The following is a 144,179-nucleotide window of genomic DNA, read 5'->3' as shown; positions in this document are numbered from 1 at the left end:
CATTAGATTGACAGCTCATAGACATATATCCATGTCCCTCAACCTCTGAAACCCCAGCATGCAGCAAGCCAGGAAGCATATGGCTTTCTGCAGTCCTGGGCAGCTATATCTACTATTATACCTGTAACTAGCTAACGGGAGTCAGGAGTAGGATTTCATTCCTTTGCTTTCTCCTCTAACTAAGCAGAGGTGGCATAGCCTGGTGGCCTATGAGCACATATAATAAGTCAACAAACTGCAACCAGATTAATGTTTTTGAGTCCAGATTTTATGCATTCCTTTACAGAAAATCAACTAACAATCTTTGCAATCAACAAACAACAAATAAAAAGTCATTTACTGAAATGACACTTGTGAAGAAAATAACATGGAGTTTTGTGGGAAGCAAAGGGCCACTCAACACGGCACAGTTGGTAGTCTCAGTTCTTACTCAGAGAACTTCCATATGAGGATAGTTAAGGGGTTGCAACTATATCGGCAGCTGCCCCTAATAGCAAGGGTCCAGGACATTCCGTATACCTGACCCCACTCGAACATCTCTAGTTTGGAGTTAGATGTAGTTAATCTTCTCTTTGAGCTAGCCAAACTCTTCTCTTTCCCAAAAGTTTTATAGAGGCAACTTCAAATTTTATCATTAATTGAAAGTAAAAGCCCCCTCTCCAGTTTCCAGAAACGTAGATGATGTGGGAAGTCAAATTATCCTGCCATGGCTTGCTATGGTGACTCAAGACAATTAGTATTTGTCAAAAACTATAGTCTATAAAACAATAAGTGTGAGTCTTACTGCTAACTATGCAATTTAGTTAATAAGATTGTGTCCATATTTGTTTATCAAATATAATAAATATGATGTGCTAATGCACAAGGTCAATAACAAGAGAATCCAAGGAGGGTAAAAGAAGCATGAAGAATATTTGTACTTTTTGCTCAATTATTCTGTAGACCTGAAACTGCTGTAATGGATAAAGTCTATGGATTGAAATTGATTAGGAAAGGAAGCAAAGATAGTAACAAATCTCAAGCTAGGTGTCTCCTTGGTACCAGGATGCCACTCCTCTCCATTTACAGCTGGAGATTAATGTCTCCTTGGATATAATGTACCCACCTCCCACATGTCTCTGTCCTGTTATCTCTACCCCAACTTTATCACTGTTGAACAACAACATAAAAACATCATTTCAACTTAAAGCTGCTATACTTCCCACAGAACTCACATTTACGTCATCACACACCATTTTCTATTCTCATTTTAACTGCCTGCATCTGTCATCACTGTTGAATGTATTCAGGGACAGAAATGAAGATAAACCTCACATTCCAATAATAGAGTTAAAACATCACTGTTCCTGTGGTCCTAAGAAGATAAAGTATTAAAGAACAGCCAGCTAGAAGCACAGCCTCTCAAGGGTGTCTCCTTGTATCTTATTAGACAGAGCCTGTGGTCTTTTTAGTTTTAGCCATTGATCTTAGTTTTCTTCTCATCCATAAACCTTTAATGTGATAGCCCTGCATTCTTTCATGCATGCTTTCTTGTTTCATTCTCTTCTAATACAGATATCACTTCTCAGTTATTAGCAGTATTCATTAAATTGAAAGTGGCACAGAAAAATCAGCCAAAGACAGGGATATTTGAAACAGTATCTCACTTTGTAAACTCAGGCTTCCTCAAACTTGAATTGATCCCAGCTCAACCTCCTTCATGCTCATATTACAAGCATGTACCACCACACTGGTCCAACTCCCATATTTTAAGAGTTATCAGGTAGTTCTCCAATAGTTACTGTACGCATATTTCATCCTCTAATATACTAGTACAAATTCTTTCTTCAAGAATAAGACCTGATTTTATATGTTGAGTAAAAATGTCAATTTATTGTGTTGCCCTCTCCTTTGCAGATTTACACAAAGTGAAAATGACTTTCGAGTGTTTATAACACCCTCAGGGGCTCACAATGGCCACAAAGCTGAGAGCTCCAATTCATCCGGCCTCATTCAACTGTAGATGGAAGGCTTTCCTAGCTCACCATCACCAACTGAGCAGTGAAACAACAGCAAAGTAAAGAATGGCAATTATATCCATCAAACACAAAGAAAATTGTCCTCTTCTCCCACCTGCAAACAAAAGTCAGGATCATACAGTGGGGGAGGGGGGAATAAGACCCAGAGCCATCCCACCCAGCTACTAACTTCTGACACTTGACATCTGAGTCCTCAGCTGGTGATTATCTTGCTTCTAACTCACCTGCTAAAGCCTGAGTAGTGCCAGCAATTACAGACAAGCTGAGTCAGAGTGCTTTGCTGTGGGCTTAGAGAATAAATGGGTTGATTAAGCCACATAATGAGCAACCCATGAGCCAGGTAGTTTGACAATTCAGTGAGAGTGATAACAACTTTCTCAGGAACCCTTTCCTGCCTGGTTTTGCTATTTGGTTAGTTTTTTTTTTTAACCTCAAGCTTGTCCACTCATGGCTTCAAGAACAGTGAAACAAGTTTCAGTGTCCCATCTTCTTAGTGCAACATCCAAGTCACAGGGAAATAATCCTTTTTGTACTTAGTTATTATCATTGTATGTATATGCGTGTGTGTGTGTGTGTGTGTGTGTGTGTGTGTGTGTGTGTGCACATACCTGTGTGCAGATGCATGTGTATCATGGGTGTGTGTGAAGATCAAAAAGCAACTTGCAGGCACTGGATCACTACTTCCATCATATGGATCCTGGGAATCCCAAATCATCATGCCTGAACAAGTGGCCATCTGCCAAACCATCTTGCCATACTAACATGAGTAAAGTTGCCTGAGAATGAATCCAGGCTTGCATAAATGAAAATTATGCACTCTAGCATTGACATATGTATCTTCCTTTGTATCATTATTTTTAAGAATGGAGGAGACCTTTTCTAGAGGCCATGCTATGGCCTCTAAATATACAGCACTGCTACTACTACCACCACCAATGGCATATACTACTCAGATTTCTAGAATTGGGCTTTTCGTTTTCTTGTAACTGTGTTTTAGCTTTGCTTTGATTATTTTAGATAGCAATCTCACCTTTTCACATTTTCACAGTGTCTTTCACAGAACTAAGTCTTTGTTTTAATAAATAACAATTCAACCTGCTCTAATTTATTTTCTCTTACAGATAACGTTTTTGTTGTTGTGGCTCAAGGCATCACTTAACTGAAGACCATCTGGATTTTCTTATGTTTTCTTTTAGTTTTATGCCTTTGAATTGTAGAGTTACAGTCATTCCTCAATCTCTTACCAGTGATTGTCATAGAAATAAACAAAAGCACACTTAAATTCTTATAAGAAAAATCCCTGGTGGTAAGAACAGACTTGTCATAGTCTGATTCAACTATTGGCTTTCAAACTTCTTCCAACATTGAAACTGTTTGTTACGTTAGGATTTCTTAAAGAAATAGAAATTAAAAAGGAAAACATATGAGATATGTGGAGATTTATTGTAAGTAATTTCTTCACAATATCAAAGAGGCAGGAGCATATAAAATAGCCAGCAGCTTGTAAACAGAGAAGAGTGGCTCATGTCCTGTCTGAAGGCTATGGATGAGAAACACACACAACAAAAAGATTGCATCATCTCTACTCCACAGATGAGGAGTGAATTGGTTTTCTCATTGCTCTTATTGTCCATCAGCATCATCTATCCTCTTCTACATGGGGCTAATTAAACTTTAAATTTACAGTAAGTAAAATAAATAAAATTAACAATTAATTTCACAGTTATATTAGCCACTTTCCGTGAGCTCAGTGGCTACTCAAGACTGGTACCTAGTATATCAAGCAACAGATAGAATTTCTGCTTCACAAAAAGGTCTGCTTCATGGCCATAAAGTGAATAACAAACTCAGTGGGTTCCAGTTGCTGCATGTCAGAGACTAAGGAGCTGGACATCATTAAGACATAATCCTGCCCTCCTATAGATCTGTATGTAATTGCAGGGCATGAGAATGGATAATTATAATAGAAAGCGATACTGACAATTGTAGCATGTTTATTACACAAATACTAAAAAAAATGTTTTGCTTTGTGTAGGTGACTGCAATGGGACCCAGGGCTCTGTACATGCAGAACAAGCAATATTCCATGAGCCACCTACCCTGTATCCCCTTTTTGATTTTTCTTACTTATTTCTTAAAGCATTTGTGGCCCATTTACTCCTGAGATGGTGAAATAATACTTCCATATTCTTTCAAAGGCAGAATGTTTACAAGCATAAAGACCACAGAATATTGGAGATGAATGGGGCACCTTTGAAAGCCATAAATTGACCCATGGTTGCTTCCTGTGAATTGTGAACCCATACTCTATAGTAAGCTTGGGAAAAATCTCAAATTAATCCTCAAGAATTGTAAACACAAATGAGAAGTATAAATTCTAATCACAGCTTCCTTCCTGACTGGTCCTGAGCTAGGGGGCTTGGCCTTTGCTTGCAAAGTTCACAAAACACAGAAAACATTTGCAACTAAAATTCCAATTCTGAGTCCCCTAAGGATACAAGAACACTACATAAACCCCATTGGTATAGGTTAGCTACCCATGCAGTCAGAGACCTACCTGGAAGTCTCATTATGGTAGAGCAGCTTGGCATGCATGACATCGGTTACTCTCAGGGAGAAGACATGTGTAGAGAAGCCTGGAGTGGTGATGGTCACAAAAGTTTCTCATATATCTGCCAAGACAAGTCTTGAAACACAGCCTCCACAAGCAGATCATATTTATTTCAGTAGTGGATGTCAAGTAAAGAAATACTATTCTTCACTTTTGCTGTGGTTCTAGACCCAGCCCCTGCACTAGAACCCTGACAAAGAGGAGTTTCAGAAATCACATAGTTTTTTTTTATTGTACATTCCAAGTACCCTTGATCTATGTCAAGAATCCCCAAAAATGGGGGTTCAGATGAGATGGGTGGTTTTACAGGGCCCCTTCCTTAGTCACAACATCTCTCTGATTGGTCTGACTGGAGCTGGAGCTGACTTGGGGTTGGATATGGCGAGACCCTCTGAACTCGATAGTCAGAACTGACTCCAGTTGTTAAAGCTCTGTCTCCTGCCTTTGCAAGGTGTTGTAACATTTAGACGAACATGGAAGCTTGTCTACTCTAAGAACAGAAACGCTGGAAAGGAGAAGCAGAAAGACAGTATGAAAAGTCATTTCCCCTTCAGCTAGAGTTTTAGTTGTACTACAGTTTGAATTCTTGGAAATGTATCTTTAAGGATAAATTATACTAAGGTAGACTTAATGGTGGTCCCTAAGAATTATATCTGTATCTTCATCTCTACAACCTAAGAAATTGACCTCATTTGGGAAGAGAATCTCTGCAGATGTAAGTACCTAAGGATAAAATCATCCTCATCAGGGAAACACATGAAAAGTGTCTTTATAGGAAACACATAGAAGAAAGACAGACACAGAGGAGTATGCAAGGATGAAAGTCAGATCTAATACATTCTAGGAGAAAACTGGAGCTACCATGTCCTAAAAGACAAGTAAGTATGGTCCCTTAGAGACTTGGGAATGACAGTCTCACCAAAATGCCTTGTGTTTCTGTTCTTTAAAAATGGGGGGGGGTACACTTCTAGTGGTTAAAAGCATCACATCTGCAATGATTTGCTATAGTAGCTGTAACAAACAAACCCAAATACTATGTTAAACATTATCATTTTCTCTGAATTCAAAACCTGGGTCACAGGAAGTAGGCACCAAAGATCAGTTTCTTGTATATAGCAATTTTAGTCGAACACTAAAAGAATATTGGACAAAATGTCTGGTGTTTATCCAAAAATAATTTTCTTTCAAGCTAATCCAGATTTTGGGGGAGTCCTGGCCTGGTTTCACAGACTTTGAATTCTGGGTCTTAAGTTGAAAGCAATGCCCTTTTTTGACTGCCACAAGAGGTAACTGAGAGAGAATAAAAGGGAGTAAAGAGGAGTCTTTCTCTTCAAATGAGTTTTAGACTTTTATGTAGGTTGGATGTTTCTGACCATGGGAATATTTTGACATTTGACACCTGGGGCATTTAAAAAGACTTTCATTGTCTGGTTCTCTATTCTCGAATTTTAAGCCAAGACAAAACATACAGGAAGGGTGAAATTGCTATTATCCTTCAGGAAATAGGAGACACAGTCTTCTTCATGCATTTAAATAGGCTCCTCCATATTTTTTACACATTTCTAAGGCCAACAATAAGGACTAGAAATGATACCTCCCTGTTAAAATCATCATAAATTCCCAAGCAAGAAAAGCATCCCTTGTAACTGCAGGTAAAAATTAGACATTCCTACTTTCAATTTATCCTCACAATAGCCTACCTAGTGTGGTAGTTAAACATTGTTTTTGAACTCTTGATAGCTGGAGAACTGGTGTCAAAACGTTTTCCTCCAAACTGACCAAAACCTCTGGTAGGAGAGCTCTGCCTCACAGACCTGCATATTATGAGTCCAGGTCCTAAGCATTAGTTCACTCATGCTACTCAGTTGTTAATAAAATAAAACCTTCAGACTCCACTTCTCCTAAATTGAAAACAGAAGTGAACTAGTACCATAAGATCTGTAGGTGTAAATGTTTGCAGGAGCACAGGACACCAGTTTGTAGGAGCACAGGACACCAGTGACATTCCCTTCCCACTCTCTAATAGGTAGCATCACTTAGGGTGTTAGCCTATTTTTATTTCCCTCTTAGAATGCAGCTTAGCCTGTGGTAGTAACGTAGCATTTGCAAGTATCCCAGCATGGATTTGCCAGTGACATTTTAAAATGATGGGACATGAGGTTTCTGGAGAACACTAGGTATGATCTTAATGACAATGAAAGTGTGAGAAAGGTTGATGGATGTCTTAGGGTTTTTATTGCTATGAAGAGACACCATGACCATGACAACTCTTATAAAGCAAAAACATTTAATTAGGGTGGCTTGCTTATAGTTTCAGAGATTTAGTCCATTATTATCATGACAAGTGTTACAATATGACATGAAGTGGGACCTTTAGTGGGTCCCAGTGGTGGGTGAGGGACAAAGGGCAGGTGGGATACAGAGACCTGCAGATGTAACTTATGTGGAAAGATTATTGAGGGACATAAGGGAGTAAGGAAAGGGAAGAGAGAAGAAACAGAGAGAAAAGAGAGAGGGGAGACACAGAGAGAAAGACAGAGAGGGCTGCTTCCTTGGAGAAACAGCAGAAAGAGAAATTAGGTGGAGTTTTTCTCTTAAAGAGACCTCCACGGCTGGATACAGAGCTGGGGTACTGCTTGCCGTGTGCAGAGGCACTGTGCCAGGTTCCCAGGGGTGGGGACAGGTTTGCCTGGATTATTACAGCAGGGATCATGGTGGCATGCAGGCAGACATGATGCTGGAGAAATAGCTGAGAGTCTTACATCTTGAAGGCAACAGGAAGTTGACGGAGACACTAGCTGATATCCTGAGCAGAGGAAACCTCAAAACCTGCTCCCACAGTGATATACTTCTCCAACAAGGCCATACCCATTCCAACAAAGCCATACCTCCTTATAATGCCACACCCTATGAGAGTAGGGGGTCTGTCACGTTTGAACTATCACAATGGACATGCTAATCAAGATACAAAGAAGGGAAGCATTACTCTGAAATGTGTTCTCACAAAACTTGGAGAAGCCAGAGTCACAGTGTCGGGCAGGGGACTCCAGCTGATGGAGGCATATTTTCATCCAAATACTTTATTCTGGGTATTAAAATGTGGCCATGAAGCATTTTTGGTGCCTTCTAGGTCATACCTTGACTAGTGACAATACTGCTGCTCTTGGTATGATTCCCAACTCCCTCAGGCTTGCCATTGGCACACACCTGGCTGAATCACAAATGTCATTCTTTTTTATCTCTGTGCCATAGGACTTTTTCTGGTCACTGCAGTTTCCTCAGCCAGGCCTGGTCAACCTGTGAATAGAAACTAATAAGAACTAATACATAAATAGCTCTAATTCTTCAAAATCTCAGGTAGCCCAGGCTAGCCACTACTTCACAATGCTCTCCTCCCGAAAATACTCATACCCTTCCCATCACCCTCACCGTTTTGGTGTTTTTTGTGAACAACTCCAAATAAACACATGCTTGTCTCAAAGTTTGCTTCCAGGAAGCCAAGCCAAAATGATTTCACAGTTACTTGTGGCCAAAGACTCTCTGCTTAAATGACTCTTGTTCATCCAAAGGCTTGTTCTGTCACAGCATTAGCTCATCCTTCCAAAAAAGGACCAGCCATGATACACGCATGGTTTAGATACATATTTTTGTCTTAGTTTATGATGTAATTGCTAATCTAAAAATATTTCTAGGTCAAGCATTTTTAATGCAGGAACAACAGTGTTTCAGGCTGCCAGTGTAGAATCAGCGGAAGCCTGGAGAAGCATTTAAATCTCCATACTCAAGAAGAGATAATGGGTATTCCTACCTTATCTCTAAATACCAACAGAGCCAAGTGGGGAATGCATGTTTTCACCATTCACCTCAACATCAGTGAGATGATGTCAATAAATCCTTATCAAAACACTGGATTTTTGTAGGACTGTTAATCTTCTATTCAGAATACTAAGAGAGTTGTTTGTGTGTATATGTGTGGGTGTTGTTGTTTGTTTGCTTGCTTTAGTCTTGACATACAAAATGCAGTATCTTTTTTAAAACTAAAGGAGAAAAAGACAGCAACACCAAGATCGTTCTGATAGTAGGATTGCCTGACAAACAGCCTTTCTAAGAGGGCTTTCCTGGGGGAAGGGGAGATGGATCATTTGGCGTTTGCCACAGAAGCATAAGAACTCATGCTTAATCCTATGATCTTGTCATAGTGGCACACACCAGACTAGTAAAACCAGGACTGAAGATGTAAGAACAGGGTCATGCTGACCATGTACTCTAGCCAATTGACAAGACCAAGGTCAGTAACAGACTATGTCTCAAAAAATAAGGGGAGTCAGATGTTGGTGGCGCATGCCTTTAATCTCAGCACTCAGGTTGCAGAGGCAGGTGGATCTCTGTGAGTTCAAGGCCAGCCTGGTCTACAGAGCGAGTTCCAGGACAGCCTCCAAAACAATACAGAGAAACCCTGTCTCCAAAAAAAAAAAAAAAAAAAGGGAGACCAGGCTGATCTCGAACTCTCAGAGATCCTCCTGCTTCTGCCTCCCGATTGCTGGGATTAAAGGCGTGCACCACCACTGACCGGCTAAAGGCTGATTTTTTCACCACTAAAATAAAAAAGTAATGAATTTGAAGATGAAACAACGTAAATCACCAAATCAGAACATCAAAGGCCAAAGAGAACTTCAATTACAAAAGAACAGAACCTCTTAGGGACATGCAGTATTCCAGGAAAATTGTTCACATTATACCTTCAAAACCAGAGAGACTAAAAGGAATACAAATGAGGAAGACTTCCTTTGACTCTAAACCACAAACTTAAAAGATAAAGATGGAAGCAATGACCCTAAACCAGAAAAGATTCATACAGTCAAACTTCCGAAGACTAAAATCACAAAGAATGTCTTCTGGTGACTGTGCTTAGTTCTTGGTCTATTGGTTGAACTCCATTTTTTCCAGGTGTCTCAGCTGGTTTAAGTCGTTAGGCAGCTTATATATGCTTGAAGACAGAGGAGCCTTGTAAATCCAGTCAGTTTGGGGGATTTCCTTGAAGCCTTCGAGTTGTTTGCTTCTGAGTTTTAGATGTTTCCTTTAGGCCATCAGTTGTTTTGCCTCCCTGTAACAGTTTATCACTGAGGTAGAAGGTTTCAATCCAAGAAGAAACTTCTAAACAAACCTTGGTTGTTTGGAAGTTATTTGTTCTTTTCTTTCTCCCCTATTCATACTGGGTTGGCTGCTAATTTACTGCATTGGAAATAGTGGATCTCTTTCTAGGTCTCCTTTGTTCATCTTTTCATCACTGGAAAGTTGTTCTTTCCTGTTTTCTTTCAATGGAAACTATCTTTCCTTTTTCCTCTGCATATAGCATTCCTTCAGGAGTTACCATCAGTGATGGATTGGTGGCCATGAGCTGAATTCACAAGAGTTTGGAACTGTCTGTTTCTCCATCAATTTTAAAAGAAAGCTTTGCTAGGTATGATAATCTTTATTTACTTTCCTGGTTGGAATATGTCATTCCATACTTTCTTAGCTTTTAAGGCTATTGATGAACCATCTGGTATAATTCTGACATTTCTTTTGTTGCAAGTGAGTTGGTACTTTTCCCTCACAGCTTTTAACTTTGTTTCTTTGTCTTGTACTTTTGATACACGTGCCACCGTAGGGTCTCTAGTTTTTCCTTTTTGCGGTTCTAAATGCTACTTGTGTTCAAATGTCAATGTCTTTCTCTCTATTTGGGGATTTTTCTATTATAATTTCAAATAAATTCTGCCTTTGCTTTCTATATGAACCCTTTCTTCTTCCCACGTGAATATGTAGGTTTTGTTTCTTGATCATCTCATTGTTCTTAGATATTCTAGGCATACTTAGTATTTTCTTTATTGATGGTCTAGTTGAGTTTTCCTCAATCTCCTCCTTAGTCCTTGAAAAATGTCTGCCTGGTCAGATGTACGCCTGTGCCTATCATTTGATTAGCTGAGCCCTCATTTCTGACACTTCTTTATTTTTTTTCCCTTCAAAAGTCTCAAATTGCTTGCTGAATTTTCTTTCTATGTCACCAGCTCCTTCATGCATATTGCTCATTTACTCATCCACTTTGGAAACTTCCTTTCCTGTGTTTGTGATTTTCATCTCCAGCATCTCCCTTGCTTCATCCATGCTTCTGTTCGTGGGGTCATTGATAACTTCTCCCTATAAATCTGTGAACTCTTCCTCAGACATTTAGCCACCCAGACTCAAAGCAGATGGGTTAGGGATTGTGGAGGGATTGTGTTGCCTGGTTTCTGATTTATGACTCACATGTCTGTTGACTTAAAGATTTCTTCCTGATTTACTTAGTGATGAAAGGTTCAGGCATTACTCTGGCCTGCCCTGTTACCTGGCAGGATGCACTCAGGCAACACTCTGGCCAGCCCAGAGTTCCGTGAGAACCACGCAGGTGCAAAGGACCCCTTTAAAGGACTGACCCCTGCCCGTTTACGCTCTCTTGCTCTTACTCTCTTTCCCTCTTACACTCTTACTCTCATCTTACTCTGTCTCTCTGTCTCTCTGATATCTTATCTCTCTCTCTCTCTGCTCTGCAGGGGTTGGTTACCTCTCACCCCCCTTTTCCCTCCCCGTCCACCAATAAACTCCACGTGGGATCGTTGAGTCGAGGTTTGTGTCTCCTTACTGGATAAACCTAAACATTTTAACAACAAGTGATCTTAGCACAATACTCCCCAGAAAGGAGAACACAAACTCCTCTAACATTGACAATGTCAAACCAGGTAAGATGAAAACACATTTAAAACTGATCAAAACCAACTAATATACCAGCAGTAGTCACAAAACACAAAACATATCTTAAAATCTACAGTAAACCAAGAATTTTCATTTTATGTCTCCTTTTCATGAGGCCTTCATTCAGTCTTCTTGTTTGTTTTCTGTAGGGATGATCTGTGTTATTTGTTGATCTGTGAATATTGTCAGTCTCTTTTCTCATTCTGCAAACTCTATTTTCTCTTAACATTGGCTGTGAGCATGAGTACACACAGAGCACAATTTCCCATCCCAGGTGTATTACTTTACTCATTGCTACCCCCAAATATCTTTCAAAAGGCAAGTCTAGGGAGGATTTGCTTTGGACTTTGGTTTAAAGAGGATACAATCTATGGTGGATGAGAAGGCATGATGACTGTGACGGAAGTGACTGGTCATAATGATGGTTGGAACTTGAGTGATCATGGTCTGCTGCATGCCAGTGTATCAAGAAGCTCAGAGAGGCTGTGGAGGAAATCAGAGCTGAGAGACAATCTCCAAAGCCTCTCCTCAAGAGATCTTCTTCCTTCAGAGAGGCCTCAGCTCCTACATGTCCCACAACCTTCTACAAACATAACAATCCACTGGTGCTTAAGTGTTTAGATACACTAATTTGTGGCAGACATCTCACTTTCAAACCACAACTAACAGGGATGGAGAGTGTAGCAAGCCTCTGGTGTGTTTGCAGCTACAGCGCTACCATACTTTACAATGACCCAAGGCAAAGGGAGAAGGGTGTAAAATGAAGACAAAGAGAGCAGCTCATTCTTACAAGGAGAATGGTGTTTTTTATTAGAAGGGTAGAGCCTTAAATACCAAAGGCAGGCATGGTGGAAAATCCCCAAGGGTAGAAGCCTAGGTTCCCAGGGCCCACCAGCAAAAGATGGGCCCCAAACAGGAATTAGCATTTAGACAAAGGATGGAAAACAGGAATTTGCAAGCAGGCATTACTGGGAGGAGGGGATGAGAAGTGTTTAGCTAAAAGCTCCTAGGGGTCAGCAGACAAAGCCCCATGGGGGAAGAGTGCAACAGCGAGACCAATGAACTATCTTGTTTGCATAATCTTGGTGTAGTTTGGGAAGAAGGAAGTCCACCACGGAAGTAAAGGATTAGCCTTAGATCAGCTTTGAGGTGATGTGTCAGTACCAAGAAGGGTCCCGAAGCACCAGTGATTGTTCACTGCAGGCATTTCACTGACAGAGAAGCAGATAGTGCTTGGAGGGGTTGCAACACAGAGAGATGTCTTAAAACAAGGCACTGTGATTTCCTATTGAAATCTCTCAAACTGTGAACAAGTGTCCTCGGTGCTTATTTAGAGTCATCTTTCTCTTATGGTTAGTTGTTGTTGAAGCTGCCATGTTAAATGACCTGTCAGCACTTTGTGTTTTCCTGTTACAAGAGCATCTTAGCAGCCGGGAGCCAAGAATACCACAAAGTCACACCACACAACAAACCTCACACAACAGATTTATTGGGGAGAAGAATAGAGAGGCAGCTGTCTCCAAATGTGAAAAGAGATGGCAGAGAGCTGAGAGGAGGGGCAGGCTTTTGAGGAGGGTGTGGCTGCCGGTTAGTCAAACATGGGTGGTTTGCTGATGGGGAAGCAGAACAGCTAGAAGTATTGCTTGGTCCTTAGCTCTGAAACATTTTTTGGACTTCAATGCTGAGTCACAGGGAAGGGGACATGGTTTCCAAGTCTCAAATCTCAGGGGCAGGCCAGGGGTGGAATGATTTTTCACTGGCCTGTTACCCTGCACACACTACGACGGTACTGCTACACACAAAAAGGCTGCAATGTGCTTGCTGGAGATAGCATATATGTTAGATAAGCTTCACCCAGTCAGAAGCTACAGTGATGCTGGCTGAGAGCTTTTCGATTTAAATGAAACAACCACACGCTAAATGAGGGAGCCCTAACCGAAACTCAGATCAAACAAGAATATCTATTGACTCATGGGAAACACACCTCTACTTCCTCTAACAATACCAGCTCAGTATACAGGAACTCAGGATTCCCAGGGACTTTCCAGAATACAACCACCTGAAATAGTGGGGAATCCACTATAGTCATTTCAGAAGTAGTGCAAATAAATTAGAAAGAGCAGTATTTTTACTTCGTCCTTTAGTCTCCTACGACTTAGTAATGTGTATGTATTGAAAGGTAGCTTGACAGGTCCCAATCATGTTGAACTTTGGAAGCTTTATTTCTAGTTCACTTAGATTTTCCACATCATGTTTTACCACAATGAATCCTGGAAACACAATCTTCCGGAGATGTGACATCACCAATAAAATGAGGTACCATGTAATGCTGAGGCTGTCAAACTCCATAAGCCCAATGACAGACCAGGTAATCTCTGTTTCCCTCAGAACTGTGAAGTTCCTGGCAGCAGCTCACTGAGCTAAACGACAGAGCTAAAAAGAACAGACTAAGGTGAATACTTACGGGTTCACTAGTGACTATTATTCCTAGTTCAAAAAGAAATTGTGTGTTTTTGAGAAATGGCAAAAGCATGACTGTAAATAACTTTTGAAGTAGCAGATGAAAACTTTCAGGCCCACCTGGTGGTAGTTAGGGTTTTTTGTCACCGTAAGAAATACCAAGTTCAGCCGGGCGCGGTGGCGCACGCCTGTAGTCCCAGCTACTCGGGAGGCTGAGACAGGAGGATCGCTTGAGTCCAGGAGTTCTGGGCTGTAGTGCGCTATGCTAATCGGGTGTCCGCACTAAGTTCGGCATCAATATGGTGACCTCCCGGGAGCGGGGGGGGGGGGGGGGGGAACCAGGTTGCCTAAGGAGTGGTGAACCGGCCCAGGTCGGAAACGGAGCAGGTCAAGAAATACCAAGTTCAGCAATAGTGGTGCACCTCTTTAATCCCAACACTGAGGAGGCAGAGACGGGTGAATCCTTATGAATTTGAGGTTAGCCTGGTCTACAGAGCTAGTTCTAGGACAACCAAGGGGTACACAGAGAAACTCTGTCTTGAAAAACAAAGCAAAACAAAAAAACACCTGAGAAGAGTCAACCCATAATGAGAAAGGTTCAAGCTGGCTATTATTTCAGAGGCTTCAGGAAATAGTTATTTGGCCCAATGACTTTTGGGGCAGTGACAAGGCAGTACTTCATGACAGAAGCATGTAGCACAAGAAACATGTTGGCCTGAGATCAGAAAAAGAAAGGGGAGTTGCGGGGTCATAATGTCTTCTTCAAGAGCAAGCCACCACATTCTTCCCACTAGGTCCTTCCTCTTAAAGGTTTCACCACCTCCTAACCATGTTATAGTGAGTTTTGAACAACCACACTCACCCTAGACTTTTGGAGAACATTTCCAAGCCATGGCACTCTTCTAGTTTGCCTTCCTAATGCTGTGATGAAAATGTCATGACCAAAAACAATTTGAGGAGTAAAGGACATATTTGGCTTACAGGATATATTAGTGTTTCTATTACTGCAGTGAAACACCATGACCAAAAGGCAAATTGACGAGGAAAGGGTTTACTCAGCTTACCCTTTAGCTACTGAAGGAAGTCAAGGACAGGAACCCAAACATAACAAGATCTCGGAGACAGGACCTGATGCAGAGGCCGTGGAGGGGAGCTGCTTACTGGCTTGCTTCTTACAGCTTGCTCATCCACCTTCTTATAGCATCCAGGACCAACAGCCCAGGCATGGCACCACCCACGATGGGCTTGGCCCTCCTCCACTGATCACTAAATGAGAAATGTCTTATAGCTGGATCTCAAGGAGGCATTTCCTCAGTTGAGGCTCCTTCCTCTGGGATGACTCTAGCTTGTGTCAAGTTGACACACAAGTGGCCTAGCATTGAGCAGAGGCAAGACAAAACTTAAGACGTAAATTAGAGACAGTAACTGAAGCAGAAACCATGGAGGAACACTGCTTGCTGACTTTTTCCCTCTGCCTTGCTTGGCTACATTTCTTATTAAACATGGTACCACCTGCCTATGGGTGACACCAACCCACAGTGAGCTAAGCTGTCCTACTTCATTTAGCAACTAAGAAAAAGCCACACGGACATGTCCATAGCCCAGGGTGGAAGCAATTCCTCAACTGAGACTCCTCAGATTCCCACTTCCCACATATTCCAATTTGTATCAAGTTGCCAAAAACTAGCCAGTACAGGCTCTCTGTTAAAGTACCTAAGTTTTATTCCTAAAGTAAAAGAGAGCTTCTTAGAAAATAGTAAAGATTAGCAAATTGGTGTGTTTATATAAGATGTAGGTATAGCTACAGAAACATATAACTGGATCATGTTTGTACAGTATTATATTTAGGAGACCAATCTGGTCATAATGGAGAATGGGAGGAAAATTAATGGTAAGGATATGGGGACATACGGTTATTTCAGTGTAAGATAAGAATTTCTTGCAAAATGTAGGAAGAAGACAGTTCTTTTTTTTTGTGGGAATTTAGGACTTGAGGGATATAGTGGGTGTTGGGGAGGAAGGATTGTACTTGTCCTTCAGATCTTCATTTTCTAGCTCCTATACCTTGATCGAAGCAATGCTGTCAGTCAAGCTCCTATGATTCACCTCTAGGATCCTTTTCATGCTTATACGCCAGGATGGAAAACTTAAACCCCAGTTGCTACCCTGATCCAGCTTCTTTCAAGCCATGACTGTTGAACGCTGCTGGTGTCCATGCCTGATTTTCTACTCTGTTCAATGCCAATCCACGCAGAGCACTAATGGCCTCTCACACCACTCCTCTTCGAGCGCTAAGGGCCCAAGCTCGCCACTTCCGGGCTTTTTGTCAGCTTTTCTCTTCCGTTCAAGCATCTTGAAATTAAATGCGTTGCTTCATGCTAAACATATCTGTCACTATTTGTAAGATGAACACACAAAGTAACAGTTACAGCACACCCTCCTTTGGGACTATGACCCTGCCCATTCAAAGGATTTCTTGTGGGAACAGCAAATTGGGGTCAGGGCAAAGACTTTGTATCTCAGTTATAACTCAAGGAGTTCTAAGGCTCTCAGGAGGCACTTGTCCTCAGGCATGTGGCTTGAGGAGAGATCATTGGACAGTCCAGACAAGTGAACGTCATCTTAGGATATCTTGATTGGTGTGCTCCATATGGGTCATTCAGAGGACACCTCCACACCGAGAGGACCTTCCCTCTGTGTGATGGGTTACAGAAAACATTGCTTCAGAGAAAACTGAGGAAGGAAGTCAGATTTGACCAGCCAAGTCAGTTTAAGCAAGCCACCATGTGTCTGGCTGGAAAGTAAGTGGTCTCTGAAAACAGAGTTCATAGTGATCATTCCTTCAACAACAGGGGGCCTCTTCACCTGTATTAACGTTAGCAGAGAATCGAGAGGTAGAAGAATGTATGTCAGAGTACTTAAAGTTTATGGATTTCTGGAGCTGGAAATCTAGAGATGGTTCAGGAGGTAAAGGGTCCTTTTGCAGGGGACCTAGTTTTGGTCCCCAGCATCTGCACTGACTGTCCCTCCAGCTCCAAGGGACCTACAGGCTGCATTTGTTCATGCATCTACAGAGATACACACATGTACCCATAGCTGAAGATGAAATCTTTTAAAAGGATGCTTTTCCTTACAATACATAATGTCAATGAGCATCTGTTCTCAGTGCCCCTTGAAGCTTTCTCCCTTCCAATGCCCGGCAACCTGGCCCCCTTGTGTTTTGCTTTACCACCTTTTACCTTCTGTGGTCAGCCTTTAAAAGTGCAGCCACATGCCCACTCCCAGTAATCCTAGCTCCTCCTCATGTGCTTGTTTTCTATGTGGCTTGTTTTTTTATTACCAATTGACTTGACATATAGTTTATATTTATTTACTTATTCTGTGTCCACCCCCCGCCATACACACACTCAAGACTATCTGGCCCACAAGGACTGGAGGTTTCTCACTATATTTTCATCATTGTACGTGATTATATATATATATAATATATACATATATATTATATATATATTACCTAGAAAAAGTCCCAGCATAGAGAAAACATTCAATAAATATTTAGTGTGGCCACACTGACGCTAAACACAACCTCAAACAGGCACTGTGGACCACAGTGGTGTGCTTTAAAAGATCTTACCGTTGTTTGAGGTATCAGTTAAGTTTTCTGTGTTTCTCTCAGGATGAAATGTGAAGCAGGAGAAGAATCTCTGCTCAAGGAGGTGGAAGGCAGACAGAGGAGGAAGAGGAGGGTAAAACCCAGGTGGGGTGAGAGTGGCCTGAGCACGGGATCTGAGGGGACATGAGGAAGAAGGGAGAGAAAAGGGCCACCGAGGGCCAATGGCAAGGGCTTTACTCACATATCAAAGGGTTTTGTTTTATCCAAACTGAGACAGCAGGAGCTCAGGCTATTTGGATAGCCAGGGACCCACAGGATACTAGAACACATCAGGGAAGAGTGGGCTGTCACGCACATTGGTTCTCCAACTCGCTCACTTCCACCATCCTTGCCACTCTGAAAACTATTGAGGACCCCAAAGCACTTCCGTTTGTGCACTATCTATTGACGTCTGCTTCATTTGAAATTACAACTGGGATGTTTGAGACACACACAATTCCTTTAAAACTGTTAGGCTGGCTGAATGTGACGGGTGCATGCCTGTGACCCTAGCTACTTGAGAAGCTGAGGAAGAAGGCTGAACCATCAACGCCTTACAGGACAATTTAGAGGGGCCATGCCTTAATTAACTAACTAAATGAAACAAACAAACAAATAAATAAATAAAAAATGCTAAGGAGGTAGTTCAGCTGCGTTTCCTAGTATGTGTGAGACCCTGTGTTCAAACTTCAGTACTACAAAAAAGCAATAAAAATAGCCATAAGCTCTCAATATTAGTTGCGAACATTTAAAAATGAAAACCTAAGTGTATGTTTCAGAAGTTTAGTCACATGAATCATGTTGCTTTATATTTCTGCCAGTCATCTTCATAACTGGGTTTTAAAACATGGGTAGACTTTAATGGTTGCTTTGGAAACTAATGTACAGCAATATCACGTGTCACACAGCATACTGAAACTTTCCCCACGCACTCATAAGAGAGGGAAAGCATTAAATACCATGCAGTATTACCATGGCACCCTTTACCTGCATAGGCTCTTCTCCAAGATACTGACTAGGTCTCTAAAACCACATATAGTACCAAACCCTATATATTATGTGTGGGGACACCAGACCTTGAGCAGAAACCCATTTCCCCTTCGGCCTGGGAGCAGGCATCTATGTAATGTTTACTGAAAACAATTCAGTGCTTTAGGTAGGTAGTGCTCAGATAGGGCTTGCTCACTGAAATACCATGCCTTTCACACCCCCTACGGCTAGATGCCTCTTCCTGTTTCCCTGTGGTGTCTCCCTGATTCTGGGGCCGGAGATTAGACCACCAGCCAGGAGGAAAGAATGGTATGTAGATGAATGGCAGAAGTCCTTAAAAAGGGAAGCTCCTTTTTCTTAGAGAGACTTCTCCTGAGACTTCTCTCTCCTAAGCGGACTGGGGTCTCCTCCTAAGCTGACTTGGGAAGCATAAAGTTTTCTTAAAGCAACCGACCGGTCTCTGTGTCATCTATCCCTACCACCTCGCTACATTCTCGGATGCAGGCCGCACAGCAGGTGTGACAATTATGTTTATTCCTAGTCATACATACCTATGACAAGCTTAAAGTATAAATTAGCCACAGTAAGAAACTAACTAAAAAATAAAATAGGACAATTATGATTAACACACTGCAGGAACAGTTAAGAGTTGCTTATTTCTGTAACTATTCAATTAGAGTTTTCTGACCTAAGAATGACTGCAGGTAATGGAGACCTCAGAATGTGAAGCCACAGATAAGGGGTTTTGTTGTGCTACAAGAATAACACTAGTGAGCAGATCCTAAGGACCTGAGGATACTGAGCCACAATTTCGGGCAATGGTTCTCAAACTGTGCGTCATGACCCTTTTTGGGTCACACTACCCTTTCACGGGGTCACCTAAGACCATCAGACAATGCAAATATTTACAGAATGGTTCACAACGGTAGCAAAATTACAGTTATGAAGTAGCATTAAACATGAGGAACTGTATTAAAGGGTTGCAACATTAGGAAGGTTGAGAACCAGTGCTCTGGTGATGAGAAGATGTCTGGGAAAACCAACTTATCTGCAACAGAAGCCCAGGCATACACCATTGCACTGTGCCTTCTGTGAATATGGTCCTACGTGGGGAATTTTAAAAAGGCAAATCGTGGATGTGTCATCCTTTTATTGTTTCTCAATGATGGAATAGGTGGGAGCATCCTTTACAATCCACATATGCTAGAAAGTGAAACGGGAACTCATAGAGCTAGCCTCTTCAGAACAAATTACCCCCATGTGTCTTATCAACATTGCCACCTTAAGCTACAGTTGAACTAAAAGAACCGAAGAGGATAGATAGAGCCTGTCCCTGTGGTTCTAAATAGTCTTACCTTCCACATGATAATCGGTATCGGTTCCCTTCATGCAAGTCACTCAGAAATTTAAACATTACAACACGTGTGCCGTATAGAAACCACTTACATTGATACTGCCTGTTGGCTTGTTTTAGTATTCACCTTTAGAGACAGGCAGCCACTCTACAGCCCTAGCTTTCCTTATATCCATGAAAATTGCTATACCATAGCTGGGATTACAGGAGTAGGTCAAGCAGGTGATTCTTTAGGAAATTTGTGATGTTTGGAAGAAAGGCATAGCTGTCTGAGCTACACTGTTCCATGTGTAACTTACCATCAGTCTCAATCACGGAGGGATACTCACTGGAAGATGAATTGATTTTAAGTTATTAGCTGAGACCTTGGACTGTACAAAGGACTCAAGCTACAGAAGAAGCGTATCAGGCAAATTAGCATTTCTCTTTTCAAAGTGTGTAGGGCTTATTTTTTTAATTGGCCCAAAGTTTCCACTTTGTGTTCATGCCTCTGAAGTCTTAAATTAGTGCCATTATTATCCATTAGTTTCTATAATGAAAGCTATTTTGTATCATTTCTATCTGTGACTGAACAAAATTTAAATTGCTGTAGGATTTAGACTTCTGAAATGGCATGGTGTTTTCAGCTCCACAGCAATCAGGTGTCAGGACAGGCCGCTTCAACTCAGAACGATTAGTGTTTTGTGAGGGATGGAAGAGAAATTGCTTGGCTAATCAAGGGAAAATCAACCAGCAGTCAAGGTGAGTTTTAATTAATTACAATGCCCGCTCGCTAAAGAGAGGCCTTTGAGAAGGTAATCAAAGGAACAGCACATATAGGTGTTTATTCTCTTAAGATAATGTTTCAGACAGAAATGTCTCCATTGGTCTTCAGACCATCTCCAGACAGTCCCGAGATGTGCTTCTGTTGATTTTCTAATTAGCATCCTCTCTGTTGTGTGGGAATATACCAAAATCATCCAACAAAGACCAACTAGGGTCTAGGTTTTAACGTGTCTTGCCGTGGGCAGGAAAGTAGACTACCACCCTGGGTGTGCTCCAGGGGCTTAAAATTGACAGACAGGTAGGAGAGCTCCAGAGTGGAGGGAATAGGGGGCCTCGGGTGGGAGCTGGTGATAGCCTGGTGACCGGGACGCTGCAGGGTGATGTCTAGAAGTGAGTGTCCTGCTGAGGAGCACATGTCTGTCTGCCTCTTACCTGGATCAAATGAAACTAAGTGAGAGCAAACACGGGGACTGCCCATCTGCATTTCCAGATGTTACCCCTGGATCAGCTACAGTACTGACACCTGACAAGCAACCGCTGGCCTGGGTTAGGGATGGAACTTTCGTTGCTCTATAGCAAATCCCAGCACACATCCCTCTTACCTTCTCACTGTATTTTGGTATCTGCAGTCTGCGCTTTCTCCTGTCTTTCTAAGAACAGCTTCTGTTTATTGGTGGCCAAAATATTCTGCACTGGAGTAGGCACTTTGATGTCACCATCTTATTAAATCCTCTGAACTGCCTAAGGTGTGACGGTATTATTCTTACTTTACATTTTTGTTTGCTTTAATGGCTGAGCCATCTCTTCAGCCCTATTCTTACTTTGCAAATGGGGAACTGGCTTCAGAGCTCACTGTCTTGTCTGAGTGACCTACATTAAGAGACTATATTATCCAGGGAAACTCACACTCTATCCTGAGGCCTTTCACTGAAGACAAGAATACTTTCCTAATATGTCATGAAACAGAGCAGAAAAAAATTAAACTTTTCCCTCCTAGGGAAAAATGCTAGCGATACCGTGTGAAAGAAGAAGCAATGCAGAGAAGGACCAACGTGCAGGTGGATTCATGAAAGGAGACTAAAATAGCGTGGACTGAAGAGGAAGCAACCTCGAAGTCAGCTCACATAAAGTACCATTTCACTGGGAACTTGTGAGAGGCAATTCACTGTGGTGAGAAGAGACAGAGAATGTCTTATTCACAGAAAAATAGAGTTAACATTATCCACTGTTGGCGAAATAAGTACAACAGCCTTTTAGATGTGCTCAGAGGAAAATGATTCTCTGGACAGTTTCTGACCCAAAAGTAAAAACCAAAACAACAACAACAACAACAACATACACACACACACAAACCCATACGTACATCTGAGTCTACACTGTGAGGAAACAGGCTCAAACTGGGAGTTGCTGAGAAAATGGTTTGAATTTTTTCAATATTCCAAGATCAGGTACAGCAGGCACACTGAGGAAAAGCCCCACATGAGAGAGAATAAAGAGACAGAGAACCGAGGCATGAGGATGGCCCCAGTGGCCAATACTTGAGAAATGGAAAGTCTAATGACCTTGTCTGAAGAGTCTCATCAAGTACTGGATTATTGCACCGAGCTTCATAGAAACAGGTAATTATTATATATCTCCTTCTATTTGCAGGTGCGGAAGGGAACGCTGTTCTTAAGAAAGTCTAAAGAGTCCTTGGGGCAAAGGGACATGATACATATAGCTTACTTCCAACAGTTCAAGGATCAAGGATGACTCTAAATAGAGAGGAGGCTAAGTAACAAACAACATCTAAGAAGGTATGGATATTTTGGGAAATCCGAGTTACATCTTCTATTAATGTAATTTCATGTGGGTAAAAACATAACTTGTCAGAGGACTGCGGGAGTTATCCTTTAAAAGCCCTATATTTTTAGTGAACAGGTGCCATTATCATCGCCATGCAATTAATAAGGGACAGGGCCATCTCTATTTGGCCCTGGAGCCTGTCCTTGTCCCTAGTCCTTCACACCCTCACTCCATCTTTCAGACTTTTCACAACCCAGTGAGATAATTCATGGAAAGGTTTATATGAAGTATGAAATGCCAAGCCTTGGTGAGTGATGGGGAGCTTGTGAGTGAGCACAGCTACTTCTGCAAAATGATTACATGACCTTCACCCAGACAGCTAAGTGAGTTGTGGAAGTTCAAGGTCAGAGACAAAACACACCTTCCAATTTTCAGCCCCATCTGCTGACCTTGGAACTGCGAAAGAGTCTGGGCTCTTTCTTTCTGCCATGTTTCTCCATGCCTGTTTGGTGATGCGCCTTGAGGCTGAGCTGTGACTCCACAACTCTGCTGGTGGCTGGCTTCTGCAAGGCAAGAGCTGACTGGAGGCTGGCAAGCCTGAAGGCCACCAATGGCATCTGTGCGTCATCTCTCCCACAGCTGATGCTGCAGATGGCATCTCTCTTGCATCTGATTCAAAGACTTATTTTCCTTCCCTGCCTGAAACACAGGCAGAAAGGTAGACAGGGGATCTCAGGTAACCCAGGGACTTGGTTCCTACATACACCTAAACAGAGACTCTAAGGCTGTTTCTTCATAATGGGGAATCTCTACTTGCTTGACAATACTTCTGAGAGTTTTAAATTTTATTTTAGTTTTTGAATTAAAATGATTACATCATTTCCTCCTTCCCTCCAGCTTTTCCCATATACCTACCCCTTCTCTCTCGCAGATTCATGGCCTCTTTTTCTTTGATATAAGTATATAAGTATATAAGACCTACATTTATCTGTTGGTATAAGGATACATACTTAGAATGAAGTTCATGATTGTGCTGATTTAGTAAACTGGCAGTTGTAGGTTGCCTCCAAGATTCACAACATCACTACCCCTGGTGGTTGGCGAGATTTCCAGTACTAGGTGTGATTTCAGTCTCAGTGGTTTTACCTTTTCTTTTTCTGTGGCGGCTTACACACTGAGAAAAGAAATTGCAAAAGGTACTCGAAGATGGAAAGACCTCCCATGTTCATGGACTGGTAGAGTTAATACTGGGGAAATGACCATCTTACCAAAAGCAATCTATCGACTCAGTGTAAGCCCGGTCAAAATTCCAATGCAATTCTTCACAGAAATTGAAGATACCATGTTAAATTTCAAATGAAATACAAGAGACCCAGAATAGGCAAATAATCCCAAACAATAAAAAGCTGCTGGAGGTACCTTCATCCCAGATTCCAAGTTATCCTATAGAGCTACAGTAATAAAAAAAAAAAAAAAACAGCATTGTGTTGGCAAAAAACAGACACATTGAGGACCATATATAAGCCCAAACCCACACAGCCTCCTGTTTTTAAACGAAGAGTCCAACAATGCATACTGGAGGACAGGCAGCATCTTCAACAAACGGCACTGGCCAAACAAGACGGCTACATGGAGAATGAAATAAGTTCCTTCCCTCACGAATTTCAACACCACTGGGATCAAGGACCTCGATACCAGATACTCCAAATCTGTTAAAGAAGGAAGTACAAAACTACTTGGACTCATTGGCACAGGAAAGGACTTTCTGAACAGGACTTGATAGTGCAAGCATTAATATCAGCAACAGAAAAATGGAACCAAGTGAAACCAGAAAGCTTCTGCTCAGCAAAGGATACCAGAGAATAAGCATCCTAATGAATGGGGAAAAAGTCATTACCAGCTATGCAATTTACAAACAGTCTCTAGAACATACAAAGAACTGAAAAACCCCAAAATTAAGATAACAAACAACCCAATCAAAAATGGAACAGAACCGAGAGTTTTCAGAAGATGAAATATTAATGATCTAGAAATAGTGTAGTGCCAATAATAAAAACCCAGAGACAGATATTGGGGTTGAACCTGAAGATTAGAAGAGCAAAGCAACCAGGCACTTGCTCTCATCTCTACCTCAGACAAAATGGGTGATCCTGTCTCCCACGAATTCTTAGATTGAATCTGACCGCATCTGTCTCCTTCCATCTTATATTCCTCTCTAGTACTGGGATTAAAGGCCTGCACCACCACCGCCCAGCTTCTATGGTTAACTAGTGTGGCTGCTGAGGTTAAAAGTGTGTACCACTACCGCCTGGCCTCTATGGCTGTAGCTAGTTTTGCATTCTGATCTGCAGGAAGGCTTCATTATATCATAAACAAAATATTATCACAAAATAGTTTTTTTGGTGTTCAACATGCTTAGACATTAAAGAATTACAAATTAAAACTGATTTTAAATTTCATCTCATTCCATTCAGAAATGCTAAAGTTAAAAAAAATGATAACGCGCTGGTGTGGATATGGGGAAAAGGAAACATTTAATCAGTGCTGGTGAGAGTGTAGCTTGTACAACCACTAAGGAAACCAGTGTGGTGCTTCATCAAGAAACTACTAATAGATCTGCCACATGATCTTGTTACACCACTCTTGGGAATATATCCGAAATACTGAATGTCTTACTAAGGAGGCAGGTAGCTCACTGTTGCTCCATTCACAACAGATCGGATACAAATAGCCTAGATATCCATCCAACTGGTGAATGTATAATTGAAATGTGGTACATTTACACAAGGGACTATCATTCAGCTATTAAGAAACAGGAAGTTATAAATTTGTGGGAAAGTACAGGGAGCCCACACAAGCATCCGGAGTGAGGTAACATAGACCTACAGAGACAAATGCTGCACACTTTTTCTCATTTGTGGATGCTAGCTTTAAATCTTTAGATATGTATGCTTCATTTGGAATACCATAGAGGTCAGAGAATTAGTAAAGGGTCCTAGGATTTAGGGGAGGGTGTTTAAGGGAAAGAAGAAAGAACATGTTGATTTAAAAAAGGGGATACGAATAAAGGAACAGGAAGGGTTAAATTGGGTGGAGTATGGGAGGGTAGTGTAGAAGAGGGAATATGCGGAGGGATAATTAACACTAAGGACCTCATGGAAAACCACTCCTGCAAATCTTCCTGTAATTTAACACACACACATATCTAAAAAGAGCTTAAACAGAGTTACCCTATAGTGAGGCCACAATGCCCCTTGAGACACCAATATGTAAAAAGCCCAGTGCCAACAACAGGTTTCCTCTTGGTCAGTGTTCTTGGTCAGTGAGGTCCCAGCGACCCTTAATATTACAGATTTTTTTCCTCCTCTGCTCTTGGTTCCAGTCCAGAACTTGATGATAAGACCCTACTGATGAAGGCACCACATACCTGAATCACAGAGTGTGTGGGAATCGAGCCAGTACTCAACTGTGCTTCAAGAGCCCAGTTGGAGAGTACCTGATAACAAACAGGGCAAGGGTGATGGAGGAAGCCTGAGTTCAACAGAGAACGCAAATGCAAGTTAGTAGAAGCATATACAGAAAGTGGATTTTTAAACGATTCCTGGCTCCGTTGCTGTTTGATTTTTCATTTGTACCTGAAAAGAATATGACAGTCGGCAGAGCTCTGCAGTAGACAGTCTGCTCTTGTTGAGAGTCCTTCTGAGCAGACCAACTAACGTGTGGGAAGTATTTCATTCACACACTCTGACAGAAGCCAGCATTGACTTACAGCCTTCTGCATACACTGCCTTTATGATTTGCCTGGGAAGCAACAGGTTGTCAGATATGCCCCCTTCATTTTCTACCTGGACCATAAATAATAAACTGAACCCACTTACATTTCTACAACAGAAACTTGCGTATTTGTCTCAAGCTGGGTAATTTCTCTACCGCCATAAAGTTCCTTGCTTTCTGGGCAGCAGCACCTTAACTGTTTTTAAAAGGTAGTCATGGAGCCATCGACTTTGGCAGCATTTTTGTAAAAACAGCAAGGTGGGGGCAAAACATACTCTCAGTCTCAAAGGAATGTGATTAGCGTTTTTAAAATTTTGTAGTAAAATCTTTTCATGATGCTACGATTGTAGTTTTTTATTACTCAATGCTACTATCGTGGGTTTTTTTTAATTACTCGAATTGATTTGCTGTTGACTTTAAGCTGTTGGCACATCGTACTGCACACCTTGACTGTACTTTCAAGACACAGCTTAGAGTCACAGTTCGCATCACCCCAGTGTCCCAAAATGTCCATCGTGGCAACTGGTGGAGAGGGCTAAAGCGTAGAATTAGCTATACCACATGTATTTCATCTATAAAAGATGCAGTTGTTAATCTGAGTGACGCATCGTCCCTTCAGGCAGTTCCTAGAAATTTGGAATGTCAGAAACAGTTAATAGAACTGGGGAAACTGAGTAAGCATCTCCCAGCTACACTTGATCCTACACAGTGCATTTTACTCTGTGGGTTTTAGTTCAATTCCGGTGATGTTTTAAATGTCTGTAAACTTCTGGATTGAGTTTGCTCATCTGTCGTGGTGCCTAGTCCCAAACACATAGTAGGCACACACACCAAAAAATCGACGAGACGAACCTTAAAACAATACATTCAGTGAAGAATTTGTCTCCAAAAAGCTCATCCTTGCAAGGACCGAGTCTGGAGGATTGGATTGATTTGACTGACCAAAGTCCCTCCGGGTACAATCAGTCTTGTTCCACCACGGCCCGTTGCCCTTGCCCTTTTCTAACTGTGCAAGAGAACTCGTAGGAACACCCACATCCAAGGGTGTAAAGTTCACAGAAGCATGTTTACCCGCAACCCGGGACAGCTGTGGCTGTCTTTGGAAAATAGGAGGGCCTCAGTGACAAATGGGCATTCCGCAAGTGAGCAGACAGACACACCCGATCTGCGGCTCCCGCAGCCCGGCTCCAGGTCACCCCTGCGCCCCGCTGGCAGTCCCGGGAGTCTCAGAGGCGAGAACTTGGCCACCCCTCCCAGGGTTGGACCGGTCTGTGTTGGTGGGCAAGTGGGGGGAGCTCGGAGTGGAAGGTGGCCCGTCCCTAAGTCCGTCCCTGCACAACTGGGCGCCTCTCAGTAGTGGCCAGAGTAAAGATGCAGGCGGCTTGAGCCGGCCGGAGCCTGAACAAAGAGAGCCAACGGCCCAGAGGATGCTGCTCTTCTCACGCCCCACCCAACGGGCCAGGGAACTGCCTGGCGTACAGGTTGCCCGGCGTTCACTCTGCAGAGGGTCGTGAGTTAAAGGCCAGCACACAAAGACTCACTTCCTTGGGGCCAGCCTCCCAGGCCGCCCGGCCCACTACTCGCGGCCGGTGGCATTCCTGCGGCCACCACCTGGACCCTCGCGCCCCCGGGTGCCAGATACGGGGGAGCAGAGGCCGTGTGGGGAGCCCGCGGAGCCGCTCGCCCGGTGGAGGCGGTGGCTGGGATTAGCACGCCTTTTTAGGCAGCCGCGCCGCCCCACGCAGCAGAGTCTGCAATCGCTGTGCGAGAGGCAGGCTCTGCGTCGCCAGAGCGTCCCCGCCTGCGCCGGCCGCCGGGCGAGCAGCGGGCCGGGGCGCGCGCGGGAGGCCGAGCAACTTCCCGGCGCCCAGTCGCTAGGTGAGCCCAGGCTGAAGACTGGAACCGGGAGGGAGGGGGTGCACGGGGCTCCGAGGCGGGGCAGCCTCCGATCACCGGCCCACGGGGCCACCAGCAACCGTGCCACAGCCGTGCAGGCTGGAACAATGAGGCGCGCGGCGCGGGGCTGAGCGGAGCCACGCATTGGCTGGGAGGCCGAGCTGCAGCGGGAGGCGACGCGGTCGCGCGCTGCCGGATAGGGGACCACGCCAGCACGGGGTCGCCTGAGCCCCCAGCGAGGCCGCGCTTCCCTGGGTTTCCGTGCGAGTGTGGGAGCGCGTGGTGCGCGCGCCCGTCCGCCCGCCCGCCCACCCGGCCGCGTGGCTGCCAGGGAATAAAATGTGACACGCACGAGTCTGACTTCAGCGCAGAGCACAGGCGTGGGGACAAGGTGAGTGAGTAGCGCGCGAGCGTGCGGGATCTGCGACCCGCCTTGTCCTGCTGGAATCGCCTTGACTGGTACGCTGAGCTACTCAGAGTTAGATGAGCTCAGCCAGCAGAAGCCAGCGTTGTGTTTGGAGAACAGGACACTCCGAAGAGGGTGAGCGAAGGGAAGGCTTGCGCTTTGGGGACAGGTGGACACAGTTCACTCTGGGGATCTGAAACTGTGCTTTGGTTTGATTTGATGTGATTTGGTTGCTGAAGGAAGTGGAGATTTTTATCAAATTCCCGGACCTGTCTTCATGCAAATTAGTGCTCCTACAGCTTAGAGAGCATCCTGATTTTTACCCTCTATGTCCTATGTGGTTATAATGTTTAGGTGCAGAGGGACCTTCGGGAGTGCCCCCCCTCCACACACACACCAATTCAGTGTTAATTTTTATGCACTTTACTGGCGAAAACTCCACGTTTGGGTTGTTTCACTTCCCACCGTGTAGAGTGGTTATGTGATGAATTCTTTTTAATACGGAATGTGACATCTATCTCCTTTGGACCTGATGGTACTAGTGCTCTGGGACAAGTAAAGTTAAACTCATGGTTCGACGCAAATGAGGCTTCCCAAAGAGCCGGATAGTGTGTTTGGAAAAGCTGTGCTTTCCAGGAATTTAAATGAGACTTTTGTGATTGCCTTCCAGCGTCTCCCCCTGTGTTTCTTGGGGGCAGAACTTCCAAAGCAGTGTTGGAATCCAAAATCACTGTGGAGTGAGGAATTATCTGTATCTGTATCTGCGTTTTGGTAAACTTTGAAGGGACGGTGGGAGATCCTGCTGAAAATGTGATGAGAAATAGATCGTATCATTGTCTCTTGGATTGCTGAGCATTCTGGTACATAGCGGGCAAACAGTGGTTCTCCTGCGAATTGCCTTTCTGTGTGAGGAGAATCCTAGGCTGATTTAAACACTGCACTTTACACACACACACACACACACACACACACACACACACAAAGAGCAGTTAGCTCTACAATCTTTATTTCTCATGGGAGTTACTTGATAGTTGACTTTAAAAAATTCTGATCAGTACTTTTTTTTACCATTTTGAAATACAGTGTATATCTTGGGGAGAATTTCAGTAGCAGAGTGGTGGCAAATTTAGGGTAACTTCTTTTCAAAGGAAAAACACCACGTGCCCATTTAGTTACTTTTACTATCACTATTTTTCTGGAACTGACAACCAATCCCCACCACCCCCCCCCCCATTTTGTTCTAATATGTTAGAAAAACTGTCAGCAAGGTGGTTGGGTATTGTAACAGAAGAAAAAGAGAAAAATAAAAATAGTAGATGGTTGGGTTATGAATTGTACAAGTCGCTGGGGTGAGGGGCCTCAGACATGCAGAGGTTGGTTGTCTGCTTCTCACAGCTGACAGAAATTGGAGCGTGCTGCATGCCCTTTTCTCATTGAAGATGATGTTTCCTGAGTTGTGAGCTAAATCCTCTCGGGGATTTTGACTTGGGTCTCCTCTCCTGACAGCTCCAAGCTGCACGGTTTAGAGTGCACAATTTAGAATTAAAGCTAAGGATGAAGACACACACCTGGAGGACCCAGACTGAGAGACTTTAGTAACTGGAAATGTGTGGGTAGTGGGTTATGCAGAAAGGGACCCTTGTCTGTGCTTAGTCCTGACCACGAAAACTAAGAGGAAATGGATTCAAGTTTCTGAGTGTGGTCACGCCAGTCGTCAGGACAGATCAGATGGAGTCGTGGTTGCAGAGATGTCTTATACATATGTCCTTGTTTCTAGGGCTCCTCCTCACCCTCATCCCCTTTTTCTTTCTCCTCCCTGCTGTTTTCTCCTCCTCTCCCTCCTTTTTTTTTTCTGAGATGTTTCTCTTTCTGAGCAGACCTCTTGCATACATACTAACTGAACTCTTATCCGCTAGTGCAGAATGTATCCAGCCATTTCTTGATAAGCACAGGCACACTAGGGCGGATGCAGCCCCTGCCTAGATAAATAAATCTCTGAGAAACTTGCAGACATTTATCCCTTGGGAAGTTCTTAATTAATCAGCAGGTCTGCTGCCTGGTTTCTGATACTTTGAATAAAAATATCTCATGCACGATAATGGGATGTCTTGTTTTAAACATGGGTCTCTCTTTAAGTGTACTGTACTATGGTGTGCCCTATCAGTTGTGCTTGGCCTCCATTGGGGTATTCTGGAGTATGACCTTAAAATTTAATTGCTTAGATTAATGTTTAATTCAGCTTGCTCAAATGTATAAGCAAAACAGAGTTCCTTTGTGGCACCTAGATGTTAAGTTTCAGGTGTTGTAAGCCATAAAACTGGAAACGAGCATGCTTTACCAATGATGAGAATCGTATAAGTATAAAAGAAACAGTTGCATGGAGGCAGACACTAATTTTGGAATCAGGCGAGAACAGGTGCACATTTACACAGAAATTTTCAGTTGATTTTAGCACCAACTATTGATGTCAGTGCCAAGGACTAAATGGGCTATGGGTGATGACCAGCTACTGTTAGCAGATGAACATACCTTCAGTGGGTAAAGCTTCTCCTTTGAAAGCCCACCACGTCCCACTTTTGAGAGATTTGTTTTTCACACATTGAGTGCAAAGACTACAGCACTGGGAGGGGACATGGATTTATTAGGCCTCTTATCAAATCTGAAGTTTATTATGATAAAAATTCCAAGAACCCCCTTCAGGGGATAGGGAACAGCTGCAGTGTGGACTATGTGCCTGGAACTTACCCAGCCTGTGGGATGCATTAAAATAGGCACTAGGATGCCCTGAGGCTTTGCAGGAGCTGGAGGTCTGGTCCAGCGCTGCCATTGATCCTAACCTGGCCACTTGGTAGAAGCTAGGTCTCAGCAGTGTCAACCACCATGTGCATTCCACACTGCTCCCCAGAACCAAGTGCTTCATAGTAAAGGGGGAGGGCGGAGATGGCTCTGTGATAGGAAATGACACCTGAGGCTTGCCCTGCACCTCTCAAGCTTGCTGCCTCCACACAACTGCTGTAAGCCTGTTCTGCCTCCTGCTGTCCCCTGTGTTTCTCTTTAGGGAAGAATTCCAAAGTCAAGGTACAGTTTGGCCCTAGAAAGATGGAAGAGTGTGAAGAAAGGGTTGACAATTTTGCACTGGGCTTTGCTGAAGAACAAAGTGATCAAGAAGGCTGGCAGTCAGTGGCCTCGCTGCGACTTATCCTGGAGAAAGTCTCCCTGCACCAGAGTCCAGGGCTGGAAAGGAAAAACAGGGACCAAATGTACAAGTTGACTTCCGGTGCTGGATTCTTAAGATCAGTAATTTAATGTTCTGGTGTACTTAAAATCGATTTTCCCTCCAGCCCCTAGAGAAGGTAGTAGTCCAAAGAATATAATAATAACAACTGATTTGCAGGTATCGTGTACTACACCCTGCCATTTGCTTTGCATAGATTATTTGAGTACACTTTAGCCATAAACCTAGGAAGTATTAATACTCCATTTTAACATTGAGAAGACTGAGCCTCAGAGAAAGTATAGTGCCCTGACAGAGTTGAGGAATCGGCCCAATGCTTATGCTCCTGGGCTGAGCTCCACTCTACAGAAGAACATGAATGACCACTGTCCTATGTGAACAACCACTGTTATTCTTACGTCTGGTCAGAGATTGCTGAGACCGTGAGCTGTCACCTCCATTGAGCTTGAACTGTTGGGTGGGACAGGTATACAGGTGTGCTGGGCACTCAGAGACCCTGCAAACAGAAAGACATTTTTGAGCTCAGAGTTTTTAAATGGGCACAGGCATTTCGAGAATCCAGAAGAGTACTATGAGAAGGAAACCCTGCCTGATATGAAGGATGCCATGTTGAGTGAAATTTCCAGGGAAAGACTGGGGCGGAGACTGAAGAGAAGCATGCGTCTGCTTTGAGTTATCGCGTAGTGAAGAGCGGGCTTTCAGAGCCTAGTCTCTTGGGACATTTAGAATTATATTGGCGAAAGCATCAGAGGGCTCACCGTGCAGTAGAACCTGCCGTCTTGATGACCGGCCTCTGTTTTCATGAACTTTATCATTCACACATTGAGTTCTGTTCAGTGCCGCTTCTAGTTCAAGCCCGAGAAGAAAACGCTTTATTAAATTTCAAACAATTGGTTTTGCCTGTTTGAATTATACAGATTTTTTTTCAAGTCAAGGTTCTTGCTGTGGTTTTGAAAAATGACTTGGCTTTAAATTAAACTCTGGAAAGGTGAGCCTCTTATGTAATCCGATTACCTTATAACTCAGGAATAAATCTGAAAGGCAGTTTCCTTGAAAGCATGGTAGTAATGATGATTTTTATGAATGATAGTATGTGGCTGTGGGTGAAAACTTAGTTAACATGGGATTTGTTCATGCTGGTTCACTCAAGTGTGAGATGAATCTATAGTGTATGATTAAATGAATGAGCTCACTTTTGCTGTTGAGGTGGGAGTTAACTATGTAAAGTATGTTTTAAATTTTCAAAAATAAATTCTATTAGCATCACCATGTGAAGCTGGGCATGGTGGTAAACACTTGAAATCTCAAACTAGTATGGGCTGCCTAACATCCTACTGGGGAGGGGGTGGAGAAGAAGAAAGAGAAAAGAAATTTTCATGTGAAAAAGTGGACTACCTTTAAACAGACATAAATTTTCACTCACTCAAACACACACACACACACACGCACACACGCACGCACGCACGCACGCCGATCATGTTCCTGATTCATTTTTTTAAAATCAGAAGTTAGGAATAAGAAGTGAAATAGGATATTTGGTCTGGGATTTACAATAGTTAAACAACTCATCAGGACTAGAGTTTGACCCTTCTTACTGAGAGAATACTCTTTTTCCTATATAAATTATCTCTGACAGAATTGCATGCTCCAAATTACATGTGGCTTATAGGAAGTTACCCAAATGGGTAGGGTTTAGAGAACCTTTGGTTTCTTATCAATAGGACCTATGTGGAAGCCTATGTGTTAATTTAAGTGTATGTATATTCGTGGAGCACATGTACGCGAGTGTTCTTAATAGCAGTCAGCATCTTCGAGGTGCCTTTGGTGGTTTGCAAACTGCTTTTAACAGAGGAATAGGACACTAATTCTGGAGAGGCCCTGGGCAAGGCACCCAGGGGAATGGCCTCAGACTGAAGACTGGACTACATGGAAGCTATTTCTCCAGGTGACAGATTGAGCCACTTAGTTCAGATCAACATGAAGTTGGTCAAACAATGTAGGTGACTCAGCCCCTCTCCCAGGGAACAAAATACTGTTTGAAGTTACCCAGAATCAGTGTCTTCCAGCTCACTGTAGGTGATAGCAGGTTAAAGAATCGAAAACAGTAAGCCCAAGACTTCTGTTTTTAAAAGACTACACTTCCTAATTCTCAAAGAAATTTTTTTGAGTACACCAGTTAATGAATAAGGGGAAAGTGGGTCAGTGTTAACATTTTTTAAAATCTCCATCTATCTGCAATATGTATGTGATTATGTGTAGGCATATAATTTACAATTTTCAAGGGGAGCCCCTCCCAACTTGACTCATAGTATAATTAGCAGCTATTCTGCTTTGTATTTAGAAAATTAGTAAAGAGGAGACTTGAACTCATTAAGTAATTTGCCCAGTTTAATAAGATTGGCCCTCTGCATCTGTGGATCCTACACAAACAATTTGACCAACTGCAATCTGTTTGGAAATAATTTCATAAATATTTTGGAGCATATATGGACTTCTTGGCATCATTCATAGAGGACTCAGTATAATGCATGCGTAATCTAGAGATGATTGATGTAAGTAAGAGGATGTGTGTAGTGTCTGTGCATGTGCTGTCTGTCGTTTGATACCAGGTGGTCTTAGGGCAGTGGTTCTCAACCTTCCTAATGCTGTGATCCTTTAATAAAGTTCATCACGTTGTGGTGACCCCACAACCATAACGTTATTCTCATTGCTGTTTCATAACTGTAATTTTGCTACTGTTATGAATAGTAATCATGCAAATATCTCTGTTTTCTGATGGTCTTAGGCGACCTCTGTGAAAGGGTTATTTGATCCCAAAAGGGTGAGGACACACATGCTGAGAACCACTGTCTTACAACAGCTCCCGCAGTTCATACATCATAATAACAGTCTGGATGTCATTAAAGAAAGCTATTTTATTAATCATTTGAGGTGAGAGATTTTCAAAAACTGACTTAATCATGTACATAACAAATACCTATGTGGTACCCTTTAAATAATGTGACCTATTTGCTTCATTCTACTCTTTGTACTACGGAGTTAAAACATATCACACTTTATTGTAATTTTACCCTAGCAATACATCTTTTGATAAAAGAGAAGCTTTAGCACACATTACATAACATTGCTCTTATGGAGCAGTTAAAATTATTCTGCATCAAGTTAAGTGTGTTGTTTCTGGATGGTGTGCTTAACCCTGTTATCTTGCGGAACTGAATGCGCTTGATCAGGTGTGTTCTGTGCCCGTTGCATTGTCAAGACTAACTTACCCCCAAATTCCATGTATTAACTCAGTCCAGATGACTGAATCTACTTGGTACTTAGCAGGATAGATGCTGAATATGGCAGGTGAGTGTACGATGTTGAAGATCATAGAAGTAATCCTGGGAGTCACCCTGTGAGTGATTGGTACAATGTCCTGGGAAATAGCGTGTGGTCCCTGAAAAGAAGTCTTTAGGTACTGGCTCTGTGATGCTACAATGGACAGCCAGGTCCTGTACTGAGTGCCAGGTTTCTGCTTCATCTAGACAGCAAGCTCTCCTTCAGAAGCCATTGGAAGGATTCTTCTTTACCAGGTTAGATGGCATACCTACAAAGATTAATTTGCTTCTTAGAATTCACATTTCCTGTGAACCTAGATTATCTTCTCTCCCAAATAACAATTCAAGTTGTTCTAGGGTGAGAAGTGAGTGTGCATCAATACATAGACAAATTCACACACACTTTGGTTGTTTGATTTTTTTTGTATTGCGAGTACACAAGGATTGTGAGTTTCAGTAAGACATTTAAACACACCTCTTGTTGTAGTCTCTAAAACCTTGGTAGGTGTGTAGTACTCACATCTTGTCTATAACATAGCATAATATTTGCAAAAATCTACATACATTACCCAGGTGTCCTATAAATCATCTCTAGATGGCATGTACTTAATAAAGTTAGTTATAATGCACATATTAAGGAAAGCAACAAGAAAACGATGTATCTGTGTTCAATATATGTGACTTGGGCGAGAAGATAATCTAGCTTCATAGGAAATGTGAATTCTAAGAAGCAAATGAATCTTTGTAGGTATGCCATCTAACCTGGTAAAGAAGAATCCTACCAATGGCTTCTGAAGGAGAGCTTGCTGTCTAGATGAAGCAGAATATGAGGAAATATTAAATATTTTGCCATTTACACCTGTGCTGGAATTATAAATACACCATTTGTTGACTGTTCATGAATGGAATATGTTTGTCGAAAACGTGGAGAAACGGATATTACCACTTCATCAAGCCTTCTTTTTCTCCCTTTTTGTCCCTGTCCCCACAGTCCCTGTTTGGTTTCTAACAGGCTGGATGCATGTTCTCTTCCTGATTACACTAGATTTAATCAAAATGACCAATAATTTATCATATTGTAGAGTTAAGGTAAAGTTAAGTAGGAATGGAAGTATTGATTGTACATTAAAGTTGATCGTTTCTGTAGTTGTTCATCATGGATACTTTTGTAGCGACAGTTAACAACTCTAGAATTGCTTTTATTACAAAAACTCAGTTTTGTCATTGGTCGAACACCCTAGGCTTTTTCTTTCTGCTGACTGCAGACATGGCTCAGAAGTAAAATTTAAAGAATCCTCAAAGCTACCATGTTGTGTCTCAAATCATGAAGACAAAGTGCAAAGTAAAAACATAATCAGTGAAGTTTGTATTTCCAACTGAATTTATCTTGTGAAGACAAAGTACAAAGAAAAAACACAATCAGTGAAGTTTGTATTTCCAACTGAATTTATCTTGTGTGAATTGTGAACCCGGGGTTCACAATTTAATTTTGGCAAAGGGGTATTCATACATAGATAGCTATAGGAGCAGTTTTGCATAACTCAGTTTTTTAAGGAAATGTGGTAGAGAAAGTAGTGCAGCATGGAGGAATCAAGTGGGACTGATTCTTTGGCACTTTTATCTTAAAGAGGCTTGTCTGTTTTTGGTGGGGGAGTTTCCAGACAAGGTTTCTTTGTGTAACAGCACTGGCTGTCCTGGAACTCACTCTGTAGACCACGGTGGCCTCAAACTCACAGAGATCCACCTGCCTCTGCCTCCCTAGTGCTGGGATTAAAGGCATGCACTACCTTTTACAATGTTGAAATAAGTGGAGGTTCTGCAAACCTAGTCCAGACTGCTCCATGACAGTAGCTTCCTGGAGTGTGAGGAGCAACTCCGAGAGGCTTTTCTACTTTACTGAAAGTCAAAGTGAAAAGGTAGAAAGCTGTCTGAACATTTAGTGGAGAGGAACAAAAGGAACGTGGGGTAAGGAGCACTTGCTGCTTTTGCAGAGGACCTGAATTTGGTTACTTGCACCAACACTGTAAAGCTCCCAAACCCCTGTAACTCGAGCCCCAGAGGATCCCATCTACTCCTCTGGCCTCTTCAGGCATTTGCACACGTTGTGTGCATGTAAACACTCAGGCACACACACATGCACACACACACACATGCACACACACACGCATGCACATAAAATGTGAGAAAACAGAAAGGAAATGTGATTTAGGTAGTAAGGATAACAGGCAGATTGTTTAATAAAGGTTAGCTGTACTCAGATTATGTTGTATGAATTTGCCATTCCCCTAAAGCCAATGCTGGCTTGCATCCTAAGGCAGTCGCAGGTGCTCTGTATGGAGGCAGAAAAGCCTACAAGCAGGGAGGTTCTGTGACCACCTCCTGAGGAGGAAGCTGTTGTCTGTTCCCTGTTCCCAGCAACTTTAGCTTCTCCACAGGATGCCCTGGGGCAAGAGCTATTTAAGGGTCTGGAAATATGTGATTTTACCCCCTGTGCTTGTCAAGTCCCTTTCCTATTCTGGACAATTACATTTATGGTTTCTGGAGAGTAACTTTTTCTTTGGCTTCAGTTTCAGGGTCTTATATTCTTGAAGGGAAATACCAAGTAGAAATGGCTTCTTATTTATACAGGGTGAGTGTACTTTGCCCCTCTCTCTCCAGTCTTTTAAGAACATTTGTCCATTTTATTTTTGCATGCTTATGGGGTGCAGTGGGATAGCCTGATACATGTATATATTTAAGCATTTGTCTATTTTGTTTGCTTTGTATTTTCCCCTCCCATTTACATCTGTCTATATTCTGTTGAGGCAGAGTCACCTTATCATGTGGCTTTCCATACGGCTTAGATATCCTAGCCATTCTCCATGGCATGCAGAGCCAGGCCTCTGATCCATCAATAGCATCAGTGTGAAGTGTGTCAGGATAGAGTCAGTTCATGGTCTCCACATTTTATGGTCTCTACAGTTCATGGTCTCCACACTTCATGGTCTCCACACTTCATGGTCTCTACAGTTCATGGTCTCTACAGTTCATGGTCTCTACAGTTCATGGTCTCTATAGTTCATGGTCTCTACAGTTCATGGTCTCTACAGTTCATGGTCTCCACACTTCATGGTCTCTACAGTTCATGGTCTCTACAGTTCATGGTCTCTACAGTTCATGGTCTCTACAGTTCATGGTCTCCACACTTCATGGTCTCTACAGTTCATGGTCTCTACTATTCTACTCTCCTTCTAGCCCATGCTGCTTTCAGGCTATTTTCTTTCTTTTTTAACTCCAAATTACCCTGGTCACACTTCCTCTCCCTAATCTCAACTTTCACCATTTTATGTTAATTTTTCCAAGACACACAAAACACAAGCACACATGCGTGCATACACACACACACACACACACACACACAGAAAGAGAGAGAGAGAAAGGAAGAGAGAGAGAGAGAGAAATATGTATAAATGGCTTTTCTATTGATACATTTACTACTATCTTCCAAATGCCTTTTCTCCTCTCTCCCTTTCTTGGTTGTAAGTAAGAATTTGTGTTCCAGCTACGTGGTTGCTCAGCTCAGTAGGTGCTTCATGAATGTTTGCTGAATGAATAGCTCTAAAAATCCTAGTAGTCTAAAATGAAGGCTGCCCACTCCTAAAATAGGAGCTCTAAAAATGGAGGGGAGTGGACAAGGTATAGTGCTCTTCCTATTTCAAGTCAAAACCCCATGGAGATTGCTCCCCTCTTAGAACAGAGTAAAAACGATGTGCCCAAGGCCAGGCGGTCCTTCTGAATATAGGTTATCTAGTGCTTGAGAGTTTCTGTTAATCACTTTGGAGAGACATGTTCATTAGTAGTGTTGTGAAATCAGCATTAAACCATTCAACCTTAAATTTTTTGTCACAATTGTGAACCTCAAAGAGACACCTGAAATGCACATTTATTCCTGTAATTATTACAAATAAGGTTGAATGGCTTTGTTTCTTTCTTCAGCAACCCATTCAGAACTGAAGGACATGAGAAACCGGCAAATAATTAGAACATAAATTGGTTAGGATCTGTCTGTGGAGGATTTATGAAGGCACATCGTCTAGGATTCATAAATGCTGTATTAAATCCTAACAATTAGGATGGCACACAGTACCAACACCTGGCAAAGATAATAAGGCTGCATTAGTGCAAATGGGCTCAGCAGTGTTTTGTTATTAGACTGCGCGTTTAATTTTTCCTGCCCAAGTATCATCCACGAACAGCTATTAGAATATGGGAAAATTACTTTCAAGTCCCTGAAGAATTATATATATGCAGGGCCTTGACCCTGAGTTCAGTCCAAGCCCAACTACAGGTCAGGAATCTGACACACCTTTAGCCTACAGCCTGAGGATGTGCTGTGATGTGCCATCACACGCGCACACACACACACACACACACACACACACACACACACACACACACACACACACACACACGGGCACCACCATGGCCTGTCAGAGTCTGTCCGGAACTCTCTGTGTGTCTCCAGAGTATCTTCCTGGATTCCCACATCTCTGAGTCCTAAGCCTTCTGGATTCCCCTCCCCAGTATCCGTGTAGTTTTATTTTGGCTTTTGAGATGTTACTGCCTCCCAAAAGGTCAAGTTGAAACTGGGAGCTTGCCTGAGACATGTGACTTAATTAAAAGGGTTATGTCGGTCACTCTCAATCTATAGCAGATGTTACCAGTGCTGGAAGTTGGAGACACTGAATGACCAGGAGTGGAAAATGAATGCATTTACTAAATGGCACAGGTGGAACCCGAAACAAAGAAAAGTGCTTAGAGCATTTTTATATATAAACTGTTTCACTGTCCATTTGTGATGGACTAGATGCTAGGACTGGCGAGGAGTGAAGAGGAGAACCGAAGTGGACTCATCACACCGTGGAAATCACTTTACTGGCATTCATAATCACTTTAAGTGAGTGTTAGTGGCTTTGTGTGGGCTAGCTATTAACTGTTATCCTGCAGATTGTCGCAGTCCAGCAGGCTGCTGTCTGATGGCCCCATTAGCACCCTGAGCTGTGCCCTGACTTCACAGCACAGACTTGAATTCACACACCAAGAAAACGATGCTTTCAAGTTATGAAAGACATTTCTACTATGAGGAACCTGGGTGGGTCTCAGAGCATCTGTATGCTGCTCTTGTTCACAGTGATATGCAAAATGTGAAGCTCTGGAAAAATTATTTTGTGTTTCGTAGCAATCTTAGATGTCTGCACACCCCATGCCCCTTTCCTTTTCCTTCTGAGTCATGCTATGCCAGCTCACTAGGTCTACATCGCCAGCTGGTTTCTGTGTACTTTTAATTATGTTGTTGTCCTTAGCGAGGATTTGATAATAGGATGTGGTTATAAAAGTCTTCTGCTTTTCTTCGGGAATACTGGTGCCAGCCAAGAAAGCTTCATCCTGCACTAAGGCCAGCCCCTCAGCCAGAGAAAGTTGCGGGAAACCCATGAGCATGGACACTGACAGTGCCTTAAAAGGATGCCAGGCATGGGGGAAAGAGAATGCTGGCCTTGACATCTGTCTACCGATAGGCCGATGGACACTGTGCCTGTCTATTTGCTGGACTTTCTTTTTGTGTTTTTCAACTGCCTTATAATCCCTGGGCAGTGAAAATGAATATCACGCGGGGGTTTTCTAGAAAATCGGCCAAATAGGTTGATTAGCAAGATCTGCCATTGTTTGTGCTTGTGATCATCTGTGGTAATTGGAAAATTCAGTATTTTGGGTTCTGTTAATAAACTTACCATTAACCATTAATTTCACAAACCACAAATAGTGGCCTTTGTTTGATGGAAGACGGGGAATATAAAAGCCTTTTCTTTGGAAGCTTAGGGTGAGCTTAGGGTGATGGGTATTGTGGGAGTCAGTCTCACTGCCTGCCTGCCTGCCTGCCTGCCTGCCTGTCTGTCTGTCTGTCTGTCTGTCTGTCTCTCTCTCTCTGTGTGTGTGTGTGTGTTCTTCCCACCATCTCCTCACACTTCTACCCAGAGGAAAGTCTACATTGAAGAGTCCTGGGCAAAGAGCAGCTACCCCCCAGGTGACAGCTGTGTAGAGCTGGCCTGCTACCTCTTGTCACTGTTCTGGGGAGGGGCTTCCAGCAGCCACAGCAGTTAGTGGTGTCCTTCAGCCGGCCTTGCTACATTTGTCACGAATAACTTGCCAACTTGCCTGTCCCAGCTCTGAGTTGAGTTGAGGAACATCTGGGGCAGGGTAGTCCTGTTCCATGTCCTTCCAGCCCTGGAAGAGGCTCTTACCTGAGCAGGTGTGATGGATTTCATCAGAAGCCCTCTGGCTGCTGAATAAGATTAAACCTCAGTTGAGTCCCTGCTGGGTCAAGTATGGGGCTTAGCTATCTGTGAAGTTAATGAGAAGAGCTTAAAAGCAAGCTGAAGCTCTATCCTCCCCAGGCTCTTTCATGTTCTGGGAAGACCTAGCTGGTAGCTTTGAAGATCACCCCACCTCCTGCCCAGAGGCCAGATAGGGGAAGGGACTTGTGCACCTTTTAAAACTTAACTGGGTCTTCCCCTTGATGACAGAAAAATGAACAGGAAATCGGGGCACTCCCTCTTCCCCCACCTCAGTCTGGAAGCTTCCTAGGGCAGGAAGCTTAGGCACCATCTAAGGCATTGAGAGGGTAGTAGTTTGAGAGCTCCTGGGAGGAAATGGTGGGACAAGATGTGGTTTCTGCCTACACTGGAAAATTAGCATGCTGGCATCAAGCTGGTTTTCTCAGAGTATCTCAAGAGCCAGCTCTGTACACAGAAGCTGCTGAGGGTCAGCTTCCACCCTTCCTGGTGGGGCCTTTCCCTTCCAGATGGGGAATTCCTGTGCATCTTCAGCTCCTTCCTGCCCCCTTAGCCTTGCTCACGTCTTCTGGATGTTACCACCTCCTCATTCCCTTAAAGCCTGGGAATTTGTCTAACCTACCTTGTTACCAGTACCTATCCAGTGCGCCTCACAGATAGAAAGGGTGTGCTGATTGGAGGATTTTTGTGTGTTTGGTTTATGTTCTTGTTTCAACTAGACCCAAGCTGAGGTCATCTGAGTAGTGAGAACTCCATTTGAAGCTATCATTCCATCAGATTTGTTCTACAGGCAAGTCTGGGGGAATTTTCTTGATTAATGATTAATATTGGAAATCCCAGCCTAGTATGAGAGATGCCCAGGGCAGGTGATCCTGGGCTGTGTGAGAAAGCAAATTGAACAATCCAGAAGGAACAAGCCAGTAAGCAGTACTCCTTCATGGCTTCTGCTTTGGGTCTTGCCTCTAGGTTTCTGCTTTGAGTTCTTGCCCTGACTTCCCTTCATGATGGTCTATAAACTGTAAGACGAAATCAACCCTTTCCTCTCCAATTTGCTGGAAATTTTCTTCCTAAGAACAAAGATAAGCTGGCTGTTCAGTCAACTCTCTGTGGATGGGTGGGTGGTGTTTCCTTCTACTGGGTTTCCCCAGAAGAAGTCTGCAGTCACTCTTCTCCCTCGCCTGCAATTTCTGGCTGGTCTACTGTCTTCCTCCAGTCCGCCACAGCAGTACTTCGGTGATGGTGGCATGCTCCAGGAAGCATGGCCAGCAGGGTTATTGTTGCTTTGGGACCTGCATATAGATATTTAGTTTATTATGGCCAGTTCTAAAAATTTATGACCTATGAAAAGTTTGTTTTTCAGTGTAGTGAAGGTCAGAGTGAGACTTTTCATCGGAACCCTGTGTCACTGAGTTCTGCCACCTGTGAAAGCGCTTTGCAAGCTGTGGAGGGCAGCTGTGGAAGAGAGCCCGGCTCCACTCAGCAAGTTCAGGTCAAATCCTAGGGCACTGCCTTGAGGGAATTTGAGACTCCCGCTCTGCTCTTCTTCCACCTCCATTTTGCTGCTGCTGCTGCTGCTCCTCCTCCTCCTCCTCCACCTTTAAAAGAATGACAACAAAACAACAAATGCAAAAAAGAAGTAAGCACATTCTAAGCTTAGGGTTCTTCCTGTGTAACTTAAGGCTCTCTTGTGACGAGCAGTATCGTGAGGAGCTAGCCGGAATATATGCACAGGGCTCGGGGTCAGTATCCTTGCTCCCATTCCGAACACAGCAAGCTAGTCAAAGGAGATTGAGTTGACTGCTATCCGACCTGCATAGCCTGGGTTAAGCCACATGGCATTTTCGTTCCACATTAGCTTTGTGGATAATGCCTTGTTCTGCGAAGAGACTTGCGGTTGATGTCACTTAAAAGCCAGATGGGGGTTTTGAGGGAGATGGAGCAGTAAAGATTTGTGGTGGAAATCCTCTACTTTGCTTCGTTTTGGGAACTCCAGTGCATAGTTCTAATCCCTTACCCCCAGTGCACATCTGGTCCTCACTGGAAACAGCCCTTTGAAACCCAATGCCTCTTAGCAGCCAAGGGCACTTTCCTGGCCCCTCTTTCCTGTTTGTACAGTGCTCTAAAAGATCAGACCTGCCAGGAGCTACAGCCTCTTGTCAGAGTGGTCATTAAATAGGAGATGAGCCAGAGAGAGGCTTGGAGGCTATGTGAAACTTGTTGTACTCCTTTCTGAAGTTGCAGGTTGGGCTGATGTGTCCTGCATTGCGGTTAGGTGTGTTTAGCATGCAGAGAGCGGATGGCAGAAGCTCGGCTGAAAGAAGCACCGAGAAGCAGGGTAGGTGAAGGGGATGAGTCATCAGCCTCCAAGTGTCTGTCTCCAGAATCACTGCCGACCTTGGAACAGTGGTCAAAGTCCTGGACACTAAGGAGTCTTTTACTGGAAGCTGGGTAGATGCGTGCCACTGCCGAGTAACTTAGAGTCAGCCTGCTCGGGACACCATGCTGCCATTTATAATGCTGGCTGTGGGATGCCAATGAAAAGTAACATGAAGTTTTTGTGTTGTTGTTTAAAACCGGAAATAAGTGCCCTGAAAGGAAGGTAGGACTCCATGTTTATACTGTATTCTTTAGTACAAGTGGTTGGCTGAGAAAAAAGAAACCAGAAAGGACAGGAGGGGCCACAGGCATTTGGATTTCTTGGAGTGCAGCTGCTTCCTTTTGCTTTGGAAGCAGCGCATGGTTCCAGCAGATAGCATGACCTCTTTGGCAGTTGAGTCCCCTCTTGCCATAAGGCAGCCTGTTTACCTCATGTTCTTGTTCTCACTTGTTGAACTGCGTGCATTTGTGACTGGCCAAATCCTGTGCACGAGGGACATCAAGGATGTTGATGAGTGAATGGGGGCAATGCATGGTGGGTACACAGTTCACACGTCACTAGGGTCACTAGGGTCTGCTCTGCCCGTGTGCTTTGTTCCTCTCTCCCAATTCACAGCTTTTCAGAAAGGCCTTAGCTGTGTGAGCCTTCCAAGCCTGCATACCAGCCCTAATGGCATCCCATGTAGGTGATGACTTATTCCCTTCACCTACTCTGCTTCTTAGACAATGTTATTTCTTCTTACCATATCTGATATGTGCTGCCTACCGTGATGGACTTTCATAGATCCCTTCTCTTTTCTGCTCAGTTACACCACATTGCTAGGTTAAAATTATCTGCGGAGGAATAAATAACCATGAACAGAGGCTAATAGCCAGGCGTCTTTTCCCCCTCCGTTTTTCGGAGAGTCAACCGTACAACATCAGCAAGCCAGAATCACAGATTCCTTTTGGAAGAGATATTCCATGTTGTGGCTACTGTGGCCGTTCCAGAAGCCACGAGAGAATGTGAAAAGGAGCAAGAGAATGGGATGGTCATTCCTTGAGCAAAAGTACCTGGTGAGACATTAATTGCCGTTTAACTGATGTCTGATTAAAATCCTCTTCTAGGTGAGCTACACTGCATGAGACTATCCTAGTCTTGCAGCTGGAGACGCTGCTCTGTGACTTCATAATCTTCCCAAGTTGATAAACTTAACAAGCGAAAAATACAAAACAAAACCCAGGTTAGAAATGTATCTGAATAAGCTATTTGACACTCAAATGCTCATTGTCTTTGCCTTGACCAATGGGAACAAAAATGTATTTGGTTCCGTTGATGTAGTATGGTACTGGAGATGGAACCCAGGGTCATACATGTACCAGGGAAGGCTTTCTTCCTAATCTGTAGCCTCACCACTGGGGAGGAGTTGCTTATGAGGTATTGTGAGTGGAGGAAGGGATCCTGAGAAGGTCTTAGGAAAACAGAACTTGCAAAAAAGCCGGGACCTATGTGCCTGGCGTCCTGTGTGGTCTCTAGGGTTGAAGAGAGAGACTGGTTTTGGTAGAGGTGCTGGTGGGTAGAGTTTGCAGATTGTGGTCAGACAGACATCTGTGCATAGTTTGCTAATTCCAATCAGTATGCTGAACATTGTCTATGTGGGAAACCTCCCAGAGTGCCAGACCACCGGAGGGCACCTGGAATGCAGCTTCTGGATTTGTCTCAGACATGTGCTCCAGTGTGATGATTTCTTAAGATGCCTCTGGGCCATGAGCTGTAGTCCAGTGAGTCTTGCTTGGGTAGAACCCGGGATGGTGCATTTTGAACACACCTTCTTCAAGATTTCAAGGCAGCAGCAGTTACCCAACGATAGGAACTGTGGTCTTACAGCTTCTTGGGTATCCACAAGAAAAGAAAGGACATGTCCTCGATAGGAATGATCTTCCTAGCTCCTCTTCACTTGACACCCAGCCTGCGTGGATCTCCACAGTTGCCGCTAGAGGTTACAGGCAATCAGTTATTTTATAGTTTACAGTTGAGAGAACTCATCTTCAGACAGCACAGGTTAATTAAGCAGTGCCAGGTCTCCCCATTAGCAATCACCAGACCCAGAATTCTGGGTATTTTGCCAATGTGCTTTCTTGGGTGCACACAGCCTCACAGTAGCTACTGCCAACATGTTGTGAGGATGTCACCACATGATGGCCTGCTTCAGCAGCAGTCTCGGAAACATTGTGATTTCAGCTATGGGGAGAACTCCCTGTGCTTGCCAAATAACTATGAGTTCCTTTGGAATAATCCCTCAGCATTCGTAGTGAGTAATCTAATTTTTGAGATTCCTTGGTCTCGATTCATACAGCCACAGATCCTAAGCCGCAGTCACACATTTTGTAACATTTCCACCCACATGGAACTACACTACATGGGAGTGAACCCTTTGAAGTTAGAATGCCGAGGGATGTTCATGGCCATTTTAGTTTGTATGAGTACATACTCAGGTTTTTGTACAGTCCTGAGCATAACTGGTGATACATCCTTAAAGCACATCGTTATCATGAAGTGACATATGACTGTGCCCTGGAACAGATCCACGATCCCATTCAATCAATATCACTGGATGATGGGCTCATTCACACAGATTAGAGCTCTAGAAGCTTTAAGTACTTCTCTCTATTTTCATTGCTTGGTGCCAGAATAAAACTGAGAACAAGACAATGAGCATGATGCCGGATACTGTGCTTTCATCTCCCCTGCATCCAGCTAGCTGGGTGACCCTGTGTAACTTGGTCCATCTCTCTATTTCTATTTCTTTGAGGATGTTGGAGTTTTGTAAGGTCTGCTACAAAGAATGTGTAACCCCACTGATAGCATGTTCTTTGGTCTAGGACAGAATATTTGCATGTAAAGTCAGAGACTCAAGGTTCTGCCCTTGTAGTCATTTATTTGGGCACAATAGCCACACATTTTGCCTGTCAAATTCTTTAGATGTAAATAGCTCAGCTATTTGGTTGGCCCAGTATTTGGTCACATTGCTTGTTTGCATGGCCGTCTGTGTCTGGGGATGATTGCTCCACACCTGGCTTCAGATTTGTTCCTAGGTTAGAAAGCAGCTTCCATTCATCTTATTGTGCTTCCCTATGAATTCTGCTTAGATCTGATACTTCGTCTTCTTGAAAAACTGGGACCAAAAATTTCTTTCTGACAAGACAGCCAACCAAGCTGGCAGCATACAATGTGCTGTAAACCTGCAGGAGCCATACCTGACTTCATTTTAACATTACATTCTGAAAGAACCAGAACATTTTGGGGGGTGTATTTTTGCCCTTTGGAAGGAAAGCAATAACCTTGCATTGTTCAGAAAGGAACTGTAGACACACATTTTTATCCAACTCATCTGACATCTTAAGTGAAATATTACTGATGAGTTCGGTGTTTTTTTTTTGATAGACATCACAAACATTTTCTTTTTTCAAAAAGCAATCTAGGAAGTGTGTATTTTAGTGTAGTTAAAACTGCGTTAAGTTGGTGTAAAATAGATGCCGTGAACATTTGTAGAGGAAAGGGAAAAAAAGCTTTTATTTAAATAGTTCCAAGAGCAGAAATAAAATGAGTAATAGGAAACTGGAATGAGAAGCAGTGGGTAAAAATCGAGGCTGCTCTAAGGGTGCACAGCAGTGGCTTCAGCACTTCATTTAAGCTGTGAGTCACATATGGAATGATCTCTAGTGATTCTTGTCTGAATATGAGTACTTGCAAGGGGTCTTTATTGAGTGAATAAGTAACTTCTGCTGCAAAAAAATGTAGCTTACTCAACATGGACATTAGATTCACAAACAATTAACCATATGTCATTTATATGCTTACCCAAGAGTGTAACATTACGAACACCAGCTGTTTCACTTATTTATGGAATGCTTTCAGGTGGCTCAGATGTCATAAAGACAGCCTTGCTGGTTGTCTTCATTAATCATAGGACCATGGAAGATATGACTGTTCTGTGCCATCGATTTAATTCGCAGCATTTTGCGCAGTACCTGGGCATTTAGCAAATGCCCAAGGTGTATGTGTGGTGTATGCACATTTGTCTGAACTGATTGGATCCAATCATGTTTCAGATTTCAGATGCTTTTGAGTTTGGATTTTTTAAATGTGCATAATGAGGTGTCTTGGGGAAGGGATCCAGGTCTAAACATGGAATTGTTTTATGTCTTGTGCGTACCTTCTGGACAGAATGAAGACCATTTCACTCTAGACTTTCAGTGTGCTTTCATTTTCTCTGCATCCACTCACCAGAGTCAAGGATGGAATTTTTCTACTTGTGGCATAGGGTTGGCCCGCCAAGGTTCAATTGTTGGAACATTTTGAATTTTAGATACTTAACCAAATTCCCTATGTGTGTGAATTGACATTTCCATAGATTTGCAAATGAACTTTATCCTCAAAGGGCAGGTGGGCAATTTCTATACATAGACCAGAGACCTTTACAATGAAGGAAGAGAGTGGACTGCAGAGAAAGCAGATGCCTGTTAACACCACTGCTGGACAGGGAGTCTTGGGTTCTGAGATTTGCAGAGACCATGATATCTTTCTCCTCCTCGCTGAGTTCTATCTGTGTCATCCTAGGGAGATTTAAGTGCAGAGTTGGTTTATTTAGCCGTGACTGTGACCTCACCTCTCTGCTCCTCCTCTATGTCTAGTACTAATGTATCAAAAGCAGATTAGTGCTCCCCCAGCTTATTCTAGGTGACTGGTCAAAGTTGTGGCTATCTTATTATTTCCCCTTTCTCTTCTTTCTAGTTCCATATATTATAAGTTAGACTTCTGGAAGTCAGAGTTTACATTGCTTCAAAGAAGTTTTAACAAAATCATTTGTGAGGAAGGGTCTTTACTGGGCTCTGGGGGACACTGCAATCTGCTGTGTTCCGTGTGTCCTCAAGTGGCATCATAGTCTTGACATTACCAAAAGCTGATGGTATGCGTCACAGAAGCCAGTGTGTCCAATTCACTGTGTTTGTGGGTTTGGTAAGAGGTGGCTAAAGGGATGTTAAATAAGCCAGAATGATCCCAAATTACATTGCATAGGGCCAGACTCCTAACTACCTTAGCCTTTCACTGCTGAGGTTCCTCCAATTGAAATGCATTCCATAATCTTAACTCATCATGATCAATTCCTTCCCAGGTTAAATATTTCAATCTCCACAAGTCCCCAGGTCTCACCTAAAACCATTTCTTTCCTTTCCAACGTCCTTCCTGCACAGACTCATGGGCACTGAGAATGAGTGTTCACAAGAGTTCTATAGCCCACTGGAGAAGAAGAGTAGCCAACACACATAAGTTCATGGTCAATGTCAAATGTCGAAACAAAGCCACCTAACCCGGGCAGAGAGGACACAGGGAAAATTGGGAAAGCATTTCCCGTTCAGTAAAACCAAGAGGCAGCCAGACCAATCTAAAGAAGGAAGGGCTCGGGCAGGGAAAGGACCTGGGCAAACACCATGTGGCAGCATGAGTAGAGCATGTTCAAGATATAGGATTTGGTGTGTCTGAGGGGCGGGGCTAAGGAAGGGGCCAGAACAGTAAGGGGAGAGGACAAAAAGGGGCAAAACCAACCGGGCACAGTGCATGAATGTTCCAGGTTTTTGAAAATTAAGAAAGAAAGTAATGCTAGGTCAAGAACAAAGAATTTCCCTATCCCCAAAGCCCAGAGATCCTTGTGGAAGAAGGGCCAGAAAGATAGTAAAAGTCACAAGGCAAGAAAGACTGCTTTGAAATAGTTCTGATTTTGACAGAGCTGCTGCACTCATGAAGTCACAGCACTTTTGGTTGTCTGCACAAGATCTGCATAAGACAAGGCCACACAGAATATGGAAATGGAAGGGACTTGAGAAGCCCAACCTACAGATGAGGAATGATTGATAGTTGATGGTCGAGGGAAAGTTAGTTTTCTTTGTGCTCATGAGCAGCACTAATTGAACTCAATAGGATAAAGAAGAAGAAGAGAACGAAGAAATTGAGATGAGATTGAGAAAGAAATATATTTGAGGACCAGAGAGGAAGAATATGATACAAACACATCAAATCCCTGCATGAAATTATGGAAGACTTTGAAAAAAACAAACAAACACCCCAAACCTGTCACTTTGACGTGGAGCATCCACTAATGAGGCAGGGAAGAAGCAAAGAGCGACTCAGAGTTGTGCTGCAAGGACCACACTGGGGCAGTGGGAGCTGTGATGTGCTGCCAGTCACTATGGTGCTACTGTGTGGGGGCTGCTCGAAAACAGGGTGCTCTTTAGAGACCTTTGCTGGCATCTGACTCTTACGTTCCAGCGCCTAGCTCCTACTCTACCTTCCTGCACCAAGGGATCAGTTTTATCCTTTGTGGAATAAGAAGAAACTGGCTTACAAATTTGTTCCTGCCTCATCCATGGACATGTACCTCTTAAACTTAGCTGTGAAATGGGTAGGGCTGCATTCAGTCAGGTTCCTTGGTGACATTTTCTTTTATAGATGGAAAGCCATTCATGTGAATGGAGGGAAATCAGAGAGGAAAAGGGAACATGGGGAGAAAATATCAGTGAAGACTACATGGTACCACACTCAGCTATAACTAAGATCTGTTTTCCCACATCACTGTCTGCTCCATTAGAAAAAGCTATACAGTCCTGCTTGGTTGCTGCAAAGGAGGGTTATTGGATCCAATAGTTGCCAACATTGGTGGGTGCTCAAGTCCCTTATATAAAATAGTATGTAGCATCTACAAAGAATATCTGTATACACTCTTGGATACTTTAACCATCTCTACATGATTTACAGTAGCAAAGACAGTAGAGGTTCCGGGTGAATCTTTGCTGTACTGTATTGATTAGGGAATAATGACAAGAAGGGTGGAAAAGGCTTGTATGTGCTCAGTACAGACACAATTATTTTCCCAAATTATTTTTCGATCTGCAGTTGATTTTCTTCATAAGTGGCAGACCCCTGGCAATAGAAAGCCAGTTGTACTTTATCTGTTCAGCATTGTGAAGTAGGTGCTCAGATGTCTGAAGGAATGAATGATAAATGAATGCAGTAGGAGAGTATGTGATGGACATCTGGGCTCATCTGGACACTTGCACAAAAACACCTGATGCAAACTGGACCAGTGTTCTGGAAAGGAAATGCCTGGTTCACCACCAGGGGCTTCTCCATCCACATTAGGGTTAACATCTCCATTCACAGTAGGGTTGACTCTTTACCAGTGGCCCCTTAAGCAAGTGTCACTCAAGTTTCTGTGAGGACAGGGGACAGCTTCAGAGTTGAGAGGTTAAAACTTACTGTGAAATGTCTCCAATGTCCCACTTTACAGACTAAAAACTCAACTTGATTTTATTTTTCATTCCAAAATATTTGTGCATATGTGCTTTAATCTAGAAGCCATGTCTCTCTCCTGTGTTCTCTGTCAGGGAAGATGTGGCTGGTTTATCCTGTGGCTTTTGTTGATGATGTGTCCTGTCATTAGGAACATGGTGTTAGTGCCTTCACAACTTGACAGTTCTTTTAATAGGTTTTAAAGTCCCATCCTCAAATTTCAGGAGTGCTAATCCCACCTCACTGCAGCGTTTTAATAGCGGTACAGTCCAAACAACTGCCATCTTTATTTACCTGACATTTTCCCCTAGCTGTGATTTGTACTGTTCTTAAACTCATACGAGAATCACTTTTTTTTTTTTTTTTTTTTTTGGTTTTTACGAGACAGGGTTTCTCTGTATTGTTTTAGAGGCTGTCGGTCCAGCCCGGCCTCGAACTCACAGAGATCCGCCTGCCTCTGCCTCCTGAGTGCTGGGATTAAAGGCGTGTGCCACCACCGCCCGGCACAAGAATCACCTTTTCCTTTACACTTACTCTGCGAAACAAACAAAACAAAAAAATCGACTAAGATCATTGTAACATTATCACCAAATCTAAATATCAACAGTGGCTCATATAATGAAAACTGGATGAATTGGTAGAATGGCCTAATTTAAAGTGCTTTCCCCAGTACATCTTCTTCCTTTTGGCTGTTTAACAGCATGTCCCATGGACTTCTGATAAGCCATGTCATGCAGCCTTTTTTCCCTGCATATCTACACCAACCCATGTGAACAAGTTTGGGCTACACAGACTGTGACAGAATATCACACGAGGATCGTGGGTTCTCAGAAGGCGAGGACTCCCTTTACTCAGGAAGAATTGATGGGTGGGGGAAGGAAAAACAGAAGCACTAGGAAAGGCTCTATTATCCCTGGATGTTGGCTGTTAACATATGTACATATGTGCATAAGTCCATAGCACACTTGCTGCTACATGGCAGAACCGTCCATTTTATATTATTGGTGTTGTTTAAGAGCCATGGATACTTCTTTTTCTGTGTAGAACAACATGGGGTGGGTGGGGGTTGCTGGGAAGTCCATTGAACCAATAGATCACTTCTGGTAAGATAGTCATTTTCACAATATTGATTCTCCCAACCCTCATAGGAGGCCTTTCTGTTTTCTAGTGTCTTCCTCACTTTCTTTCTTTCTGGGTTTTCATTGTAGAGGTCTTTGTTGGTCAGGATTATCCCAGGTCATAATGCTGTTCTCAGCATGTTTATCTCTGGCATCAGGAAGGCTGCTGATTTTGCATGCTCATTTTGCAGCCTGTTACTTTGCTGAAAGGCTCTAAGAGTCTGGTTGAGTCTTCAGGGTCTCTTATGTATGGAATTCTGTCATCCACAACTAAGGGGACTTTGACTTCCTTTTGCTTTATTTGTATCTCTTTCATACCCCTCTAGTAGTATTGCTTGAGCTAAGATTTCAAGTACTATATTGAATAGAGGTGGAGAGACTCTTATCTTGTTCCTGATTGTAGTGGAAACACTGTGAGTTTCCCCTCACTATAATGTTGGCTGTAGATTTGTCATATAAATCTTTACTTTGTTTAAATATATTCCTTTTATTCACAGTATCTTTAACCTTCTGTCATAAAGAGATGCTGGGTTTTTTGTCAAAAGAAAAGTCTGCATTTATTGAGAAGATCATGTAATTTCTGCCCTTGAGCCCATTTATATGATGTATTACAGTTATTGATTTCCCTATGGCTTAGTTTCTATCCTTGTTACAATGATAAAATAACTTAATAAAACAACTTAAAAGAGAAAAGGTTTCTTTTAGCTCCCAGTTTGAGCTATTGTCATCATATTATGGAAGAAAGGACAATAGGAAGTTGAAGTACCTGGTCACATTGCATCCACAATCAGGAAGACTGCCTTTCTCTACCTCCACAGTGCTGAGATTACACATCAACGTGATGAATATCCTTGATCAGCTCACTCTTTCCACTTTATACTTTTCATGATTCCACTCTCGGGGAATGGCCCTCCCCACAGTTAATGTTGTTGTTACTATTGCTTTAAGATTTGACTTAATTTCTGAGACCCTGCTGTGCATAATTTATGTATTTATTTGAGATCTCTCTGAATTTTTAATGTATACTCTCATTTTAGGATTTCTCTCATTATAGTACATAGGTTCTCGTATGTTGAGGTCACCTTTATATCACTCTTGAAGTTAAGTTTTCTTGATTTATTCAATGGTCTATTCTTTACTCACTACTATGCTGTTTAATCGCCTTGGGTTTGTGTATGTTCTGCAGTTTATCTTGCTGTTGATAGCTAGCATTCCATTGTGGTCAGATAAAACACAACTTTCTTGTGTTTGTTAAGGCTTGCTTTGTGTTCACATTATACAAGCGACTTCAGAGAAATTCTGAAGGCTGCAGGGATGAATGTGTGTTCTGCACTGTATGTGTGTAATGCCCTGTGGATATCTGTTAGATCCATTTGATCCTGGTTTCCATTTAGCCCAAATAGTTCTCTGTTTATTTTTCTCAGAATAACCTATCAATTTCCCAGACTATGGTATTGAAGTTACTATTTAATTCCTGTCACTTGTTATTTGTAATCTTTGGTGTTTTACTTTCCCTCATTTGCTTCACTGTTGTCCCAGCATGGCTTCATCCTTCCTGTAACCTTATGGATGTGTTCATCTTTCTCTTCAGTCTGAAGGAGTCTTCACAGCATCTTCTATAGAGATGGCTTGATGGTTACTAATTCTTTTAGCCTATTCTTATGGTGGGAAGCTTTTTTCTTTTTCAATTATAATGGATAATTTTACTAGGAAAAATAGACTTTTAAGATTATAAATCCTCCTAAATTTTCTTTAGAAACACCAGCTGACTTTATATGCCACTTGTTTCTTTCCTGTAGATTAAATATACTTTCTTTGCTCTATATATTAATGTTTTAACTATAATATACATTTTATGGTCTTGTCTGCTTATCATTCTAAACGCCTCCTGTACTTGGGTGGATATCTTTCCATATACTTGAGAAATTTTCTGCTACATTTTTTTTAATGTTTTCTTTGCCTTTGTCATGAAGTCCCTCTCCTCTGCTCACGATGGATAAATATGGTCTTTCCATCATATCTCATAGATCTTTAATACTCTTTTGATATATTTTAATTAATTTATTTTATAATTGACTGAATATTCCAACTTCTTTTCTGTTTCTAAGGCTTGATATTTGGAACACCATCTAAACTATCCTATTTTTCAGGAACATTTTTATTTGATATCATTGAAGTTTTCCTTTCCAGTATTTCAAGTTGGCTTTTTTTTCTCCATTACTTGTACCTCTTTATTGAATTCTACTTTCCTAGTCTGTATTGAATTCCTGATTTAATTTGCATGTTTGTTTGTGTTGGAATCCATTCTGGAGTTTATTTTTTGTCCTGTTTGATTTCTTTGAGCATATTTATAAACATTCCTTTGTATCTTTTGTCTGGGGTTCTATTTTATTCACTCAGATTAAATTGTTAATTTTGAGAGGAGTTATATTGTGTTACTGTATTGTGTTTATTGTGATTTTTTTCATTGGGACTTATGAATCTGGGGTTAGGACATTTGTTTATTTTTTTCATTTAAGACACCCTTATTCTTTTGATGTATATATTCACAATGTTCAAGATGCACCAGGCCATAGGATTGAGTTGTCATTTTTCTATTCTAGATAGATGCTCAGGGTACCCGGTTAATCCCCAACACTACTGTGAGAGTGGAATAACAACGCCTTAAATTTTTTTTCAAAGGCTAGACCACTGTGAAAATGTAGTAGTCAAACAACACTCTCTCCTTAAATATCAAATCTCCTTAAACATCACTCTCTCTGTAAATAGTTGTTTAAGGAAGGAGTTGTGTTGTTAGTTGTCGTGTTTCTAGTGACTTTACGCTGGGACTTACACATTAAGGAAATTCAACAGCAACCGTTTGAGTACACAAATGCATTAGCACAGTAGAGTGACTGTGTTCAATAACTTCCTGTTTATTTTCTAAAGAACAAGTTAGAAGAATGGAGCTATAAGTTCCAAGGAAAGAAATGATAAAAAGAAAAAACAGGGAATTACAATACTCTGATGAATATATCAGACTGTATCGCAATGTGCTGAAATATCAGACGGTACCCCATAAGTATGTACAATTATTATGTGAAAATTCAAAAGGAGAAAGCGGAAGTAAAACATTGTAACTCTGGAGCTGAAATTATCTTCATTTTATATAAAAAGCTTAAAGTGCAGAAACTCACCCCAGTTCATATGGGTGTGGCAGCTGTGGACTTAAAGCTTATTCCATTGTGAGCCCTGTTCTCATTTCCTTAAATAAAGTATTGCATTTTCACGTGTAGAAGTTGGGGTTCACATGTGTGAGTGGATGTCAGAGGAATGTTTGGGGGTTCATTTATCTCCTTCCACCATGTTGGTTCCAGGATTCAAATTCAGGTCAGCAACTTCAAAGGCAACCACCTTTACCCACAGAGCCATTTGGTCAACCACCTTTACCCACAGAGCCATCTCGTCAACCACCTTTACCCACAGAGCCATCTCGTCAACCACCTTTACCCACAGAGCCATCTCGTCAACCACCTTTACCCAAGAGCCATCTCGTCATCCCTCCTTCACTTTTATAAACTATATACTACAGTTTGTCTCCTCTTGATTGGTCACATTGCCTCATCAAAGTTTTGACTAAATCTGGAATCTAATGTAACATACACATTTTCTGTTTTGTGTTACTCTCTTAGCAGGAATTCTTACCTAAAGGGCTTTGGAAATAGATACAAGAATGTAATTGCAGCTGGTGATATTTCTGTCTTATTTTTACAACTTTTATGGTTGTTGTTATTGTTTAAAATTATTACATACTTTACATGTGAGAAAACAGACGCTAATAAAGGAGTTTATGGATCCAGATTTAATGATGGTCATACTTTCTATTCCAGGTCTTTAAATGTTTGTACGCGGTGCACACACCCTCCTTCCTTCTTACTGAAATCTCTTTGCTCCCCTTAGATGTGTTTAATCGATGGAGCTCTGTGATGGGTTTTACACTGTTACATAAATGGTCATTCTGTGTGCCTGCTTTCCCAGCCTCTGACATCCTCCCGGGTCATATTTGATATTTGCTCATAGATACAGCACTAAGATGTTTAGCTTTTCTTCTATTTTTACTCTTCATGTAGATCTTTATCCACAAACCCTCTTTCAGAGGGAGAAGCAAATGTCACATGGAGCCTCTGAAATCTGCAGCAAGTTCCCGGAAGCCCCCGGTTTTCTTTGGTTCTTCTAAGGGGCTTCATTTTCTAGCCTAGAGATATGGGGCTTTGACTCTGTAGAATCCTACCTGTTCCTGCTTTTGCTACAAAGTCAGTTCCCCAAGGACAAAACACTGTGTGACACATATCCCCCCTTACCTTCTGCTTAATGAGTATTTATTGAATGATGGCCGAATGAACTATAAGAAGCTGATTAGCACACTGAATTCATTAGCAGATACTTATCAGCCCTTCCAGGGCAGGTTTACATTCATGACTGAAGCCACAGAGATAGGTCTTTATTTAGGGAGGACTTGTTCTGTGCTTATTAGCTGTAGTCAGGTAGTAGTGCTTTTCTAACTAGGACTGCCTCAGCTTAGGTCACTTAAGGAGAGGGGGATGCCTACTGCTAAATGCTCAAGTGAATACATGGGACCCAAAGTAAAAAAATATTAGAACCCAAACTTCTTAAGGCACTCTTCCCATTTGTACAAGATATGAAATCTACATTAAAAAATAGGAACTGGGCTATCAGCGTGTACAAGACCCTGTGCTGAGCATGTCACTTCATTCGTTCACTTTATAAGGTAATAGTGATTAATGATTAAGCATAATCATAAGTCAGGTTTGGTATAGAAACTAAGAGTCTAGTATTGTGTTATAAAGTGATAATCTTCTGACCATAGAGATTTCGAGTTAACCACAGGTTGCCTTTGGTCGTATTTTTTATGCTATATTTTGGTTTGGACATAGGGTATAGTGTTAAGTAGCCAAGGAAGGGTAACCTTGAACTGTTGCTCCTTATGGTACCACCTCCCAAGTGCCAGAATCAAAGTGTGAACCACCATCTTTGATTTCATGTGGTGCTAACTGGATCCAAGGATCTTCACACATATTTAAGCAAGCATTCTACCAATGAGCCACATCCCCATCCATTGTCATCTTTATCGTTCTGTGCCATACAATCCAAGGTCAGAGATGTTGACTCTGACATGCTACTCTTCCCATCACATGCTTATGCACTGCCAGCCTGTGATACCTCCTGGGCTAGGATGGAGCACAGCCTACATTGCTTTTGCTAGAAATGGTAGTCTATGCTTGTACAGAACTCTCTTTTAAGAGCCACCTTTGGCCACCTGCATGTTACCTACAAGCCCAGTTCCATTGTAGGTGTTTGCATAAACCTCCTAAGACTCAAGGGCAGGCCTGCACTTTCACAGCTTCTGAACAGTTGAACATTAGTGCTGAATCAAATTGACATCTCCAACCACAAGCCTTGGCACATTAGTGGTGTGAATATTTGAATGTTAATGATTGTAAAACAAAGAACCATTGTGCCCAAAGCCTGAATGCTGTTTCAGGAAGCCAGTAGATCCTTGCACTAGGCAGCTTATATTGTCTTTGTACAACCAATGATAGCCTTCTAGAATCATTTACACTTCCCCTGCCCATCCTACTGTAGGCTACTTGAGAGACTCACAGGTAAATCTGCCTTCAACACCACTTCCCACCTGCCCAACTCTTCAGTACTGTACTGAAAAGATTAGCACCTAGAAAGATGTGCCACCATCTTGTAAGAGCAGCCCACTCTCAGCCTACCCAGACCATCCAAACTCCTGGTGCTGCTGGTCCTCTGTACACATCTGTATGATGAACAAGCTGAGGTGTTGTCAGGCTCAGAACAACCACCCCTCTTTCAACTTCATCAGTGTCCAGCTCCAGGCCTTCTCTCCACTGAAGCACTCCGGGTTTTCTTTAGTGCAAATTTCTAAGCACACACACAGGGTGGGTTGGTCTCCCAGTCATGGGCCAGCAGCCTCAATATGTGTGACTTCTCTGGACGTGTTATCCAGCAGCACACAGTGACAGAGTAAAGTCCGTGTAGGGGTGACACAGTTACTGCAGTAAGTGAAACCAGAGTTTTGAGATGGTGGGATGTTTAGAGAGAACATGGGGCTGCTAAACTTTAGGAGCTAGTCAGAGGTCAGAAGTTAGGGAAATAGTTTGTAGCAGAGACAAAAAACACAACAACAACAAAACCATTGAAATGTTAGAGTTGATGCCTGCATAGCACATAGCAATTTTTCTTGGAGAGCCTCTTGGAAGCTCAGATTCATACAGGATGATAGGATGTTTACTGAAGATATTGTTGTATGTCATACTAACATGAATTTAAATGAGACATTGTAGTTGTGGTGCTTAGTATGATACCACACACAACACACACACACACACACACTTGCACTCATGAACCATGTAGTAGCCAACACATGCCAAAGCCTAGGCATTCAACATCCTAACCATAGCAGCTTCCATATCGTATAGCCCAACCATTCAACAACCTAACCATACAACAACCTACTACATACCATGGCCTAGCCATTCAATTACTTCATGGTGTGATCTTATAGACACAGAACAGCCTTGCCATTCAATGCTATAATCATATAGCAGCCTAGACATACAAAAAGCCTAACTATCTAACAGCTTAACCATATTTTTCCTGGAGCTGCCCATACCCTCCTCACAGCCTGAGAAGCACGCACTGACAGAGCCATCCTCCTAAGCAGTCTGGAACCTGTGGGGGGGCAATTGCAAAGCACAGAATTTCTTGCTATATTTTACTAGTTCCACTATTTTATTTGAAAGATAGAGGTTAAGAACATCCCATAAGCCATCCCACTTTTGTTCTGGGTGTTCAAGACTGAGTAAGATGTTGCTGCCACCTATAGGTCATCTCCACTGTAGCTTGTCCCAGCATCTGATTACTAACCATTGCCTCAGCGCCCTCATGGATTGGGGCCTTGCCCAGCCATCATCAGAGAGGTCTTCCCTGGCAGCTGATGGGAGCAGAGAACCACAGCCAAACATTAGGTACAGAAATCTCAGACTGGAGATCTCCTTCTCCATCAGGGCCCTCCCCTTGAAGCTCAGGGAACCCAAAGAAAGAGGGAAAGAAGAAGCCAGAGGACTCGAGGACACCAGGAAAACATGACCCACAGAATCAACTAAGCAAGACTCACAGAGCCTGCATGGGTCTGTGCCATGTCTTTGGCATATATGGTTGTTATATTGGTGGTTTTTTTTTAATGTTGTGTGGGACTAACAGTGAGAGCTGTCTCTGACTATTGCCTTCTCTTGGGACCCCTTATCCCCTAGTCTTATTGTATCTTGTTATGCCGTGTTCACCTGATTTCCTTGGGAAGCCTGCTGTTTTCTGAAGGGAAAAGAGTGGATCTGGGGGGAGGGGTCTGGAGGAGTGGAGGAGGGGAAACTGTGGTGGGGATGTATTGAAAATAAAAAGAAAGGAAAAGGAAGGAAGGAAGAGTAGGAGAGAGGGAAGGAGGGAGGGAAAGAGGAAAGGGAGAGAGAGAGAGAGAGAGAGAGAGAGAGAGAGAGAGAGAGAGAGAGAGAGAGAACAGGCAGCTTACACCTTTGCCAAGTGAGGTCCTTTGAGCCTGACATCCCTTCCTGAAATAAGGCCTGTATTTCCACATCCATCTGGACACAAATCGTATCCCTTACCCTGTCACAGAGAAGATGGAAGAGGCCTCTCTACCACGGGGCACTGCCCTTCCCAAGACAAAGATTTGATGTGCTCCTTAGAAAGGAGCTAATGTCCCATCACCACAAAGCTCCCCTGACCTGGCTGACCTTTCCCTTCTTCTGAACAGTGGCCTAAAAATGGGCTGGGACTTTCAGCCTTCAGCACTTAGCTGTCTGGAGACTTTCTTATGTTTACAAACGTGAAGAAAGGAAGGGGACCATTTGTAAAGAGGCCCATGAGGTTGGGAGGCGACAGACGATTTCTTCCCGGAGGACTGGACCTTCCTCCTGTGTGCCCAGTGCCTTCTCAGATGTAACAAGAGCTAATTTAAGGAAAAAGATCTTGAAGACCATTAAGATATGGGTGTTTCTACATAGCTCACATGTTAAATCTTTATTATATCAATGTTAAGATAAATACTTAGATTTGAAATTGGTTCAAGCAACTCTTTCGAACACATAAAAATATGAGTCATCCTGAGACTCACAGACTTCCTGGCCATTGGGGTTACAACAAACATGTCAAAGCATGTCAACACCACCACCATCAACAACAAACCTGAACCCCCAAAATTGGTGGTAAAACTTGTCAACCTTGGGACTGTGGAGTGACACCATTGAAGAGACAAGGCCTAGGATTAAATTCATTGCTCTTATGCAAAATAGGAACTTAGCTGGTTAGCTTCATGCCAGAGTGTACTGTTTGAAGAAGTGTTTACATTTCATAATTTCATCTGACAACGTGTGATAAATTGTGCCTTTGAGAAACTGTAATTTCTTTCAGAACACTTTGAAGGAGAATTTAAACATTTCTCTGCATAATCACGACAATTCCTAAGACAACTGAGCTCTTTTGTTGGGTGGGGAATCAATATCTAAGCTAAGGAAACCCACCAACCTTTCTAAATGAACAAGGCAATCAGAGTAATTTCTAGTGATGGATGGGGGTTCCCATGGAAAAAAATATAGAATATCCTTGGAGATTTGTCTAGACAAGAAACCAAAGTGGAAAATGGGGTGGGAATAGGACAGAGGTTGTACCAATAACAGAGAAAGGCCATTAGAAACCAAAACCTTCCTGCTGCTGTGCAATAATTGAGTGGCTGTGGAAGGGCAAGGTAGCCACACTGGTCCAGTGTGCTGATAATCTTGCCACAGCTGTTCTCAGGGTGAAAGTGGCAGGAACTTGACAGCCCCAGTCATTTAACCCTCATTGACAATCTACACGTGAAGGTCTGGTTAGAGAGCACTTTCCCCTGGTATCTGGGGACAGATGATTTGCCTGATGGGCCTCTTATCCATCCTCTTCTGCCATTTATATCACACCAGCTAATGATGACATATGGCAATGAGTGTAACAGGTGACTGCGTAAGTGATGTCGTTATAATATTTCAGATGTACTATAATAGGGAAAAGATACTGCTTTCTATTGCATAATAAAAACCTCCTTTTCACATAGAAGAGGGATGTATGCTTTAACGTTCATGCCCTCGCCTTCATGTGCTAGATCTGTTATAAACATGTGCCTGATGGAGACTGGGAACAAACGGAGGGAATTCTGTGTATTTTGCTTGCAGAGGATCTGCCACCGCTTTGTGGCTTGAAGCCACCAAAGTTGCAGCAAAGGCTTTTGGATTATTAAAAGTCGAAGCCTGATCGTGAGTGGAGGCAGCTAACCTCCTCCTCTCTGTAATTACTGTGTGTCAAGAGGCGTGTGCATCTTACCTGATGGGGAGAATTGCTTTTCCTTACCTTGGGATTCTTACTCCTTTTGTGCAGCTCTGAGGATCTTCAGATTTCTTCTGCCTAGCACATCCAGCAGGGAAGAACAAACAACCTCAGGGCCATGGGTACCCGGCAGGACCTTCTCTTCCAAGTGTTCCCAGATATCTTCTCATTATTTTCCCTCCCTGCTGTGCCAGCCATCATTTCCCTCGACAGCAAAGGCTTCCCATCTCTTTTTCAAGGAGAGGAATTTTCATATAATGCAGCAAGCCTCTGGTCTTGAGAATCATTCTGTCTAATTCAGCAGGTTCACCTTCAGAGTTGGCTTCACTGCGGCTTCCTGCAGTCACTAAACTATAGAACAACACAAATTCATGTAGCATGGTGGGTCATGGCCCCTGGGGCCAGAGGTGTCTGGCTTCTTCCCAACAACCCAAAGCTGTTTTTCTTATTTTATAGCCCCGGCTCTGCACACACCTCACCTTTATCTGTAGGTTATAAAAATGTTCTCACAGGCTAGTAATGAAATGATGTTATCCTCCTTCTCATGTTACCCACCAAAAACGCTGCTCAGAGAGTGAAACCATTCCCAGTCAGAGGCAGGAAGGCAGGCTTTCAAATTTGCACCTGCTGCCTTGGGGTAAGGTGAATGCTGGAGGACTCCTCTTGTCTTTGTCGTAGGAGTCTTTCCGACACCCTGTTGCAGTTTTTCAAATATCCTGTGATAGGGACTGTGCTCATTATACTACAGAGGCAAGTCACAGGCCCCCACAAAGCTTTACAGTGGGGGCTTCAGAAAGACTAGCAATGTGGAATTTCTGGGTTGGAGCTTGGCACTTGGTGCTAGCCTCTAGCAAAAAAAGGAAAGCTGTGGATTGAGTTTACTCTCAAGGCTGGTAATTCACCTAGTCACACCCATATAATCCAACCTTGATAAGATGCTGGCACTGAGGTTCAGTAGAGCTCTCTGACTGGTAAAGATGTGATATACCAGAGATATATCCATGTATCTATCACCTTGTGGGCACTGTGTATATAAAACTAAAATAATTACTGATACAATTTTGCTTGGTTCTGTTGGTCATTCCAGCAAATTATCACACTTAATGGGCATTGTGGGGATTTCCCACCTGATAGCCAAACCATCAGAGGCGTGGCCTGGTGACTCCACCTGCAGCTGGCATGAGAAGCGAGGCAAGTTTTATGGATATGAACCCCAACTGGCAGAGTCAGCACCAACTCTAGGTCGCAAGTGATGGAAAGACATTTCAATGCTTACAGTTTTAGTGGAAATAGGATAATTGTTACTAAGAGTAGTGTTCTGATTTCCACGGACTCCTTAAAATACCAGAAAAGGCTCCTGGACCTTTTTGTTGGACATTATAACTTGAAGCAGTGATGGACTATTTCCTTAATGACAGGTTAGTCAAGTAACATAGGAGATGGCACTCAAATCCCAGACTGCACTGTAGGAAACTGTCCATTATCACTTCCTAGTGAGATGTGTAGACACATAATGCGTAAGCACTTAGAAGCTGATAGTAATTGGCATGGCCGTGGCATTCTGGTACAGAAGGAAACAGAAAAGTATAGCAGCGAGTGGCAATTTGGGCAACAATGATCCTTTACCACAGATAGACAACAAGCTAAATATAGAAAATATAGCTTTCCTTGGTATGAGGAGATTGTTTCAAAGTTTAGTGAGCTCTAGGATCAAGATGAGTTTGTACATAACATTCCTTGCTATACCTGTTATTGAGCATATTGGTTTACCTCTCTGGACATGTTTCTAGTTTTTTTTTTTTTAAAGAATATATGCTTCAACTTCATGTATTCTTTCATGCCAGAAGAGGGCATCAGATCCCACTTTAGATAGTTGTGAGCCACCCTGTGGTTGCTGGGAATTGAACTCAGGACCTCTGGTAGAGCAGCCAGTGCTCTTAACCGCTGAACTATCTCTCCAGCCCCATTTCTAATTCTTGGAAATGGATATGGCAGTGCCTTCTGTCTTATTTAAAACTGAAAAGATAATTCAGGACAAGTGCTAAGTACAGGGCCTGGAAAACAGCCATATACTGCTGGTATTTCTTCTAGGTTAACTTTGTGGCCCTGGCGGCTCAGTCTTAGTTGCAGAAGGACAGGGCAATACTTGAGGGCACTGAAGTCAGCAGGTACTCTGCACAATGTTTACCTTCAGCCATAATCACCCCCATTGCTTTTTCCAGTACCACTAGTGGTGGATTTATGGTGTGTTCCAGGTAGACCATGAAGAATTTAGAAATGCCTACTATCATTGATGCCTATAAAATATGAGCTGAAACTCTGATGAGCTGCTGGCAGATGGGAGCAGGCAACTGCTTCAGTCTCCAACCTGGCCTCACCAAACTAGAATTCTATGTTGGATGCAGAGGGAAGGTGCAGCCATAGGTTCCCCACGAGTGTTCAGGCTGGAATGGCAAACATCTCTAGAGGCTCTTGGGAAAGCCTTTTCTCTCCCAAGGCTCTGCTGAGATGGCATGACCTTGCTAAGGTCAAGAGTGAAGGTAGGCGAGAAGAGAATTCAGCAGTGCTGACTATTCTGCTTTCCGATGTCCCTCTCAATCGATTTTTCATAAATGCTGCCCCAACGATGCCCGAGCCGCTTTCCCACGCTAAACTGTGGCTCCTGTCTTTTTCAGGTTCTGCCCGCCTCGCTGTGCTTTTAGAACTCCAAGGTCTTGAAGTGCTGGCCCCAGAGGTCTGCAATGAAACCGCACTTGAAGCAATGGCGACAACGAATGCTCTTTGGGATATTTGTTTGGGGGCTTCTCTTTTTGGCTATCTTCATCTACTTCACCAACAGCAACCCTGCTGCTCCTGTGCCCAGCTCCTTCTCCTTCCTGGAGAACCGTGGGCTCCTGCCTGTGCAGGGCAGGCAGCGGGCCATCATGGGTGCTTTGCAGGAGTCCTCCCTGACCAGGAGTTTGGAGGCAAGCAAAGCACTGCTGGGCAACCACCCTGCCAGCCCCTTCCACAGCGGGCCTGGGGACCCACAGAAATGGGACCAGACCCCAGGTGACTTTGACAATGGGGAAGAGTTGTTTTTATCCCAGGTCGGGAGGAAATCGCAAAGTGCTTTCTACCCAGAGGAAGACGGTTACTTTTTTGCTGCTGGCCAGCCAGGGTGGCGCCGTCACACGCAGGGCGCCCTGGGACTGCCCTCCCCGGGGGAGCCATCGCGGCGGGCTGGACCCGTCCAGTACAAGCGGGAGAAGCTTCACCGTTCGAGACGGAGCCGCGTGCCTGAGGACGCCTACGACGGCGACGTGCTGTCGGCCTCCATGTCCAGAGCCTTCCTGTACCGGCTCTGGAAGGGGACCGTGTCCTCCAAGATGCTGAACCCTCGCCTGCAGAAGGCCATGCGCTACTACATGTCCTTCAACAAGCACGGAGTGCGCTTCCGCGGGCGGCGCGAAGTCCGGCGCACGGGGCCCGAGTTGCTCTGCGAGCTGCGCAGGCGCGTGCGCGTGCGCACGCTGGACGGCAAAGAGCCACCCTTCTCGGCGCTGGGCTGGAGGCCGCTGGTACCTGGGGTACCTCTAAGCCAGCTCCACCCGCACGGCCTGCGCACCTGCGCCGTGGTCATGTCCGCCGGGGCCATCCTGAACTCCTCCCTGGGGGAGGAAATTGGTGGGTCCCGCGGGCCTGTGGCTCCTTTCTGAGTCCTTTGAGCTTCTAGTTCCAGGATGGGCATGTATGTGCCCAGGATGCTGGGCAAGCTTCATCCTTCATCCCTCACACCGTGGTCTGTGTGAACAGACGGCCACGAGGGGGGAGGGGCAGGGGCATCAGGTGGGAATAAGGGAGAGGAGGAGAAGGTCAAGGATGCTGGAGGTTGACCTCATGGGTGCCAGCCTTAAAGTGAATGGCAATGATGATACTGAACTCTCAGGGACTAAACCCAAGTCTAGGGCCACTGAGGGGAGCCAGGCTGCTACTGAAAACAGTTCCCAGACAAATGTGACCTCTAGTCCTGGACTGTTCTATCAGCCTGACCTTTGGGTTACAGCCCGTGTGCATAGTGGGGGCCATCTCCAAGATGATGAGCAACATGACCATACTCACACTGCTCTCTGTCCTCAAACGCTCGTGTATTTGCCGAACACGGGTTTCATACAGTCTCTGTGGATCAATAGCATACCGAGATGGAGGGACAGAGTTACAGGATGTGGCTGAGCTTGCAAGTCTGAAGTTTGTAGGACATGCGAACAGGTGAGGGACATCAGGCAGTTTTGATGGTGCAGTCCTTTAAAACAATACTTCGAAGGTTTATTATTATTTTATGTATATGCCTGCAGTCAGTGGGGCCCTGAAGAGGACCCCAAATCTCCTGGCCCGGATTTAGGGAAGGTTGTGAGCACTGTGTAGGTGCTGGGAACTGAACACTGATCCTCTGATTTTAACTGCTGAGCCATCTCTCCAACCCTTCTATGCTGCGTTTTTGAGGCAGAGCCTTTTGGGATACCTCTGTGTATGTTCTTAGGGCCTTCAGCTGATTGGGTGAGGCCCGGTACAATGTGCAGAGTAATTTCCTTTTTAAAAAAGAAAACCTCGAAGTGACTACCAGATCTCATAGCACAGTCAGGTTGACATGTAGTGTCAACTGCCATAGCTTTCTGCCACCTTAAAGTAGAATATTAGGACTGGAATCTCTTGGTTGAAGGGCAAGGGGTAAGGTTGCAGCAAGTATATTTGCCACCCCAGAGTCTAGATCCTGCCATAGGAGGGCTAACATGGGCTCACCAACAGAATTCTCAATTCTTGGTTGATAGCCTTAATTCCCCCATCCTTCTTTGCCAGGGAAGGTATCTACCGTTCTTCCTTGCCCCTCCCCCAGCTCTTCTCTCCCTGTCAATTTTATACCCTTCCCTCTAGGACCCCTCTGATCAGGTTGAATCTATTGCTGTCTCCCTAAGCAAGCTTAGGCCATTCATTCATTTCAGAAGCATGTGTTTATCCCCCAACTAGTTCTCTGCTGGACACAGACTACAAATGTGGCTGAAACATAACCTCAATCTCAAGTCTTGATGCAAAAGATCAGCCACTACAGTCTCTAAGTCACTAGTGTGGAAGTGACATTCAAGGGGACCATTGCATCCTCTCCACAGAGAAGCAACTATTGAATGTATTCTTCTAAACAGATCTGTGTCCTTGAAGAGTGGTGGTGTCCTGCAACCAACTTGGAATGGCACACTCAGAAACTCCCTCAGCTCAGCTGTTTCTTGGGAATGAGACTGAATGGAAATTCTTGTTGTTTTTTTTTAAGTTAAAAACCCAGGGCAACAAATATGGCCTTGTGGTGTGAGGTTCCCATGTCTCCATTACATCAGGCTCATAATAATACTGTCCATGCGTCACATAAGCTTGTAGCAAAACCCAGAGCAGAGCAGCCTGCAATTTATTAAGAAAGAACAGTGGTTTAGAGGTCCCCAGGGTGAAATAACACCACAGCTCTTTCTCATTTCCAAGGACCAATATTAATAATGCAGAAGGGGAATTTAAGTATTATGCTTTGAAGCAGGCAGTCACTTATTTCTGGTTTTGTTTAGTTTTAAACACCTCTGCCTCGTAAATACATAGTGTTTGAATGGCTCTTGCATACCAATGAGAAATCTCTGCCCCTCCTTATTTTTCCTTGCCTTAAGGATCATGACTAGAGCCTTTAAAACTCTATTCACAATTTGGAAGAGGGCGTGAAAGTCACTTAGAGTCATATTTCTGAAGGAGATGAAAGGTCACTGTTACATATTTGTTAAGTTTCTAGTATCCAAATTTAATTTCAACTGTGAGGTCTCATGATTAGGATTGTAAAGTCAGAAAAGAAGAACAGGCTTAAGGAATTTGAAGGTTTGTTACCTTGGCTGGTTAGTTGCTTCTGTCTTGTTCGGTCTAGGTTCAGATTTCATGCCTGGTATTTTTAAGTCTTGGAAACATAGGTTGCTCAGTTTGTATAAACAGAAAGCTGTTCACCTTTGTAGGCTGGTGTGGCAGGACCAATGCTGTACATGCCAAGGGCTGGTCTCTCTACACCCTGCTTACTGAAGTTGATATTGCAAACCCACACAGTCATTAGTGGTTCTCAAAGCAAAACCAGTCTTGTGGAGTAGATTTTAGATTTCTTCATGTACCTTGGAATGTGGGAGCACAATGAGGCCAACCTCAAGTTGCCCCCTCTGGAATGGCAAAGTGAAGATAAAAAGAGTTGCCAAAAGTTGACATAGTAAAATATTTAAAGTGTGCCCAAAGTAGTCCTATGCCATAGCCTACCCTTAGCTCTGTCAAAATAGCTCCCCAGCTAAGGTCTGCTATTCCTTTATTTTCCCAGAGGTAGACCCAGTTAAATCTGTTTAATGCTTGGCTACCTTTCGGCTCCCCCAGGTGTTTGATTTGTGGACATTGAATCCTCCTCCCATGGCCTAATTATGTTATACTATGTCCTATGGACCAGTTGTTGTGCATTAGAAAGGTATAGTGGTAATAAAATGCTTTCACTTTGAATGTGTAACCTGAGCTGTTTTGGAAACAGGGAACATTCCTTCCTGGAGTTATGAGACAGTCTCTTGCTCTTGTCATCCATACAACAAATGACAACAATTTGCTGGTCATCCCTGACAGTTCTGTGGCAGTCCACCATAGGAATAAAAAGGGACTGTGGGGAGACATCACAGTCTTGATGTGCAAGACCTGGGTCTCTTGTTATTGAACAACTAAATACTGTCATGTAACTGGGAGACAGGAGGTAGGGTATGTTGGGGACAGAACCCATAGTAATTTCTGGAGCAGGTCTTGGACTTGGCAAGTTGTTTAACCTTACATTTAAAAAGACAGGAGACTAGCAATTCATGTAGTCATTAAATCATCATTAGATGCTTGGTGATCACCATTTCTCTACCAGATCCTGTGCTTAGCACAAAGATGAATAAGTGACAGGCACAGATTTTAAATCTGTACAATCCTAGGAAGAATCCAGACCACAGACAATTCCAGTATCCCGTGAATGGGGAAAAGACAGAGAAATGCATAGACAGGCAGGGTAGAAATGATGGCAAACCTCTAACCCACCCAGAGGGCTTCTTATTGGTGGTCAGATAGGCAGTCAGGAAAGATTGCTCTGCAGAAGCTGGTCCAGGCCAAGGATCCTGCACATGGTATGAGACTGAAAGGATCAGACCCTCACCCAGTCCCCTGCTTTAGCAGCCATGACAGGCTGCAGAAAAGATCCAGCTGGATGTAGGCTTCTGACTCAGCAAAATGTGCTGAGTTTCTGGCCTACTGACCTTGCCAGGCCTGCCCTTAGTCAGTAGGAGGTCAGTTACCTTCCATGTGGCAAGGAATCAATCAGAAGTTAGCTGGTGGGCTCTGGACATGCGGTATGGGCTCTGAATATGCTTTTATACTGAAAGTGGTGTAACAGTGGTATGCAGAACATAGCACCTGCCCTGGGAGGGAGGGCCTATAGGTCATAGCAACCAGTTGACCAATCAACACAGGACAGGTCGCCCAATCCCAGAAGCTCACCAATCCTTAAACTGTTGCATACCCCTAGACACTCCCCTTGCTCCTCCCAATAATTTCCCCACCTTGCAGCCCCTTTGGGTACTTCTCATGCCAACCACTGTGTTGGATGGACGAGGGAACCAAATTAAGACAGTTAACTCGTTAAACAATAAAAGACTCTTTGCTTTAACATTGGAATGGGTCTCCTGGTGATTTGTGGGTTCAGAATTTGGGCACAAGACTAGCTAAGCTTCAGTGAGTTCATGGGCCAGGAGTAGGCAGGAAAGAAGCTGGCTAGGGAAAGAAGAAGGCAGCCCATGGATACTCTCTCTGGCCCTTACACACAGACTCCATTTACCAATTGCAGTAGCATTGCCAGATGAGAGTGTTTACTGTAGACAAAGACCTATTCTATTACATTTTAACAGTTGTGAAATCAATATCCCTGAGTGGTACATATATTTCCATTTCTAGACAGGACACAGGCATCTGGAATCCACTGGGCAGAACATGGATTGAAGTTGCAGTCTGGGTCTCTAGGAATTAAGGGCAATGATGTCTAGGGCAATGAAACCTAAGTGTGCATGTTCTATTTTAGATACATCATGTGAGCCTGGGTTTGGGGGCCCTGGGAGAAGTCAAGTGCAATGGGCAGGTCAGAGAGGAGAGGGACAAGGTAGGGGGAATTGATAGAGATAATTCATGTCCTATCCCTGCAGGCCATTGTCTGGAGGCTGCATGCTGTGACTGTTTTGTTTTTTATTTTCTGATCAGTACAAGTCAGGAGAAGGAAGAGGGGAGGATGCAGGGCCTGAGACAGGGTTAGATGGTGACTTGGTGCCATGACCTCTAGCATGCCTGTCTGTTCCTTGATGGGCTCTGTGGTTAAGGTCAGCCCAACTCTGCTCTGACCCAGAAATGTCTTCTATAGGAGTGAAGCTTGACTTCATTCACCTCATGCTTACTGTCTAATCTGCTCCATTCCTCTGAATAGGAATGAATGGCATAGCTTCTGAAGATGCATTGCCATGTAGCCAAGTGTGTATTTGCCAAGTGTGTATGGGCAGGGAAGCTGATGGTTTGAGCTTATTGTCCCCTGATCCTATTCACTGACACTTTCCACCAGGTTCAACAGACTCCATCACTCAGCCTTCTTTGTACAAGTGACGTTATGACTCTTGAAACCAACATACTCGTTCCAGAGATATTCCCTGTCTTCTGCCTTGTGATGTTGTAAAATACCATGCACTGGTCCATCTAGGCCAATAAGCATTTAAATGCCTGGATATTTACAAGGATGGTTTGATTAAGTTGGAATTACAGCCAATTTACTTGAATCACACCCACTGCTTAGGACCCTAGGTCTGTTCATCAGATAAAGAGACTGTGTCGCAGGAATGGGCAGCAAGGCTTCCTGGGAGAACTGTGATTGAGGAGTTGGTGTCACAGTTATTCCCCAGTCTTGTCCCCAAATCCTTCTGGGCCCCTCCTACACCAATGACTTGGTGTCTCCCTCTTCTCTCTTGATTTCTTGATGGGCTAGCCTTCAAATGGCCACTTCAAATCTGTGGTTCATCTACAGTTTCCAAGACTCTTTCAGAGATCTACAAAGTAAACTCAGTTTTTGTTTATGTTCCCAAGTCTTTTCCTTTTCAACGTTAACATTTGTACTGGTGAAACAAAAGCAGCGAAGGATAAAACTGTTGTCCTCTGAGCACACATCTGGGGAGGGGCCACTGATGCCACGAATGAAAAATAACGTGACTGGCAGGCCGACTTTAATTATTCAGAGTCAGACACTCAGCAGATTCCTTCTTGGGAGGAATTAAATGAGACTGTCACTCTGAGAAAGATAACTGACAGGGTTTGTTGCAATGATTAAAAAAAATGAAGTGTTCAACCATGAACTTGGAAGCTTCCCACACTTGGAAAACCGATGAGATCCATGGTGTATTAACGAATATGGTCTGTGGATAATTTATAGTGAAACATAATAATATTTAGAATCACTGCCCAACTTGTTTGCAGAGAGTTTTCAAATTAGCATTGAACAGCATTATGAAAGCAAAACAGAATAGATTATAAAATTGCAAGCTAGTTGGATTATTGCATTTATAGCCATTCATTTTTCGTTTAAAAACTTTTCTACTTTGGAAGCTTTATTATTTCAGACACAAATGTGTTACTTTCTACAAGGAAAATAGCCCGAATGGTGAGCATAGACAGCAGACTGCCAGAAAAAAAAAACCCTGTTTTGTATTTCATAATAAAAATAGGTTGTCAGCAATTTATTTGGATCCTCCCCCCCACAAAAAACCCACATTGGCATGCTTTTGAGAGGCCACAATGCAACCAGATCTTAACAAGCTACCACCATTTACCAAGTATGAGTAAACTAACAAAGAATGTTCAGTCTTCTGGAAGAAGTTGAATTTTTTTTATAAGTTTTCAGTCACATCTTGTAGTTTGTGCATGCATTTGTGCATGTGTGTGTAACAAGTCCTGGTGACAACATTAAAATACGGACCTTCTGTTCTGTTTAACACAATTTTTATAGCTCAAACTTTTCGATTTTTATTATGCAGTATGTGATTAAAAGAGAAATAAAGCAGTTCATTGCAAAACTGCAAAGCAGTGCTTAATCCATGGAAGTTCTCAAGGGCTTACATTATCTTTACAGAGCTTAGATTCCTTGAAATCTAGAGATTTGCAAATTTTGTTTTATTTTTCTTAAGAGCCATGTAGTAAATATTTCAGACTTTGTGGGCCGTGAGTCTCTGTTTCAAAGCCAGTTGTGTAAGGCTAGATCTTTTAAGTGTGTCTGTGTACAGCTTTAGTCACTAAAGCCGAGGACGACCACATTTAACCTACAGATCATAGCTTGTCAATTTCTCCAAAATTTTCCCCAAAAGAACAGTATTTTTTTGATGTCCTGACCAAGTACCTCATATGTATTCTTTGTACACAGAAATTGTCAATAAAAGCAGCTATCTTTTAAAATCATTGTTTTAGTGGCGCTTGCCCATTGACTTTTACTCTTTAGTGAGTACAGTGAAGATTCCGAGAAAGGTATAGCAGAACCCTGTTTTATAAAACAGGCTGTCACAAGGCCTTGTGTAGACTGTTGTTAACAGTAAGTACAACATGTGTATGTTCTTGTGACTCCTAGCCATATCAGAAATCTTTGAGTTTGCCTGTCATTCATAACTGCCAGTCACTATGCTTGTGGCAAATTAAACTTGGAATGTGCATGGGATTCTGTTTGTGTTTTGTTTTGAATGTGCATGTCTATGTGTGTCTGTGCATGTGAGTGCAGTAACAGAGGACAGAGGAGATGCTGATCCCCCAGAGCTGGAGTTAGAGGTGACTGTGAGCCACCATGTAGGTGCTAAGAATTTATCTCAGACCCTCTGTAGGAGCAGCTAGTGCTCCTAATCACCGAGCCATCTCTGCAGCCCCCATGCATGGGATCCTTAAAGCTAAAGGTGACCATAGAAATTCCCTTACAGTTCGCACAAAATCCTTGCCCACTGGTGGCACTGGTAGTTTCTCTAAATGCAACGACACCTTGGCATCCACAGTGGGAGATAAGGCTTCATAGAATCCAAGACTGTTTTTCTTTTCAACCTAAACCTTTACTAGAGCAGGATGGAAGGCTGTGGTTTTTAGTTTGGGAGAGAAGGCAGCTAGATTAAATACAGTTCTTACCATGGGTGACCTAGTGACTGTAGCTCTACAGGCTAGGAAGCCTCGGTGAGCTGCCTCTGTGCTCCCAGCATCTTTCCAGCTTCCTCATGTTGTGAAACTTGAAGGGGAGTAACTGCATGAAGTATGATACTTGTATGTAGTATAAAGATAATAACAAGTATCTAAATGTAACTTAGGCAAAAGGGGTCACCTGTAATCAGCTGGCCTTCTATATATGTATAGGTATACACACATAGTAATTTATCAAGAAACAAGAAGACATAGCCCAAGGAATGTATCATTAGGTAACTTTGCCAGTAGTGGGTAACATAGAGTGTACTTAGAAAAAGAAGATGTTACAGTTACTCTTGGGGCCACATTTGTAACTATCTGTGGGCTGGTGTCAACCGGTGTGTCCCAGTGCTATGTGACTCTTGAGATTCCATGTTAATGTCCCTAGCCAAGTTGTTATCCTAAATCAGCAACAAGTTATCTAAAAGTCTGGGTATGTGTATATAAACTTTATTAGTGGTTTCTAAGTTTCAGATATTGCAAGACTTGTTTTAATGCTTTTTTCCCTAGATTATGTGATTTCACAGAGACAAAAAATGTCACTTATGTGCCCTTAGATTCTCATGATGCAGTTTTGAGATTTAATTCTGCCCCTACACGTGGCTATGAGAAAGATGTCGGAAATAAAACCACAGTACGCATCATTAACTCCCAGGTAAGATGGATGGAGTGTTTTCACTGGTATATTTTGCAGGCAAATCATTTAAATGAGTGAATAGGAATATCGTTATCCATAACCACATTATCTTGCTATTTCTGTGGATCTTTTAAGTGTGAAGAATTAGTGAAGAAAAATGAAGGAGGGCATTTAGATGTTATTTGAATACGAAGAGATGAGAAAGACCAAGAGAAAACTCAGATTAAGCATAGAGAAAGGATTTTTATTTATGTGTGTGTAACATTTTGTTATCATAGCGTAGTGGGTCTCAACCTTCCTAAAGCTGTGACCCTTGAATGCAGATCCCTGTGTTATGGCGACACCTGGTCATAAAGTTATTTTCACTGTGACTTCCTAACTGTAATCCTGCTACTGTTAGGAATGGTAATTTGGGGAGTTAGAGGTTTGTCAACGGATTCATGGCCCACAGTTTGAGAACCACATGAAACATAAGCGCTCTCAGGATATCTTTGAAACTTCAATTTGTGACATTGAAATTTTGAAAAATGAAAGTAAGTTGCTTAATGGGACATGAAAATACCCCCTTTTCTTCATGTTCTTAATGTCTTTCAAATCTATGGAAAAGATTATTCTCAGAACAAACCACAATCTCTAATTTCCAAAATATGTAGAAAAATGAGATGCTACATGATTTATGGTGAGTTGCTCGCAGAACAAGCTATTAACACTCTGCATGGTTCACTGCACCAGTGAACTGTGGCGAAGTAAAAACAATTACCATATTTTCTTAATTCATATATGTCACTGGCGGTAAGGTCTACATTTTATTTAGTAATTTCTCAGAATGTGATAACCCCACCAAATTACAATACATGTGTCCTGTAAGATACATCATCATTGGTGATGAAAAATGTATCTTCATAATGGTGAAAAAGTTTAACCAATTGAGAATTTCATACATGCATGAAATGTGTTTAGATCAAGCCCACCCTCCAGTTCCTTCCCAGTTTACTTTCTTTTTTGCTTTACAAATCACAAATTCCACCTAGTGCAGGATATATGGATGCAGAGCAAGGCTCTTTTGGAGCCTTAGTGGTGTCTCGGAAACTACATTCCTGAAAACAGCTGGCTCTCCCTTCTCAGAAACGGTCAATTGCTAATAGCTCCTCAGATGGGGTGGGGCTTCATGTCTACTACCCTTCTCTGTCACCCTTCTTTGTCTGGCTTCATTTTGTGCATGCTGTCACAACTACTGTCTGTTCAAATGAGTGACTGTGCCATTGTATCCGGAGAACACTGTTTCTGTGGAGGTGTCTACTGTGTCTGGCTCTTACATTCTTTTCACCCCCTCTTCCGCAGTGATCCCTGAGCCCTGGGGAGATGAGGTATGATGTGTGTCTCATTGAGTGCTGGGCTTTCTGAAGTCTTGTATTCTCTACATATTAACCAGTCATAGTTCTCTGTGTTAATCACCATCTACTGCAAAAAGAAGCTTCTCTGTTCAGGGTTGAAAGACGCATGTGCCTATGGGTATAACCGCATGTATATTAGGAGACAGATTGACACTATTTAGCAGAATAGTAGTAGATTCTCCCCTAGGGCCTACCTATCATAAACTCCCAACCCTGTTACTTGTACGAGGCAAGAGTTTAACATTTTATGGAGTGGGCCTGAAATCCAGTGAGAAAGTCGTTTGTTATTCCCAGAACTTTCATGCCACTATTGCACAAATAGGCACATCATTACTTAACTCCCAGGGTTCCCATCTGGGTGAGACTGATGATAACTTCACCTGCGATGGCATGCCTAATACCTCAGAGCGCTGTGAAAGCTAGTCAGTAGGGACGAAACCTCCAGTGAGTGCCAGGCTGCTTCTTCATGTCTTCTGACAAAAGTCTGTGGTGTCTTCAGTACGAGGGCCTTACCATCAGTTTCTAGAGGGCAACCAAGTACAGAGGCTGTAATTTAAAATTGTTGAGGGTCAATGGAGTGACACTGACCAAAAAAAAAAAAACCCAAACAGGTAACTCATTTGCACTTGGCTTCTTTTTTGATAGCCTGTGGTGTCTGGGAGAAACATTGCCCTCCCCCATTGTAAGGTAGCTCTATTTAAAGCCTTTATATATGTAATTTATATTTTAGGAAGCTTCTGCAGTCGTAGGTCTCAATAAGACATTTTCAAAGGGGTTACCCCTAGTTATCCCCTACACACATATCATTCTATAGCCTGTCTTCCTGTCCCCCACCTCACTTCTTGCTCCATTATTCCCTATACCCCCTTCATGCCATCTGTGTTCTCTCACCCGTCTCCCATGATGTCTTCCTGGGTTTCTGACTTCTTTAGGTACTCCAGTCTCAAAACCCACATCTAGAGATTCAAAGCTAGCATTCGTATGTGAGAGAGATCCTGTGATGGGTTTCGACAACTCACTAAGAATGATTATTTCCCCATTTATCTACAAATCACAATGTTTTTCCTTAACAGCTGAATAGTAGGCCATTGGGCATGTGTACTCTGTTTTCCTTATTCATTCATCAGGTGATGGACACCTAGGCTGTTTCCTTCCTGACTTACGAATACAGCTGTGATGAACATGGCTGACCACATATCTCTGTAGTATAGAGTCCTAGGGTATATGCCCAAGTGGGTTAAAGACTAGATCTATATCTAGCCTGTTGTGGACCCTCCACATTGATTTTCATAGTGTCTGCCTGTACCCTTTTGCAATCCCATCAACAATTGAAGATTTTCCATCTGCCCACACCCATGCTTGAGGTTAACTTTTTAAAATGCTATTTGAGCCATTCTCACTGGGGTAACATGAAATCTCAAATTTAACTTGCGTTTCTCTTATAGCTAAGGATGTTGAACTTTTTTTTTAATGTTCTCAGTTATTTGTATTTCCTCTTTTGAGAACTCTGCTTAGTTCCATGCCCCAATTTTTAATTGGATTGCTTGTTTTTGTGGTTTTCAGTGTGTTTTAGCTCTTTGTTGCTCTAGACACCATCCTTCTGTCAGATGTATAGATGGTAAAGATTTTCCCCTCTTGTTTAGGCTGATGCTTCACTCGAGTGATGGTGTCATTTGCTGTACAGAAGCTTTTCAGTTTTATTAGGTCCCATTTGTCAGTGGTTGGTCTTAATGCCTGTGCTTGATAGCTTTTAAAAAAGATGGATGGCAGGTGAAATTGATGGATCCATCCAGAAGGAGATAGGACCTGGGAGGAGGGGCAACAGCTGACACCTCCTAACTCAATTCTGCCTGTTCCATACCTACCCCTGTCTCATGTCACGCATCAAAGGTAATAAGGAGACTGGGAGACTGAATTAGCTGGGGAGCTTCATCTTGCAAGGGATTGCCGGCATCCAGAGCACTAAATTAGGTGCAGACTTGATGAAAGTGGAGAAAACTGTGGGCTCGCTTTTGCTTTATTTAAAAAGAAAAGGAAAAAATGTCTTTAAATGTACTTTATTTGCTTTACCACGTGATACCAGCCTTATGCCCTCTCCCAGAGGAAAATATAAAACCGGAGCCTTGCTCTCATTCAGCCTTTTACTTGTGACTTGTTTTAAAAACATAACTTTGAAAAAGCAAACACTAGTCATTAAGAACTTTTTTCCCTCCCCTTGTGTGCTTACAGATTCTAGCCAACCCCAGCCATCACTTCATTGACAGCTCCTTATATAAAGATGTTATCCTGGTGGCCTGGGACCCAGCTCCTTATTCTGCTAATCTTAACCTGGTGAGTATTTCCTTGATGACATGGACCATGGGTAGGACAGTGTCTCTGAATAATTTCCCTTAAGAAATTGCAGGTCAGTGATGGGTACTAACTCACGTGTGTACCATACACCTTTCAGTACCATTTGGTGTAGCAGCATAGCTGCCTTCTACTATGTATGGTGCTTTTTCTCTGAGAACTAGAGAAAGCATAGCATATGTAAAGGCTGAGAAAGCTGTAGTTATACCAAAAAGGAGGCTGATCAAACCAACAGTAGTTCCAAAATCATAGGTTGGTAACAAGAGCTTTGGAAATGAACTCAGTGTGGTTGACAAAAACAAAACTAAGTTGTTCATTGTTGCTTAAATAAATAAAGACTGTCCCTGATTTTCTTAAGGATGCTTCTCATTGGCTCTTTCTGAATGGGTTAAATTTATGGAATAACCACCAAATACAAGCAAGTTGTATGTTTTACCTCATGGCAAACTGTTACCTTCCTAAAGGAGAAACTAGCTGTGTTGGATGGAACAGTGTATGAAAAGCCAGTAGGCTTGTAAAATGGATGATAGTCATGTGTTAGTTCGCAATGCTGTTGGCTGAATGAGTAAGTGTCATGACTTGATTTACCCAAACTGGGGAGCATACAGCCTTCTTCAAATGGATGTGGGTGAAATGTGGAAAATCTGCTTTCAAAACACACTGCTTGAGTACCAGGAGACCAGCATACTGTAGTGTGAACCAAACCTTTCTACAGTTCTCGTCATCAAGCTGGAGTAGAACATAATAGTCCTGTCAGCCCCACTGCTGTGACTCCAGCTGACCATGGAGACCCCTGGCCCACGGCCTCTCCGCTTTACTCTCTGACCTCTTCCACAAAATGCCCGCCACCTCTTAGCTAGCCCCAGGTCTCATTGTTTTGTGAATAATTCATCATTGGGAGAGATCGGAGGAAGGAAAGGGAAGGGGAAATATGTCATTGTAATAACAAAAATAAAAGAAATAATTAAAAGATAAAGCATTATTCCTGCCAGGGTTAGAACTGTGATCTCTGATTGTACTTCCCCAGGTAATTGGATCCTTCCCCTCTCTCCAGCTCCAGGCTGGCCCATGACCCTCTTAAGTACCCCCCCCCCCCCTCAGACCTCCACAGTGCTGTTTCCTTTCACAACATGATCTTCTGTTCTGAATTCCAGTTGTTTTTGTTTGGTTTTAGTGGTATAAGAAGCCAGACTACAACCTTTTCACTCCATATATCCAGCACCGCCGGAGACACCCAACTCAGCCATTTTACATTCTTCACCCCAAATTCATATGGCAGCTTTGGGACATTATCCAGGAGAACACTAGGGGAGAAAATCCAGCCCAATCCACCATCTTCTGGATTCATTGGTAGGTGTGTCTAGAAGTTGATAATTGGTTGTGTGTGACTTGTATTGTGTTTTTCAGCCATGTTTATGGTTTTGCCCCATTTCTCCATTTATGTTGAGGCTTTTCACCCCATTTATACTATATTTCCTGTATAGGGTATATGAAGGCATGTCTTGATGCCCTGGGGAAGATGACAGGCTGTAACTGAACCAAAGGTATTGACTTTGTTGTCTCTCTAAGTTTACTAAATGTATAGTATTCCTTGGTCTGCACACAGGGTCTCCATCAGAAGAGGGGAGATTTGTAGAGACAACAATGGCTTCATTTAAATTAAGGACACAGTATCCTCAAGTGAGGCCTGGAGCTTTTGGAGTAGATTACAGCACCATAGTGATATGAAATATTTTATATAAAATCCCAGGAAAACCTTAGTGTGACTATTTTAAGGTAATGCCTCAGATAGTTTCATTTGAAATCCCCAATTCTTTTATAATTTTATTTACATAAGATTTTTAAAATTTATTTTAACATACAGACCACAGTTTCCCTTTCATCCTTCCCTCCTCCCCTCCCTTTCCACCACTTCTCCTCTGTCTCTATTCAAAAAGGGGCAGGTCTCCCATGGGCTTGAACAAAGCATGGTACATCAAGTTGACACAGAACCAAGCTCTTCCCCTGAATCAAGACTGGCCAAAGTAGTCCAGCATGAGGAACAGGTTCCCAAAAGCCAGCTAAGCACCAGGGACCGGTCCTGATCTCCTTGCTAAGAGCCTTACACAGAGGCCGAGCTACACATCTGTCACATACATGTAGAGGACCTAGGTTGGTCCCTTGCAGGCTCCCTATCTGTTAGTCCCAGGAACTCTATGGCTTCCCCTGTCATGCCCCACCACCCCATCCCCCACTCCCGCCCAGCTTGTACAATACTATTTTTCTAAAGTCCTGTGGATTTAGGAAAGGAAATTTAACCCGGTTTTCAGCAGAGACTAAATGTGTTAGAACAGTGATTAGAGCACATAAGGGGATACCACAGTCAAGTTTAATAAAGTCTGTTTTCATATCATCACCATATTTGATAAAGGCAAGAATTATAAAGCAGAGTTGACCGGGGGGGAGGGGGGGGCCGGGAAGGGGGGGCAAAGGTAACTAATAGAGATAGAGATTCAAGGTTTGAAAGGCTCAGCCAGATGGTTGTAGCCATGGAAGGTAATTCCCAGACTGAAGAGAAGCTCGGACCACAAGGGCAGCTCTCCCAGGGGCTGTTCATTGTGGATGTGGGGTTCTCAAAGACCCAGCGTTGGCCTTGTGTCAGGAAGTGAGCTACAAATTCATTGCCATTGCAACAGAGAAGGCTGGGAATACCTAGGTTTGTGTTTGCATTCTTCTCTGCAACTTGAAGGCATTGAACCTTAAGTTGCTTAATGCTGTGGTCCTCAATACACTCGAATGAGACGTGTAATAAAGTCTCTTAAAGGACGAAGCAGGGTAGATAGCTGACCAGCTGCAGCTGCTGTTTTCCAGGGTTGCCTGTGCTCAGTGCAGCATCTGTTAGCCACGTGACTGTTTACATTTCAATTAGTTCTAATTAAATAGAAAATAGCATCCGTTTCGGAGGCTGACCAGCCCTATTTCAGGGACTCGACTGTGGCAGCCTCCTGGTGGCTACCATATGAAACAGCACTATAGGGAGTCTTTTCATTGTCCCAGGGCCATGGTAGAGAGCACTGCTAAGTTTTGCCAATGAAAAGAAACTGTAACACAGCAAATTGGTAAGAAAACATGGGTTCCCACCAGGCCCTCTGTGCTATGTGGATGGAGATCCAGGGGCAATAGAGGACTTCTGTGTCATTAGATTCAGTCTCTGAGTCTAGGCCTCACCTTCCTGAAGGGTGTGAGATTCTCACCACAGTGGGCAGTGGCAACAACGTGGGTAACCTTTACCAGTGCCCTCTGGGCATCCCCATGCTGTTGTGGTCTTTATACTTCCTCTTTGACCTGGATGAGATGGAGTTGACCTGTTCAGTTTACTGGATGTTCTCAAACAGATGGGACTGATGCCAACCACATCTCAGTCTCTCTCCCATGACAACTTCTGTGACATCAGTGAGGAGGGCTGTTTTGTTTTGTTGCTGTGAGATCAAAAGTATGCTCCAGATACCTTTTTCCTGCTCTAAAGTCCCGCTGAAATGTTGACTTGGTTACTCAACATCTGTTACCCCTAAGTGCTGCAAGCTCCTGAACAAAACCAATTTCAGAGGGACAAAGAGGGTTAGAATGTTTTACTGTATGCTTGGCACTGGGAACTGGTCAGCATGGAGGTCCCCATCCAGAGATAGCCCAAAGCAGGGTCTTCCTCATCTTGCTCTGTGTTCCTGTCTGGTACTCCGCTGGGTGAAGCCGAGAGAATCACTTTCTTCACTAACTGTTATCCATATATAAGGAGTAGCTTCGTGGTTGATTGCTCATGCAACAGACACAGCCTGCATTTTCTTAAGCATGCTGAAGAGTTTGCACAAATGAAATAGAGAGACCTCATACATCTGGATTCCGCATCCATGGATTCAAATAGCCACTAACTGAAAATATTTTTTTAATTACATCTTTTCTGAATACAAGACAAGACCTTTTCTCTTGTCTTTATTTCGCAAGTAATAACAACTATTTATATTACCTATATGTTGTTTGAGGTATTTTAAGTCATCCAGAGATACATAGAGCATATGGAAAGATATATGGAATGCTGCAACATCTTGTAAGTGGCTTGAACATCTTTGGATTTGGGTATCTGCATGGGGCCCTTGGTCCAATTCCCCAGATACTAAGGAATGACAGTATTTGGTGAATGAACACAGACTCTCAACGTTTAGCATGCCTCACATCATCCATGAGTTTCCTATATTAGTAATCCATTTCTGCAAAGCAAAACTCAGCAACTGAAAACAATGATTGGTATGTATAACCTCACAGACCTGTGCAAGCCAGTAATCCAGGGACAGATTGGCTGGGTGATTCTTAGTCTCTCCACAGCTTGTAACCACCTGTTTCTTCTAGCTATATTCCTTCTGTTACACAAGTTGGTAACCTTGCTGTGACAAGGGGACCGAGACAGGACAGGCAGTCAGGAACCAGTGAGAGCCAGTTTAGAGGCTAACTGCAACAGCGTTTTAAACCAAAGGTCCTGAGTAAGTGGAGGAGGTTGGGATTTCTGTTTCTTATAGTCTCACAGAGCACTGATGCTGGTTCTGGGGTATTTACATCCCCACTCTCTCCGCTCCATAGGAAAAATATCAAAGTTGCAGGGAACTGTAAAAGCCTAGTCCGCATGTTCTGTACTGACTGTCAATAAGGTCACAAGCTTGGATGCTGTAAGGGGACCCAGAGTTCCAACCCACTCTGCTGCTTATCACTTAATTATGGTAATAATTAAACACAAGTGGAATAATTTTTATTTATGTTACTTTAAATAATACAGGATTCTGCAAAATACAATATGCATCTTTATCTTTTGAAATGGTGTAGCATTAAGCCTTACATTCTGGCCCTACTAGATGTTCATGGCATTTGTATTCCTTTCTTTAACTCACAAATGGGCAAAGAAAATTCAAACATAAACAGCTATCTATGCCCCTGTTTGTACTGGTACATATTTCTTGTACATAGTGTTTCTTTGAAGTCTGTTTGCTTTGCTCTCACCTTCTTGTCCCCGCTCTAGTCCATGGCCTGTCTGCTTCCTTCCCCTCGTCTCTCTTTTGCTTTCATACACACTGTTTCATGTGTCTATAAAATATATAGGCTCCACAAATGATAGAAACTGTGTACAACCAGGATCCTCCGGAAGACCAGAGATCCAGTAGAATGAATGTTCGCTGTTAGGTTGGTTTACACAGCAAGAGGCAGATAGTTCAGTGACAGCAAAGTGTTAGTGGGAAGAGATGTCTGGAAGATCTGCTCTTGTGCAGGCTGCCTGGCGGGTCTAGAGCTGTGTCAACACTGGGACTGCGCCCCCGTGAGGGAACAAGTCATTTCCCCCGTGCTTTAGAAGCTGCACGTTCTCTCACAATCAGCTTCTCCTGTAGAATCCATTTGGAACAAAAGTGCTTTATTTACAGCTGAGCACATTGCACTTTAGAACTTCTCCACACCTCAGTGTTGGGAAATTATCTCATTCAGAGGTTTGCAGTTCATGTATGTTGATTTCATCAAAGCTAAGCATTTATTATCCTTTCAAAATAATAAAAATGGGCCTAGAGAGATGGCTCAGCAGTTAAGAGTCCCCATTACTCTTGCAGAGGACTTGGACTCTGTTCTCAGCACCCTCATGACAACACACAACCATCTGGAACTCCAGTTCCAGATCTGATGCCCTCTTCTGGCCTCCACAGGCTTCTGCAAGCATGTAGTGCACATAAACTCACACAGGGAAATACATGTACATTGAAATAAAAAGAATAAATCTTTAAGTAGTAATAATAAATGACCTAGAAGACATGTAAAGAATTGTAATGATTAATATAAATATATAATACATATTCATATTAAATGAATTAAACTATACTTCTACTATATTCATTAATATCATTAATATTAATATGATACTTATTAAACCTTTTATATTTACAATGTTTCTAGTCTTCTAAAATTCTGGATGAGTACTGTAAAATCATGTTTTCTACATTTTAAACATCAGATCTATGTTACAAATTAACAACCCTGCCTGTCAAAATATTTTGAAGAATCATTATTTAAAATATGAATATTTATTGCATTGAAACATTAAAAATTAACTCAAATTACATATTAATAACTGAAAATTATCTTTCAAAACATTTCTAAATAATTCTGGATATATTTTGACTTGATGGCATGGTCATTACTTAAAAATGATTGAAAAACCTGACTTCTAAAAGTGTGTGTGTGTGTGTGTGTGTGTGCGTGTGTGTGTCTGTGTATGTCTGTGTATCCCACACTGCAGTGAAGGTCAAAGGACAATTTGCATGAGACTCAAGAATTTATCAGGTTTGGTGCCAGGTTCCTTTATCCACTAAATTTTCTCACCGAACCCAAAATACATTTTTTTTTTGAAAAATCCATTTCAATACTATGTAAGTCAAAAGAAACCTGGATACATTATTTGTTCTCACATAGCTATAAGACCAACACTTTGACCAAAGTTTAAGGAAAATTGTGCTTACTGTTTCGTTAGCCTTGCTTGGCAGCAGTATTGGGTGAAGGTCTTGATGTGTGGTCCAGGATGGTATCAAACATGGAAATTCTCCTGATTCAGCCTCCTGAATGTTGAAAACACAGCTGTAATTGGCAGCTCTTAAAAAAAAGAATCTCCTGTAACTTTATAGATTCTATAAAAGGAAATAAATAACATTATTAACTAAATGTTTAAGCATTGTGAAAACACCAGATAGTTCTCCTCATCCTTCCTAGCACCATCTTTCTGATTTTATTTTATACCAGTTCATGTCTCTATCACATCCGGGTCTTAGTGTGACAAGTGTGCCCCCAGCGGGCTCCCGTAGCCCCAGCACACATTCAACACATACTGGGAAAATGAGTGGGTGGGACTAGGTCTCTCAACTTCTGGATCGTCCCTCAGTGTAATGTATAGCTCCTGCAGGATGCTTAACTCCTCCTGGGTCATTTTGTGGTTAAGACCTTGAATTCTTCAGATATCAGAATAAAATCAGGGCCCCAATTTACTAGCTCTAGCCCCCAATTTTTTATGTATGAAACAAAACTCTTTGTCATGAAGTTTTCATGTGGCTAAGCACATTAACTACTCAATAGTGCTCATTCTTAGCTATAACTCTGCTGTGCCTCATTCAACAACTTGCTCCAGGTAAAATGATACCACACTCCCAACTGGAAGTAGACTGCTCCCTCATTAAAGGCCTAATCAAGGTGAAAGTAGCCTTTCATTTCCTGTGATGTTCAAAGGCCAGAGAGTTCGTTACATACCCTAGTTGTTGCCTATTTTTAATTGTTGAGTATTTTTATTGTTGCAGAGTACTTGATATCATGGGACAGTTACATCAAAGAGCCATTGCTCTGGCCATGTACTAATATATACTACAAATATATTCTGTATGTGTCATACATTTTCCTTTCTTAAGCTACTTCCTTAAGTCTCAAGTCTTATGGTTAGGTGGCCATCCTGAGCATACATCACCTGGTTGTATTTATACTTAGAGTCTGCGTCTGTCCGCAGGGTACACTAGAAGATGCTCTGGAAATGTAGTATGAGTCCCGACTCCCCAGAGAAACAGTATGGAACAATGCTATAAATTTAGCTGATGCGGCAGAACCATTTAGAACCCATTTCTTTGGACAGTGTTTTTTTTAAAGATTTACTTATTTATTACATATACACCAGATTGAATTGTAGATGGTTGTGAGCCACCATGTAGTTGCTGGGAATTGAACTCAAGACCTTTGGAAGAGCAGTCAGTGCTTTTAACCTCTGAGCCATCTCTCCAGACCCCTTGGGCAGTGTTTTAATCTATTACCATTTCTCTCTTTCATCGCTAGTTAGATACTAGTGATTGCGTCTTGGAACCTGATGTGTTGAGGTCATTAATTCTGCTCTATCCTGACTGAGTAGAGAATTCTTTCCTTGGACTCCTATAGCTTCTCTTGTGCCCATGTGAGGTTAACTACTTTTATAGAGGATGGATGCACTCAGTGAGAGTCATAAAGCCTGGCTCACTGCTGGCTGTACACAGAAAGTGCCCAAACAATCCAGGAAAGACCAGCATCCCTGATATTAGTGGGCCACTTATGACCAGGAGTCTAGCACACTAGGTGCTGAGCAGGTTTGTAATGTCCTACTGACAATTTTATTATTATTATTGTTATTGTTATTATTATATAAACCACCAACATTCCATCAATTTTTAAAAAGCAAATTCTACTGGTGATATCATAAGTAATATTTCTATAATTCACAGCAACAACCTGCTACTAATGTTTTTTTCATTATATAAACCATCAACACTCCATCCATTTATCAAAGGCAACCTCTACTGACGATATTGTAAGTAATACTTCTAAAATTTACAGAGGCAAACCCTATAATTTCAGGCTATTTAATACATATACAAGAATTACATGCTTAAAAATTAGTCATAACCTCTTTTTCTCCATTTTATGTTGCATTTTAGAATCCAGTTTTCTGAGATACTGTTCAAACTGAGAACATTAATGCAAAATATCAAACAAATTAAGTCCTTATTTGTGGTGGTATAAAATATATCATAACTTCTTGCATTTTCTATAAATAACGAAATAAATGACATAATATAAATGAACTAAAATTGACTTTCAGGTATTACTATTGTGTGTGTTTTATTCTTTGATGCAGTAAATGCATCTTGGATTTTTCTCTTATCATGTGAGTTCATATTTCCAATAACTTTGAATCACAGATATTTTCTGTAAATTCACTTTAAAAGTTACTTATTCTCTTGAAGAAATCAGAAGTATACTTGTTAAGTGTTCCATCTCTTGATCAAATGTGTAGAGCAACTCATAAAGCAGCTGCAAGATTTCCATTAGCCTGCCATGTTTCAATGCCCCAAGCCTTTCCACCCTCACCACCCATCTAGACTGCGTCTTCCTACTCTTATTGGGCATACTCAGAAATTCCTAATTGACTCTGTATGACCAAGTGTTTATTCAAAGTGATTTAAACTGATTTTTTGCTGGTACTTACCAATTTGCTGTTTTATACCAAGAGCTCATATTGCTATTCGATGGAAAGATGTTTATACAGAGAATTTGCCAATGTTAAATATTCTGCCAAGTGAAGGAAGTATAAGTTTTGTTGAGTCAAATTCTGCTCATGCTAAGTGTTTACCTGAGTCCCATGGTGTCCCATGGATGTATGCACATCCACAGGGATGCCTGACTCCTACAGTGTGTCATACATACAATGGCATTTCCTGACTCCCACAGTGTGTCACATGTATGTGTGCATGCCCACAAGGCTTCCTGACTCCCACTGTGTGTTGTGAATGCATGCACACCCATGAGGCTTTATAGATAACACCCCATTCATTGTAAGCTTGATAAAATATGAACAAAGGGTCAGCTCTGCCTTTGGTTCAGCTTTCAAAGCAAATAATTATCCATCTGCTTATCATGCTGACTCATATAACATGCCATCTTATTAAGACCAATTGAGATGGTTTTTAGTTGCTTTGATAATTTGACTACCGTATACAATATTCAAAAACATACAGTTTGGCAAATGATACCTCCTGAATCATAACTTCCCAGAACATACTGATAACTTTGTATGTTCAAATGAATCCCTCTTGAGGAGTTTTCTGGAAAAAAAACCTGGCTGAATAAAAAAAGTCATGAGTTGAATTTTGTTTAAAGATTTTAAGTACCTGGCTATATGCCCATTTGATTAGCTTGGGAAATACATCAAAAACATTTAGGTACTTGTCTGTCTTTCAGAAGTCCAGCTCCAAGTCGAAATCAGCATGACTTCTGTTAGTTATGAAAGCAGTTAAAATTTGGTAGTAAGTAAACAAAATTACTTAACAGAAATGTTCTTTAAGTAATTTTTCAGAGTTCGTGGCTATAGAATTGTATAGTACTAGCTGAACTAGAGAACTTGGGTTTATTTTGTTTTTCTTTTTAAAATTATTTTCTAATTCATGTAATTCTCAGGAGAAATTAAAAATAAGATCAATTAACATTATAGCCAGATATGAATTTCCTATGTCAGTCTGGTATAGTGAAATGTTTACAAAGTGATATTTGAATTTAACATCTATGTTATCTATACACAAAAACTGTCCAGAAAGGCATGGCGGCTGATTCTCAGGCCTACTTGTGAGGTTGGCCCATCGCCACTACCTAGGAACATGGTCTTGGAGTAGGTTTCCAACCCCTCTACACCTAGAGTGCTACTCACTGAGCCTGTGAGCCTTTTGAGGGTTTGAAATTTTGGAACATGCCAAGCAGAGGCCTGCTGTGATCCACTCCCACCCAATCCCTGAAAGACAAGCATCTAACATACTTCCCTTGTTAGCATTCCAGATGCAATGCTACCTTTGTCATCTCAGCTTAGTCTCTGTGGCCTGAGCAGCAGCAAGTATGTCCCCCCTATCGTTCAAAGGCAGATAGAAGTTCAGATGAAGGTTCTGGCTAGTTCATGTTTTGAAGAAGGCTCCCTTCCTGCCTTCTTGCTGTGTACGTACATGATACAGGGAGAAATCCATAAATTAATAAGGACTTAGTCTTTGTAACATGCTCCCCTAATCCCTCTGTCACCGGCAAACTGAGAGTGAGGATCTCAACAATGCATTACAGGGTGTCTGTCACACCACTGCTGGAGGAGTGAAGGACATCTGGTGTGACTTCTGGAAGGAGGTGGCAGGGCTTTTGTCTGGCTTTTCCAGAGCTTCTCTTTTGCTGCTTTTGCATGTGTCCTTTGTTGTGATATGGTGGAGCAGTGTGCTAGACCCTGTGGGTTGCCTCATGAGTCATCAACAGTAGAGCTGTGTGAGACTCTGACACAGTAGCTTACTGATCCAGAGGACAAGGGAGCCCAATGCTATTGCTCTGACATCCTCTGCAGGACAACTTAGATAGGACAGAAACAGCATGACTTTATATTTTGTTCACAATAAGTGAGGATAACGCTTTCAAATAATGGATTAAGGAACACTTCCTTTAAAGTTTCAAGTTAACCAGACTTGGATTCACCCACCTTGAATGCCAGAATTTCATCAGCCAAATGGAGGAAGATCACAAGTTCAGGGTTAACCTGTGCTATGTTACTAGGCCCTGTCTCAAAAACAAAAACACAAAACAAAACAAACAAAAACTTCATGGTGGTGGTACAGAAAAAATGGAGAGAGAAAGGAGGAGGGGGGAAGGGAGAGACAAGAAAACCTAGACTGAGTGAAGAGGAGCATCACTTCATGATGAGGTTTTGTTGTTGCCTACTGGAAACACTTAAAATTGAAAACAGCTTCAGTAATGACAACCTCATGAGGATCCTAACTTACTATTTGTCATTGCTCTAACCCAGCCTGTATTCTAACTCAGGGTACTTCTGAGAGAATACATTTCTTGGGCTCAAGCAATCCTTCTGCTCTAAAGTAGCCCAGGCTACAAGTGTACCATATCACATGTTCCCAAGAAACATAATTTTGTGAATAAAATTCTTAAAATTTACACCCTGATACTATTGTGTAGATCTGTTCTATGCAGGATTCCGTTTTAGAACTGTTTGGGGAATGGTTTATATTTAATATATAATAAAGTTTCATAATCAGCTTCTATAGCATGTGTTTCTTCAGAACATAATAATCCTTTAGGGGATACTCTTGTTGACTATAGGAGCACACTGGAAGTTATAAATCACACACTGGAGCAAGGTCCCCTTACATTCAGTTTTATCTTTGTATGTCAGTTTTAGGTCTGCAGTAATAACTGAACAAGTGGCTGGATATGTGCAGTACATATTTATATGTGTTATATATATATTTATTCCACCATTAACCTTCCTTCATAATGGAAGCTGTAACACCGCAAGTGTGAAGCATGTGTCACCAAAGTCACCCCTGGAAGTCACCACAACTCCATGCCCCCTCCCCAGGAAAAGGCCCCCACCCCGTGCTTGGAGCTGCTCAGTCACTGTATGTTCATTTCCCTCTCTGCCAGGAATCCTCATCATGATGTCCATGTGCAGGGAGGTGCACGTGTATGAGTACATCCCATCTGTCCGGCAGACAGAGCTTTGCCACTACCACGAGCTCTACTACGACGCAGCCTGCACTCTGGGGGCATACCACCCACTGCTCTATGAGAAGCTCCTGGTGCAACGCCTAAACATGGGCACCCAAGCAGATTTGCATCACAAGGGCAAGGTGGTACTGCCAGGCTTCCGGGCCCTGCGGTGCCCGGTAACCAGCCCCAACAATACGTACTCTTAAAATGGAACTCTTGGGAACTGATGTGCAATAAGGTACTACTGTTGTCCTCAAAGTCACAAAAGAATACTTGAAGATAGATTTAGACAATGTGTTGTCTTTAATTGTAACTTAGTGGCCATGAGAATTCTTTCTAGTCTAAGCCATTGAGTAACTGTTACTGCTATGAATATAGAAATGGAACTTTGAAACTATCCAAGAAATAAGCAAAAAAAGGATACATAGAAAGAAAACAGATGTGTACCCATGGGCATGATACCTCTAAACATGTTAACCTCTACATCAGAGACACTCTTTATCACAGTTGGTTCCAGCCATGAGTTAGGGTGATACTACTAGTAATATGGTTTCCATCTAGAAATATCCAAGTTGGGGTCCTGTTGCTAGCATGTCACTTGTATGCATTAAGCAGCCTGGATTCTGTGATGGATGTCTGAAGTCTCACTCCACATATCTTGTCGGGCATCTGATTTTCAACCATGCCTTTGAAGCGCTGCTTCCTGGTGCTGTCTGGATGTTATGACGGAGAACCAGACCACACTTAGAAAAGTACAACTCATCCATTCCAGGAAGCCAAACCAAACCCCTGCTGCCAGCAAAGAACAGCTCCTTTGTCTTCCTGCAGCATCCCATACCTGGCCAGCAGCACTTGGCGCATGTAGGCAGCAGTCCAGGTGGTACCTGCAAGGTCATGACTGGTCAGGCATCCCTTCCCTGGCTGTTCCATTTTATGCTCCTGGCCTGCAAAGGCACCCCGTAGCTCTCATATAGCCAGTGACAAACATGCAAGGCAATTACTGCATCCCTGAAGGTCAGCCAAGGGACATCCTTGTTCCTTCCACACTATAAAGAGAGGATTTGGAGTGCTCACTCTGAGCTGCAGGGGATGCACTCCTGTAAATTCTGTATGCAGTTTCTGCAGGCTTTCTCAGCTATTGGAGACTTGCCCTTCGTGTGCTCTGAATGTCCCCAGTTCACTGACAAAAGGCTAAGAGCCCATTCTTGTTTTCATCAGTATGTTTTATGTTAACAATGTGGCAGAGCCACAGAATGGTTTCTAACAAGGTGACTATATGTGTGGCAGATGCATGGGCAGGAGCAAGTGTTCTTCCCAGCATGTTCCTGTACTGAGATTTTTAACCTAAGCTTCTGTCACTAATGCATCCTTTTGTGTGGATTTTTTGTTTGTTTTTCAATGAAGACAGTGGAAAAGAAGCGTTTTAGAATTCTTGTTTCAATATCAAATCAAAGCAACTCTCAGTGGTATAGTTAAGAGTTTTTGGCAATGACAATAGCAGTTTAATTAAATGCAACCCCCCCTTGCAAAATGTGTGGCTATCAAAATTTTGTAGGGGGAAAATATGTTTGTTTCCTGATTAGTTTTGTCCTGGCATGCTCTAAGGATTGCTTCCCAAGGAAGCATAGTTTTCTGAGACCGCCAGCTTCTGTTTGACTATTCTTCCCAGCAGAGCTGAAGCAGGCCTGCAGACATGCCCAGTGGCTTGCTACAGCAGTTAAGTGAGAAGAGTCGGGGTTATGACTGCATCTGCTGAGAGCCCATGCTGAGCTCCACAACTGAGCATCATCTGCTCACCCGGGTCCGGCCTTGCAGTCTCACAAAAGCTTGGCCTTGTCCCCATGTTGACATGTCTAATCCTGTCCGTAACTCTTGAGGACACGCTGGTGTGGGATGTGTATTTACCCCTAGAGTCCTTGGATGATTCTAGATCTTCCAGGCTTTGCCATTTTAAATGCTCACAAACATTAATAGTCTTGAAGGGGATTCACTTACTCGGCATACTTATTATCCCGGACAATCCCCTTTGGTGGCATGAGAATTTGGTTAGAGAATAACTTATTGAGGTCAGTGTAAATAGTCAAGTTCAAAAGCCCCACAAAACACTTCAAAGGCTGTTAAATAGCATTCTGTTGTCGCTCATGTACTTTTAAAAGGCGGCTCTCAGTTTTACAGGGGTTACAAGGAGACTGTAGAGCATAAAGGAAATTTAATTAAATTTTTTGAATTTATTATGGCCCTAAAGACTCTTGGGAATCAGAGTCTGTTAAACACTCAGAAAATGTGGTGCCCATATTAATATACTGTTGGCTAGGCACTCTTGTATTTAAAAGTTTAAATAGCTTAGCCTCTTGCAAATGTCACACAGTGATGGCTAATGTGATGGCTGCTTCTTGTATTAGCTAAATGGGTCCTAAGTGGCAGTATTTTGCCAGGCATTGATTAAATACTTCCACACTACGTTTACTAACCTAAAGTGAACCCCACAGCAGCCGTAGAATAGCAACACTAACCGGCCTGCCACCTCATTTCTCTCCGGCTCTGGCTCTTCCAGAACCGTGTGACTTCTTCTGTGAAGGGACTCCGGTCAGATCTTCTTGGTGCCACCAGAAGCCACCAGGTGCTGCTTCCTCGTGCCTCAGGTCTGATAGATGTCACATCCCTTTGTTTTGCAAGAAGGCATCGGCATCAGCACTCTGTTTCTTGTTGTTGCCTCTGTTCCTATTACAAAGACACCAGTGTTGTCTAAGAATAAGGACTCAGTCACGTCCAGATTCTCTCGAACTTGTGTCTCTAGCTGCTCACATGAGGCAAGAGATAATTTATGCATGATGAGGATGCTCAGACACAGACAACTCCATGGAATGGCTGACCACACCCACCACATCCTCATAGAGCTAATTCTATGGTAGACTCTGAGAGAACAAGTGGTGCATGCAGGCATCTCAGATGTGCTTTAATAGTCAAGTTAGAGATGTGAGTACACCTCCATTGCTGTGTCTTTTCCTCCCTGGTCTCTGAGCTCAAGGTGCTTTGTTTCAGAAATGGAACTTTGTGTCTTGACCCCTTGGTCCCTTCACCAGTCAACCAGGATTCTCTGGTAGTCCCATCGTTGGAACCATAACATCTAAGCAAAAGCACTGATACTATAGTCGTTAGTGTTTTCAGAATTGGATGTCAAAGGGCCTGGCTTACTCTGTCATGTTTATGAGCTACTTCATCTGCTGGAGGAGAGCTCAGCCCCCTGTTGTCAGCTGACCCTACTCAAAAATTCTGGATTAACTGGGCACAGTTTTGGGTGCATCAAGTGGAATTGTTTCCCATAAGTTATGGCATGATAAAAGACTTTGGTGTGCACCAGTGACTTGATTAAGTTGCACCAGATTTTCTTAGGACACATGATACATTAGTCTGCAGACATGTCCCATCACACTGTCCATTTCAATTTCTGGCTTTCTGATAGTTGGAATGCTACTCCATGGCCATATGTCTGATGAAGGCAGCTCTGTTTAGACATGAATAGCTTAGGTAAAATATGCCTGCATTTCAGCACGCTTTTGTATCTGGACGTTTCCATTGTGAGATTACTCCACATTCCTGTCTTTTGGGCTTTGTTTAGACACTTGGTGAGTGAGTGGTGGCATTTCTCTAGCAGCTCAAGAAAATAAAATGCAAGTTCTGGTTCTTGTTAAATGAATGAAGTCTTCAATAACAAAAGAATCTCAGCATGGTCTCTACAAGATTAGGGTAGTGACACTTGAAGAAATAAGGCTACTGATAGAGTTCTTAATCTTAGCATAAAAGTGTGCTTGTAGATAGTTATATAACTGTATATATACTTATCTACACACATGGTTGGTTTTGTATTGTCTTTTTCTTTCATCTTTATGATAAAAGCTTTACAATAAATTGTATTTTAATTATGAAGACACAAATTTTTTTAAGAGAAGGAAGCAAATATTTTGTTCTTCTGCTAAAAATAAACCAGTTTTCTGCCGTCACCCCCCCCACACCCCCTCCCATTTTACATGTCATAGCCACATTAACAATGACCAAAACATTGAAAGGTACAGTGCATCCATTACTTAAATGTTGTAATTAGTCAGAAGCCTGATGTAGCTCTGAATTTTGATGAGTGTGTTGACTGCCCATGGCTTTTACAGATTAAGGGAAGAAATACTAGTTGATTCTCTGGAAAATAAATTTTAACAAAACAAGTGCAACAGTAGTGTTAAAGCCTAAGTTTACAACACCTACCCTGTTTTGCTCTAGATAAATACTTATGGAATCTTTCTGCTGGAAACCAGTGAACTTTTTTAAAGGCTTTGGGAATTTTTTTGTATGATAATTTTTAAAACAAAATGTGTTGTCTTCAAACTAATTAATGGCTTGAGGTTTTCCAAGAAGCGCATTTTAAAAAGTGTTTGTACACATTTTAACACTTGGATATTTTCTATTTTGGTTTTGTATATTTTTATGTGTACACAGTGTACAGACTTGTAAATAAAACATGTTTTCATTTATCTAGAAGTGTCTCTATCTTAATCTGGAAAGTGCACATACAAATGAGGGAACAGCCATGCAGCCCTTACAGAGACAAATCAGGCACTGAGACACACTGGGCCTGGAAGGGGAGGAGCAGCATCAGTGACCACAGTGTGCACGGGGAGGCAGCTTGGCCAGAAACCAGAGGCGGGTCCCATTCAGAACATTCTTCCTGGTAAATAGCCGCATGCAGAAAAATGGCAGGGGTAAACATCAAGTAGAAAACACATGTTTTACGTTAGTGTGCCTTTATATTACCTTTAGAACCAAGTGTTTCGATTAATTGTATAACTCGTCTCACTTAGCAGGCTTTAAGTCACATCTGCTGCGATGTCAAACCAGCCTTGGTCTTCACACCTACCCTGGAAAGGAAAAAAATCAACTGATGAGGTCTTGAAAAGCCATTCTGGGTCATTTGTAGTTTTATGGCTAGAATGTGAAGGAATCCTCAGATCCCAACAGGTGTGAGGATTTGATGTGAAGGCAGATGTGGGCAGTTGGGGAGCTCAGGAAGCATATAGCTCACTGGGAGCAGCTGTGGTGACTTGTGAAGACCCCCTCCCCACTTTTTGCACCATTGGCCATTTGTTTTTCCTAGCAAAAGGATGGGTTTTTTTCTTCCAGATCATGAAAATCGGCCTTCCGTGCTAGGAAGAGTAGGACTGGCCAGGGGTAGCTGGTAGTTTAGCACCAAGCACATGGATAGGAGATTAGTGGTTTGAAAAAAAATGGCCCCTGAAGGGAGTGGCACTATTAGGAAATGTGGCCTTCTTGGAGTAAGTATGGTCTTGTTGGAAGAAGCATGTCACTGTGGAGGTGGACTTTCAGGTCTCAAAGGTGCTCAAGCTATGTCCAATGAGACAGTTCACTTCCTGTTGCCTGCAGATCAAGATGGAAGACCCTCAGCTGCACCTCTGTGTCTGCCTGCACACCACCACTTTTCACCATGATGCTAATGGAATAAACCTCTGAAACTATAAACCATACAATTAGATGTTTTTCTTTATAAGAGTTGCTGTGGCCATGGTATGACTAAGCAGCAACAGAAGCACTAAGACAGAGATCCTGTGCTTTGAGATCTCAATGCTGCTAGAAGAAGATGGAAAAAAAGGAGTTACATTAGTAGATGAGAGATAAAGAAGGAAACAGATGTCCCAAACTAACCAATGATTTAGAATCATTCAACTTACTAGGAACTGTACTGAGACATAGAATTTGGATTTCTTCTTACGATCTAGAGCTATGGAATCGAGTCCTTTCTGACAACCCTGGGCAGGGTCACAGCCACAGTTTTGGTCTCCAGTGATCAGAAGGGGAAAAGACTCGTACTTCAGGCACTGCAGAATGCTTTGCTGCAGAGCCAGGGTGTGTAAAGGCTAGGTACACTTCCCCCACTCTCTTTGCTTAGAGGAGGAAATGAAGAACAGCTAGGGCCAGGAAACAGGAAGTAAAAAGTAAGTGTTGGGCTCTCTGATGTTACTTTCAAACACAAATCATTAGTTCAGAAACAGACCTACCTCCTCACTAAAGACACATGAGCTAACCAAGCTGACTGCAATGAAGTGTTCCACCAAGAGGGCCAATGTACAGACCTTGATGGGGACGCCCATTTCCCTAGGATGATTCTCCTGCCCCTTCATTCATTGAGACCTTAACAATGGAGGTCTCGTAGCCAATCCAACCTAAAACACTATTTTCTGCTTCATTACAGAACATAGTTGCTGACCCCTATCATAAATACAATCTATCCAGAACATGGTTTACATACAGTTCTCACAAAGCCATTTTTCAGGGCAGATATTCTGTTACCTCCAGGAAAGGTGGGGGGGGGTCTAAGAGGTTAAGCCATCTGCCAACTGTCACATAGCCAGGAAATTACATGGAGGCCTCTAGTCTTCGATTTCAGAGTGCATGCTGGGAGCTATGGCACCAGTCTTTCAAAGCAGCCCCTCCCCGAGCTTTTGCCCTAATCCTTAACAGTCCCACTGCACAGCAAACCAAAAACTCATTTTTGCAAGGACTTTACTAACTCTACACAATGACATTTCAATCAGTTGAAAGACAGGGTGTTCAACTTTATGTACCATAAAGCCACTGTTACTGGTACCTTCTAGGATTGTTTACGTGTACACTGGTGTTAAGACAATGGGGAAATTGCCAATGATGCATTTCTGAGAACATATCCCCATCATTAAACAAATGTGACTACTTTGTATATTGCGGAGAAGTTGTGCTTTGGAATTTATGGGTAATTGGACTTTCCCAGTTCTATGAATCCCCAGAGCCCTGAGGTGGATCTGAACTACATATGCCAGTCAAGTACACATCTTACTCTGTTGTAAGAAGCTGGACTCTCATTGCCATAGCCTAATGAAAAGTAACTCCATGTGTTGCTGTCAGAAGGTCACCATTGAGTGACACTCCATAGCTCTTTCTCTCTATCCTAACCGAACTCTAACATACTCAAGAAACAAGTCAAGCAAACTTGAAGATTGAGGTTCCAGCTTAGACACTTTTCCAGATCAGAAAAGTCAACATGTGACAGAAATGAGTGATGCTGAAATGCAGTACCTTCGGTTCTCACTAACTTCATTATTGTCTGAGGGTGGAGGAAAATACAATAACAAAAGGGATTAAAACAGTAACCCATGTTGTGGTCGCCTGTTTTAAAAGAGGCTGGTGAAGATATTAGAGCTTGAAAGGGAGATCTGTGGGGCTCTGGAAGAACCTAGAGGTGGACATTCTCCTGAGTCCACAACACCTGGGCTCAGTACATAGAGAGTCAATGGCAGTTGATGAGGTAGCTGAGATCCACTACCAAGCCAATCTGCTTTTGAAGAAGATCCTGCAAGGATCATAAATACCTTTCTTTCACAACCAAATCCAGATATAGACCCAGAATTTCCACGTAGTCTTGGAGTTAAAAACACCCAGAGAGGTTGGAAACGATCATTTTTCCAACACAAGGTTAAAGACTGACACATTCCAAGCTTAGATAGAATTTGGAACAACACTGAGATTAACATGGCCCCTGTACAAAGATAATGTTCAGATTACTGTAAGATTCCGTTTTGTGTAGCAAAGAGTGTTAAGCGAAATAGCCATTCATAGGCACCAGTTGCTTCTATTATATGTAGAAGCCGAAATGCTTGATCTATGTAGAGAGCACAAGAGAGGTAGAAAAGGCTGGGAAAGGGTAAGGCATGGGGTACCAGAGTACAGACAGATAGAATAAGATTGTATGTGCTATGCACTCACTGTAGGGAGGGTAGAGCTCACAACTGCTGCAGCTGCTTGAAGGATACCAACATATGCACAAAATAAATGGAAGTAAAAGAAACCCTGGTCTGGTAATGCAAAGGCTCCATCTGCCTACTATACACACATCTAGAGTGTATAGCAGTGGAAGAGAAAGAACATCTCTGCATCATCCACCAGCTCACTGAAGGCAGAATTCATCTTAAAGGACCATCTTCCTGGAAATCTGACTCAGGGACTGCAGACTGGTGGTCTTGTCCTCACAGATGGGCTGTCCGGAAAGATGACACAGCTAATGTTAATTGCCTAGTCACCCAGATGGTTTTCTGTCCTTCGGATCTCAAAAATAAAATGACTATTCCTGAGAAATACCTCAACTTCTCCAGGCTTTCCTTCTCAGTGGTCAACTCATGACATATTACACCATCAGCAGGCTTGTCTTTCTCAGTCTAGGTTTCTTCACTCAGGATGATTTTTTTCTACTTCCATCCATTTACCTTCAAATTTCCTGGTGTCCTTGTTTTTAATGACTGAGTAATACTCCATTGTGTAAAGGCACCAAGTAATCCAACTAAAAATGGGGTACAAATCTAAACAAAATTCTCAGCAGAAGAATTTCAAATGACCAACAAACACTTGAGGAGATGTTCAACATCCTTAGCCATCAGGGAAATGTTAATCAAAATGACTGAGGTTCCATTTTACACCTATCAGAATGGTGTGGATGGTCAACCACTCACACTAAGAATGCCAGGAAAAGGTAGTAGGATATTTATTCAGATAGAAAGAAGTAACTTACATGGGAAGCTGGGAAGCCCTTCGAAACGTGGCCAGCATCCAAGGAGAGAGTGTCAGGAGGCCCTCTCTCCATTTATCCCCTCTCCCTCACTTACTGTAGCCACGCCCATTGGGGCGTAGCTAAAGCTGCAGGTAGTCTCTCCCTATAATTCTGCTTTAAGTCTAAAGAGAAGATTTAGACTTGATACAAAAACTCAAACATATACAACATATGTACAAAGAAGATGATAAGCAATTATAATCTACTTATATCCTACCCTAGGTAATCTATCCATCTAAACCCAAGAAGAGGGTTTGAAAGAGATTCCCAAATCTTGACCACCACCTTCCAACCCCAGCCCTAAATAATTGAAAACTAACACTAACAGGTGTAAACTATCCTGTAATATCAACAGTAGAGAAAGGGCATAGTATTCTCAAGATTACTTCCTGCTGAAATAGGATGACAACAATCTCATGGGAACCTGTAGGAAGAAAATGTTAGTATAACAAGAGTCTTAAATAGATTAAATAGTCTCTGTTTGGCAGGAGATGCTTGATTGAAGTTCTTGACTGAAGTTCTAATGTTAGTTGAAGCTCTTGTCTGAAGCTCTGGCCAGATTGTAGAAGGTGCATCGTATCAGTTCATTGCTCTGGAGTCATGTTGAGCGATGTAGTCCCAAACCAGTTTCAGGATGGTACTTGTCAGGTGGAGTCAATGATGTGGGGCCCCACTTTTGGAAGTCAGAACTGCTTATGGCAGTTCCTCAGAAAACTGGGAATCAACCTACCACAAGACCCAGCTATACCACTCTTGGGCATATAGCCAAAGGATGCTCAATCATATCACAAGTATACTGGCTCAACTATGTTCATAGCATAGTTGAGCCAGTAATAGCAAGACCCTGGAAACAGCCTAGATGTCCCTCAACCAAGGAATGGATCAAGAAAATGTGGTACATTTAAACAATGGAGTATTACTCAGCTGTTAAAAGCAAGAAGGGTTAGATTTTTAAAGTTGGCAACAGACCTAATAGGCATTTCTGAAAAAAAAAAAGACATTCCAATGGCAAAGAGGCAAGTAAAAGTCAGCTCAGCATTATTGGAGTGAGACCATGCATATCCAAAGCACAGTGCAATACAACCTCATCAAAGTTGAATGTGTATTATGGAAAAGAAAAGCACTGCTGGCAAGGCTAGAGCAAAAATAAAAGCCCTGTACTCTGCAGCTGGGAATGCAGGTTAATGCAGCCATTATGGAAAACAGTATGTGAGTTCCCAAAATAAACACTGAATGACCATATAATCAGATTTATATACAAGAGGCACGAAACCAGCATGTCAAAGAGACCACTGCACACTCTGATGCTTCCCATAGCACTAGTCAATGGTAGCCAGGGAATAGTCTAAATATCCATCAACAAATGCATGGATGAGGGAAATATGACATCTATCATACATGTGCATTTACATATACATGCGGTGGAATTACCATTCAGCCTAGAAGTCCTGTCATTTGGAACAACATGGCTAAAAATAGAAGACATAATACTGACTGTCGTATAGCTGTTTCCTCCCAGATTAAAGCCTTCCAACTTGGAGGGAAGCTTGCTAAGACACACGACATTAGAAAGGATGATAAATAACATGATTCACTAAGCCATTCCCAAGTGTATACACTTATCTAGTGTGGATTAAGTCCCATTCTCCTAAGAACTGCATCGGAATTCCTGGCTACAGAAGTACTTGAATAGAAGCATGAGATCTCTCAAAACTCCACTCCCTGCATGAGGGCAAGAACGCTGGCAATTATTTCTCAAAGCAGAATTTTTCTGTATTTGAAAGTTAAGGATTTTCAGTTCAAGAAAAAACTGCCCAGTCTCAGTAAGAACAGGACACTTGGTGGTATTTTGTCTTGTCCCGTCAACTTCCTTACTCCCCAGCCCCATGACTGTCCTCAACAATGACAGCCTCGTACTGCAGGAGTTGGGTAACCAGAAGGCCAGGAGCCACCAGAGAAGTCAGAACAGTTTTTGCAAAGGCCGTGGAAGCTGTGTCTCCACTTCCACCAGCTCACTGAGAAGTACCATCCTCTCCAGTTCCTACACCTGACTCAGCTCTCGGGAAGCAGCCTCACCCATGGAGTGTTTGATGATACCAAGTAGCAACAACTGTAAAACTCCAGAGCTATTGTAAAGGCATTACTTGGTGAACATAGAGATCCACTAGGAAACGAGATGCCTGTTGTCATCTTAGAATTGGCCGTGTGCATTACTGTGAATCTTCCAGCCACATGTGTGCCTTTATGGAAGTCTGACAACGAGTTGAATGCTGTGGACATGCCTCAACACACACAGACACCCTTCCATGCACAAAGGCTGTTTTTATTGAACTTCTGATTTTTTAATTTTAGTCTTTCTTCTGGTTCCTTAGCTCCAAATGTTTTTTTTTATAATTGTTGAGATTATAATGTAATTGCATCATTTTCCTCCCTCCACCCCTGTCATGCACTGCTCCCTCTTGCTCTCTCTCTCTCTCTCTCTCTCTCTCTCTCTCTCTCTCTCTCTCTCTCTCTCTTTCTCTTTCTCTCTCTTTCTCTCTCTCTCTCTCAAATTCATGATCTCTCTTTTTTTCTTGGTTTTTCAAGACAGGCTTCTTTTTGTAGCCTTGGCTGTCTGCCACCCAAGTGCTGGGATTAAAGGCGTGTGCCACCACTGTCTAGCTTTATAAATTGTTTTACGTGTGTGTGTGTGTGTGTATGTTTGTGAGTATGTTTGTGTGTGTACAAATTGCTCAGAGGAAAGAATGAAGTGAAAGCCCAAATTTGTCTATTTCCTCATACCATACATAAAATTTAGCTCAAAATACAAACCACGTTGTCTTGAAGAAAACATGAAATCTTCATTATATGCAATATATTACAAGCATACATATATATACATATATTTGCATATGTGTGTATATTTGCATACATGCATATAATAATATAAGCAAGAAAATAGACTGAACATTATCAAAATTTAAAACATTTATGCTTTAAAGAATATCATCAAAGTAAAAGAGCAGGCCACCAAGTGGAGATAATTCACAGATCACATGTTGGTAGAAGTCAAGAACTCTTAAAGCTAAATGATAAACAGTCAAGAAGCCTTATTTAAATGGGAAACTGTTTCAAGTAGATACATCTACAAATAAGACGTAAAAACCATACCCAGCATCATCACTGTATCACGGTAAACCCTTGGAATCACATTGATGAACAGAAAGCCAGAGTCCAGTCCCTGTCTCTCAAACTACTACATGAGCTTGGAGCATGGCCATGTCTACGGTTGATTTTTCCTCATGGGTAACACAGAGATAACCACAGCTCCCACCGAATTCATCGTTATGATTATGGATTTAGACAGTGCTGATGAATCATGTAACATTGTGCGTTGCCTGATGAATATGAATTGTCAGTGGTCTTGCCACTATTGTATGTTGATCTCTTAAGTCTAATATATCTAATTAATCAATAGAAAGGAACTTGAATAGAGGTTAGATAGCCAAGTCTTCAGAAACATTCATCTCGTTAGCGTTTAAAAGAACTCAAGTTGTCCCAGACTCCCTAAACAAACCCAGGGAATCATCTACCTTAAAATGAAATAAAAAAAACTGCCCGACACTTTCTCTTCCTCTCCCCCACACCCGTTACATTTCTACAGTTACTTCCAAGAGGTCTGTGACTGACTGCCCCAATGAAGTCGAAGTCTGTACAAACACCCCAGGGAAAATACAACCAAGAACAATGGGTGTGACCATTTGCTTTTCACTCTATTTGCACTTCCCTGCTCTAGCAGGGATACTGTTTATTGCTTCAAAGCAAACTGCCACGGGTGAAAATAGGTCTCTTTCTCACACCGTTGCTGTTTGTTTAGGAAATCTACCTACTTATCTCTCTTGAGCATCCTCACTGGTGGAAGGCACTGGCCAGCAGGTTTAAGCTGGTCTCATTCACACCTCTGCCAGGAAGTGCTACCTGCTGAGTGGCTTCTCTCACTTCTCTGTGGGACTATCTGGGCAGCTTCTTCCTAAGTGATGTCCAGATGGAGTTCTGAGGGGACAAAACCTAAGATCCAGAGCTCACATACATCTTTCAACATTCAAAGTGAGTGAGGGGAAAAATGGTACCTTATGCATGGGTGGGGACAAAGTGGCATTTGTCAAAGGACTGGCACCCAGAATAGAGGGGAAATGTGGCAATCGGACAGTTAACTCTTGGCCCTCACTTGTTCTGTTACAAGCCTGTATCCATACCTAAACCACTATATTTTCCCATAATATTTTCTTAATAGGAAACTACTGTTACCTTCTGTTTTCTGGTGCTATGACACAGTATCACAAAAGAAAAGGAGGAAAGAAAGAAAGAGGGGACATTGGGCAGTGGTGGTGCATGCCTTTAATCCCAGCACTCTGGAGGCAGAAGCAGGTGGCTCTCTGTGAGTTCAAGACCAGCCTGGTCTACAAGAGCTAGTCCTGGGACAGGCTCCAAAAGCTACAGAGAGAAACCCTACCTTGAAAAACAATCAAGAAGAAAAAGAAGGAAGGGAAAGAGAAAGAAAGCAAGATTTATTTCTGTAGTTGTGTAGGCTGAGAAGTCTAAGCTCAACATGTTAGCATTTGAAAGGGCCTTCTAGTGGTTATATAACACAGAAGAACGGAACACATGGTGAGTGAGCAGGGCACAGAGGAGTGGAGTGTAAGAGAATACACTTCTATAACCCACCACGGGCAGATCGTTCCCACAAGAATGTGATGGAATGGGGCGAGAGGCTGAGTGTGCATTACCTAGTCTCTCTGACAGACGCCATGTGAGTTAAACTGCAAAGGAAGGCCAGACAATAGCCCAGTGCCATAGGAAAATCACAGAGCAGTCCACGACAGCCCACGGTTGTTAGTGACAGCAAAAGAACCTACTTGGTTCTTGGCACCACAGAGATGAAGCCTTGTACCTCATTTCCCCAGCATCCTCACACAAACAGCATGGCTTCCTAAAGGCAACTGGAGGGGGTGGGTGAAGCTCTGATCAGATGTGTGATTCCTAACCCACTTCCCAGCAAGCCTCCAAGGTCCACTTACTCCATTGCGTCAGCACAGAGAGCTGACAGAATGTGGTCAGACACACCAAGAAGCATAATGGCTATAGGGGTATGCTTGTGAATCTGTGTCAGCATGGGGTCGCAGGGATTAGCTTCCCCAACCTTCACTTGCCATTTCTCTTGGCAGTCTGTTCTTACATTCAAGCTTTTGGAGTAGCTGTTTCGCATCTGAATGCTGATGGATACAATTTGGGTAATGTAATATTTTTCCTCAGACATAGCCAGATTTGAAGAGAAAATGAGATGCTAACCATCCATGGAATGCTGTGCAAAGCTAGAAATTCTTAACTGCAGTTTGAACCTCCATGCTATGGGAGGCCAGGTTCAGGATGACTGGCTGCTCCATAGAAGGCTCCAGTGGAATGAAGAGTGTGGAGTTTAATGGCTGTTTATTACTTTTATTACTGCTGCAGAATCTAGCAGAGAAAGGATCCTAGCATTACTTTCAGCCCTCCCCTTACTGTATGTGTAGGGAATTGGAAGCTGCAAGAGCCGCCTTGAAGATATGCTTCATTTCCCACAGCTGAGCAGCGAGGACTTAGGAGGACTAACCTAAAGTGGAATTCTGAAATTGACTGAATAACACAGATGGGCATCACAGCTTTGCCAGGCCTCATAGATAGCGTGAGGAGGTTGGTAAGAAAATGAATACCCACTGCACTTAGAGTGGGATTGTAGGAAAGATCGCTGTGTTGCTGAGTAAGCTGAGGTTCATACCCTGGCAATGCTCTCTCATTCTAAGTAGCTTCCTCAGACTGGACAGGTAAGTCTACCCTTCCTTCAATGCCATATGATAACTACACCTACGTGGGCCCCTTGCAGGGATGTTTTGTGTCAAACCAGCCAAACAACTCTCCTTTCTTCCTACATCTACAATTAGAATCCAGTAACAGCTGTGGGTCCACTGTGGACCACAGGAGCATAGCATAAAACATGATTTCCAAGGAGGCCCTATACACATAATAAAAAGCAAAGTTTAGGGGAGGGAAATGGAGAGGGACCTGGAATGGAAATGGGAAGCAACCTTGTTTCTAATTTAAATTTAAAATAACATATATATATATATACATATATGTATATATATATGTAAAAGCAAAGTTTAACTGATAAGCATTGAGGGGAAGAACATACATGGAAATAGATTCCCGAGGAAACACATTTGACCATACTATTCTGGTTTGTGTCCCTAGCTATGTGTCAGGCTTCCACACTTGTGTGAGTCCATAGTTAAAGAAGGTTCTATAGTCAATCCATCCTACTGTGCAAGATGCTCTTCATAGGAACCAAACCTTCCAGTATATTGCACATATATACTGTGGTATTTCCTAAGAGTAGGTTTTGAATATTGCACATGGTCTGTAGTATTTCCTGAGAGTAGGTTTTGAAGCAAATTCATCCTGTCTTTCTGGAAGAAACAAACAAAACCTCCTGGTAGTTTCTCCGTGATCCCAAATGTGCAAAGAAACCACAAAGTCTTTAAGTCATTCAGCTACAAAGTTGGATGTGGGGAATCACTGCCTATCATCAAGTTGACTGTCATATGGTAAAACAGACTCTAGGCAAGACTTGGGAATACAGGGTTTATGACTAAGTAAGTACTCCAACTTCTGTGTGCCTCTTTCCCCTGCTTAATGTCTCTCCTTTAACACACATTGAGGTCCTAGTAGGGATCCCCAAGGACCAAGTGTCAGAGGTTGAAAAAACTACCATGAATCTTGTTTTCAAATTCATACAGTTGTTTTTGAAAGTGACATCTATGACTCTACAGGCCTCTGGGCCTCTGGGGAAGAGGTGAGGGACAGTTCACTATGGCTGCAAGAAGAAATGCCAGCAGCACAAGTGTCCCTGGGAGTCAAGGGAGCGGACCTTCCTGAAGTCACATTGAGACAGCATTGGTTTCTTGAGGCTTTTTACAACCCCTGGTAGCTCGAGTGTTCCTGAAATGGCAGCATAGCATAGTTGGGCCAGACACTACTCTGCTACCTTCATAAAAGCTTGCCCAGGAGATCTATGAGCAAAGTGATCACAATAGAAGTTTGATGGTTATCCCCCAGCAAAACATAGTTGGCTGCTGGTCAAGGAAACCACAACAGTGCAGGGCAATTCCCTTCACCACAGTCTATTGGACCCAGGTGAGTATGAGGAAGGTGGAAGATGGTGTGCTTTTGCTGAACTGTCACTTCGAGTATGTCATGGAGGCCTGCCTGCGCTACATCAATTCCTCCCTGTGGCAGTATATTCTAGTCCCCCAATGGATGCCTGCTACTATAGAAAGTTCCCAGCCCTCTGTGTACTATTTCTCCCTACACATACAAAACCGAAACACATTGACCATTTGTCCATACCCAATGGTCACCGGGCATGTACCATGACTTCAGATTTTTCACAGCAGTGAAAATACCATGATTTTTTCTTTCTCTTTATAGTTTTGCAAACAGCAAATTCATCCTTAGTGTAGCTCTCTGCAACCTCAGCACTTCACCTTTTTCCTTTCTGTAGTTTATTCGCTTGTAAGAAATTTCTCCTTGATATGAACAATTTTCCAGTGGCTACCTGAAAGCAAGTGCTGGGGCACCACACCACACAGTCAATCTGATAACAAACATAACCACAACTAACTGGCTAGTGTTCAGGCTACACACACAGTGTGAGCACACTGGATGCTATGGAATGGCAAAAGTGCAAAGGGTCATTACATATGACTACGAATGGCATGAAAATTAAAGTTACGAATCATTTATTTCTGTTAGTTTCCTTTTAATGTTTTTGAGTCATGGTTGACCAGAACTCACTGAAATTGCAAATAAGAATAACCCATGCTTCTGCCAGTGCCTTAATTCATGAAATTTTAGGAAGTTCCATTGCCTGTAATACAAATCCCGTGCCAAGCCAACTTCTGATGTTCTCATTCTTTGTGAAGACATCCACAAAGTCCATTGGTGCTGGAACACACTCTATCACTACACATTACAGCATGAACTAGCTATGAGCAATGGGTATATGGTCTGATGAGCAGCTCATGAATGTTTTAATGTTGTCCATAGCTATTACACATGATCACAGCATTTTTCCATAAGCCACTAGAAATTGTCAGCCTTGTTTACCCTGCCTCTATGAATTTGAGTGTTGTCTTAGGGTTTCTTTTCTATGGCTGTGATAAAACACCGCTACCAAAGGCAACCTGGGGAGGAAAGGGTTTATTTCAGCTTACAGTTGCATATTACAGTCCATCATGAAGGAAGTCATTACAGGGCCCCAAAGCAGGAACCTGAAGGTAGGAACTAAAGGAGAGCCATGTCGAAGTTCTGCTTACTGTCTTGTTCTTCATGGCTTTCTCAGACTGCTTTTATAAAGAACCCAGGACCACCAGCCCAGAGATGGCACTGCCCACCGTGAATTGGATCTTCTCATATCCATCATCAATCAAGAAAATGCTCCACAGGCTTTCCCACAGACCAATCCTATGGAAGAATTTTCTTAGCTAATTTTTTCTTCCCAAATAACTCTAGCTTGTGTCAAGTTGATATAAAACTAGAAGCAGAGGTGGCTTGGTCAGGTCACTTACTGATGCCAACTGAACACAAATGTTGTATGCATTTTCAAGATATGTATTTTCCAAATTTCTTTCTTTGGTGACTAAAGCTATTTTGCTTTGAAGAAGAATTTAGGAAAATAATGTCTAATGTTATCAAGGAGCTGCTCTTTGTTCTTTGGAGGCCACTTTACGTGGGTTCATGTTCTGTGGGACACTTGGTCATGATGAGGTTGTGGTTGTTATGTTGGTGTTGTTTGTTTGTTTGTTTTTGTTTGTTTTGTCAACTTGACACAAACTCAGGTAATATTGGAAGAGGGTACCCCAATTTTAGTAGACCTTTGACAATTTTGTATAATATGTTTTTACCTTATTCATCCCACCACACCAACTCCTTCTAGATTCACACCCCTTTTCTACCTACATAATTTTTAGTTTCACCCATCAAGTCCAGTTTAGGCTGCCCATATGCTCTAGGGCATGTGGCTTTCCAGAGGAGCATGATCAACTTACCAGGGACAACAGTCTTAAGGAGAATTATATCTCCCTCTCCCAGAAGCCATCTGTTGTCAATAGCTCCCTGCTAAGGGTTGGATTTCAAATTTACTTCATTTTTTCCATGCAGGGTATGATGGTTATTCCTTGTTGGCTACTTGATCACATTTGGAACTACCTAAAACCCCAGAATGGCTGGGTACACCTGTGAGAATTAATTGATTCTTTTCTTAATTAAGTCACTTGAATTGGGAAGATCTACTTCCAATCTGGTTCTTTGAGGTGAGAATACACATCTTTAATCCAGATCTCTTTATTACTCTAATCTAATCTGGGCCACGCCCTATGGTAGAAACCTGTATAAAGGATATAGAAGAAGGAAGCACTCTTTCTTTGCCTCCTCTCCTAGCAAGACCATTCCTTCACTGGCATTAGAGTCTACTTCTTCAAGATTCCTTGTATACTGAAGACATCTACCTCATGAACTAAACAATTACTGGATTCTTCAACCTTCCATACATAGGCAGTTATTGTTGAAGTAACTGGACCACAGCCTATAAGACCCTCTAATACATCCCCTTTCTATATATAGAAAGATTCATTCTATAAGTTCTGTTACTCTAGTGAACCATGACTAATACACTGGCCTTTGGTCTGACTTGAGCTTGCACAGGCTTTCTGCATCCTGTCACATTCACCGTGAGTTCATATGTGCATCTGCCTGATGTGGCTGGAGGACATTTGTTTCCTTGTAGTCATCCCCTACCTCCAGCTCTTAGGGTCTTTCTGCTCCTTCTTCCACAAAGATTCCAGAGCCTTAAGAGGAGGAGGTGTGACTGAGATGTTTGCATTCTGCAATCTCTTATTCTCTACACTCTGGACAGTTGTGGGTGTCTGTGTTATGTTGTTCACCATCTACTTTAAATAGAAGTTTCTATGAAGAATAGTTGAGAGATGCATTCATCTGTGGTTGTTACGAGTTAGTTTACTACTATGTCCATTTAGCATAATAATAATAATAATAATAGTAGGTGCTATGATCTGTCTAGTCACATGTCCTGACATGGCCCATGTCATCTCACTCTCCCAAGTCAAGAATGTAAGGCCTTTTCTTACAGAAATCCATGCCTGCCTCATGATAAAGGCACTTCTGTCCTAACTATGTGAAACGAGTGTGGGTCTTATCTGATGTTGCCACCATGATGAATCACTTTATTTAGCTGAGAGGACTTCATAGGCTAATAATCATTGCTCAAAGTACTTTTTAGCCTTTTGATATAAAATTTTAAGGTCTAGATGTTTAAACAATTCTAAGATCCTAAATGCATGTACATTTTCTACTTTCTCTTTACTATTGCTTGCTAGCTGGCCAGACATCACTAAATTAGGCGTCCTTTTAAGTTTCCAAAACCAGTAGCAAGCAGCACACACAATATCCTAGCCCATACCCAATACTATCACAAGGGCCAACTGGTCCTGCAAATATTTGGCTCATCTTCAGAGTGATGCTAGCAACTACTGTCTCATCTCAGTGGGAATCAGTATCACTATGGAGCTCAGACTAATAGAGACACTGTTCATTCTAACACACACCTTTTTTGAGGTCACAAATATGCCCTCCGGCTGTGGAGAATAGAAGAATGCAGGGATGTGCTTGTGATGGAGGGCACACCACTGCTTTCTCAATTGGTTACATTTTCTCATGCGATCATACACAATTGCTAAGGAGACTGGGAAATGAAGTCTACTGTGGTCCCTGAGTCAAAGCTTCAAGTCTAGAGAGTATCCATTCCAATAGTATCACATTCTTTCCATCAAAATCAGGAATTATTGTGTTAGCCTGTTAGTACAGACAGATTCTCCCTGACCTTGACAACATCATTCCCAGTCTGTATATGGGAGAGCTGGTAGATATCCAGCCCACGGTGGGATGCCCTCCTGTCATGAAGCATGCACTTTCCTGAAGGTCAATCTTTATTGTAATTTAATGATATATATGTCATCTGGGCATGCCAATGCATGATTATCTTGATTAGGTTCATTGAGTCAGGAAGTCCTGCCCACTGCTCGTGGTCCCATTCTCCAGGCTAGGATCTTGGACTATAAAGGGAGAATGGGAACTGCAGTAGCAATGTACTCATTGTTTTCTGCTATAATAAGCACTTAAACCTCTTGCCACTTCTTTGATACAATGGACTGTACCTCAGACTGTGAGCCAAAAATAAACCCATCCTTTTTAAAGTTGTTTATTTTCCAGTGTATTTTATCGCAGCAACAAAGACACCAACTAATATAACTTCTCCCTAGGATAAAATGCCTCACAAATAAAGTCTGAATTATTTGTTCCAGTCTTGGAATAAAGTCATGCCTGGCAAAGAGAATTCTGGATTTTAGAAAGCATTTAACAGTAAACACCTCAATCTGGAAAGAAATGCTCATTCTCATACCTCGAGCTAAGTAAGGGTGGGCTTTTGGTATTGTTTGAGTCTCCGGGTTTTGTTTGTCCTGCTCTTCTTTGTGGAGTTGAGATGGGAAGAGGATTTTAACTCCATTCAAGGATTCTCACATACTTCCAGGTGCTATGTGCTGCTACAGTTCTATCAACGAGCAAGCTTGAAGGACTTAACTGTCATTCTCTTCCTGGCATTTAGGTTCCTGTGGTCTTTGGCCCCATAGGCTGAATGTGGGAGTTCCAGGGACCTCTGGTGGCATTGCTACCCCTAACACTGTGGCAGATGCTTACTACTTCAATTATTCCCCTGTTCCTCACCACTTCCCCAAGCTGTCAGAGATAAATCAAAATGTCAAGGCTTGATCCTGTGTGCACATCCCATTAACACCTCCATCATTCTTTATAAGAATTTAATTGAACAAAATGAATGTTTTACTACTGAATCATGGCAGATTGTACACTTGGGGGTTCCTGTAAGACATTAGAGGAACCAAAGAACATGAAGAAAAGATGTGTTACATTCTAGTGTGGAAGATTTGTAGTCGTTCCTTCAGGAAATATTAGAATCTAGAGGGAATATCTAACCCAAATGCATATTTTGGCAAATTATCTAAGCCTTATGTTATAAATGCCATAAAAATAATTGCTCAGTACACTTTTCATACTTCAGGGTGAGTTCAAGGCCAGCCTAAGCAACTTAGGAGAGACTCTATCTCAAATAAATAAGTAACAAAATGTGTAGATGATGAAGGAAGTCCTGTGTATATGTCAATAAAGCACTGTTGGCCAATAGGGAAGCAAGATAGGTGGGACTAGGAGTCCAGGAGGACTCTGGGTAGGAGAAACACAGGGAGTCAAGATGTAACTGCCATAGGGATAAGAAGCCTGGAAACTTCTCCGGTAAGAGAAATACTTAGATTAACAATTATGGGATAAATACTTAAGTCAGAGCTAGCCAGTAAGAAACAAGCAAGGCCAACAGCTTCATAATTAATACAGCGTCTTGTGTGTTATTTGGGGACTACAACGCGGCAGAGCCCAGGCAACTTGCGTGGGGGGGGGGGAGACCAAGCCGCTGGCAAGGAAAAGGCATCTCTCTAAATGTAGAGATGTTGGTCAATGATAGAGTGCTTACCTAATATGTGCCAGGTCCTAGCACTAATTCTGTATACCTTCCCTACTCAAAAAAGAAGAAAACAAATGACACATTCAAGAATACTAAGGGGGTGGGATTCTGGAGGGTCAAAGGAAAAAACTCACATAAGCTATTTGGAGATGTGTTTTATTGGCCATAGAGTAGTGGAGATGAAGTTGCTGGGCGAGACTTCTTCTGCCAGAGCATCCTATTAGAGTTATTTCAGTATTAATGGATATAAAACAGGTCTATGTGTTCCACAGGTCTATGTGTACATGTGATGTGTGCACACTGTGGAGTACTTGTAGAGTAAGAGGAAATTTCCTCTAGGCTTTTCAAAAATCCTTGAGGAGATACTTATATCAATTTGGCAGGCCCTTCCCATTTTCACTTCCCAGTTCCAGTGCTGTTTGGGTCAGGAAGAATTTCATCTTGCTATCATTAGCTTTCAAGTGCAAAGTAGAGTTACATCAAGAAATGCTTCTGTATGCTAGGGTAAATCTATTGCTGTGGAATAAACTGTTTGTGCACTGTGAAGATGTATCTTTGCCAAGGTGCCTTCTGGTTGGTTTAATAAAGAGCTGAATGCCAATAGCTAAAAAGGAGAGAAAAGGCAGAACTTCCAGGGAGAGACTGGAACTGGAGATGGATGAATCTAGGTGCATAAAGGACAAGAGAGATACAGAACAAGTCAGACGTACAGAATGGGAGAAAGGTAAAAGTCATGTAGGTTAAGAGAAATAGGCTAATTTGAATTATAAGAGCTAGTTGGGAACAAGGCTAACCTTTCATAATTAATAAGTCTCCATGCGGGCTGGTGGCCCCAAAAGGAAAATCTGACTACTGACTGCCTAAAAGAATTTCATTATTGCTGTGAGCATTCAAAGAGACATCCCCACCCCTACCGTGTGTGTGTGTGTGTGTGTGTGTGTGTGTGTGTGTGTGTGTGTGTGATATTTCATCGCTGGGTGTTAATGGCAAGGCAGGAAGAAGTGCACATGTTCCTTTGGTTGTCAAGCCTTAGAAAACATCAGTCACACCTGATGAAATGAACATTACTTGGAGAACATGGGTTCAAGCCAGATCCAGACATTGGATACTTTTTCAACTGTTCCCACCTGGACAGAGTTAGTATACTCTCTGTAGAGTAAGAAAATTAAGCAGCATTTAGGGAGTAGAACTATGAGCTGGCACAGACTGCTAGCCTCACAAGAAACCTCCTGTTCTGCATTGCCTTCTGCATGGCTAGTGATGTTGCTTGGCTTCCTTTAGAGTTAGAAGGGGAAAAGGGATGTAACTAATGATGATCAGCACTGACATTGGTGTCTGGGTTGAATCATTTGCATTTATCTTGTGTGATTTCTGAGTCCATTCCTCTTCTCTGATTGTGTCAGGATGACCAAAGAAACTGAACTGAAAATGGCTCAGTCCACTTCGGTCCATGAATAGCTTTATGAGGCCAACCTCTTCTCCCTTTTGACTGAACTTCTTAGTTATTATACCATGAGAAAGAAATAAAATGAAGCTTTGTTAAGCCATTTTTGTATTTGAGGGTTGATTTTTGTCAACTTGACACAAGCTGAGATTATCTGGAAAGAAAGACCCTCAATGGAGAAATCAGATTGACCCACAAGCATTTTCTTGACTAATGATTGATGTGGGAGGGCTCAACCCACAGTGATTGTCACTCTTAGGCAGATGACCCTTGATGGTATAAGAACTACCAAGCTAAGTAACCCATCATGAGCAAGCCAGGAAGCAGCATTCCTCTATGATCTCTGCATCAGTTCTTGCCTCCAGGTTCCTGCCTTGAGTTTCTGCCATGATGTCCCTCAATGAATGGACTGTGACATGGAAATATAAGCCAAATAAACCCTTGCCTTCCCAAGTTGCTTTTGGCTAGAGTACTTTACTTTATTACAGCAATAGAAAGCAAAGTAGAACACAGGGTGATTTTTCAACCCAACTAAGATTACACTAGGTAATATAGTGTCCTCATCTGTTTTCCTCATGCCCTAAGCAACTAATCAGCATTAAAATCATGAATAGGCAATGAATTCCAGCAACATTTACAATGTCCTCCCCTACCTCCTACCAAATAATCCCTTGTGTTCTATTGTCTCCATTGTTCTTTTGGAGACACAAGCTTCAAATTGCTGTTTCTGGGAATTTAGGCAAAGATGTTAAACTCTAAGTCTTTTTAAGCTTTCGATGGTAATGGGAAAATATTGTACAGGGCATCCTGGGGAATGAATAAGAATTCCCATACTGATCACAATACATAATACATACACATAAGAAAAGTATCTCCCTGGTGTGATTCAATAGCTGAGGCCTAAGAGTTCACCTGACAGAAACTAGATTCACATTAAAAGGAGATAAGGAATACATTGTGTATTGATTTTGATAATTCTGTGTTTACAGGGGAAGTAATATACTAACAAAGGGCTGTGGGTTGTGGAGAAAGGACTAAATGGAAAACTGATTTGAACTTTTAGGAATACCTACTGCAAAGGAGCTGTAAAGGAGCTGAGAGAGACCTGGGGGAAACTAATGACGGCAAGGTTGCTTGGGTATGGTTCATTTGTGCAAACCCTTTCCGGTTGAGTCTCTCCCTCTGCCAGAAACAGGCTGTTCTCATCTAGTTGCAGACCAGGATATGACTTACACCACCTTGAAGGGAGAAAAACCCATGCCCTGCCTTTAATCCGAAAAGGGGGAAGTGTAGACCTTCTCTTGCATGTGCTGATTTCGGTGTCCAGTAAAAGCTCACATTAATACTGTTTGTGGTATCTAAAAGAGACCTTCGTTCCCTTGAAAAGTCCTCGGACTAAATTCTGATGGGATAAATACCTTCAAAAGGAAAATAAGGAGTGGAGGTGTTTGAATTGCTGAGAGGCTGGAAGGGAGAGAATTTGGGTCTGAGAGTAAGGATAATGCCACATACAGCAGAAAGCATGAGACAAGCTGGCCACTGGGGAGACACTGAGGAAGCTAGATTTAGATATAATTAATCTTCCAAAGGAGGAATCCGTTTGAAGAGCTGAGGGAACCTGGAAATCAGAAGCCAGTGTTTGGGAGTAAAGCTGTGGAGGCTAATGTTCTTGGTTATGCCTAACAGGCCAAAGCAGGTCCCATGTGGTAGCAAGAGGAAGACATAGTATACCCCAAGATGGCCCAAGTTAATTTCCAAATAAGCTGAGCAAGACACCTCACATAGATTCAGTGTCCCTAAACCTATAAATAGAATATCTAACTAAGAACTTGGAGGCAGTGATCAAGTTGGAAATTTCATTTACTTGATCCAACATAGAGGAGACTTTGACAGTCAACAGTAAGTGTAAAGGTAAGTTTTGACTAGAGCTTACCAGTATTGTGTAATGTGGAGTTCCATGTATGTAGCCCCCACCCTCATATTACCAGATACAGAATTTTGAAAGAAACACTATTTTGTCATAAAACCATAATTCTGTCCCTCAGAAGTATAATGCTCTGCCTCACACTCCCCTCTGGAATCTAACCAAGACATTGAAAAGTACCTACCAAGGTGTTTTCAAGGTATAACTTGTTACAGTTATGTCACAGTCTAGGTACCTAGACCACTTTCCTTGACCTCATGAATTTAACCTCTAGTGACAGAATCCCAAAATCCATACTGCTTGAAACTCTTATCACAAAAACCCAGAGACTGATATTGGGGTTCAAGCTAATGGTCAGATAAGCAAAGCAGCCAGCTACTAGCTCTTACCTCTGCCTCTGGCTGAAAGGACTGTCCTGTCCTCAGCATGGGGAATAAATCTCTAAGACTGACTTTGCTTCTTCTTTTTATAGCTCTCAATTAAAGACATGTGATCCCAAGTGCTGAGATCACCTTTGTATGAGCTGTTTCTCTTTAGAACTAGGTCAATTTTGTGTAGCTCAGTATGACCTTGAACTAACAAATATATGTCCGTCTTCATATCCTGAGTCCTAGGATTAAAGGTGTGTGTCACCCATGCCTAGCTCAATGGCTAGCTAGTATGGCTGCTGGGATTAAAGTTGTGTATACCATTGCCTGGCTCTATGGCTTGTGACTAGCTTTGCTTCCTGTACCTTCAGGCAAACTTAATAAACCATAAGTAATATATCACCACAACTAGCATTCAAGAGCTTTGTCTGCCCAATTGTAAACTCAGTAAATATGAATTTACCTTCTATGTATTTTTAAATCACATTTGAAAAGATCATTGTCCCAGGAAAATTCACACTCAACTCCTACAAAGATGTATATTGAATACTTCCTGTGGTCTGAATGTTTTGCCATTCCCAAGATTTACAAATTGCCATTGTAGACCTTCTTGTGACTATACTAAGAGGAGAGGCTATGACAGTAATTAAGCCATGAGGGAGTAGACCTCCTGGATGGAACTGACCCAAGAGACACAACTTATAAAAGAGAATCATGAGAGACAAGTCACAGCTTCCATCACATAAGAACATAGTATAAAGGTGCTACCTATGAATGAGGAAATGGGCCTGTACTCATGTATTAGCTTTTGTCATTGGGCAAGAATACCTGAGTCAATTTAAAAGGAATATGGGTTAGGTAAGCCCCTAGTTTCAGAGGTCTCAGTTGCAGGTTAGTGCACTCTACTGCTTTTGCCTTCTCGTGTCCTGCAATTTGTGAAGGGCAAGGTAGAAGTGTATAAGGGTGGGTGAGAATACAGGCAGTCAAGGGCAACACATGGCATTTAAAATAGTACATCTTAAATGTCAATTTGCCACAGTCTAGAAACTTTTTTTTTATTTTTAAATTTAAATTTAAATTAGAAACAAGGTTGCTTCACATGTCAATTCAAGGTCCCTCTCCCTTTTCCCTCCCCTCCTCCCATGCCCTCCCCTCAACCCCCCCCAATATCCCCTCATTTCCCCAGGGAGGGTGAAGCCCTCCATGGGGGTGTCCATAGTCTGTCATTTCATCCAGGGCAGGGCCTAGACCCTCCCCCAAGAGTTCAGGGTGAGAGTGTATTTCTCATTGTTGGATGGGAGTCCAAAGTCCATTTGTATACCCAGGATAAATACTGATCTACTACCCAAGGCTCAATAGATTACCTAGGCCTCCTCACTGACACCCAGATTCAGGGGGTCTTAATCAGTCCCATGCTGGATTCCAAGGCTGATGCCTGGGATTCAAGAGCTAACCCCTGTCAGGTCAGCTATTTCTGGGGGGTTAAACCAGCCCAGTCTTAATCCCTTTGATCATCAGTCCTCCCTCTCTGTCACTGGCTTTCTCGAGTTCAGCTCAGTGCTTAGCCATGGGAGTCTGCCTCTTCTTCCATCAGCCACTGAATGAAGTTTCTGTTTCCCAGACCCTCTGGCCATGGGATTGTAGGCTGGCACTCCCCAGATCTATGTCTAAAATCCATATATGAGAGAGTACATGCCATGTTTCTCTTTTTGTGACTGTGTTACCTCACTCAGGATAGTTTCTTCTAGTGCCATCCATTTGCCTGCAAATCTCAGGATTCCATTGTTTTTTCTGCTGAATAGTACTCCATTGTGTAAATGCACCACATTTTTTTTCCTCTATCCACTCTTCGGTTGAGGGGCATCTAGGTTGCTTCCAAGTTCTGGCTATTACAAATAATGCTGCTATAAACATAGTGGAACAGACATCCTTGTATGAATGGGCATCTTTTGGATATATGCCTAAGAGTGGAGTTGCTAGGTCTTGTAGTAGGTTTATTCCCATTTTTCTGAGGAATCTCCATACTGATTTCCAAAGTGGCTGAACCAGTTGGCACTCCCACCAGCAATGGAGGAGTGTTTCCCTTTTACCACATCCTCTCCAGCATAAATTGTCATTGGTGTTTTTGATTTTAGCCATTCTGACAGGAGTGAGATGGTATCTCAGAGTTGTTTTGATTTGCATTTCCCAGATGGCTAAGGATGTTGAGCACTTTCCTAAGTGCCTCTCAGCCATTTTAGACTCCTCTATTGAAAATTCTCTTTGAGTTCTACAGCCCACTTTTTAATTGGATCCTTTGGTGTTTTGGGGACTTGCTTCTTGAGTTCTTTGTAAATTTTGGAGATCAGCCCTCTGTCATATGTGGGGTTAGTGAATATTTTTCCCATTCTGTGGGCTGCCTTTTTGTCTTGATGACTGTGTCCTTTGCCTTACAGAAGCTTCTCAGTTTCAGGAGGTCCCATTTATTAATTGTTGATCTCACTGTCTGTGCTACTGGTGTTATGTTCAGGAAGCTGTCTCCTGTACCAATTCGTTCAAGGGTACCACCCACTTTCTCTTCTAAGAGGTTCAGTGTGGCTGGATTTATGTTGAGGTCTTTGACCCATTTGGACTTAAGTTTTGTGCATAGTGATAAACATGGATCGATCCGCATTCTTCTACATGCCAGCCTCCAGTTATGCCAGCACCATTTGTTGAAGACATTTTCTTTTTTCCATTGTATATTTTTAGCTTCTTTGTCAAAGATCAGATGTTTATACTTGTGTGGGTTAATATCAGAGTTTTCAATTCGATTCCATTGGTCTACCTGTCTATTTTTGTGTCAATACCAAGCTGCTTTCAGGACTATAGAAACACTTTGTGGAGTCTTGAAGAATTGTTTAGATCAAGTATGCCTGATGGGCAGGTCTGTGGGGGATTATTTAGATTGTTACTTGATGTGGGAAGACCCCATATGGTGTGGGTGGCTCTATTCCCTAGGCAGGACATCCTGAACTGTATAGAACAGGAGAAAGCCTTATGGGATCAAACAGACAAGCAAGGAGCATGTAACATTGGTGCATTCGTTTCTGCATGCTCTTTACTGTGGATGTTATATAGCTAGCTATACCAAGCTCCTGCCCCTGTGTCTTTGCTACAATGATGGGTTGTAATCTGTGAATGTAAATAAACACCTCCCATGCGGCTTTTAGACAGGGTGTTTTATCACAACAATAAAAAAGGAAACCAGGATACTCATCCAAGACACATAGCAGTGATCTACTTCTTCCTAGACTCCACCTCTAACATCCCTGTCATCTTGGGCAGTGATGACATTGATGCCTTTATGATTCAATCACATCTCAAAAGAATCATGCCTGAACCTTTAGGAATGTTTTATATTTAAGTTATCCCAACCAGACACTGAGACACTGAATAATCAGTCCCTGATACTTGGTTTCCAGTCCCCAGAATTGCAGGACATGCATATCTAATGTTTGCAAGCTACCGGGTTGATGTCATTTTCTTATAGCAGGATGGGGAGTCTAGGACAATATTTCTTCCCGGCTATGTTTTCAAAAGATGAGTTCAGTTATCTCTCTTCTTTTGTGTAATCCTATCTGCAAATGATCTCAACAAGCCCAAGTTCTGAAGGTTTTATTGCTGTGTGCATTTCAAGAAATTTGTATCTTCCATGCCCGGCACACAAACAGTACATACTTAGTGCTTATTAGCATCTATTGGGTTGCAAGTGAGTCTTGAATGAGAATCTCACTGTCCCTGTATAATTGCTCAAAACTTTTCTTCAGGGAAAGCTGAACAGCGTTAGTCTCCAATTCAAAATTACACTGTTCTTGGTGTTTTTACATTGTGCCATTAATCACTATGGTTTGGTAATGGATAATTGCAAAGACAAGCTTTGCATCCAAATGTAGACCTCTAAGAAATGTTACAATTGAAAACAATAGCCGGTTGTGGTGACGCACGCCGGTAGGATTTGCTGAGGGAGGCAGAGGCAGGAGGATCACGACTTCGAGGCCAGCCTGGGCTACACATTAGCAGGGTGGTGGTGGTGCATGCCTTTAATCCCAGCACTCGGGAGGCAGAGGCAGGCGGATTTCTGTGAGTTCGAGGCTGGGCTGGACCGATAGTCTCCAAAACAATACAGAGAAACCCTGTCTCGTAAAAACCATAAAAAAAACCAATAGGAAGAAATTATTAAAAATACTGAGGTCTCGTTTGCAGCTATGCAGTGGGTCCCAACTAAGACCATTGGACTACCTCTCTCTTTTTTTTCTTTGAAAGGGTCCCACTATGTTCTTCCAGTTGACTTCAAACTCTTTACTATATGCTTGTGTTCCTATTTTTGTTTTCAGTTGGTCTAGGGTATAAAATATATATATTCTTGGACAGTCAGAGTTGATCTTCAAGTATTGCATTCTTGCTTCCTATGCTGGGGGTGGTTGGCAGTGGCCTCCTGTCTGAGAATAGTGGCAGAACAACAGAGTGCTCACTTAGTTGTGTGTTATTGGAAGATGCCTAATTTCTTCCCATGAAACACAATACTTGATACTTCTTTAGCAGCCTAGCTGCATGCAAGGCATCTTGGGGCTTGATGTAAAGAGAAAATAAGGTTTGCCTTAGTAATTAACCAAATGAAGAGGCATGACATGCTAGGGAAGCCATTCACATTATCCCAATCCTTAAGTTAATAGGAATGCTGTTTTGTTTTTCTCCCTGTGGGACTGGTAAATCAGTAGATTGCCTCAGTCCCTCAGCATTCCTCACCAGGATTTTCCACTGCAGAAAAGGAGACATCAGCAAGCAATTACACTGCTCCCCAGACCCTGGGCTTTCCAAGGCAAGGCTTGACATACTACCACCACCACCCCTCCCCTAGCAGCTTAGTGATCCCTGAGTACTCACCCACAAGTCCCTTTGTAAGAAAACAGCTTGAGAATAGGGTGTACTCTGGCACCAGAAGAAAGTCAGAGTCTTTACTAGAATAAATGACTATAAATAGCATGAAACAGTCACTGACAAGTATGGTACCCTGGGGCATCCCAAAACTATCCTAGCAAACATTACTGGCCTTCCACCAAACACTCATCTATTACTAGCCCATCATTCTTCATTCCCTTGACTCCAACTGGACACTGCTACATTTTAGGCCCTGTGCATACAATGGGCCACAGGCATAATCTCAGAGTTCATTAGCTGTGTCCGCCCAGATATAACCTTCACATCTGTTCACCTCTGTCATGAGTCCAGTTATAAATTCTACCTGTATTTCCCCTCAGGTAATGAACTTTTAAATGATGTTGCCTTTTCATTTTCCTCTGAGTCTACTTAGCAGGTGTTTAAAATAGTCCCATTCTAAGATAATCTGTGTATATTAGCAACCAATCTCATAGCTTCAAGTTCTAGCTAAAGCCATCATTATTGCCATCTTCATCATCCTTACTGGTATTGTTATTTTGTTTTGAAGACAAATCCTGGGATTTTTATTTACTTAAAATACAATTACATGTTTTTCCTCCTTCCCTTTCTTCCTTCCTACCCCTCCCATGCCTCACCTTTTTGTTTAAACAGATTCCAGTCTTTTATATCTACTGGTTTCCTCATTACTTGTGAACTCAATGGAGATCACAAATTGAACATTTCCAAAAGGGAACTTGAAATCTTCCCCAAAACCTCCCACAGACCTCACTTTACTAACTACAGTAGTTCTCCATCCATTTGCCCAGTAAGAGAGCAAGTCTCCTCTGACTAGTCTCTTTCCTCCACTCCCCATAGTCAATCCACTCACACATGGTGTTGGTCTTTACATGTGTTAAATTCTGAATGTCACCACTAGCTTAAGCCACCACAGTCTCTCCTGAGGAGTACTGAAAGAATTTTCCAGCTAGTCTGCATGTTCTCCTCTTTGCATTCTTTGTGTTTAATAACTTGGAAATAGTTGTTCAACCTTGGCATAGAAGAGGAATTCAGGCAATGCTCACTTATTTAATAAATAACAGAGGAAACCTTTCATCATTTTGTTAGCTGCATCTATTCCAGATGGCTTTAGTACATGGACCATATCAGCAGGTAGTTTTTCTCCTAAAATTTAACATAGAGTCTAATGAAGAAAGTTACATTATGCTTTGTATTTCAATTCTGCAGTCTCACTCATTACCATACCGATTAGCTATATCTATAATACTTTTTTTTACTAGTCTGAATTCTGGTACTATCACAGGATACTTAAGGGTGGTCATTTATAAGGTCATTTATCTGTCTCATTGTTTTATAAATCAAGAGCATGGTACCATCATCTCCTTGAGTCCTAGTGAGAAACTTGTGGTAAAAACTGGAAAGAAATGAGTGAAAGAGGCGTGAAAAGAGAGAACTAATCCACTCTGCAATGCCCTGCTCTCAGGAAAAAATACAACCCCGGGAACCTAAGCCAGTCTTGTGGGAGAGATACAAGTCTCTGTGTTAAAGGTGCCCCTTCCTCAATCTGCTGCCTTGGCAGCCACATCTCAACTGGAGTTTGGATAGGGATGAACAACTTCCAATCCAAATCAACTCCTTCCTTAGATGATGGGTGGGTCCACCTTCCCTAAGGAGATGCTCAACAGTGGCCAACCCACATCCTACAGCCCAGGGCACTGCCTGCTCCTCAACCCTCACTCACGCAGTCTGCCACAGACTTTTCCAATGTTTAGCGAGCTCTCACACTGATGCTGCTCCCCATTGCAGTCTGACCACACCCCAGTCTGTCTGTCTTCCAGCTCCTCAAACCACCATATCCACACACCTCTGTCCTGAAGTTCTTAAGTCCCTGTCTTAGTCACTGTTCTATCACTTCGAAGAGACACCATAAACCAAGACAACTGTTATGAAAGAAGTTTAATTGGGGGCTTGCCTTCAGTTTCAGAGGGTTAGTCCTTTATCATTACCGAGGGAAGCAGTCAGGCATGGTGCTGGAGCAGTAGCTGAGAGCTTTGCATATTGATCTGCTGTCAGCAGGCAGGCAGAGGAGGAGTGGGGGAGAGAGACTAAGTCTGGCATGGACTTTTGAAATCCCAAAGTCCACCTCCATAACACACCTCCTCCAACATTAGGAGGTCACAAGTCCTAATCCTTTCTAAACAGCTTACCAAACAGGGATGGTCTAAGCATGCAAACATATGAACCTATGGAAGCCATTCTCATGCAAACCACTAAATTCTACTTCCTGGCCTCTGTGGGCTTCTACCATGTCATAATGCAAGACATGTTTAGTCCAACTTCAAAAGTCCCCATAGTGGACCCTCAAAAGACCCAGCCTCCCTGCCTCACCTCACCTGAGAATCAGGTGGGTGATCTTCACTTGCTTTTCTGTCTTTCATTGCAAATTCCCCACTTTCATCCCCAGTCATCCCTGTAGTAGACCACCTGCAGGGGCCTCTTCTCCACCTCTGACTCTACTCCCACCACAGCTGCCTCCTTCATGTATGTTCTGGGTGCTACAGTTGCCACACCAATGCTCAGAGCCTCCAGGAGAGATACAACCTTCAATCCTGATGGAGTTGCAAGGTGGGTTTCTGCTGTTACCTCAGACTGAAAAAGGGATGGTCTTAAGGACTTTGAATAGTATTGAGAATGAGAAGTTAGTATTTATATATGTAAATTTCATTTCTGTATGTATAGCTTATAGAAGTAAAGCATTGCTACCTTGTAAAATGACACAAAGGAAAAAAGAGATCATTGACCAACGTCCCAGAAGTCAATTTACAAGATTTAAAAGACATTGTCTTTAAGAAAAGCATCGAAACTTAATAAATATTTGACTCTTGTTATGAAGTACATACTTGAAAGTCTACTGTGTTCTTTTGTTTTCATGAAACGTATTGAATTAAGGAAAAATTACAGTAGCTCTTCCTTATCACCAGGGAGTAGTCTTGGATGCCTGGTGGGTAACAGTACAGGATATTGTGTGTGCAATGTCTGTTTTATATTTATAAAGTATGTATGCATAAACACGTGTATGTACATATGTGAAATATATATGTCTAATGTTGTAGTTCAATTCTTAATTTAGGCGGATTAAGAACTAATGATAGTAACTATGAGAACATGGTCCAAAATTGGAGTCCTGTGAGGAGAATTCTCAGGGCTTGTAGGCAAACTCCAAGAAAACAAGAAAAGAGTCTTGTGATCTCATTTCACTCAAATCACAGAATTATTATTGGAATAATATGTTTTCATACTCCTCCCAGGTGTACTGGATAGGAGTGAGTTTACTTGGGATTATTCATTACAACTGGATGTTGGTGTTTGTTTGTATGCCTATAGGGAAAAGCGTGTTTTTGGCACATGTAGCTTATCTGCTACGTGTGGCTTGCCTGCCACGTGGGGCTTGTGTTTGTGGTTGTATGCTTTACTCATGTGACTCCTCCTAACTCTCAGAGTATAAATTTCCCGATTCTCTGAATGAAGTTGGCTATTGCATGAGACTTTAGTCTGCCCCGTTTTTTAGACTTAGCTCTTCCAGGTCCCACTGCCTCTAGAGTGGTAAACAACAGCGAATCTTGCGCCATAGAGAAACTATTGAATACTATATTGTTTCATTTGACACAAGCACCACAATGGTATAGCCCTCCCTTGATCTGAGAAAGCTACAGAGTACTTAACAGGTGGTTAAGCTATACAGTGGATACTCTAGGCACAGGCGTGGAGGTAGATGTGTGAGATTTCACCATATGACCAAAGCCAAAACAATTGAAATTGAAAACTCATGCTAATTTTTCTGTTGTTTTGGTTCTTTGGGGTTTTGTTGTTTGTTTTTATGGGGTTTTGTTCTGTTTTTGGACAAGGTCTCACTTTGTTTCTCAAGCCTTGAACCTATCTATGGTCTTCCTGTCTCAGCCCCCTAGTGAGGGGATTACAGCTATGTGGCAACTTGCCTAGCTTCAAAGCTTATATTTTCTCTCTTTATGGTATTTTCTATCTAATATTTTTCAGACCATAGATGACAACAGATAATTGAAACTGTAGAAGTCAAAATTGCGAGTCAAGAGAAACACTGTAATCAATGTCTCCCCCCACCTCTCCCTCTTCCTCTTCTTTCTCTCTTATTCCTTTCTCCCTGTCCCTTCTGCCTCCCTCCTTCCCTCCTCTCTCTTCCTCTTTCTCTGTCCCCTGCTCTCTTCTTTTCTTCTTCTCCTTCTCTCTCCCACTCTTCTTTTCTCTTCCCTCCCCCTCCATCTCTCTCCTTCTCACTAACTGTTTCTCTTTTCATCTCTCCTCTCCCTCTCTCCTCTCTCCTTCTTTCCTTCCCTCTCTTTCTTTTTGGATACAGGGTCTCTCTATGTTTGCCCCCTGCTATCTCAGCCTCTTGAATAGCTGTAAGGATTAGTTGAACACAAGCACTACCATATCATGACACTTGGTGTGATGCCTGAGAGAACTAATAAGTCCTTAACAGGTGGGTAATCTATACACCATGGATACACTAGGTGCCACCACCACATGAAGGAATGACTGTTTGCTACATCGTTCTGTATAGTTTTACAAATAAACTTACATTCACTGAAAGTCAGTGTCATGGTGACATGAGGTAATGATATTGTCATGAAAGAGAAACCTCATTTCTGCCCTCTTGGCTTCGCTAGCTGAAAGCCTGTAAAAGTGACAAAAGACAAGTAAACAGGAGAAAAAGGTCACGGTTGTTCTTACTATTTCTCATGCAATAGGACCTTAGTTGGTATTTATATAGCAGGAATCATGGAACATTAGAGGAATTAGAGGAACTCGAGGATTCAGACTCCAGCTTGTGCCTCATTTTGACAAAGGGAAGTGGGGTTGATCTTGTTGGTAGGTATGCTAAGCCATGAGAAAGTGACTGAAGTCCGAGGGCAGGAGGCAGTCCAAGGGTTGTTGTGGAACAGTCTGTGCAGACTGAGCACTGGCTGCTCCGTGTCCACCTGCCATCAGAGCTGCTCTTCTCTTCTTGCTATGGGTAACAGAGACACCTTCACAACAGCTGCTGTGCTCCTAGGCAGAAGCTGTGGAGGGAAGATCATTGCCTGCTTCTGTGATGTTCAATTGCCTTCTTGTCAGAGCAATCCTTGGGCATGTTGGCATGTCCCGGGGAGGTCTGTCTCCATACCTCTCAATGTGAATGCCAAAGACTCAAGAGGGAAGTGCACTGATGTGTGCAAATGACTCTGAAACGGATTTAAAAACTAAGGTGATTTAATAAACAGATGGAGATCTGATGAATAATACATGACTTTAAAAACTGCTATGAAATGTTAATGGCAGTATCTAGGTAATGGCTATATGGATATATGACGTAAAAGTATTTCATGTTTGCTGAGTATTTGCAAATTATTGTGATAAAGGGCTTGGAAACATGCTATGCTTTTGGCAAAACTTATCGCCCACCAAATGGACACTTTCTCCTTCCATGTCATATATATGCGTGTGTCTGTGTGTGTGTGTATATATATATATATATGTGTGTGTGTGTGTGTGTGTGTGTGTGTATGTTAAACCGAGACCCTATATCCATGTGAAAATATGTTATGTTTTTCTTTCTTCTCTTCACTTTTCACTTTATATTATTTTGTTTCCATGACCCTTTAGGGCCCTATCCCAACCACAGAGTCCCCTTTTAATTTCATTACACACACACACACACACACACACACACACACACACACACACACACACTTCGGTGCTTAAGAGGAAACAGGGGTATTTGTCTTTCTGAATCTGGCTTATTTTTCTTAACATGATGAGCTCAGATTCCATATGCTACCCTTAATATGACAAATGTCATTCTCCTTTATGGCTGCCTAGACTCCATTGGGAATATCTCTTCCATTCTTATTCTGATGGACATCTAGGAGGGTTCCATAGCTTAGTAACTATGAGCACAGCAGTGATTAAAATGGGTCTGCAATTGTCCGTGGGGGTCTTCTGATATATTTTTAGACACATACCCAGGAGATGTATATATAGGTACAAGGTAGTGACAGTTTTTTTTAAGTTTTTTTTTCAGTTTAAATTTAGATTAGAAACAAGGTTGCTTCACAAGTCAGTTCCAGGTCCCTCTCCCTTTCCCTCCCCCTCCTCCCGTGCCCTCCACCCAACTTCCCCATTATCCCCTCATTTCCCCAGGGAGGGTGAGGCCCTCCATGGGGGTATCCATAGTCTGTCATTTCGTCCAGGGCAGGGGTAGTGACAGTTTTTATCTTTTCGGTTTTTCAAGTTTGCTTTTGGTTTTTGGTTTTGTTTTGTTTTGTTTGGGTTATTGTTGTATTGTTGTTGTTTTGTTTTGTGACAGGGTTTCTCTGGGTAGCTTTGTAAACTAGGCTGGCCTTGAACTCACAGAGATCCACCTTCCTCTGCCTTCACAGGGCAGGGATTAAAGGCCTGCACCACCACTACTTGGCTTTCCAACTTTCAGTTTTTTTTATTTGGCTGTTTGTGTTTTTTTTTTTTTTTGTTTTTGTTTTTTGGCTTGGTTGGTTTTTTGAAGAACACTGCTTTCCATACTGGCTGCACAAATTACATACCCACCACAATGCATGACTGTTCATCTTTTCCCACAGAGCCACTAGCATTTGCTGTCTTGAAGATTCTTTTCTTATATGTATTTATTCTATTTTATGTGTATGTATGTATGTATGTATGTATGTGTACCACATATATGCTAGGAGCCTGTAGAGGCCAATAAAGGACTTTGGATCCACTGTAACTGGAGTCAGTGGTGGGACCTGAACCTGGGTCTCCTAAGAATACCTGAGAATGGGTATTCTTAACTGCTGAGCTATCTCTCCAGTCCCTTCATATGGTTTCTTGATGACAGCCAGTCTGACTAGGGTAAGATGGAAAGTTAATGTGACATATAGTGTTTTGGTTTTTTTCCCAAATGGCTAAGGGTATTGAACATTTTTTCTTATGTTTATTTGGCCATCTTACTTTTTTCTTCTGCTAATTTTCTATTCAATTCATTTACATATTTATTAATTGGATGAATTGAGTTTCTGGTGTTCAAATTTTGAAGTTCTTTATAGATTTTAGGCATTCATCTTCCTGGAGGATACAGTTGCCCATTGGTATTTCTCAGTCTGTTGGCAGTCTCTTTGCTCTGCTGATACTTCTGTGCAGAAAATTCTTGGCTTCATGTAGTCCTACCTGTCCATTCTTACTGTCATTGCCTGTGCTGGAGTATTCTATGCAGACATTGCTGTCTATATTCATACATTAGGCCATTATCTCTGTTGGTCTCCAACTGCAGTTTTGGGGCAGGTCTTACCAAGTTCAAACACTGAGTGACAGGAAATGCTTGATGAGGTCCAACAGCAGTGACATGTGCATGACAGTAACACAGATGTCCTCAAAGAAAGAACTGTAGTGTTACTATTAGAATCTAGGAAGCCCCCCTCCCATTCAAGGATGCAAAATTTGTTTGTATATTCATCTATTTACTTGGGCATACATTTACCAGGCAGCAGAATGAACGATTAACATTGGCATCAATAATAAAGACACATTAAATGTTAAATGCAGACTAATGAAGAAAATGGCAAAGAAGGAAAGCATCTACCTCCCCCACCCTGGAAGACCAAAGGTCCTATCATTAACAGAGATTTACCCAGTGCCCCAGATAGTTTAATGCCAATTTGACACAAGCTAGTCATCTGAAAGGAGTGAACCTCAATTGAGAAAATACCTCCATAAGATCACACTGAAGGCAAGTCTGCAGGGCATTTTCTTAATAGTGACTGATGGGGGAGGGCCCCGTTCATTATGGGTGGTGTCATCCCTGGGTTGGTGGTCCTGGGTTCTATAAGAAAGCAGTCTGAGCAAGCCAGAGGAGCAGGCCAGTAAGCAGTACTCCTCATGTCAACTCCTGCCTCCAGATTCCTGCCCTGCTTGAGTTCCTGTCCTGGCTTCCTTGGATGATGAGCAACAATATGGAAGCATAACCCAAATAAACCCTCTTCCCAGACTGCTTTCAGCCACGGTGTTTCATCACAGCAACAATAACCCTAACAAAGACACCTGGCAGTACTTAACCAGAGTTTCTTGTTTGTGAAGTTCCATGTTTACTCAGCCCTAAGGAATACTCTGCTCCTTCAAAGGAGGGTCACCTCACCTGGTGACCAAATGAGAATCTATCTCATCGGGTGCCCAAGTCTCTGGTTAGACTCTAGGATGTTATGTCTTGGACTGTGTTTCTCCACTTTACCATGGAAACTTCCTAGTGTGTTCATCCCTCTGCTTGACCTTGACCCTATTTGTGCACACACAGTGCAAATACTTCTGTTTCTTCCTTTTAGGAAAAATTTCATAGCTCATGATTCAGCCAGAAGCTACCAGGTCTCCATCGTGCTGTGGTTTCTATAGGGATTGTTTTACACACCAGAACACCAGTGTCACAAAAGTGTGCATTTTCATTAATATGGCTACTTTTTGCCATACTAATAGAGACATCCCTCACTAGCATAGAACTGATGGCTGCCCAGGTGAGACCCACTGTGTTGCTCTGTGCCTTCGGGTGGGAGGGGGGCACAATGGCAACAAATAAGGCAAAATGTGGGAATGGTGTACACAGGAATAAAACAGGGAATCAAGGATAGCAACATGCTGATGCCAGGACCTGCACAATGGCTTGAACTAGCTTCACAAAGCAGGAGAGCAAACTATAATGCACTGGGAGTCAGGAACTTACAGATCTGAAGACTGAGAGTCTAAGATTAGAGTGTCCACAGGTATACTGTCGTCTTCTCGCTGCATCCTTCAGTGATGCTTGTCCTCGGCAGGTATACTGTCTTCTCCCTGCATCCTTCAGTGATGCTTGTCCTCAGCAGGTATACCGTCTTCTCGCTGCATCCTTCAGTGATGCTTGTCCTCGGCAGGTATATCGTCTTCTCCTTGCACGTTCTGCCATGTTTGCCCCTGTTTTAGCTGCTTCTTCTTAAAAGGACACCAGTCACATTGGATTGGAGCACAGAGCAGTAACTTCATTTAATGTTATCTCTTTAACTGGTTACACAGGCAGCTAAGTGATCATCCTACTTGCCTAAGCATCTTCCTGTATGTGGATGGTGAAAAAGAAACCACCTACCATTGTAGCTGGAGGTCATAGTGCCTTAATTTATACTGGAAGCTCAACAGTAACACTCAACTCACTTTCCAGCTTCCAGCATCAGAAGAATGGGAAGATATCCGCAAAAAGGAACCACTGGAGGGGGGCTGGACAAACACATGATGGAAATCTATCCACAGTGACCACTAAGGTGTATCCAGGTGGTTGAATCCGGGAGGAAGCAGAATAGACTGGGACAACTTCAGCTCTCTCCCATCTCAACATGTAAACGAACCCAGAGCAATCCCAAGGAATCAGGTGCAACAGCTTTTAGCAAAAATCATTTGGACACAGTTAGGATCCAATTAGTATCTAGAGCAATTTACAAGAAGAAAATTGGCACTTATGAATTAGTACATTGCAGCATCCCATGCTGCTATTTTAAGACCATGGAAAATTTAAATTGCTGTGAAGAGAGAAGAGACGGGGTAGGGGGAGCAGGAAGAGTCATCTAAACAATCTCAGCAGACTGCCCATGTGACCACCGATTTCCAACATCTGCACACAGTAGACAGAAAAAGAGCTGCCTCAATCTGTTCTCAATTCTGCAATAAAGAGAGGGGAAAATGGAATTTTAGTTGTTATTCTTGTTTTCCATGTAAATCATCCCATGAACTAATTACACTGGACATATCCCAGATCTGCAGTCTGAGAAATATATGGAAGACACAGGGAGTCAGAGCTTGAATGTTACTCTCATCCTCAGCTTGAAGTGACCTTGAGAAAGCCAAGCTTTCCACTGTGTCTGGCTATGCTATTAATTGAAGATGACAGTTTAATCTATCTCTCAGGAGAGCCAAGAGGAAAGAAGCAGTCAAAATATCCTGATGCTATTGCCTATGACATCTACAACGTCGAAGGCAATAAGAGTCATGTGTTATTGGGATATTCACTACTTTTTTAATAAGGGAGATTGGTAAACAATGAAATATAGCATTCTATTGTCAAGGACTTTGGAGAGTTGTAGCATTTACTTGGTACCAACATTGCCATCTGGTTTGGTTTAGATGAAATACATAGAAAGCACATGCTTGACACTGGGGTCTACAAGGTGTCAGACAGGATCTCTGGTCCTATCAGACTACAGATGTCACACTCAAACTGTACCTTCAGCAGAATTTAATACAGTATCACATGGAGAGTTAATAAGCAATTGAGCAAGATGCATGCTTTCATTTCTGTCTATTCCAAACTATGGGTGTAATGTAACCAGTTGTTTAAGTTCCTGTTGCCTTGGTGTCCCTGCTAGGGGCTAACGGAAATCAGTGGATATTAAAGAGATGAGAAAGTGCTCAAGGATTTCATCCTTCTACGGTCACCTCAGGTTGGACCACGACCCCTCCTGGATCACAGCCTCTCTCAGGTGGTCCCTGTAGTCGTTAGCATTAATTGTCAATTTGACACACCTATAGTCTCAAAGAGAGACTGCTTACGTTGGGTTGGCATGTGTGGGAAACACTGAGGAACAACTCGGTTCTTAAGGGAACTTCTGGCTTTGGAAAGAAAAGAGGATGGGTAGTTTTAAAAACATGCAGGACAAGTACCAAAGAAAATGTCCAGCATGGCAGGGACATCAAGGCAGCAGGAACTTAAAATAGCTGGTCACATTATACCCATAGTTTGCAACAGACAAAAATGAATGAATGGGTGCTTGCTCAGTTGCTTATGCTCAGCTCTCCTTCTCCAACACAATTCAGGAATCTATGTTTAGGCAATGGTGCCACCTACCCTGGGTTAGGTCTTCCCATATCAATTGACTTAATTAAGAAGACCCTCAACATACACACCCATCCAAGGCCAACCCAATGTAGGCTGCTTTGCTTCTCTGATCTTTCAGCTTGAATCCCAGTATCTGTCTCTGGGTTTTCATTATTCCTGTGACACGGCTCCACATTGGTTCTCTGCTAAAAGTCATGGCATAGTCTCGCTTAGGAACAAAGATTTGTAAAGGGATGCTTTAATAGTACTTTTTGGGGGGTTTTTGCCTTTAGGCAGTGGATGAGGGAATTTTCTGGGAGTTGTCTGGAGAAAAGCCTTCAATGACTCGTGGAGAGTTAAGATGTATCAAGTAGGCCATGAGCCAAGTAAAATGATCAAAAATGTCCATTTTAGAGTTCCAACATAGTATGTGGATTCTGTCATAAATTTATTACACATCCTCTTTTTTAAGGATTTTATGTTATCAGATTATACATTTCACCCCAGAAAACCAGCTCGTCCATCTCTATTACCCAATGACGAGGTTCCTGGGATCTATGCTCTGATAAGGTAAAGCTAGAAACCACAGGTATTTTGTAAGCAACCGAAGCCTGTGTCTTTTCCCTGAAAATTGGATTTCTGGCGAAATTTCTATAAGTTGTAGGTTGATGACCTAGAAGAGAAGAAAATCCCAAGCAATCATTAATTGTGCTAGAATTGTTTCTAATGTTTATTTATATACATATGCATTTGGGGGGACACACATGTGCAAGTCAGAGGAAAACTTGGGAGTCACTTTTCTTCTTTTACCATGTAGATTCCTGGGATAAATCTAAGGTTATCAAGTTTGACTAGAATTCTTGCTCCATTTCTAGCAAAGGCTTTAATAGGTTTCCTGGGTGAACGTTTTTCCCCCTCATTGTGTCCCCATGATTTACCCTGCACACTCCAACCCCTTCTTCATACATAAACAACAGCAAGGGGGCATGAAGAAATCAAATTGCATGGCACACCCAATGGGCTAAAGTATGTCCTTCGGAAGGTCAAGGTAATACTACAATATATTTCCTGTAAACATCTTATCTGACTGTCATTTATGAGGTTGGAGTTGGGCAATAACTCATTCCAAAAATAGGGTGAGTGTTGTGATGAGATGAGCAAAAGAGGTTGGCTTCATAGATAAAAACAAAATACAGTAGAAGCAGAAAGGTTGATTGTTTCAAATCACTTTATAGAGTTAAAAGTGAAGAGCGCTTCTGTATTGTGCTAATTCACTTTGGCATATCAGTCTCTGTCTTTGTCTCTCTCTCTGTGTCTCTCTCTGTGTCTCTCTCTCTCTGTCTGTTCTCTCTGTTTGTTCTCTCTCTCTCTCTCTCTCTCTCTCTCTCTCTCTCTCTCTCTCTCTCTCTCTTTCTCTCTCTCTCCTCAAAGAAAGCTGACTGGTTTCAGAGTTCAGCTTGATTTTGTGGGTTGTATGCTCTGTGGTACCCTCAGGCAGGAGATGCTTCCAGAACCAGAGCCACCCATAGCCAGTTCTCAGCAAAAAGCATCTGAGAGCCAAATGGGCAGCTAGCTGCTTCACACTAACTGTGAGAGATCTGAGTTGGGAGGCTGGACCCCCTTTCTAGAGCTCTTTTCCTTTGCAGAGTCATACTTTGCTATGGCCTAAAACTTTACTTCCAAAGAAGCAAGAGCCTAGACATCTTCCAGTGAGCGGCAAGCTGCATGTGACCCTTGCCAACAGACTGCCTTGATGCTAACCCTCTGGGTGGTGGAGCTCTGGTCTTCCGGAAGTTCATAGAGTGGGTTTTCATTTTCTTCAGTTAACATAGCAGCCCTCCAAACTCTTTCCTGTCCTGTGGCAGCTAATGTAAGCTCAGCACTTCTTCTCCTCCTCAACCAACTGAAAGCTAAGCCTTTCATTCCTGTGGAGGGTGGAATGGGAAATTACTCCTTTAAATTTCACCAGTAGACAGTGTCAAGAAATTGGTTTTTATTTCCAGAAGGGAATATACATTATTTAAAATTTACTTAGTATCAAATCATTCCAAAATGAGTAGACACATTCTTTTATATTTTAAAATTCATTGTGTTATTCTAAAAGTTTCCCATTACTTGTTTCTTTCTTTCTTCCTTCCTTCCTTCCTTCCTTTCTTTCTTTCTTTATTACTTTTCCTTTCTTCTTCGTTGGAAACTATACGTTTTTCTGAACTGCCAGACTTGGCCTTTGAGTTATACTAAATATATTTTAGGGACAGATTTTGCCTTCATATGAATTTAATTATTTTCTTTCTCACTCCCAGGGTCAATTCCTTGATAATCACTTTATTTCATAAACATGTATGAAAAAAATTGGGAAGTGAATTCACTTAGTTTTTTTTTCTCCTTAGTATTTGCCCTTTTTCTTATATTCTCACTATGACTTTCTTTTCCTCTGAAACTTAGTCTCTATTCAGTCCCATTCTACAATCATGTAGTCACAGTTACTTTGGTTTAAAGTCTATATTATGGCCACCTTTGGAGTCTTTGGGGAATTTGTTCAAGGACTTCCTAGCAAACCAAAGTCAGCAGATGCTCAAGTCCCTATGAGACAATGGCATAGAATTTGCATAAAATCAGCTGCATCCTCCCATATACTTGAAATCATCTCTAGATGACTTACAGCACCCAATACAATGTAAATGCCATGCAAATTGTTACAGTGTGTTATTTAAAGAATAGAGACAAAAGAAAGATCTGTGCATGTTCTGTAGAGATGCAATTTTTTTCCTCTTGTTATGAGTAGGATATTTTCTGTCAGCAATTACTGGACTCCTTAGGTAGAGGACCTAGAAATACAGAGAAAAAAATCACGCTTGCTCCATCTCGTAAAATGCTTTGGATACAGTGGTGTGACAGTGGTTGCCAATGGACTCTTCACCTATGTACAGACTACTTGCATAGCAGCCATCCTGTGGTGATCTCACACCGTGCTACCCGAGGAAGTGTGTATTTCCTGCACCTGACCTCTGTCTAGGAGGCCAGGTGGCCACCTAGGCAAACTAGGCCTAAGATACTTTCCTTGTCCTCGGACCCCACACAACTGTTACATTAAAGAGTTTGTGGTTCCTTAATGAATATCCATGCTTATGATCTTCCCACTACCAAAATTGAAAAACACTACCAAAATGGGTAAATGAGATGTAACGTTCTTTTTCTCTAAAGGGACACTGATAATTGCCCTCCTGAATAAATACAAAGAAAACATGTGTCAATGTGGGGGCCTTCACTATGAGGGCTCAGCTTCCCATGGCCTCCACAGCACTCTTTAATTTTTTATTATTTTATTCTTAGACAATTTCATGCATGTATGCAGTGAGTTTAGGGCATTTTTTTCTCACACACAATCCATTACCCTGGCTAGTTCTCCTCTCTAACCCAATGGACTCTTTTTCTTCCAATCAAACTCTGTCCTACTTTGGTGTTTTCTTTCATGTTTCAGTCATTGATATTAATTGTGGCTGCTTGCATGAGCAAGAGTGGGAAACAATTTACCAGAACATGGGCAACTGATGAGTGGCTACACCACTGAAGAAAATGGTACCCCTTCCTTTAATACCCATCAACCAAGCCCTAAGTGAGGGATGAGACCTTATGAGCCCCTCTGCCATGAATGATAAAATGTAAAGCCCAGTCTTGAGCACATCTTTTGCAGCTAGCCACAGCTCCTGTAAGGTCATTCATGAGTGCAATGGCCACGCCATGCCTGAAAGACACGTTCCATAGCACACCTATGGGATCTTGAACGCTTGCACTTTTTTTGCCCTCTTTTTCAAGATGCTTCCTGAGCTTTCGGGGGAGGAGGTTTTATCTGTCCATTGGGGCCATGATCTCTTTCCCATAATTTGAGAAATTGTGAATCTCTGTATTAAGTGATGTCTATTGCATGAAGAAGTCCCTCTGACATAAGCTGAGGGCAATAGCACTCTACAGGAATAAATGTTATGTATTTTGAAGTTTGACACCATGTCTATTTAATATAGTAACAATAGGAGGTTCATTCTACCCTAAAGTCTATGACCTTTGTAGCCACAGGCTCTTGACTAGGTTTATAGTACCAGATATGAGTTCCCTGCTGTAGAGGGGGATTCAAATCCCACTGGAAAGTAATTGGGTACCCCTATATTATTCATGCCACTATGGTATCAGTAGACATATATTGCCAATTATATAAATTGGAATTTGTGGTATCCACAGCTTACTATGACCATTCATTACTCTTAATAAGGACAAGGGAAAACCCAGCTTTATTTACCTCTTATCTGTCTAGGATAAAATCCTAAACTTCCAGCTGGTTAGTGTGGCTTTGATCCCAGCACTTGGGAGGCAGAAGCAAATAGAACTCTAAATTCGAGGCCAGCCTAATCTACAGAGTGAGTTCGAGGACAGTCAGGGCTACACACAAAGAAACCTTTCTTGGAAATCAAGAAGAAGGAGGAAGGGGAAGAGACGGAGTAGGAGGAGGAGGAATGAAGGAAGGAAGGAAGGAAGGAAGGAAAGAAAGAAAGAAAGGATGAAAGAAAGAGACAATGACAAAAAATCCTCTCAATTTCCAGTTTTTAAAACGAAGCCCCCGTCCTAGTTTTATTTCTGTCTCCTTTTTTCAATTATTTGGCCCATAAGCTATAGAACAAAGCTTAGCCTGGGTATTATATGAGTACATTTCTAAGGTTTGTAATCCCCAAAAGTTTTCTGTGTGTGGAAAATAGGCAAAGGTGTCTCCAAAGATACTTCTAATCTCCAAACCTACCTGAAAATACATCACTCTTCAACGCAAAAGGGGCTTTGCAACTAAATTAATGGCTTGAGATTTCCTGTGGTTACCTGTAGACACCAGTGTAGCCACAAATGTAGAAAGAGCGGCAAGAAAAAGTAAAAAGAGGAAGCATGAGACAGAAACAGAGGTCAAAGTGATGCATCCATGAACCAAGATGTGTTAGCTAATCTTGGTTTCACCTAGAATCAACTCAAACCTAAACAGCTGGGCACACCTGCGAGGTGTTTTCTTGATTGGATCATTTGAGATGAGATGACTACGCTAAATCTAGAGCACTTGAGTTCAGAAGACCCAGCCTCTATCTTGGGCCCACTTTCTAGTGGCAGCCTATATAGAAAGAGACTGAAGAAGAAAAGCCTTTGCTTTTTCTTTCATTCCCTCACTCTCGCTGGCAAGTTCATCTGTGCTGATGCTAAAGCATTTGATGTCACTAGAACCTACTTCTTCAGGATTCCAACCAGAAGTGTGGACAGTTCCTACAGCTTGGAAGAGAAGAATCCCTTGAGCCTTTGGTGGCAATGCAGCTCAGCCAGATCTTAACTTGGATTCAGGAAGCGATGTCTTGGCTTTTGACCTCCAGAACTGTAAGGTTGTAATCCTGAGTTGTTTTATGGACCAGGTTTGTAGAGACTCATTACAGTAACCACAGCATATCAATGGGTGTCCTTCTGTCCTTACTGTCTGGCTTCACCTCAGACTGTGCGTCACTTGAGAAATGCCTGCCACTTCTTAATATCATTTCCTCTATTTTCATGCATGCATTTCACTAAGAACCTGTATGTTCTGACATATCCTGTGCTGGCCTGCCCACAGTGGGACACCCACTCCAACATGGCCATATCTCCTAGACCTTCCCAAATAGTTCCACCAACTAGAGACCAAGTACTCAAACATATGAGCCTATGAGGGCTCTTCTAATTCAAATCACCCTGATGTGTCTCTCTTTCCAAAATTGTTCTGTCCTCTCAAAATTAACCTAAATTTTTTTATTTGACATGACAGAAATTTACCCCTCATCTTATGTCCCACTTTCCTTATTCATGCCACTGGCTTGATGCACATGGTGGAGAGAATGAAATCATACATTTCTGGGTCTCTTCACACAAGGTGTCCGTTCCATCATTGGAAACTCAACTTTAATGATTTCTTCAATGACCCATCCCCAAATACCACCACTAAGGTTGTAAATTATGAGTGAAGAGGGGAGCAACTAATCTATAACACACATAGTCAACCACTTCTCCAGGCACCCTTAGAGGTTCACAACAGAATGGTTCAAAAAGCAAGATAGAAAGCAGCTGCTCAGTAATGTAATAGACAGAACCTTGGCATCACAGAAAACAAAAACTGGGCAGAATGCGTGTGTGCAAGTGTGTGTGTGGGGGCATCCATGTATACACACAAATAGTTGTTTATTGGTCTAGTTAGTATAATACATTTTAAGGACAGCTTTGCACCCACTGCAAAACTAGGTTTACATTTCCGACACCCTAGCTGCCCCACCCATACATAACATCTCCCACTACCAATATTCCCTAGCAGTGCAGCAAATGTGTCATAATAAATGAATCTACATTAATATCTCATTATATATTGAAGTCCACTGTCTGCATTAGTGCTCACTTTCTTTGTGGCACATTCCATGGGTCTTGACAAATGCAGCTCTCAGCGGTTGGGCCTCATAGAAAGTGGTTTCCTTACCCTTAAAGCCTGTCACTCCACTTATTCATCTCTCCCTCTCCTCAGTTCCTAGCAACCACTTATCTCTGTCTTTTGTCCATTTGCCTTTTGCACAGTGCTTTGTAGTTGGAACCACGCTGTATAGAGCCACGTTGGGCATCTCTCTGTTATCAACGTGCTTTTAAGCTTTCCTCCTGTCTTCTCATAGTTTGAAAGCCCATTTCTTTTTAGCACTAAAAATCACTTCATCCTCTGGATGCAACCGGAGTGTATCCATTCAGTTGCTGAAGGGCATTCCGAATGACTGTAAGCTTGACTGTCACTGTCTTTATGTGGGTGTGAACACAACTGCTATAAATACCCACACACAGGTTTTCATGAGGCCTTAAGTTTTTAGCTCATTTGGGCAAACAGCAAAGAGCACAATTGTAGTTGGACTTTCTTTGGACCACCAGCTCCCACATAATTACACTGAGAGTTCTTATTAAGTATGAAAGCTTAACCTTACCTTGGGCTGGTTCCCAACTAGCCCTTATAAATTAAATTAACTCGTCTATATTAGTCTATGTTCTTCCATGTGGCCCATTAGCTCTACTCCACACTGTACATCCAACTTCCTCCACACCCCATTGGCGTTCCCCTGAGTTCCTCTTTCTCCCCAGAAGTCCCACCTATCCTCTTCTGCCTAACTGTTAGCCATTCATCTGTTTATTAAACTAATCAGAAGGTGTCTTAGGCAGGTGAAGTGAAACAGAGACATCTTCACCCAGTGTGATCAAATATCCCACAACATGCAGTCATAGGTTAGTTGGGCATTTGTTGAACACTATAAGAAACTGTCCAACTGTTCTATAATGTGATGTTCTGTTACAACTTCACATCATTTATGGCTGGATGCTCTTGTGGCTCCAAATGCTCACCAGAATTTTGATATTTACAGTGAATCTAATTTTGACCATTCTGATAGGTGGGTAGTCACAATATATTATTATTAGCTATAAGCCCGATGTTACAGGTGGTAGTGAACATATCTTCTTCTGCTTATTTGATCTCCGCATATCTGCTTTAGTAAAGTCTTTGACAGGGTTCTTGACCAGGTTATTTACTTCTATATTGTGACCTGTCTCCTCATTTTTCTGAGACAGACCTCTTTTTAACAATAACTTAAAAGTAAAATAGTAAATTAGAATACATGAGCCTATTATTTTTGTACCTACGCATGAGGTGATAAGTGTTAATTTATGTGAATCCATTATGATGCCTTCCGATCTCCACAGGTTCTCTTCTAACCATCCTCTGTGTTCATTTACATTGACCCTCTGTCCATGAGCAATAGGAAGTTCATGAAGGCAGAGCCTCAGTGGTACCTGAGGAGGCCAGCTGACATAAGAAGGGGATGCCAATTGTCTGGGAACCAGATTCCTTCAAACTATTGGATTTCTTCTTTTCAACCACAACAGAAACATAGAACAAAACAGGTTTTTCTTTCCATTTTATGAGAAGGAACATAGAATCACAATAAAGCCTGAATGAAATCATCCAACACCAGGAAGTTCTTTGAGTGAGAAAAAAAAGACAATTATGATCTAGTTCAGAATTTTCTGGAAAATAGCAAAGCACAAGGAAAGTAACTATTAAAATTGTAAGTACCATTTAAAAATTCCAGCAAGGGTTCAATTCTTTGTTTTGGGCTTGAAGTCTCAAACAAAATATTCCTTAGGTGTGGTGATGGCAAAGTGTGATGGAAAAAGAATAAATATGGGTAATTAGGAGAATGTTGAGAACCACCGGTACTGAGAATCACTGGTGCTAAGCTCCACCTTTGGTACTCCTTGACTCTCAGAGAGACCCTGCGATAATTTTCTCAGCTTTACCAATGTGAAGACACTGGGGCCCTGACACATGCTGGGTGATGACGTCACAGCAGATATTGACTATCACCAATAATGATTTCTATGACAGTGTTTGCCAACTGCACAGTCAGCAAAGACTACCCCAATATTTTTATTCTTCCTTCATATTTCTCTAATTCTTCATAATTTCTGGATTTTCTTCGCTTAAATGTATTGATGTCATATCTTCCCTCAGAAAAAACAAAACAAAACAAACAAACAAAACCAGAGAAACAACATGGACCTGAAAGACCCTTTACTGTTCCTAGCACCCTTGTCAACTCAAGAGAATAATAGAAACAGTAGAGATCATAATACTGAGAAACGGCCTGGTGGCCCTCTCTGTCATCTTCACTGGGAACAAGACCAAGTGGTATGTCCTAGACAAGTACCTTCCCCCTGCACATATGCTCAGTCTGCTGTTCTTGGAGCATTTAAGGCATTGTTTATATTGGCAACCTGCCAGAACTCTTACCTTATAATAACCTGAGCAGTAAAGTAACATGGTTTCTATACAGTTGTAACATAGTTGCCAATTCCCGAGGACCACAGAAGTCACTGTCAGTTGCTGGCCAGGAAACTAGTAAACAAGGGAATGTTGTGTAGACTTGGGTTCTCTGTGGTGGTTGGAACACTACTGACAGATCCTTCTATGACTCTTCTTAGTCCTTATTCTTCTTAGTCTTCCTGAAGAAATGTGCATTAAAAAGAGCTGTCTTCAGTACCTGGATTAATCCCTTTATCAGCACCAAAACCCACTTAATCAGGGGGAAGCTGAGATGCCTATGACCTGTTCTGGTCTTGAAAGTGTGCTGACCTGATAAATAGGAAGGAACAGATGCCCTGGGTGGTTAAGAAAGCACAACATGCCAGAGGGTAGGGAATGAATATAATACACAGGTTGCCACCCCAAGAAAATTTTAGGGTCTAGTGCTCTAGAGAATATCCAGTGCCCCTTATAATTTGAAGAGAAAGCTAGCAAACCACAAGAAAGCCCATGGAAAGAATTGGCTGAATCGACTAGATAGGAGAATTTGCTTTCACAGTAGAAGAGATACGTGATGCTAAAAGAGAGAAAAGGTGGGCTGGAGAACTAGTCCACACTTTTAGAAGGTGATTCAAATACTCTTGCTTTTGAAGAATGACTTCATCATGGATTTTCATGGGAGGCATGCATCTTCTTTATGCCTTCTTTCTCTCAGGATAGAAGGAGGAAGGATGGGCCCCTCCTCTTCCTTCTTCCTTCTTCCTTTTTGACATCCAGGATATTGATTCCAACTTTGGCCTGAGCACCTGATGTATTCTCACCCTGAATCCTGCACTTATGTCAGTTCGATATCTGAGAAAGGAATACTAGTGGAGTCCCAGTCTGCTGACCTTGACTATAAACTTTACTCTCTCCTAGTACCTTATCTTCTCCCTTTCTCAGGATGAGCTCCACCTTCTTGTTGTTTAAACACAACAACTTTCCTTTCCTGGTTGACTGACTCGGGTTCATTTTTAGCTCTTGAACCAACTCTGAGTACCACAAGTGGTCTTTGTTCTGAGCAACCATCAAAATGAAACTCTACTAGTCTTGCTTTTTATTTTAGCTACAAATACTTGAAGAAGTAATTTAATCATGTAGGGCTAATAATGGAATGAATAATTACCATACTTTTCTTTTGCTCTTGTTCAAGCAAATCAGGGTGCAACAAAGAATGGAGGAAAATAAAGAAAACTGCTAAAAATATTTCACAATTTTATATGATGTGTGTGATCCGTGCATGTAAAGTTCCTTTTCAGGGTTTTAAAAATAAATCATTCCCATTTCATTTTTTAGGTTATAAATATGTTTTTCCTTTCTGTTTTCCCTCCCTTTGAGCCTTCCATATACTCCTCCCTGTTCTCCCTTAAATCCATGGTGGCCTCTTGTTTCATTAACTGTTATGCATGCATATATGTGTATATGTATATGTTCCTAAATATACTTACTCAGTCCATATAATGTTACTTGTACGTATGTTTTCCAGGGCTGACCATTTGGCACCAGACAATTTATTGGTGTGCTCTTCTCTGGCACAGAAATTTTTATTTGAACTAAAAACAACTTAAGAAATCATTTGCAAAGATGTCACAGATACTAATGAAAACTACAATTTTAAATAGGACAGAATAATAAACTTCATTTGGAAGTTCAGACAGGAGAATATAGAAGAAGCTCCAGGTTCAACAGGAAGTACACACATGCAAATATATATATGTACACACATATAATATATTATGTACACAATACACATGCATATTATACACACATATTATATACACACATGCATTGTATACACATAGATGCATGTATATTATGTGCACATATAGAACACCAGATTTCCTTGTTCAGCTATCGATACAGAGATGACTGGATTATATACAGTGTGACACCCTTTGTCAGGATAGCATCCCCCAAGGCCTGTTCCATGGGGTCAAATGTGAAGAGTGAGAGTAAGCAAACCCTCCTGGTCCCATCACAGCAAGAGTACATGATGACAGAAGACACTGTGGAGGAACAGCACAGTCCTCTCTCTAAGTTACATCATACTTATTTCCCAGTTTGAATGAAAAATAATATTTCTTACATCCTTTTAGTGGAGTTCTAAATTTGTTCTTAGTGGCTCAAAGGAAAATCACAGAAACCATAGCTAGTCCTATCTGTGGATACACATATTCATCAGATAATGAAGTTGCTTGGGGACCACTCCATTAGTTTACAGAATCAGTTATAGAACCTAGTTAATTTAAAAAAACTTAACATAGTTACTTTGAACGTGGATGATGAAATTTAATCTTCAGTCTGAAAAATTATGTGTATTTTGTGTCTCTTCACAAACTGATTGATGATTTGTAAGCTTGTCAGTGTAGATAACAGAAGTGGATGGACAAAACCATTGACTATTTTCCAAGCTCTTTAACTTTGAGACCCATAGCTTGTCTTTTCCATTGCTGTGACAAAGCACCATGACTAAGGCAACTTATAAAAGAAAGCATTTAATTTTGGGACTCACAGAGGGTTAGAGTGCATAGCCATCATGACAGGGAACATGGCACTGAAACAGTATCTGAGGGTTCACATCTGACCCATAACCACAAGGCAAAGGGTGGGGTGTTAGAGGGGCGGGGAGAGAAGCAGGAATGACACGGGTTATAAAACTCCTAAGCCTGCCAAAGTGACACACCCCCTCTGACAAGTCACACCTCCTAATCCTTCCCAGATTGTTTCACTAACTGAAGAGCAAGCATTTAAATAGAGAAGCCTATGGGGGACATTCTCATTCAAACCATCACAACTTGAAAGCACAAAGTTTTGCATCTTTGTTCATGTTACCAAAACGCTGTTAATCTAGAGAGTGGAATCCAAGTGACCTGGTTTTGTATTGAACTATCAGGACATGTAACTACATAGTAGAATAGCTAAGACTCCCCAAAGAGCGCTGTGTATTCCCAGGGCTTGGAACGTAGGAACCTTCACTCAGCCTCTCTTTGATCTCAGCACCACTCTGCTGGAATTCTATCCTTTTCTCCTTATAATGCATTTGAGACCCTGTAAGCCCCATCAAAAAGAATCTTGAAATTGTAATAGCAAGCTAAGTAGCAAGTGATTTCTATATGTTTTTGAACAAAAATTCATTCTACATTCAAACTAAATGTGATCAGTTTGCAGCCAGTCCATAAAATTTTTCATGACATTTTTTATTCCAGCAAAGTAATATAAAGTCTTTTAAAAATAAGTTGCAGTAACTGCTCACTTACAGCCCAAATATATAATGCGAAAACATGAAGCTCATCACTCCTGTAGAATGCACTGCTGCAATTTTGGTCTGCCTGATGATACAAAATCCTGCTTTAAATGTATTAGCATGATGTCAGTTGTTATGGTAGGAAATAGATGTATTTCTCAGTTGTTAACTATGCATTTTATTAGAGAATTGTGGGAGTTAGAGCAAACACATAAAGGGTGAAGAAATGAAGATTTCTACCCCAATGACAGGAGAGTCATGCCATTAGAGCAAGTGTGAACTAAGTTGCAGACAGCTTCATAATAATGCTGAAAGTGAACATTTTAATTTAATTTATCTTTTAAAGAACAAATTACTACCATTTACAATTAGTATCTCAAATGCTAAGAAAAAAATCATCGAATCAAATTTGGCTAAGAAAATAAAAGACTTGTACACTGAACACTATAAAATATTTCCAAACAAATTAAACTCCAGTAAAGCAAAGACACCCATGTTATGGGGTTATAAGAATTAAATTAAGGCATTAAAATTGCTCAATTTATCTACATATTTCCTCTAGTAACTATTACAATTACAAAGTTGAAACAGGATCCAGAATTGCAAGAGATCTAGAGCTAAAACAATCTTGATAATGGAAGGCCAGGCTAAATGACATGTTTTTTTATTTCAAAATACAATGTAAAGTCAGAGACCATAAAACAATACTTAGCATCATTGTTATGGAAAGCAAATACTAAAAGCTGTAATGAGGTACTACATCACTTATACTAGGATGGTGTTGATAACACAAAAAGAAAGAAAAATGGAAAATAATCATTGGTGGGGGATTTCTAACCTTCACACTTAGCTGGAAGGAATTTAAAATGGGGCAGCTGTTGTGAGAAACAATTGAAGGTTTTCCAAAAATGATAATCATAGAATTACCATACAGCCTAGAAATTCTATCAGATACCACAAGCAAATGAAAACAAATATTCAAGCATAGTCACCATAGCCAAAAGCTGGAAATAATTCAGTAGGTATCCACATTGGAAATTCTAGGCTATTCGAGCTCATGGATCTGAAGAATTAATCTTACAGGATGGTCACCCTAATAAAAGCAATCTGCAGATTCAATACAACCTCAACCAAAATTCCAATGCCATTTTTTACAGAAATAAAAAATAAACAATAAAAAATTTTATATGGAAGCATTCAAGAACAAGTATAGTCAAAGCAATCCTAACAAAAGAATATCTTAAGAGGTATCATCACATCTGATTTCACATTATACTAGAGAACCATAGTCATAAAAACAACAGGGTATTGGCACAGAAACATAGGTAAGTGAAAGAGAATAGAGGACCAGATACGAATCCAATGAACTATAGTACCTGATTTTTTAAAGACACCAAAATTACAGATTGGAAGAAAGAAAGCATCTTCAGCAAACAGTATTAGGAGAACTGGATTTCAACTTGGAGAAAAATGAAACTAGATTCAATCTGTCACCTTACATAAAACTCAACTCCAAACGGGTCAATGGCTTCAACATAAGACCTGATACCCTGAAACTTGTAGAGAACACCTAGGGTGTATACTTCAACTTACAGGCACTGACCTGGGCTTCTCTCAACCTTCTTCAGATAAGTCCGTGTTTAGATGACCATCAATGGATGAATGTGTAATAAAGATGTGGTACACACAAGGGGATTATAAGAGTTATTTTAGTTTTTAAATTGTGTGTGTGTGTGTGTGTGTGTGTGTGTG

At 42.1% G+C, this 144,179-nt stretch overlaps 1 protein-coding gene and 3 long non-coding RNA genes across 4 annotated transcripts in view; 1 reads left to right on the top strand and 3 right to left on the bottom strand.

The window, feature by feature from the left end:
* Positions 1-27,933: 27,933 nt before the first annotated feature.
* Positions 27,934-93,925, top strand: St6gal2 (ST6 beta-galactoside alpha-2,6-sialyltransferase 2). Its single transcript, XM_040729410.1, is given in 7 exon segments — positions 27,934-28,055; positions 64,316-65,306; positions 73,490-73,587; positions 77,193-77,294; positions 78,487-78,621; positions 78,623-78,662; positions 89,337-93,925. Coding segments are annotated over 6 exon segments (1,572 nt in total). The 5' UTR covers positions 27,934-28,055; positions 64,316-64,381; the 3' UTR covers positions 89,609-93,925.
* LOC121133286 lies at positions 31,098-63,307 on the bottom strand. The gene is made up of 3 exons (XR_005870106.1): positions 61,665-63,307; positions 32,113-32,210; positions 31,098-31,713 (listed from the first exon to the last, which is right to left on the bottom strand). It is a non-coding gene; the product is annotated as an uncharacterized LOC121133286 (long non-coding RNA).
* Positions 92,017-98,093, bottom strand: LOC121133285. The gene is made up of 3 exons (XR_005870105.1): positions 98,005-98,093; positions 94,206-94,309; positions 92,017-92,123 (listed from the first exon to the last, which is right to left on the bottom strand). It is a non-coding gene; the product is annotated as an uncharacterized LOC121133285 (long non-coding RNA).
* Positions 98,094-128,871: 30,778 nt separating this feature from the next.
* LOC121133328 overlaps positions 128,872-144,179 on the bottom strand; it is an 18,363-nt gene continuing 3,055 nt past the window's right edge. The window contains exon 2 of the long non-coding RNA XR_005870164.1: positions 128,872-129,116. This is a non-coding gene — a long non-coding RNA (uncharacterized LOC121133328). The remainder of the gene's footprint in view (positions 129,117-144,179) is intronic.

The sequence above is a fragment of the Mesocricetus auratus genome, unplaced genomic scaffold (genome assembly GCF_017639785.1).
Source record: "Mesocricetus auratus isolate SY011 unplaced genomic scaffold, BCM_Maur_2.0 Super-Scaffold_100021, whole genome shotgun sequence".
Taxonomy (NCBI): domain Eukaryota; kingdom Metazoa; phylum Chordata; class Mammalia; order Rodentia; family Cricetidae; genus Mesocricetus; species Mesocricetus auratus.
The sequence above is the reverse complement of the archived record's forward strand: the minus strand, read 5'-3'. Positions and strand labels throughout refer to the sequence as shown.